The sequence below is a fragment of the Ceratotherium simum genome, chromosome X (genome assembly GCF_057802395.1).
Source record: "Ceratotherium simum simum isolate JZ-2026a chromosome X, ASM5780239v1, whole genome shotgun sequence".
In the NCBI taxonomy this organism is placed as follows: domain Eukaryota; kingdom Metazoa; phylum Chordata; class Mammalia; order Perissodactyla; family Rhinocerotidae; genus Ceratotherium; species Ceratotherium simum.
Genome location: NC_141940.1, coordinates 70,503,280 through 70,647,458, shown reverse-complemented (window position 1 = coordinate 70,647,458; position 144,179 = coordinate 70,503,280). Strand labels below are relative to the sequence as shown.

The following is a 144,179-nucleotide window of genomic DNA, read 5'->3' as shown; positions in this document are numbered from 1 at the left end:
GCATGTGGTCAGAAAAGATACTTGGTATGCTTTCAATCTTCTTAAATTTGCTAAGACTTGTTTCTTGACCTATCATATGATCTATCCTGGAGAATATTCCATGTACACTTGAGAAGAATGTGTATTCTGGTGCTGTTGGATGAGATGTTCTGTATGTCTGTTAGGTCTACTAGGTCTAAAGTTTTGTTCAAATACAACGTTTCCTTGTTGATTTTCTGTCCAGATGTCTATCTATTTTTGAAAGTGGCATATTGTTGTCGTTATTGTTGTCTATTTCTCCCTTTAGATCTGTTAGTATTTACTTAATAAATTAAGTCCTTTTATGTTGGGTGCATATATATTTATGATTGCTAAATCTTTTTGATGAATTTACCCCTTATTATTGTATAATTACCATCTTTCTCTTTTATTATTACTGTTTTTGTCTTAACATCTATTTTGTTTGATATAACAATAGCTACCCCTGCTCTCTTTGGTTTCCACTTGCATGGAATATCTTTTGCCATCCTTTCACCTTGAACCTATATGTATGTCCTTAAAGCTTAAGTGAGTCTGTTGTAGGCAGCATATAGTTTGGGTCTTGTTTTTTTATCCATCCAGACACTCTATGACTTTTGATTGACGAATTCAATCCATTTACATTTAGAATAATTATTTATAGGTAAGTAGTTACTAGTGCAATCTTATTAATTGTTTTCTGGCTGTTTTGTAGTTCCTTTCTTCCTCTCCTGCTGCCTTCCTTTGTGAATTGATGATTTCCTGTAGTGGTATGCTTTGGTTTGTTTCTCTTTATCTCCTATGAATCTATGCTAGGTTTTTGTTTTGTGGTTACTATGTGGCTTACATAAAACAACTGTTTTATATATATATATTATATATATATATATAATTCTATTTTATGGTGATAACTATGTAACTTTAATCATATACAAAATCTCTACATTTTTACTCCCGCCTTTTATGTTTTTGATGTCACCATTTACATTGTTTTATATTGTATATCCATTAACGAATTGTTGTAGCTATAGATAATTTTAATACTTTTGTCCTTTAACCTTTATACTGGAGTTAATTAGTTAACTCATCACCATATTACAGTATTAGCGTATTCTGAATCTGACTATATGCTTACTTTTACCAGTGTGTTGTATATTTTCATGTGTTCCTGTTTCTAATTAGCATCCTTTTATTTGAGTTTGAAGAACTCCTTTCAGCATTTCCTGTAAGGTAAGTTTAATGGTGATGAATTTCCTCAGATTTTATTTATTGGGGAAAGTCTTCACCTCATTTTCATTTCTGAAGGACAACTTGACTGTGTAAAGTATTCTTGGTTGGCAGTTTCTTTCTTTCAGCACTTTGAATACATCATCCCATTCTCTCTTGTCCTGCAAGGTCTCTGCTGAGAAATCTACTGGTGGCATCATGGGGGTTCCTTTGTATGAGAGAAATTCTTTTTCTCTCGATGCTTTTATTTTTTTAATTTTTATTTATTTATTTATTTATTTATTTATTTATTTTTTGTTTATTGCAGTAACATTGGTTTATAACATTGTATAAATTTCAGGTGTACATCATTATACTTCTATTTTTGCATAGACTACATCATGTTCACCACCCAAATACTGATTACAACCCATCACCACACACGTGTGCCAAATTATCCCTTTCATCCTCCTCCCTCCCTCCTTCCCCTCTGGTAACCACCAATCCAATCTCTGTCTCTATGTGTTTGTTTATTGTTGTTATTATCTACTACTTAAAGAAGGAAATCATACGGTATTTGACCTTCTCCCTCTGACTTATTTCACTTTGTATAATACCCTCAATGTCCATCTATGTTGTCACAAATGTCTGGATTTCATCGTTTCTTATGGCTGAATAGTATTCCATTGTGTATATATACCACATCTTCTTTATCCATTCGTCCCTTGATGGGCAGTTAGGTTGCTTCTAAGTCTCTGTCTTTGATTTTATTTTTATTATTATGTGTCTTAGAGAATATCACTTTGGGTTGAAATTTTGGGGTGACCTATTAGCTTCATGAACTTGGATGTCCAAATCTCTCCCCAGGTTTGGGAAGTCCTCAGCCACTATTTGAATAAGCTTTCTACCCCTTTCTTCTCTCACTCTTCTCCTTCTGAAACGCCAATGATGCATGCATTATTTCTCATTTTGTTCATTGAAATTCTCACTTTGTACTTGTGTTGTTTTCCTGATATCATTAAATTGTTTATCAATATTCTCTTGTAGCACTCTGAGCATCTTTACAACACTTATTTTGAATTCTTTGTTGTGCAACTCCTGGATGTCCATTTCTTTGTGGCCAGATACTGAAGTTTTACTATATTCCTTGGTGAAGTCATGTTTCCCTGATTCTTCTTGATTACTGTAGTCTTGCCTAGGTCCCTACACATTTTAAGAAGCAGTTACCTGTTCCAGATTTTATGAACTGACTTCAGTAATGGAAGCCCTTCACCTGCAGGTGGGGGCATTCAGGAGTGTGCTGGGACCCCATGTCTAGTGGTGCAGGGTACTAAGTTTGGAGGCCTGTTGAAGCACTAGGTCCCAGGATGTGCGATGTCTCTTCAGCTCAGGCCATTGGGGTCCACACCATCAACAACAGTGTGGTCCTTGGCAAACACTGGAGGTGTCCACAGTGGCTGCAAGGGTTGTTGGGGTCCACACCAGTGCCTCCAGGTCCCGTGGCTAGGGACCAGCGCAGGCAGCAGTGGGGTCAGAGCTTGTGGTGTGCACACACTTGGCTGCAGGGCCTAGTTGCCTGTTTAATGGCAGAGGCTGGTTGCAGACACTCATATAGTGGTGGGAGCCAGCACAGGCAGCTTGGGCTGGGGCCAACTTCAGGCTCACTGTTAGCTCTGGGGGCCCTAGCTGTCAGTGTGCTCTTCTGTGGAAGCACAGTCTTCCCCCAGGCATGCACACTGCAGTGGAGGCTGATGATGAGCATCAGGTTGGGGGCATGCAGGTGCACAGATGGAGTAGCTAGCCCTGAACATGCACACAGTGGTGGGGGTGGGGGGTGTGTCTAGGCTGGCATTTTGCATTCACACAGCTGCAGAGGCCTGAGCTGGCTGCCAGTGCCATTCCTTTCTCTGCTCAAGGTGGGGAGAGGGAGCAAGGAGCGACTCAGGTGGCTAGCATTTGTGCCCTGTGGGGCAAAAGCTGATGAAATATGCAGGGAATCCATGGCATCTGTGATGGCCATTGGTTTCGTTAGTGGCAAAATCTGCTGAGTTTGTCTGCAGAGCTGGTCTCTGTGATCTGCCATCACTCCTGCTTTGTAGCTGCTATTGATAGCCCCGGCTTTTCTTCTGGGTTCGTAGCTGTCTCTATAGGCCTCAGCTTTGCCAGTCTGGGTGGAGTAAAACCAAAGCAGGACCTTCACGTTGTGCCCTGAAAGGCTGGACAAGCTGGTTGCTCACTCCTCTCTTGTTTTCTGATGAGGGGAACTCTTTCTAGCTGGGAAGTTCCCTCTTGGCGCTGAACAATGCCAGCCTGGGGGATGGGATGATGCAGGCCAAATGAAGTTGTCTTCCTTCTCTTCTTATGCAATTATCTCAGCTTTTTTGTTCCACTGTGTTGCTAAAATTTCTTAAGTGGACTCTACTCTCCCAGAACTGTTTTTGTTTGTGGATAGCTGTCTAATTGCTGATCTTTGTTGAAGGAAGGAGAAGCTGGGTTCTCCTAATTGACATTTTGGTCTGTTCTATACATTATTGAAAGTAGAGTATTAAAGTCTCCTGCTACTGTTGTGTTGCTATCTATTTCTCCCTTAAATTCTGTCAGAGTTTGCTTTATATATTTAGGAGTTTTCTTTTCTTGTACTGTCCTTGCATGGTTTTGGTATAAGGCTAGTGCTGGCCACATAGAATGAGTTAGGAACTACTCCCTCTGCTTTTTTTTTTAATTACGGTAACATTGGTTTGTAACATTATATAAACTTCAGATGTACATCATTATATTTGGATTTCTGTATAGAGTACATCATGTTCACCACCAAAAGACTAATTACAATCCATCACCATACACATGTGCCTGATCGGCCCTTTTATGCCCCTCCCTACCCCCTTCCCCTCTGGTAACCACCAATCCAATCTCTGTCTCTATGTGATTGTTTGTTGTTATTTTTATCTTCTACATATGAGTGAGATCATATGGTATTTGACTTTCTCCCTCTGATATTTCGCTTAGCATAATACTCTCAAGGTCCATCCATGTTGTCACAAATGGCTGGATTTCACCCTTTCTTATGGCTGAGTAGTATTCTATTGCGTATATATACCATATCTTCTTTATCCATTCGTCCCTTGATGGGCACTTAGGTTGCTTCCATGTCTTGGCTATTGTGAATAATGCCGCAATGAACACAGGGGTGCATGTATGGTTACGCATTGGTGTTTTCCCGTTCTTTGGATAAATACCCAGCAATGGAATAGCTAGATCGTATGGTAATTCTATCCTTAATTTTTTGAGGAATCTCCATGCTGTTTTCCATAGTGGCTGCACGAGTTTGCACAACCACCAGCAGTGTATGAGAGTTCCCTTCTCTCCACATCCTCTCCAACACTTGTTGTTTCCTGTCTTGTTAATTATAGCCATTCTGACGGGCGTGAGGTGATATCTCATTGTAGTTTTGATTTGCACTTCCCTGATAGTTAATGATGTTGAACATGTTTTCATGTGCCTGTTGGCCATCTGTATATCTTCTTTGGAGAAATGTCTGTTCAGGTCTTTTGCCCATTTTTTAATTGACTTGTTAGTTTTTTTGTTGTTGAGATGTATGAGTTCTTTATATATTTTGGATATTAACCGTTTATCAGATATATGGCTTGCAAATATATTCTCCCAATTGTTAGGTTCTCTTTTCATTTTGTTGATGGTTTCCTTTGCTGTTAGGAAGCTTTTTAGTTTGATGTAGTCCCATTTCTTTATTTTTTCTATTGTTTCTCTTGCCCGGTAAGACATGGTACTTGAAAATATGTTGCTAAGACTGATGTTGAAGAGCATACTGTCTATGTTTTCTTCTAGACGTTTCATAGTTTCAGGTCTTACATTCAAGTCTTTAATCCATTTTGAGTTAATTTTTGTGTATGGTGTAAGATAATGGTCTACTTTCATTTTTTTTGCATGTGGCTATCCAGTTTTCCCAACACCATTTATTGAAGAGACTTTCTTTTCTCCATTGTATGTTCTTGGTTCCCTTGTCGAAAATTAGCTGTCCATAGATGTGTGGGTTTATTTCTGGGCTCTCAATTCTGTTCCATTGATCTGTGTGTCTGTTTTTGTGCCAGTACCATGCTGTTTTGGTTACTATAGCTTTGTAGTATATTTTGAAACCAGGGAGTGTGATACCTCCAGCCTTGTTCTTTTTTCTCAGGATTCCTTTGGCTATTCAGGGTCTTTTGTTGTTCCATATAAATTTTAGGAATCTTTGTTCTATTTCTGTGAAAAATGTTATTGGAACTTTGATAGGGATTGTATTGAATCTTTAGATTGCTTTAGGAAGTACGGACATTTTAACTATGTTAATTTTTCCAATCCAAGAGCGTGGAATATCTTTCCATTTCTTTGTGTCTTCTTCAATTTCTTTCAGCAATGTTTTATAGTTTTTGGTGTACAGATCTTTCACCTCTTTGGTTAAGTTTATTCCTAGGCTTAGTTCTTAATTTCTCTTTCTGCCACTTCACTGTTAGTGTATAGTAATGCAACTTATTTTTGTATGTTGATTTTTTATCCTGCAAATTTACCATCTTCATTTATTATTTCTAGAAGTTTTTTGGTGGATTCTTTAGGATTTTCTATATATAAAATCATGTCATCTGCAAATAGTGACAGTTTCACTGCTTCCTTTCCAATTTGGATCCCTTTTATTTCTTTTTCTTGCCTGATAGCTCTGGCTAGGACTTCCAATACTATGTTAAATAGGAGGAGTGAAAGTGGGTATCCTTGTCTGGTTCCTGTTCTTGGAGGGATAGCTTTCAGTTTTTCACCTTTGAGAATGATATTAGTTGTGGGTTTGTCATATATGGTCTTTATTATCTTGAGGTACTTTCCTTCTATACCCATTTTATTCAGAGTTTTTATCATAAATGGATGCTGTATCTTGTCAAATGCATTCTCTGTATCTGTTGAGATGATCATGTGATTTTTATTCTTCATTTTGTTAATGTGATGTATCACATTGATTGATTTGTGGATGTTGAACGATCCTTGCATCCCTGGAATAAATCCCACTTGATCATGGTGTGCTCTTTTTAATGTATTGTTGTGTTCAATTCGCTAGTATTTTGTTGACGATTTTTACATCGATGTTCATCAATGATCTTGGCCTGTAATTTTTTTTCTTGTGTTGTCCTTGTCTGGTTTTGGTATCAAGGTAATGTTGGCTTCATAGAATGAGTTAGGAAGCTTCCTCTCCTCTTCAATTTTTTGGAATAGTTTGAGAAGGATAGGTATTAAGTCTTCTTTGGAATGTTTGGTAGAATTCACCAGGGAAACCATCTGGTCCTGGACGTTTATTTTGGGGGAGGTTTTTGATGAGTGTTTCCATCTCCTTACTGGTGATAGGTCTATTCAAATTCTTTATTTCTTTTTGATTCGGTTTCATAAGGTTTTATGATTCTAAGAATTTATCCATTTCTTCTAGATTATCCATGTTGCTAGCATATAGCTTTTCATAGTATTCTCTTATAATCTTTTGTTTTTCTGAGGTGTGTATTGTAATTTCTCCTTTCATTTCTGATTTTATTTATTTGAGACTTCTCTCTTTTTTTCTTGGTGAGTCTAGCTAAATGTTTGTCAATTTTTTAATTTTTTCCAAATAACCAGCTCTTGCTTTCATTATTTTTTCTGTTGTTTTTTTAGTCTCTATTTCATTTATTTCTGCTCTGATTTTTATTATTTCCCTCCTTCTACTGATTTGGGGCTTTGTTTTTCTTCTTTTTCTAGTTCCTTTTGGGGCACTGTTAGATTGTTTATTTGAAATTTTTCTTGTTTGTTGAAGTAGGCCTGTATTGCTATAAAATTCCCTCTTAGAACTGCTTTTGCTGTATCCCATAAATTCTGGCATGTCGTATTTTCATTTTTCTCCAGGTATTTTTTGATTTTTCCTTTGATTTCTTCATTGACCCAGTCATTGTTCAGTAGCATTTTGTTTAATCTCTACGTATTTGTGGCTTTTCTGATTTTCTTCCTATTGTTGATTTCTAGTTTCATATTGTTGTGGTCAGAAAAGATGCTTGGTATTATTTCAATCTTCTAAAATTTATTGAGACTTGTTTTTTGGCCTAATATGTAATCAGTCCTGGAGAATGTTCCATGTGCATTTGAAAAGAATGTGGTTTCTTTGGATTTTGAATAGAATGTTCTGTGTACATCTACTAAGTCCATCTGGTCTAGTGTGTCATTTACGGCCAATCTTTCCTTATTGATCTTCTGTTTGGATGATCTATCCATTGGTGTAAGTGGAGTGTTAATGTCCCCTACTATTATTGTGTTACTGTCTCTTTCTCCTTTCATGTCTGTAAATAGTTGCTTTATGTATTTAAGTGCTCCTATGTTGGGTGCATAGATATTTACAAGTGTTAGATCCTCTTGTCGGATTGTTCCCTTGATCATTAAGTAGTGCCCTTCTTTGTCTCTTGTTACAGGTTTTGTTTTAAAGTCTATTTTGTCTGATATAAGTATTGCTACCCCAGCTTTCTTCTCATTGCCATTTGAATGGAGTATCTTTTTCCATCCCTTCACTTTCAGTTTGTGAGTGTCTTTAGGTCTGAAGTGTGTCTCTTCTATACAGCATATATGTGGGTCTTGTTTTTAATCTAATCAGCCACCCTATGCCTTTTGATTGGAGCATTTAGTCCATTGACATTTAAAGTAGTATTGATAAGTATGTACTTATTGCCATTTTGTTACTTTTTTCTGAGTGTTTTGGTAGTTCTTCTCTGTTCCTTTCTTCTCTTGCTCTCTTCCCTTGTGGTTTGATGGCTTTCTGTAGTATTACATTTGGGTTCCTTCCTCTTAGTTTCTTTGTGTATTTATTATAGGCTTCTGGTTTGTGATTACCATGAGGTTCATATATAATAAGCTATGTATATAGCAATCTATATTAAGTTGATGGTTTCTTTAGTTTGACCTCTTTCTAAAAGCTCTACTCTTTTACTCCCCTCTTCCCACATTTTATGTTTTTGATATCATATCTGACTTCTTTTGTGCATTTGTATCCATTACCTTCTTATCATGGAAGTAGATAATTTTTTCCTACTTGTGGTCTCCTTTTCCCCCTTAAATAAGCCCCTTTAGCATTTCTTGTAGGACTGGTTTCTTGGTGATAAACTCCTTTAATTTTTTCTTGTCTGGGTAACTCTTTATCTCTCCTTCCATTCTGAATGATAACCTTGCTGGGTAGAGTATTCTTGGCAGTAGGTTTTTTCCTTTTAGCACTTTAAATATATCGTGCCACTACCTTCTAGTCTGTAAGGTTTTTGCTGAGAAGTCAGCTGATAGCCTTGTGGGGTTTCCTTTGTGTATAATTTGTTGCCAATCTCTTGCGGCTTTTAGGATTCTCTCTTTATCTTTAATTCTTGATTAAATAATTAAATTATGATTTAATTATGATGTGACTTGGTCTGGGCCTCTTTGGGTTTATCTTTTTTGGTGGTCTCTGTGCTTCCTGTACCTGGATGTCTGTTTCCTTCCTTAGGTTAGGAAAGTTTTCAGCTATTATTTCTTCAAATAGAATCTGTGTCTCCTTGTCTCTCTCTTCTCCTTCTGGGACACCTATAACATGGATGTGAGTGTGCTTGATGTTGTGCCAGAGGTCCCTTAGACTGTCCTCATTCTTCTTAATTCTTTTTCCTTTTATCTGTTCAGCTTGGGTGATTTCCTCTAGTCTTTCATCCAGCTTGCTGATCTGTTCTTCTGTATCTTCCACTCTGCTCTTCAGTCCCTTTAGTGAATTTTTCATTTCCAGTATTGTATTCTTCATTTCTGATTGGTTCTTTTATTTTATTTTTTTTAGATTTGTCATAAATTATTTCCTTTTTTTTTGTTAATTGTGGTAACATTGGTTTATAACATTGTATAAATTTCAGGTGTACAACATTATACTTCTATTTCTGCATGGATTACATCATGTTCTCATGTTCACCACCCAAATACTAATTACAATCCATCACCACACACATGTGCCTGCTTATGCCTTTTGCCCTCCTCCCCCCCCTTCCCCTCTGGTAACCACCAAGAAATAAATTCCTTTTTTTTTTTTTGTGAGGAAGATCTCTGATTGTTTCTTTTTTATACTTTCCATTTCTTTGTTGACATTCTCACTGAGTTCATCCATTATTCTCCCAAGAGCAGTGAGCATCCTTATCACTCTTTGTTTGAACTCTTTGTTAGGTAGATTGGTCATTTCTGTTTCATTTAGTTCTTTTCTGGTGTTTTGTCCTGTTCCCTTACTTGGAACTTATTCCTTTGCCTCCTCATTTTGCCTCTTTCTCTGTGCTTGTGTCTATCTATTAGGTAGGTCAGCTATGTCTCCTGATCTTGGAGAGATGGCCTTATGTAATAGATGCATTATGAGGCCCAGATGTGTGCTTCCCTGTCATCACCAGTTCCAAATGTCCAGGAGTGACCCCCGTGTGGGCTACATGTGTCCTTCTGTTGTGGCAGGGTTGCTCTTGCTGTAGGTTGCCAGGGAGGCTGAGCTGTCCCCCTGGCTATCCAGTTGCAATGCTCAGCTGCATGTGGCTGCCATGGACCCTTCCTTCTGTTTATCGGGTGTGGGGAGCCCCAGCACAGTTGGCTGCAAGGTCTAATAGCACATTCCTGTTGCAGTCTTTCTATTAAGTGAGTAGCCCTGAGCACGGCTGGTTGTTAGGCTCAGGGGCTTACAATTGCTGCAGGCCTCAGGCCCGTAAGGCTCTTGTTAGCTCTCTCTGGATTGCAGCTGGGTGGGGCTGGCCCCAGGCAGGGGAGCACCCAATTGTTTCAGGCTTTGGAAGGTGGGGCCAATCCCCTATGTGGCTCTTTGAGAAGCACAAGTATTTCGCAGCTCACAAGCCCCACCACCCTCAAGGCCACACACACAATCAACCTGATCCTGCCCTATGCACATGCTCTGACCCCCTGAAGTTGACCCAGTCCCCCCACAGCAGAGGCCCCACACATTCCACAAATGCCCCACACACTCGACCTGCTCCTCATGCCTGCCCTGCCCTGCAGAGGTGGACCCACTCGCCAGGCTGCAGAGAATCTAGGCACCTAGCCTATGCAGGCCCACAAGTTTCCCAAGGGCTTGTTGAGTGGGGCAATCTCTAGGGTGGGATCCTTGCCCTGGCTGAGCTGGATTAAATCAGTGCTCTGGTGGGTGGGGCAGACTCTGTGCTGAGAAGCCAGCAGAAGAACTCCAATGGCGTCTGCTAGCCACTGTGTCAGCATGCCTGAACCAAGTCACGATAATGGCTGCCACCAATGTTTCAGTCCCTGGAGAGGTCTCACCTCTCACCAAGATGCACCCAGGACCTATCTGGTGAGTCTGTTTTCACCATAGGACTGTGCACCTTTCTTTCTGATGATTTTAAGTTGCTTTCTGAAATGGGTGAATTTGTGTGTGGGCCCTTTAAAAACTGGCTTTCTTTTTCTTCTTCTTATTTTGGATGGCTTTTCTGGGAGTAGTCCCCATTGTTGTTAGTAGCCAGCAAGGCCAGATATTATGATACTTGTCTCAGTTGTGCTGGGTCCAAAAAATGCTTATAGCGGCAACGTTCCCCTGCTCAGATGCCCCACTGCTCCAGGGAAGGCTATGTACCTTTGGATTGCTCCTAGGTGGCCGTGAAACACTGTGGCTGGTGAAGGTGGCTTTTTTTCTCTCTGGAAGGAAATTTCTGTCTCTTCCACCTCAGTCAGGACTGTTGCATGTTGCAGGAGTTCCTCTTATCCAGTTTTCAGTTTTCTCTCAGGGGTAATTGTTCCACAAGTAGTTGTAAGTCTGTTGTGTCCACGGGAGGAGGTGAGTTCAGAGTCCTCCTACACCTCCATCTTGACACCAATCTCTCCCTCTGCTTTAGTCTTCTGGAAGAGGTTGTAGAGAATTGGTATAATTTCTTCTTTAAACATTTGGTAGAATTCGCCAGTAACTCATTTGAGCCTGGTGCTTTCTGTTTTGTATGATTATTAATTATTGATTCCACTTCTTTAATAGATATATGCCTATTCAAATTGTCTATTTATGTTTGAGTCTTGGCAGATAGTGTTTTTCAAGGAACTGGTCTATTTTATCTAGGTTATCAAATTTGTGGCATAGAGTTGTTCATAATATTCCTTTGTTATCCTTTTAATGTGCATGGGGTCTGTAGTGATTTTCTCTCTCCCACTTCTTTTTTTTTCTTTTGTGAGGAAGATCAGCCCTGAGCTAACATCCATGCCAATCCTCCTCTTTTTGCTGTGGAAGAACGGCTCTGAGCTAACATCTATTGCCAGTCCTCCTCCTTTTTTTCCCCAAAGTCCCAGCAGATAGTTGTGTGTCATAGTTGCACATCCTTCTAGTTGCTGTATGTGGGATGCCGCATCAGCATGGCCAGAGAAGCGGTGCATCGGTGCGTGCCTGGGATCCAAACCCCAGGCTGCCAGTAGTGGAGCGCACGCACTTAACTGCTAAGCCATGGGCCGGCCCCCTCCCATTTCTGACATTAGTAATTTGTGTCTTCTCTCTTTTTTTTCTTAGTTAGCCTGGCTAGAGGTTTATAAATTTTGTGGATCTTTTCAAAGCACCAGCTTTTGCTTCTGTTGATTTTCTCAATTGATTTCCTGTTCTCAATTTTATTAATTTTCCTCTTATTTTTATATTATTTCTTTTCTTCTGCTTACTTTGTACTTTGTTTTGTTTTTCTAGTTTCCTAAGGTGAAAGTTTAGATTATTGGTGTTAGATCTTTCTCCTTTTCTAGATGTGCATTCAATATTACAAATTTCTTTCTAAGCACTGCTTTCACTGTACCCTACAAATTTTGATAAGTTGTATTTTCATTTTCATTTAGTTCAAAATATTTTAAAATTTCTCTTGAGATTTTTTTTCTTTGACTCATGTTGTTATTTAGAAGTGTGTTTTTAATCTCTGAGTATTTTGGTATTTTTCAGCTATCTTTCTGTTATTGATTTCTAGTTTAATTACACTGTGTTCTAAGAGCAGACATTATATGATTTCTATTCTTTTAGGTTTGTTATGGTATGTTTTATAGCTCAGAATGTGGTCAACCCTACTGAATGTTCCATGTAAGCTTGGGAAGAACGCTTATTCTGCTATTGTTGGATGAAGTAGTCTATAGATATCAATTAGATCCATTTGGTTGATGGTATTGTTAAATTCAACTATGCCCTTACTGATTTTGTGCATGCTGGATCTTCCCATTAATGGATAAATGGTGTTAATACTTACAACTATAATAGTGAATTCATCTATTTCTTTTTGTGGCTCTATCAGTTTTTGCCTCATGTATTTTGATGCTCTGCTTTTAGGTGCATACACATTTAGGATTCTTATATCTTCTTGGAGAACTGATTCCTTTATCGTTAGGTAATGCCCATCCTTAGTCCTAATAATGTTCCTTGATCTGAAGTCTGCTTTGTCTGAAATTAAATAGCTACATTAGCTTTTTTTTTTTTTTTTTTTTGCTGAGTGTTGGCATGACATATATTTCTCCATCCCTTTAGTTTAGATAAATTAATTTTTAAATTTACCTGTGCCTTTATATTTAAAATAGGTTTCTTTTAGATAACATATACTTGAGTCTTACTTTTTGATTCACTCTGACTGGCTTATAATTGGTATATTTAGATCATTGACATGATGACTGAAGTGATTATGGATATAACTATATTAATATCTACGATATTAGTTGCTGTTATCTATTGTTGCCCTCGTTCTTTGTTTCTATTTTTGTCTTCCACTCTTTTTCTGCCTTCAGTGGCTTTAATTGAGCATTTTATATGATTCTGTTTTCTCTCCTTTCTTAGCATGTCAATTATTCTTTTTTTTAAAAAAGTTTTTAGTGGTTTTTCTGTAGTTTCCAATACACATTTAGAACTAATTCAAGTTCACATTCAAATAATACTATACCACTTTTTGGGTAGTGCAAGTATCTTATAACAAAATATTCCTAATTCTCCCCTCCTGTCCATTGTATTATTGCTGTCATTTATTTCACTTATGCATAAGGTATAATCATTGAATACATTGTTACTATTATTATTATTATTTTCAACAAACTTTTATATAGTAGATCAATTAAGAATAAGAAAAATAAAAGTTTTTGTTATACCATCACTATTCCTTCTCTAACAGTCTTCCTTTGTTTTTGTAGATCTAAGTTTCTGACCTATACCATTTTCCCTCTTTCTGAAGAACTTCTTTTAACATTTCTTTCAAGGATGATCAGCTGGCAACAAATTCCCTCAATTTTTATTGATCTGAGAAAATATTTCTCTTTCACTTTTGAGGGATAATTTCACTGGATACAGATTTCTAGGCTGGTGAGGTTTTTTTTCTCTCAATACTGTAAATATTTCACCGCGCTCTCTTCTTGCTTATAGTTTCTGAAGAGAAATCTGATGTAATTCTTATCCTTTACCCTCTATAGGTAAGGTGTTTTTTTCCTCTGGCTTCTTTCAAGACTTTTTTCTTCATCATTGAGTTTCTGCAATTTGAATGTGATATGCCTAGGTATTGATTTTTTGGCAGTTATCTTGCTTGCTGCTCTCTGAGATTTCTGGATCTTTGGTTCGGTGTCTGACATTCATTTTATGAAATTCTCAGTTATCATTTTTTTAGATATTTCTTCTGTTTCTTTCTTTCTTCTCCATCGGGTATTCTTATTATGCATATGTTACATCTTTTGTAGTTGTTGCCCCACAATTCTTAGATACCCTTTCTTTTTTTAGTCTTTTTTTGTTTTGTTTTCAGTTTTGGAAATTTTTATTGACATATGCTCAAGCTCACTGACTATTTCCTCAGCCATGTCCAGTCTACTACTGAGCTCATCAAATGCATTCTTTTTTTTTTTTTTGTGAGGAGATCAGCCCTGTGCTAACATCCGCCAATCCTCCTCTTTTTTTTTTTGCTGAGGAAGACGGCCCTGGGCTAACATCTGTGCCCATCTTCCTCCACTTTATATGGGACGCCGCCACAGCATGGCTTGCCAAGCAGTGCGTCGGTGCGCGCCCGGGATCCGAACCAGCGAACCCCGGGCCGCCGCAGCGGAGCGCGCGCACTTAACCGCTTGCGCCACCGGGCCGGCCCCAAACACATTCTTTTTGAAAATAGCTTTATTGAGGTATAATTGATATATAAAAAACTGCACATATTTCATGTATTCAATTTGATGAGTTTAGACATATGCACATACCCATGAAACCATCACCATAATCAAGGTAGTAGACATATTCATCACCTCTAAAAATTTCCTTGTGCCTCTTTGTTTTGTTTTGATAACACTTATTGTGAGATCTACTCTCTTAAATTTTTAAATGAACAATACAGTATTGTAAATATAGATACTATGTTGTACAGCAGATCTCTAGAACTTATTCATCTTGTGTAACTGAAACTTTATACCCATTTAATAGCAAGTATTTATTTACCTCTCTTCAAGCCCCTAGCAACGACCCTTCTATTCTCTATTTCTATGAGTTTGACTATTTTAGATACCTCGTATAAGTGGAGTCATACAGTATTTGTATTTCTGTGCCTGGCTTATTTCACTCAGATCATGTCCTCCAGGTTCATCCATGTTGTTGCAAATGGAAGAATTTCCTTCTTTTTAAAATCTGAATAATATTCCATTATATATATAATATATATCTCATTATAGATTCCATTTTATATATATGATATATATATAAGATATTTTTATGTATATAAGATATATATATATATATATCAAAGTTTCTTTATTCATTCATCTATGGACATTTGGGTTGTTTTCTCAAATGCATGCTTCATTTCTGTTACATTGTTTTTTATTTCTAGACTTTCTTTTGATTCTTTCTTAGATTTTCCATCTCTATGCATACATTACCCATCTGTTCTTTCATGCTGTCTACTTTATCTATTAGAGCCCTTAACATATTAATCATAGTTACTTTAAATTCCTCATCTGATAATTCCAACTTCCCTGCCATATCAGAGTCTGGTTCTGATGCTCGCTCTGTCTGGCTTCTCTTCAAACTGTTTTTTTTTTTGCCTTTTATTATGGCTTGTAATTTTTTGTTGAAAACCCAGACATGATGTACTGGGTAAAAGGAACTGAGGTAAATTGGCCTTTATTGATGTGGTGGTAAGTGTGAGGGGAAGGGAAGCATTCTGTGGACCTATGATTAGGTCTCAGTCTTTTAGTGAGCCTGTGCTCCTGGGTTGTGACCTTCACAAGTGCTTCTCAGATTTTTCTTCCCCTTATGTGGGTCAGGAAGGTCAGAGTGTGCTGGAGTTCAATAGACTCCAGGTTGGGTAGACTCTGATAAAGCCCCAGTAGATTACACTCTGGTAAAATAGTTTGGAAGGCAGGCCTCAGTGTGAAGAACAGACTGCTCTGGGCATATTTCAAAATGGCTCCTTTTCCCATTCCCCTGCCAGAAGCACAAGGAAATTTTTCTCTGATCTTCATTGTGAGAACCTGGTAGGGCTCCTGGAGGTAAAAATCACAAAAGTGTTGGGGCACCTCTATGATTAGGCCCCCTGGAGTTTTTAACTCTCAAACTTTTCCACACTGAGCCTCCAGCAATTCATCAATTACAATTTAGGTTTCCCTACCCCAGTACTGGTTCCCATGTAGGTTTCTGCTTTGAGTTTCTGTTCTGGTAAATGTAATTCTCTGTATCTTCCTGTCTATCTCCAATTTCAGGGACATCAGTTTGCCCTGTATCCTCAATTCTCTTATGGATCTATTAAGAGTTGTTGATTTTTAATTTGCTCAGCTTTTTACTTGTTAGGATGGAGTGATGATTTCCAAGCTCCTTACATGCTATACCAGAAAGTGGAAGTCTTTCTTTAATTTTTGAAGGTTAGTTTTGCTGGATATAGAATTCTTGGTTGAAGGTTTTTGTTTTTTCCCTTTCAGCACTTTAAATATGACATCTCATTGCCTTATGGCCTCCATGGTTTCTAGTGAGAAATTGGCTGATAATCTTATTGAGGATCCTTATACATGTTTAGTCACTTTTCTCTTGCTGCCTTTTTTTTTTTTTTTTTTGGCTTTGCATTTTGAATATAATATGTCTAAGTGTGGATCTCTGTAAGTTTTTTCTATTTGGACTTGGTTGAGCTTCTTGAATATATAGATTCATGTCTTTCCTCAAATTTGGGAAGTTTATGGTCATTATTTTTTTTAAATATTCTGTCTCCTTTCTCTCTCCTCTCCTTCTGGAATCCCACTATGTACATATTAGTACTCTTGATGTTATCCCACAGGTTTCTTTGGCTCTATTCATTTTTCTTTATTCTTTTCTCTTTATATTCCCCAGACTAAATAATCTCAATTGACCTATCATCAAGTTCACTAATCCTTTCTTCTGCCTGCCTAAATTTGCTCTTGAACCCCTCTAGTGAATTTTTTACCTCAATGATTGTGAGCTCTGAAATTTTTTAGCTCTGAAATTTCTATTTGGTTCCTTTTTTATAATTTCTCTCTCTGTTTATTGGTATTTTCTATTTGTTTAGACATCATTCTCCTGGTTTCTTTTAGTTCTTTGTTGATGGTTTCCTTTATTTCTTTGAGTATATTAAGACTATAGATTTAAAATCTTTGTCTAGAAAGTCCAATGTCTGGGTTTCTTTATGGACAATTTCTATTAATTTCCTTTTTTCCTGTGAATAGACCATATTTTCTTTCTTTGCATGCCTCGTATTTTTATTGAAAATTGGACATTTTGAATATTATAATGGGACAACTTTGGAAACCAGGTTCTCCTTCCTCCCCAGGGTTTGTTTCTGCTGCCTATTATGAGTTGTTGTCTGCTTATTTAGTGACTTTTCTAAACTATCTTTATGAAGTCATGTTCTTTGTTGTATGTGGTTACTGAAGTCTGTGTTCTTTTAGTTTAATGGTCACCTGGTGTTTTGACAGAGTTACTTTAAATGCCTGGAGCAAAGAAATGCAAAAAAGAAGGAAAACAAGAAAGAAAAATAATACTCTTTCAATCTCTGCCTATTAGTTCTGTGTTGGGGCACTCCTTCAATGCTTAGCTAGGTCATTTACAACTCTGCCTTAGCTTTCACTTCCTACGTGTGTCAAACCTGAAGACCAGCCAGAGGTAAAAGCTTAGGGTCTTTTCAGGCCTTTTCAAGCATGTATCCTGCCCTGGTTATGCACATGAGTTTCTTGATTCCTCAGTATACATAGAAGCTTTTAAAATCCCTTATCCCCATACATATCTCCTGCCCAGCCTCTTCCTTCCCATGCTTCTAAGTCTGTCTGTTGCTTGCCTCAGTTTTGTCCCTTGCCCCAGGCTCCTGTGGCCAATACCTATGTCTTTAGAAGGTTTTGGCCTCCCTGGAAGCCACCTGAGCCTTATGAACACTCTGAGTTAAGCAAAACAAAAAGAAACATTTGTGCCAGTTCTTGAGGGAGCCTCCAGGCGGGTTGAGACCTATAACAGGATTCTTCAAGACTAAAGTCTGTATTGCTCCCTCTGGCACCAGCAACTTGTACCAGTTGTGCTAGCTACTGTCCTCACAGCTGCTCCTGATCTGGGGTGTGGGGGATGGTAAATGAATTATTTTAAACACTACAGCACTCTCTTACCACAAAACAACATCTTCTTTCTTCACCAAATCTTGGTGTTGTAAGTCCCCTTGTTGTTGCAAGTTTTTGACTAGATTCCAGACTTTTTCCAAAGCTGACTCTCACAGTTTTTCTAGGTAATTAGTTGATTTTCAGCAGGGTTATATATCTGGAGTTCCCTACTCCATCATTTTCAGTAAGTGATACTAATTTTTAAAACACTATACTCACCAAAAGAAACAGTTATGAGCACTACATGCAGCCCAAGGGTTGAAGTGGCTTCAGAATTTCCAAATAGGTAGTTTTTAAGGGTTGCAGAGGGCACTGGTTGGATGAGGGGACTAGGGAACTTTTCTTCAAGCTGTATTTGCAAAGCACATTGCATAAATTTGAGAAAAAATCAGTTGTCAGTATTATGGATGTGTGAGAACTTATGGAAATTTGGGGGCAAGGTGTTAAATCCTTCCCAAGCCCCTTTTGGTGCAGCTGAAGTAGCAAATGGTTCTTTGATTGGGAAGCGGCTTCTGCAACTACATGTCAGGATGGGAAGACGAGCCTGGTCAACTACCAATAGTCCCTTCTTTAGAGGGACTTGGGAGTCAGGCAAACTGCTCTGAATTTTGGGTTAGGGCCAGGATTTACTGAGCCTTTTTCTATCATTCTGCTCTTGGGCTGAAGAAGGTATATAGCTTGGTAAGGTGTAAAGGCCAGAGCTATAAAGACTTCCCAGGTTCATTTCCACTCCACCCCCGACCCCAATCCAAGTCTCTGTGTCTTGTTGAGAACCACTGTGCTCTGGAATTGTGTGCTCTGAATGGATGCCAATCCACACCAAAAGGAATTCTCTTTTTATATATGTTTATGCCTATGGCCACCAGAGGGCAGCTGAACTTTGGAGACTATTACTATCCCCCTGCCCGCAAGGCTACCTTTGAATGGCAGCTTCCAAACTTCTTCCCATAACTTTGCCCTGGAGCCTGAAGTACACTGCAGGAAAGTGGGCAGCTTTTCAAATCACCTGAGTAGACATAGTCATCAAGTTACCCCTCAAGCCAGGAGAATATCCAAGTTCGACTGTTGTGATTTTGGAATCTTAGAATGTCAGCACTGGGAGATCCTTGGGGATTACCTGGGCCAGGGTTTGAGTTTTTTTTGTTGTTTTGTTTTCTCTTCAAATTAAAGGTACAACTCTTTTGATTAAAGGGTAGTGGTGATGGTTGACAGTGGGAGACTCTGGACTCAACCCTGGCCAGAATTCTAGGGCAGTGTTGTCCAACTTTCAGTCCCACCCAGAGCACCTATATCATTTTTACTATATCTACCAGCCAATGTGCTAATATTTATTTAATATGTTTCTTTAAATTGACTTACTTTTTTTCTTAAATAAATTCAGCCTCATCCTATGTAATATCATAGATTTAATGTCCTAGGCATATTTTTTCTGATTCATGTTAAAATACATCCACAGCTGTTGAAAGTTGTTTCTGGTAACACCTAAAATTGTCTCATGTCCTTATGTTACACTTTGGGAAATGACACACTATGGCAACAAAAAGCACGGTTGGGAAAGTATTCATCCTAGTTTATTCTATTGTCAGGTAAAGACACTAAGAGACCTAGAAAGGGTAAGAGACTCACCCAAGGTTACTCGGTGACAGTGGCAGAGCTGCAACTTAAACCCAAGTCTACTGACTCCCAGTCCTTTGTTCTTTTCACTGCACCAGATTCCAAGGGCATTAAGAAGCCCCTCCACCATCCAGACTCTTGTATAGGAAGGAAGACAAGAAGAAAGAAAGGAAGGGAGAAGAAAAAAACTATTTGCTTGCTGAATTGGGACTGGTACAGAAGCTGTGGCTCAGGAGGGCCAAGGCAAGTGTGGTGTACAATGATTTCCTATGTCTCTCTGGGCCAAGCACTAGTGAGGCCCCACCTTCCAAAGCCTGGTCTTATTTGCTCACACATGCAACGTAAAATTATAGAGCACATATTATGTGCCTAAGGACAAAGAAAGAAGCTCACATTCCTGTGGGTGAAACAGCTCAGTAAACAGCTGATTAGAGCGCTGGTATGGGGAGCACAGTGTGCTGCAAGAGCACAGAGGAAGGCTGGATAGGAGTGGGGAGGAAAAGAGTATGCACAAGCCTTGTCCTACACAAATTCAGCAGCCCTAGTCCAAGGCTCAATTTTCTTTTCTTTCAGCCATGGGGACTGATAGGTGTTAAATACCCTTCAAAGTCTGGAGTTGGCAATCCACTGTCAGACAAAGGCCATGGCCATGGAGTCCTTTGCTTTTTTTTTTTTTTTTTACCATTGACATTTGTCACCAATGTCCTTTCCTTTCCTCTGCTACTGCATCTCATAGGCAAACACAGAACCCATACTCCAAATGGGAATGGACAAATCGAATGTGGCCAGAAACTCAACTCCAAGAGTACTGAGCTCTGGGCTGTGGCTCTTCCCAACCTCCTCCCCTGCTCAGACTTGTTCATGAGGCACTTCAAAAACGAAGGTTGGAAACGGATCTGTAACTGATTAGTATCATCTGATTCCGGTAGCTTTATTTGGCTTTCCTCAGTTGGATGAGAAGCTGGGGACCCACTCCCACCCCTTCACAGATGTGGTGCTTCCCCAGAAATATGGACATAGGGATTTTGTTGCTGATTGGCTGGCAGGGCCTAGAGGGCTACTGTTACCACCATCTCAACCCCCCCTAAGTACCCCCCCAAAATCTCTAAACCCCTAAAACTAAATCTTCTAATAGGAAGAGGGTCTGAAATATTGTTTCTTTCACAAGTACCCCCTGGATTGGATTCCTCCCAGACAGGGAAGTGTTCATCCTGAGGGATATCCACTGATGTAGGTACCAGGCTTGGCCCCCCTGCTAAAACTGGAGCTCCTGAGGCAATGAGTAGGGAGAGGGGCAGATTAGCCACAGCACCAGACTCATCTTCAACTGTCTCTCCTCATCTCTCCCTTCAGGATCCTTCTCTCTGTTTGTAGTTTTCTCCCTAGTTTCTTCTCACTCCATTTATACCCCCAGGGCCCTCAAGTACCCCCATCCTCACCAATGTGACAAATTCATTTGTGTTGGAAAAATTTCTGGATGGAGATAAGCAAACCAGGGTTCAAGTCTTGGGTTTTTCACTTACTAGTTGAATAACTTGGAACAAAATAATTTCACCTCTCTGAGCCTCAATTTCCCCTTTGCAAAATAAGCATGATAATCCCTAACCTGACCACCAAAGAAAATTGCCATACAGATCACAGGAGATACTGGACATAAAGTTGCTTTGTGTAGAGCCAATCACAATGCACATGTGAAAGGTGAGTAAGTCACTTCTCTTTGGGGACTGGTGTTTTGAAAGAGCATAACTTGAAGGAAGCAGCCACTAATACAGCATTTTAAATATCAGGGCAGGATAGAGGGTGGAGGCTTGGGCCACTTTGTTGACTTTCTTATCATTCACTTGACAACCATTTATTAAACACGTACTGTGTGTTAGGTACTCTTCTGGATACTGAAGATAAAAATCTCTGCTCTCTGGGCTGGCCCAGTGGCATAGTAATTGAGTTCCCATGCTCTGCTTTGGCAGCCTGGAGGTTTGCAGGTTCAGAGCCCGGGTGTGGACCTAACACCACTCATCAAGCCGTGCTGTGGTGGCATCCCACATACAAAATGGAAGAAGATTGGCACAGATGTTAGCTCAATGACAATCTTCCTTAAGCAAAAAGAGGAAGATTGGCAACAGATGTTAGCTCAGGGCCAATCTTCCTCACCAAAAAAAAAAAAATAAATCTCTGCTCTCATGGAGCTGACATTCTAGGAGCATGACAGGGACCTAAGAAAAATAGTCCGTGTCCCTCCAGCCTAGAAAACTGAATCCAGAATCTAGTTTTGAGCCTCAGGGCTATGGAAGAGCTGTAAGTGACTTGATTTAATCCTTCCCTTACAAAATCTGTTTTAGCATTAATTCAACAATATTAACCATTTGCTGAGGCCCTATGCAGATCCAAAGTAATGTATGTCATGTATTCAACAACAAACATTTAATTCAACAAATGTTTATTGAGTGCCTACTATGCGCTTGTCACTCTGTGTGAGAATAGTGAATGGAGGAGGGTGTACAGAATTAAACAAAGTGAAATTTCTGCCTTTGAAGAGCTCCCAGCCTAGTAAAGGAGGTAATTAGAAAGAGATAGACCCCGTGACACTAAGCTGGAGTTACTCCAACAAATAGTTTAACCCAGTAATGGTGAAAATAGATGCCCAATAAAAGTGAAATATTATAATTGAGTGCAAAGTGCTATGAGAATTCTGAGGAAACATTTATATGGCCTAGGATATGAAGAAAGCTTCATCAAAGAAGTAACGCTTGAGCTGGACCTTGAGGGTAGAATAGATTTTTAGTAAGTAAAAAGGGAGATAAATCCCTCACCAGATTGGTCACAAATAAAAAGATGATAATTCCAAAAGGATAAATAAATGTTTGATAAACATAAGAAAAGGTATTCGACCTTTTTAATCAGGGAAATAAAACTAAAACCACAATGTCATATGCACCATAATAAATAAAATAAAAAAGATAAACAATACCAAGTGTTGTCAAGGATGTAGAGCAACTACTAGTGAGAGTGCATATTGAAATAATTACTTCAGAAAACTGTTTGGCAGCATCTACTAAAATGTAAGGATATGGATGCCTTATGACCTAGTAGTTCCACTTCCTAAGTATACATCTAACAGGAATGCATACATATGTGCAACAAAAGACATGTTCATAGAGGCATTTATATACAAATGTCCATAGCAGCTTTACTCTTAGTAGCCCCAAACTAGAAACAACCCAGATGCCCATCAACTGGTAAATACAATAAAAATACAAATACAATACAAATATAATGGAATACTACCCAGCACAACAGGACTGAATCTGAAAAGCACTATGCTGTGAAAGATGCCCTACTTAACAGGCTACATACTGTATTATCCCATTTCTATGAATCTCTAGAAAAGACACAACATATCCATGGTGGTTCTCTTGAGGATGAGGTGGGGGAGGGATTACCTGGGAAGGGGCATGAGGGAAGTTCCTAGGGTGATGGTAATGTTCTATATCTTGATAGGGGTTTGGGTTACAGAGATATTTGCATTTGTCAAAACTCAGCAAATGTTCCCTTAAGATTTACATATTTCACTGTATGTAAATTTTATCTCAAAAGAAAAAAAACTGCAAAAAAATTGAACTCTAGTTAATAACATACATGCAGAAGTATTGGGGGAAATATGTGTACTGATGTCTTCAATTTACTTTGAAATGCATTAAAAATAAAATGGATTGATAGATCAATGGAGAGTTGGATAGATGGACAAATATATGATAAAGCAAATACAGTAAAATGTTAATGGTAGAATCCAGTGGTAGGTATACAGGTATTCACGGTAAAATTCTTTCAATTTTGGGGGAGTGGGAAGTTGAGAAAAAGGAGACAAGAGCATTTGGGGGTAGTGAGGTAGGAATGAGCTCTGTGCTGACTGGGACTAACTCTCATTGTGGGAAGTGTCCCAGGAACCAATCGGAGAGTTGAACAGGGCCCGGATAATGAGGGGCCCAAAGTGGCATCTCAGGAGTTTGGACTTTACCCATTAGGAAGTGAAGAATTATCTCAGATTTTTAAGCAGTTGAATGATATAATAGGACATAGCATGGCATGAAGAAATGTCCCATGGTTAGGAGCTAAGAGACAAGGGTTCTGGTCCCACTCACAGCATGACCTTGGGCAAGTGGATTAACATCTCCAGGTCGCAGAAAGTTTTAACAAAATACAGTCTTCCTTTGTCCCCTCTGCCATACAAAGAGGCCCTGGGAAGTTCAGTCAGGCACAGAAGGAACTCTGTAAATATGTACTGAAGGAGAAAATTGCCTCTTCTTTATCCTTCCCCTCCACCCAACTCCCTTGCCCCTGCCCCTTGCACCCTTGCCCCTGCTCCATTTGAATGATTTTTTCCTGCCCTTTAACTGGCTTTCTTTATCTGCAGGGTTAGCAAGTTGGACTTGAAACTTGGCCGCTGGGCCAGGGCATACCAGTCACTCTCCTCTAACTCAGCTGCTGATGTCTGATTCTGGCCCTAAGGCTCACCATTATTTCATCCTTCTGTCTCTTATTCTCTAGAAACTTCCTGTGCAAGGGCCTTGGGGTTCCTAAAGGCCCTAGGTCTGCAGCTGTCTTGGAGTCTGAGAAGTCACCCCCAAAGAGGTGGACCAGGCAACGTCTTGGAATGCAGACACACCGCATCTACTCCCAGCCTTCCCTCTGCTACCCTGAACCCCACCCCACCCCAATCCCAGGTCTCTCTCACCTTGCCTTCCTACGGTCTCTTCGGCTGTTAGTGTCTCTACCACTGACCTGGTGCTAGGGCAGTTATCTTTCTGGATGTATATGACTTATCTTTTTAGATAGACTGTGAATTCTTAGAAGGCCTAATGGGAGAGGGCAGGCAAAGGATATTATAAGGCCAGAGCACTTCCTAAATTGAACAAAACAAAACAAAACAAAACAAAAAACTTACCAAATGAAATACCCCAAAGCCTTTACTGAAAGAAGCCTCTCCCAGATCGCATCATGTCTCTGACACTTCACTTTCCCCCTAAAGTTTCTCAGTGATTATTCTCCTTTAACAATCTGACCCAAGCATGTGCAAAACCTTATGCCCCATAGAACAGATGAGATTAAGCTGAAATGTTCAACAAGACCTTAGTAAAGGGAAGGAGATAACAAAATGGAAATGAACACCAACAACACCACAGAGCTAGATAATCTGGCTTCAAAGATACAGCCTGCTCTTTAGGGCTAGCAAGTCCTAGTGTATAACAGCTGCTCAATAAATATTTGTTAAGTGAATGAATATCTATCCACAGTGGAAGTCAGACACTGCCCCTGCCCTCAAAGAGCTTAGGTTCTAGTGAGGAGACATGTTAAATGAGTAATTTTAATATAGTTTCATAAAAGTGCTGTGATAGAAAAGTGTAGTGGTTAAAATCACGGACTCTGGAGCCAGATTGCCACAGTGTGAATCATAGGTCCTTGGGCAAATGATTAATCTTTCTCTGTGTCAATTGTAAAATGATGCCCCTACCTTATATGTATGTATCTATATCATATTGCCTTCTACAAGGATTTGAGGTAATTAGAAGAAAAAGCTTTGATAATTTAGATGTCACCTTAATGAAGTCCTTTTCCCTGTTTTTAGGCTTAAGTTTTCCCATCTGTAAAATGAGGAGATTGGACTTTGTGGAAGGTCCCTTCCAGCTCTGATATTCTGTGTTGTAGATTTGGGAATTGAACAAATACCAAAGAACATACTAGGTTGTTTTCCTCTTTTTCCAAGGAAAGCAATCTTCAAACCATCTTGCTGTTAACATTCATTAAGCACTTACTACATTCTAACATTTATTGAGTACCTACTTTTGAGTACCTACATGCTAGGTGCTTTCCATATTTTATTTCTAATCCTCACAACAAACCTGAAAGAGGAGCCTCATCTCTATTGTTTATGGGCTTTGTTACATCAAGTAGCTAAATTTATTTTTATTTATTTATTTATTTAGAGCATTTTCTTTGTATCAGGCATTGTGTTAAGTGCTCAGGATACAAAAATAAATAATGCTGACTCTATGTTCAAGGAGGTCACAGTCTATGAGTGGAAACAGAGATATAACAAGGGCAAGGCCCATCCTCACACTGCATTGTAACCATACACCTGAGACATCTCTGTTCCAGCCCTATAGGGGTTCCACTTCTCAGGATAGGAAACTTTATAGCCAGAGTCTAGCACAATGTTTAGCACATAGTAGGCTCTCAATAAATATCTCTTGAATGAAAGAAAAGAATAAATGAATTAATAAAAGGCCTAAAAAATCCCATTCCATTTCTCCCTTGGATATAAGAAACCAATTCATTTCACCCTTTCTCTTCAAGCTTTACTGTTCAGTGCTAGCCCTCAGAGAGTTAAGTATTTCCTGTCTCGTTCTTTTCTATAATGTTCCTGCTGCTTCTGTCATCTTTTCCCCTTTATGCCTGCTCTAATAATAGACCAACTATTGAGCAGAATTGCTTTCTTAGCATTCAGGAAGCAGGCTCCGTGCATATGGCCGATTGATTGTTTTTAATGCACCTATTATTGTGAATAGCCTGCTGGCTCAAGCTGAAATCAGGCTACATACAGTATCTTTTCCCTTCCATGCATCCACTTTGACCATCAGGTGTCAACATTCAAATTCATTTCCCAGAAATATGGGTTCCCATCAGAACTCTTTCCTGATTGTGGACAATAAAATTTAAGTCTTCTCTGCCTTTGGACTTCTTTTGCCACTACTAGAGCATCCTGGCTCCTTTTCACAATCAATCTCACTTGACTCTTGGATCCAAGGTGATGCTGTGTCGTCACAACTCTTAAGTTACCCTCATAGAGATGAATAAAGAAAAGTGAGTGAAGGAGGGAAAGATTATGTACTCACCTTCTTGAGAAAGCTCTCAATACGACATCCATTCTCAAGTAGTTATGATGATTTAGGCTCAGGGCAGGGGAATGATGTGAATGACCCATTGAGTTTCGTTCTAGCCAGAAAATTCTATTGGAGAATAGGAGAGACCCAAAGCAAGGAAGTACCTGTGGCCTAAAACAGAGAACGTCAGGGACAGAAGGGCTTTCAGCGGTCATCTGGTCCAGTGAATCCCAAGCACTAATCTGCAGACCCATGACAGTCTGGGACATTTTCATCAGTCTGCTGACACATGAGAAAAAATATTGCCAACTGACCTTTCTTGAGAAAGACTTTCCTCAGTAAAAGACTATGTCCTTTCTACATTTTCTATATTTCAGTGTTAAAATAGTTTCATTAATGATATGATAGTGATGATACGTGTCCTCACGTGGCAACATTAAAAATTGACATCCTTATGTTGGTCCCCAAAGTTTTGGGATAAATTTCAGAGAAATTGTGCTAGTCTTTGAGATTCAAATTTTGCATTATTATTGTTTTGGTCTAGGGGTTTCAAAACCTGGCAGTGCATCAATGTTACTGGGAGCCTTGCCAAAACTACGTATTCCTGGCTCCCACCTCCAGATATTCTTATTCAGCAAATGTGGAGTGGGACCCAGGAGTCAACACTTTTACAAGTCTTTAGGTGATTTTGATGTGCAACCAGGTTAGGGATCCACTGCTCTGCTTCACCCACTAGTATGAGTAGCCAAGGGCATAAGTAATTAGAATGATTCTATTGTGGGCTTATTTCTGTTAGGGACAGAAAGAAAGCACATTCTTTCACTTGAAGTATAAAACAGAGACCTTCCCTGGGGTTTCCCAAGGTCCACAGTCAGACAAGTAAAATAATTTAAAGGGCTTAGAGGGGCCACACCTCACTTACTTGTCATGAGCATGAGCCAAGCTGAATGAATCTATACATAGTAAGTGGTCTCTAAAAGTTTGTTGCTATTGATGATGTTTGTTGACCAAGTCTGATTTAGAAATTTGTAGAGAAAACTTCATTCGTCTCAAGATCCTAGCCTTATTTCTACGCCTCACTCTCAACCTTGTCTCATCCTTTACACCCTTCCCTTCCCTTTTCCTCAATCTCAAAATGTCTTCACCTAGTCTAGTGGAGCCAAATTCAATAAATGGTAGTCGTAATTATTAATATTTTCCATTAGAATGTAAACTCCATGAGGACAAGGACCATTGTATGTTCCCAGTGTCTGACATAGTAACTGACATGCAATAGTTGCTTAATAACTGTTTGTGAAATGAATGACTGAATGGTATGACAAAGGCAAGAGGCATGCCTCCACAGTTCAAAACTAATCCTGCTATCTGCTTTGTTGAATCCACTCTGGAGATTCAGTAAAGGCATAGAATCTCAACTGGAGGATTGTGAGGAGAGTGGGAGGTGAGGGTTGAGAGACCAGCAGGTGACCGTTAAGTCATGGAATGGTGGGTAATCCAGTGTGTTTGGAGCCTGGCATGAATCGGAGAAAAGGGAGGGGAGAAAATGAGAGAGTGGTACTAGACATGTTGAATATGAGTGCCTCAGAAACAAGCACCTTGTCGTTTTGTGTCCTTGGTATTTAGTACAGAGCCTGGCACATAAAGGCTCTTAGTAAATATTTGCTGAATGAATGAGGTTGGTCTCAAACCATAAAGGACCTTTTATGCCTGGCTGAGGAGTTTAAACTGAAGAGTCAAAAAGAAAATCATTGAAAGTTTTTAAAGCAGAAAAGTGTCATGATTAAAATTGTATTTTAGAGCTGTAATTAACAGGATTGTTTGGAAGGAGAAGAAACAGGAAGCCACAGGCACCTCAGACCTGATTTAGCTCCTAATTCCCAATCTCCATTAACACTCTTACCATCCTTATCATCACTCAAGCAAGAAATGTCAGCATCATCTTTGCTGCTTCTTTTTTCCTCACTACCCAAATCTGTCAACTTCACCATAACAATGGTTCGTTCACAGAGCCATCCCCTTGTCTTCATCCCCATAGTCAGTGCCCTATTTCAGATCATCAACATTTTTTTTACCTGGTTCATTGCTTGTTTTCCTTACCGCTTATCTTTCCAAGCCACAGTATCTTTCTACACTGCCGCCACAGTTTTCTTTCTAAAATGCAAATCTGATGTTAGTCTCTACTCAAAAATCTTCCGTGGCTCTCTTGTATACCCAAAATAAAGCCTATACTTCTCGGCATGGCATTTAATAACTCTGTGAAGTACGAATTAACTCCATTTTGCAGATAAAGAAACTGCAGCTCAGAAAGGGAAAACAACTTGCTTAGGATCACACAACTATGCAATAGTAGATTCTGGATTAGAATCCAGGTCTCCTGATGCCAGTGCTCTAGCCATTATAAAGTACCTGCTAAAGAGGGGAGAAATAGTAGGTACTGTGTGTGTTGCTAGAATGGTGGGATGGTGGTTATACAATCCTGTCTCCTGAGTGAGGCATATACTTTGAAGCTCACACAAATGAGCAAAGATCCCTGTTCTACCTCTTAATGGCTTTGTAGACTTAAACAACTGACTTAACCTCTTAGAGCCTGTTTACTCACTTTATAAGACTAGGACAAATCATCCCAATCTTATAGAGTTGTTATGAAGATTATATGAGATCATGTATGTAAAGGGCTAGCATAGTGCTAGGTTCACAGGAGATCCTCAATGGGTGTCATCGCCCACCCTTAGCCCCATTCCAGAGATCTAAAAACCCCATTTAAACAGAGAGGAAAATAGAATTTAGACAGTAGGGGTCTGAGATGGGCCGCAAGACTCCAGGGTCTATTCCTAGTTCTGGGGTTGGAAATAACCCTTTTCAGGATCTTAATCAGGTTCCCTGCAAATGGAAACCAAGTTGGTCATGTGTGTGGTGAGACCCCTGACTAAAAAGCAAATCTTAAGCCCCAGTGCCCATAATGTCCATGATTTGTCACTTTTCGTAGCTGAAGCATTGCGGATTTTTATTAAAATGCAAATGTTTCCTGGGAGAGGCAGCATACATATTAACTTTTTGGCCTGATTAGCTTTCATTTACCTCTTTCTATGAGTACAGTCCTCCCATGCCTCTATGCTTTGTCCCTCTTAGGCAGGGACACCCCTCTCCCCACCCCCCAGACTGTGAAATTATTTCTCAACATTCAAGGCCCATTTAGGCCACCACCTCCTTCAGAAGCCTACTGTGACAGCTCAGCCAGATCCTGCCTTCCCTCCTCTGTCCCTCTCCTGGGGAGCGCCAAGCCCTAGACTCCTGTTGTGAAGCTCAGGGAGCATGAGGCTTTGCTGTGTGAAGACCTGCCTTGAATTCCAGCTTGGACTTGATTTGTCCCATGACCTTAGCCTAATAAACGCCTTGACTTCGTTGAGCCTCAGGTTTCCTGCTTGGAAAGAGCAGGTGATGATAATACTTAGCTCAGGGCAATAAAGGACAGTGCTCTATTCGCTCGAGCAACGCCTGCTCTGCTGACTGGCACCGCCTGCGTGATTTGTGAATTTGGCTGATTCCTTCCACGGCACGGCAAGCTCCTTGGGACACCTCTATCCTCCCGCTCAGCCCGCCCTCAAGTACTTAATGACTTTATGTTTGTGGGCATCTGGCGCAGTCCTGAGCTGCATTTTCACCGGCCATGCAGTCTTTTCACTCAGCAAGAAGGTTAATGATATGCTGGGTAGAAAGGGCTTGGCGTTCTCCCGCCAGCTTGTGGAGAGCGGAGTAGCTTGGTAACCACACCGCGACCTCATGATTAGTTCATTAGACGCGCGAGCCCTTAGGGTAGGCAGAGCTTCCCAGTATCACGGGGCCGACCCCGAGGGCTGAGGCTGGGTACTGCCGCGCTCCCCGGATGGGAACCGGGCCGCCCGCAGGGCAGATCACTCCTCCTGCCTCCTGGGACCTGCGCGCTCTCCGGGGAGCGAACTCTCCCTTACCCTCGCGGGGCTGGGGCCTTCGTCTGGGACATTCAGCGGGACTCCCACGTCTCTATGCCGGAGGTGGGCGGAAAAGGGCAGTGGGTGCTGGGAAGACATCCCTCCGCCAGCGGCTCCGCCCAGTCCCGAGCGCCCGAAAAACGGTGGCCAAGTCCCGAGGGACCAGCCCAGTCGGGATGTCCGGGGCCGGGCGGCGCTTGACCAAACTGGCGACTCGACCTGGCCCCGACTCCTAGTTCCCCAATGCGGGACAGAGAGCCGAGAGGAGCCTTAGCTGAGCTCCGGCTCCTGCCCCCCCCCGGGCCCGGGCCCAGGCCCGGCCCACTCCGGTGCCGCTGCACCTCCCTCCCTTCCTGGCCCGGCCCCCGGTCCAGACCCGGCCCTCTACAGCTCCTCTGGGCTCCAGGTTGGCGCAAACAAAGCCCTGATTGACTGCCCAGAGGGGCGGGCCTCGCTGCAGGGCCGCCTCCTCCCCTCCGCACCCAGCCAGGGATTTGCCGGGAAGGGGAGGGGGGCGGAGGGGGAGAGACTGCAGAGGGGGGAGCGGTGCGCTCAGGCTGTGGGGGGCTGAGCCCCAGGACTCGAGAAGATTGTGCTCACTCTCTGTCCGAAGTTTGGGCTGTCCCCTCCAGGTCGGCCCCCTCAAGCCCTAGGGGGGACATAGAGACTCCCGAGAGCAGGGTGGGGTCTCTCACTGGCCAGCTCTAGTCCTGGGGCCCCCCGGGCCACCCGTTCCAGGCTGCTTGTGAGGAAGGATCCGGGAGTGAAAGCAAAGCACAGGCGGGGTCTTTCCTGGGTATTCTGGGTTGATCAATGCTCGTTTGGAGCCTGCGGAGAGGAGAGGGCAGGGGTACAGGATAATTTGTGCTCTCGTATTTCCGTTTTAACTCTCCCTCTACTGGGCATCTGGACAAGGAGGACAGGATTCAGTAGTTTGAAAAGGGAGTTGAGGGAGGCAGCGACGGCTAGAGTAGGTAGGCGAGTATGAGGAGGGGGAGGAAGGGCTGGGGAGAAGAGCGAGGCTGTAGCGGCTGCCAGTTAAGGGAGGAAGAGGTGGGGGGGAGGAGGAGGGGGAGGAGAGAGATGACATGGGGAGAGGAGGAGGTGGGGTGGACGGGGGAGGAGAAGGAGAGGGCTCGAGGGACCTTCTGTCGCGGGACAAGCTGGCCAGCTGGGGCGCGGAGCTGGGAGGAGGAGGCAGCGGCGGCAGTAGCGCTTGGAGCAGCAGCAGCAGCAGAAACAAGTACCAGCCACACAGCGGCTCCTTGGGCCCGAGCAGCCACAGTCCCCCAACCGCGATGGCGCTGCAAAGCCCGGCGAGCGAGGAAGCCAAGGGGCCCTGGTGGGAGGCAGACCAGGAACAGCAGGAGCGGGTGGGTAACGCCGAGCCGGAGCCGGAGCCGGAGCCAGAGCCCGAGCCCGTGCCAGTGCCCCCACCCGAGCCCCAGCCAGAGCCCCAGCCGGAGCCCCAGCCCCTACCGGACCCTGCACCCCTGCCGGAGCTGGAGTTTGAGCCCGAGCCCGAGCGTGAACACGAGCCCACGCCCACCGTGGAGACCTGCGGCACGGCGCGCAGTTTCCAGCCCCCCGAAGGTGGCTTTGGCTGGATGGTGGTCTTCGCTGCCACCTGGTGCAACGGTTCCATCTTCGGCATCCAGAACTCCTTCGGGATCCTCTACTCCATGCTGCTGCAGGAGGAAAGAGAGAAAAATCGCCAAGTGGAGTTCCAAGCAGGTGAGTGGCCCCGCGCGCCCCTCCTGGCATTCTAGGCAAGGGTGTCCCCTCCCGCTGCCGCCGACCCCATACCTCCTGGTCCAAGGCGCCCCTCCAGCTCGCCACTCCGACTCCTTCCCCTTGCCCCTTGCCCATGGCGCTGGTAAGGCGCGGGTTGCGGGGCTCTAAGCAGCCTTGGCTGTGGAGCCTAGGCGCAAGACGTCCCGGGGGTGGAACCTGGGACATCCATTGATCACAGGCAAGGAATGAACTTTTTTTGCCCTGGGACAAATCCAGACGCACCTTTTGGGTTTGTTTAAAGTACTCTGACCTTCTGTACTTGGGGAATATATTTGCAGAATGTTTTTGGGGGGAGGCGGGGGCGAAGTCATGGAGAGAGAAGAGAGTTGGGAGGCTGGGAGGGCTTTGAGAGCAACACCGTACTGCAGATCTCCGCAGCAGCCCCTGTTCCTGTACGGAGAGCGGAGGTGTTTTCTGTCAGAAACACTTTAGGAATCCTGGTGACTCTGAGTGAAGAGTCAAACACATGGCAGGCGTGTGTGTCCGCAGGACAGAGAGGAAAGGAGTGAGGGAGTGCGAGTGGGGGTGTGCGCGCGTCGCTTCCCTCCCCCCACCCCACCTCGTGGTTACGGCCCAGCTGGGCCCCGCCGTCCTCTGCCACTCTGAGCGAACGAGCGGATCTCCGTGCCCTCTGAGCTGAACCCCAAAGCAGGCAGGGAGGCGGTCTCCTGCCCGAGAGGCTTGAGGCGGCTGACAGGCTGGGCCCTGCGGCTCACTCGGTGCGGCCCCCAACCTCAGCAATGCCCTTCCTGGCGCCCCGCGCCTCTCCGCTGTCTGCGGGGTGCCTAGTTCGGCCTTAGCCGGGAATGCCGGCCTTCAGCCCTCCGGCTTTCGCGTAGAGCTGACTTCGTCTTTTTCCCTAAGACAAGCAGGGCTGGAGGTCGTCGCCGTCGCTCTCCAGGCCCGCAGCCGCAGGACTGCAGGCTTGCGCGCTCCTTGCATTGAGCCCGCCTGTGGGCTTGGAGAAGTCAGAGGAGCCATCCCGCTTTCTCAGCAAGCCACCGGTGAAGCCCCTCAGCAGTTCTGATGAGGAGTCTCTGGAGGGATCCAAGGGGCTTGGGATGCCCTCTCCCTCAAGGCTCACTCCCTCTTGTGGCTCCTCAGGACAGCTCCACTCGCGACCTGCCATAAATTCCATAAGTTCGTGGCTCGGAATACGTGTGGCTTTTCACAGTGTTGCCCTGGGGCTGAAGGGTTCCCTCCTCTCGCCACCCCCAACATGTGCTTCTGTTCTCTGAGGTGTCTGGTGATTATTTAGTGAACATAGAAATCTTGAATTCTGGGGCATCCACCTGTGGATTCCCTAGACCCTTGGAGAGCCTCTCCTACCTCTCTCAACCAAGGACTCATTTTTTTTTAGTTTACAGCTTTGCTGGGCTGCCCTTGAAGAAGGGGTTTTGGGGCTCTTGGTGCCTCCGACCTTGTGACCCAGTGGTGCTGAAGTGTGCGGACCCCACTTTAAAGTTCGAGTGTGTGTCAGTGACTGTCTAGGGCTGTCTGAGGACTGCCTCGGCCACATTGACACCTGAGTGGAGGGGGTCCCTGGACTTTGTGGAACAACTTTTTTGGGGGAAGGTCATTGCCACACTTTGATGCAATTCAGAGGCTCTTGGGCAGGGAGCCAGAGCAAAGCCTCTGGCTGTTGCCTAGGTTACCTCGGAGGGCACCTGCTGAGTATTGCCCTGTGGTTGAAGGCAGGCTGTTGGCCTTCAGGGTCAGTGGCAAAGTCTGGGTGAAACTTCAAGGGAGGTAGTGGGGGATGGGCTGAAGCTAGGCCCTGGCATTCATGTGGTGTGAGCAGACCTAGAGCTGGGGCCTTAGGGGTGTGTAATAAAACTTGGAAAAACCACTATTTTACCAGGAAGAGGTTCACTGCTGGGGAACAAACTTCAAAGTAGGTGATCATAGGGGACTCAGAGGGAGGGCTGGCTGGGACTTTCCGGTCAAGACCTCACAGTGCAGCAGGGAAGGGGGGCTTCAGTGGGCTGTGCAGAGGTGTGGCTGTTGTGTACTCTGACACAGACTAGGTCCATTGAGGGGCTGGGGTTACTGGTTTAAATTACGGTGAGTATAGGTCAGGAAGGGACAGAAAGGAATTTGGTATGTCCCCAGGGTCTCAGAATATTTTGGCTTGGGTCCTTGAATTCATGAAAGTTATATTTGATACTAGAGGCTCTCGGGAACACCTCAGTTTTTATTTTGAACAAGTCAGGAATGCTCCACCACATTCCTGAACTCCTAGAAAATCTCATCCTCAGCACTACCTTTCTTGAGCCCCTCAGCTTTCCCAAGCAACCATTCAGATTCTGAGATTCCAAATGTTTCTCTGCCTCCACACACTTTCTGTAGTTTACCCCAAATTTCCCAGACCTGTGCTGCAGCGCTGGTGTCTCAAAGGGATAGAAGAAGCCAGTAGAAGCTTGCTAAAATCTTTATCAGCCAGCATTTGCCCCATAGCCATTCTGGGGACCATGGACCATACACCCTCATAGTCAAGGAGGTTGGTGCACTGTCCATTTTTATTATTGTGGTGCACTGTCCGTTTCTATTAATATATGACATGACTTCCATCTCTAATAATCTATGAATTTAGTGTTTGGAGGCACCACACAACCCAAATTGTCTTTGGCTAGGCCTAATATCTTCACAGCCCTAAAGCTGCACTGATTGGCTTAATGGGTCTAAGGTTCTGCAGATAGTTGGCACTGTTGTGATGGAGCCCCAGGAAAAGGTAGTTTTGATGTTTGGGGGCTAAGTCCACATGAGGGGGTCTCTGGGCATTGGAAAAAGCCATGGAGTAAAGCAGGGAAGTGAAATTCAGGGCATTCTAGAGCATGCAATGTATGGACTCTGTGAGGTAGTACACTTCTGTGGTGGCACTAGCCACTAAATTACTGACTTTGGGAGCCAGGTATCTTTTGAGCAAATCTGCCAATGTCTTGCCTTTGGCTGAAGGCTTTTGCCTATGTCCAGAGAAGCTATATTAGGTTTGTTCAGAGCCTGCCATGGAGCTTTGGGCCACAGGGCAATTGGCCAGGCATCTTTCAAGTCACTCCTCTGCCTCTTCTCCAACCAACTGGGTCCCAAGCTGGGACTTTGACTCATATTGGAAGGAAAGAGGAGGAGAGGTTGGAGTATTTGGAAGACAACCAGAGGGATGTTTGTTTGAGCTGGAGTAGCTGGGTTGAGGCTGGATCCCTGGCTCACTGTCCAGTGGCCTCAAATGCTCATTCTAAGTCTAAATCTGCACCCCAAGGGGCTGGTGATCTCAATAATACCAGCTAGGCAGTGACCAGGAGTTAGATACCTTGTGCCCCTGACTTGCTCTGTGACTTTGAGCGGGCACCTTACCTCTCTGTACCTCAGTTTACCTATCTGTAAAATGAGAGGGTGTGACTAGATGACCTTTCTAGCTCTGCCATTCTATCTTTCTAGAATTACGTGATATTTTGTTCTTTACTATTCACCTGGCATAAATTTTGACTCAATCAGACAAATGAAAATTTGTTAATCTGCCTGAATGAAGGTGCAGACAGGTTGGGAGGAGATTGGGAAAGCAATGAAAAGCCATATAGATATCATTTTCCCATGTCGTGTGCATTTAAACACTATGGAGCTGCTCATATTATACTGATGTAGTTGAAAAGACCCACTCCATTTTGCCCAGTATATAAAGGCAACTCTGGATGTACAACTGCTTCTCCTAGAATGCCCTGTTCAGCATAGAAATGGGCTTCCAGGAGAATTCCCTCGACTTAGCCTGTGGCAGGCTAGCAGAGTGGGTCTGTATGCTGCTGTTTCCCAGCATTTGAGCCTGTTCTTAAAAAGCATGAAACTTCAAGTATTCCCTTAAGTTTCAGTTTAGACCCCTCTCCTGAAACTTAATTTCCCATAGCTCATTCTCATTTCTCAGAAATGCATGGTTAGTATGACCTTGGTTTGCTGTTACTTCAGGATAAAAGAGTAAACCAAGATTCCTAAATGCAATACAGTGGTTTCCTTCAAGGGGATTCAGACAGGGCATCTTTATAGCTGGCTCAGGGCTGCTGCCTGGGTCCCATTGTGGTGGGTATGGGAAGGCTGCTGCTTGCGATCCTAGAGAAGGCCCTATTGGGTATCCATAATCCATGGTCAACTTCAGCTTCACTCAGGGCTTAGCTGAGAGTGTGGCTACTGAAGTAGCAGGCACAGAACTCTCTCTCCTTTTCCCTGAATTTATACTTGCTTGTCATTGGAAATATTTTCTCCAGTGCCATGAAGAGTAAACAAGCAGCTGCACCGTCAACATTTGCAGAGATATGTAAACGATGCCATCTCGACCTTTTGAGCGGATCAGTTTCCCAGGAGGTTGTGCTGCTTTTCCCACCAGCATCTTTTTTTTTGTTGCATTTTGAAAAGAAAGAATCATTTACTCTTTTTATATTGTGCGAATGATGGAGTGGGATTTCCTATCTTGAAAGGAACCGTCTCACCTGGGATTGATGAGCAACCTTGAGAGAAAAAGCTTTATTCGTAAAAAGCACACACACACACACACACACACACACAAACACCGTACACTTCAAGCCATGGATTTTGAATATTCCATCTGAAAGAAGTCTTTTCCCATCTGTCTATGAAAGGTTTAACCTGTTAGGTTTAACCTAACAGAGGCTTCTGTAGGGGTTATAGGGGACTAGTGCAAAGGACTCAGACTGGGAAACTTGTTAGGTGAGAGTGATGGAGAGAATATGACCAGCCTGGATTGTACCTCTTGGCCTGGACCCCTTTGCAACTCCCCAACAGTGAGGCTTGGAAACATTTATTCCAAATTTCTTTCTGTTTCCATCCTCCGCTTATCCTGCATCTTCTCAGTACTCAAAGGTTACTGGGAAGGGGGTTTAGGACATTCTAACCCTCTCCCATTTTAGGGTGACAGAGGACTAAGCCAAAGGACATTTAATCACCTGCCTTGAAGGTGGGTTCTGTGGTTACTAACTAAATTGGCACCTATTTGTGGGTGGAGAATGTGGCCTGTTTGGGTGGCTTGAGGAAGTACGTGCCTCTTCATCCTGGTAGTCTTGACCTCCTCTATCCTCTATTTTGTGTAGTTTCTGGGGTTGGTAGGAGAAGGAATGAAATTCGTTGTCCCAACCACATATTTTCTTGGCTCCTCCTATTTTCATGGTGCATTTGTATCACCTTTGCTAGATATGCCACCCCGTTTCCTCTCAGTATTGTTCTCTCTCTTCTCTGTCTTTCCCTTGCTCAGTTAGAGAAACAACGAGAGTTTCGGATGTTGTACAGGCCCAACTCCAGCCTGGATCTCAGGCCCATTCCTACACATCCCATAGAGGCATCTCTTTCTTTTTCCCCTTTCTCCCCTCTCTTACTTTCCACTTTCTGGAGGAATAGCAACTTTTTCTAGAGCACTCAAGAGTGTGGAAGCCATCACCTCTGGATTTTTGCAGTAAGATAGCTGCTATGAAACCCTTTTTGTCATTTCCGCATTTCCTCTTTTCATAGTCCCAGGACACCAGCCAAGGAGATAGTATTGTGGCAGGTCTTATTACTATTCAACAAATGTCCTTTTCAGTTGCACCCCTTTCTCTTGAAATCCTCACTATCACTGTTCACCATCTCTTGGACCAACTGAACCTCCAGAGATTTCAGATTGGTTTTCAGTAGCTTCAAGGGTTCTAGATAGAACAGAAGTCTTCATTCTTTTTTGAGCCCCTGTCATCTCTCTTCTTGCCAAAATATACTGCATAATGGATTGTAGAGGAGTTGGAGAAGGGAGGAGACAGACACCCAAGTCCTAGCTAGAGTCAAAAGTGCCTTCAGTGAGGGTGGAGAGGGAGGAAATGAAGCTCCCAGGTTAGTTCCTTCCCTGCTTCTATGCGGCTGAAGGGAAAAGCGAAAGGGAAATATTGCTAAACAAGCAGTCCCCACATCGTTTCTTTGCCCAACTTATTCTGTGGATCTGCACACCTACCCTCTTACCCAGGCTGGAAGAATATGTGCGTGCGCCCGTGTGTCCAGACCCGTGTGTATGTGTGTATAGCTGGGCGTGTGATGTCTGTCTGGGCCAGTTAGCACATGGCTTAGAACATGGTGCCATAGGTCACAGGTTCGGTCACTTGTTAGGTCACTGAGTTTCTAAGAAAGAAAAGAAGTTTCTTCTGTTCACCACTCATGCCCCTCATGTGTGGTTGCCACTAATCCCAAGGGGACCAGGTAGAAGTATGAAGATGACTCCTTATGAGCCCTTCCTGCTACTGGAAAAAAGACTCGAAGAGCACAGCCTAATGATGGCTGCTCTGCTGCAGTCCACAGTGTGATTTCTTTGACTTCTTCGATTTCTTTGATTTACTTTTATAGGACTATGAAGGGTCAAATGAGATGGTGTATGTGAAAGATCTTTTTTAGCCCCTTACTTCTGTTAAGCATAATAATAACAATAATAATAATAATAATAATAATAACTAACATTTATTTAGCATTTAGCAAGTAGCTCTGTGCCAGGAATCATATTAAACACTTTACATGTACCAACTCATTTTAATTCTCAGCAAACTTATGAGGTAGGTACCATTATTTCCTCCATTTTGCAGATAAAGAGACAGAGGCACAGAAGTTAAGTAACTTGCTGAAGCTCATATAGCAAATAATGGCAGAACCAGGATTTGAATCCAGAGAGTCTGAGTCCAGAACTCCTGCTTTTAGATATCACCTAATACATAGTAAAGACTGAAAGACTGGGTGGGGGGCAGCTACCAAGAGGGAATTGCTGCAGAGTTTTTCATTCCTGTAGCCTCAGGACGTCCTTATGACTAAGGGATAAAAAGAGATGACCAAGAAAGGATTTAGTAAAAAAAAGTCTGACAGTCTTGTGATACATGACATATTCCTCTAACCACCTATCTTACTCTACCCAGAGTTATGATCCTTGGGTCCAAAAAGGGCCAGAGAAACAGTCTCTTCTTAGTTGTTTAGCCCTGAACAAGTCACAGAATCTTTCAAGTCTTCAGGGTTCTCATCTGCATGATGGGATTAACAGTATTTGCTTTTATAGGACTATGAAGGGTCAAATGAGATTGTGTATGTGAAAGATCTTTGTAAATTGTGAAGGGGTGGTTGTTGTTATTATTATTTTACAGTAACCTTTTCCAGCCCCTATAAATTGAGTTGCTATACCTTTCTCTAAATGTTTCTGGAAGAGGAATCAACCCCTCCTCCCCATCTTCCACCTCCTCACTCCATCTCTTCCCCGTCTCCCTTCTGTATTCTTCTGCAGTTTGACCCGGGTGTCCTGTAGCTAAGGACTGGCTGTGTTTTTTTATTCCTCACTTCTCTAAGAGGCCAGGGAGAGAAGGGGCTAGATCCCAAGTCATATACATTCAAAGAAACAAGGCATGTTGAAATATTTACAGCTCTTGGCAGGAGTTCACAAATCTCCCTACAGAATCAAGGACTGAAGTTTTTAGTAGGAATTGCTAGGGATTGGGGGTGGATGGTGGGTGGAGTTAGGGTGTCACTTCCTCCCAAGGGTCTCTCACAGATCCTCTGTTGTCCTGCAGGTAGTGAAAAAGAAGGAAAGGGATATTTAGGGTCAGAAGATCTGGGCCAGGGGACGTTAAGCATAGAAGGGGCCTTGCTCCTTTGTATTCAGTTTTGGAGTGGGCCAATTTCCTTGTGTTCTAAACAGGATAGCCCCGGAGAACAGAAGCCACAGAAGGCTAGAGGCCTGGAGGGAGGACTGCAATAGCAGTTTTGAGCAAGCATTTCAGTGACCACTTAGGGAACCTCCGTTAAGATCATCCAGTAGGCAAATCAGAATGGAAATATTCCTCCTTCTTGTTGCAAACAACAAAACAAAATCCCCAAGCTCTTCCTAGAGACTAAGATTTCAAATATAGTAGGACTTACCATCTTGATTTTCAGTTATTTAAATGTCTGAGCTGGAAGGCGTTTTAGAGACCACCTAATCCTACCTCATCTGGTTCCCATTTTACAGGTAAAGAACTGAGATCTGGAAAGACGTGACCTCAATCAGCATTAAGGGAAGATGATTGTAGTGGAGGTTGGTTTGTAAGAGAGGTGCAAAGGGTGGGGCTTCTGGCATCCTGGGAGTTCCCCAATTCAATCACTGGCATACTGCTCCCTTCATCTCTCACTGAACTTTTCCAAAGTCGATCCCCAGGCACTACTTTGTGGAAAAAGATTGTATTGTGTTTTAATAAATGTAATTTTAGGGGCCAGCCCTGTGGCATAGTGGTTAAGTTTGCGTGCTCCACTTTGGCGGCCCTGGGTTCACAGGTTTGAATCCCAGGCGCGGACCTACGTACCACCCATCAAGCCATGCTGTGGAGGCATCCTATATACAAAATAGAGGAAGATGGGCATGGATGTTGGCTCAGGGCTAATCTCCCTCAGCAAGAAGAGGAAGATTAACAAGGGATGTTAGCTTAGGGCCGATCTTCCTCACCTAAAAAATAAATAAAATAAATAAATAAATGTAATTTTATTTGTTTAACATGAGATAAAATTCAAGAGGTACAACAGTGACAAGTCTCTCTCCCACTCCTGTCTCCCAGCTACCCTGTTCCCCTCCCTAGAGGCCACCAGTGTTATTTGGTGTATCCTTCCAGAGATAGTCTGTATATGTACAAGCAATTGTGTGTGTGTGTGTGTGTGTGTGTGTGTGTGTGTGTGCGTGTACACACCCTATTTTTTAAAATGGAAATGGTAGCCTTTAACTCACATTACCCTCTACCTTGCCTTTTATACTTCAAAATATATCTTGGATATTATAACACATTAAGTCCATAAGGTCCTTACTCTTTTTTATAACTGCACAGTGTTCTGTTATATGGATATATCATAATTTATTTAATCGATACTTTGCTAATAGGCATTCAAGCTGTTACCAGACTTTGAATATGGGCTTTGGAATCCAACAGCACTAGATTCAATTACTTACCACATGGCTGGCCTTGACAAAGGTTTTATCTTCTTGAAGTCTGAGTTTTCTCATATGTAAAATAGGGATAATAATAACATCTGTCATTAAGGGTGTGGAGATTAAATGATATGAGGCATATAAAACATCTAGCATACAGCCTGGCACATATTAAGTGTTCAATAAATGTTAGTTCTCTCTCTGCTCACAAGCCCTCCCCATACCCTCCACCTCCAATTCAATTAATGTTTGGTCAATTCAAGTCAATAGGTGTTTATTATGTGCTAGGCTGGACTTTGGATGAGCCAGAGAAGGAAAAGTGTCCCTCAAGAAGCTTATAATTTCTTTGATAAGACATAACATACCAAACAACCACAGATCACTGCTAAGTAGTAAAAATACGTGTGTATGTAAAATTGAATGCAATTTTTGTGTGGTGATATGGAAAAGGAGAGATGAGTGTGAGGGCTGGAGGAATCAAGGAAGGTTTGCTGGTAGAGTTGTAACTTGAAATGGAATTTAGCTAAGTGGGGAGGAGCCTGTGAATTGGGCAGTGGTAGGATGAAGGTTGAGAACTGGACAGTTTGGTTGTTGCTCAGAGTCTGGCTCTTTGCCCTGTGGGAGTCCAGTTAGTCACTATTCCTCATTAGTCCCTGACCCAGCAGGTGGGGTGGAGTGGAGGGGTAGAAGAAGAAGAAAATACTGAGGACATTTGGAGTGAAGGGCACGTGGTGGGGGGATGTCTAGGCATTGGGCCACAGACTGAGGTGCCTGCAAATGGTTGTGGCATAGCCCACCCAGCCTACACCACCTGCTCTTCCATGTCAGCAGCCCGTGCACTTTTTCTAAGAGATCTGAGGGAAGGGATAAAGGACCTGAGAGCAGAAGTGGCAGCAGCTCTCAGCCCCTCATCCTGAGTCCCAAACAGGCTTCCAGATGGTGTGAGCCCTAGGAGAGGGGGAGACTATTGAGTGGTAATAATCACCTCTGTGTGTGGCACATGGTAGTTTACATCTTAGTTGATGTTTATCCTTGCAATAGAGACAGTTATGAAATAAAATACTCAGTTGAATCTCATCATATACCAACATCTTTGATCACAACACGTGCTGTGTTGAAGGGTTCTGGAAAATGAAAAGTCAATGTGGTTTGTATTAGTTAGGGAAAAGTTCATGGTGGGGAAAGGCTGTGTAGAGATTCATATACCCATTTTATAGTTGTGGAAAATGGAGAGCAGACTGAGGAGAAGTGAGTGGCCTAAGGTCATACACTTAATGTTTAGCACGGCTGATACTAAAACCCACATCTCCCAATTCCATGTTCCATGGGCACAGAGATGTAGGATCTCCCTGAAAGCTGGAATAGAGTTTTCTCTAAACTTGATAGCAGCCTGAAGTTTAAATGTATGGATAAGAAGCAGTATGGCATGATGAAAAACAAACAAACAATTGTGAGTCAAAAAGTTAAGGGGATGGAAATGAGGGTCATGGAAGGAAGGATATGGACATAGCTAAGGCCTGCTGGCTGGGATCAAGAAAGAGCGCTGGATTAGGAGTCAGGATACCTGGGTTCTGCTTCTGGTCTGCTACTGTCTTTGTGACACTGACAAGTCCCTTCTCCTTTCTGGGCCTCAATTTCTTCACTTATACAATGAGAAAGCTGGACCTCCCAGAGACTTAATGGTGCTTAGAACCAATGGTTTCTATACACTAAAAAGGCCTTGGGTCCTTCCTGGGAAGGGGTTGAGAGTGATGGGGAACAGTGAGGTAGTGAGTATAAGAGTACAACTTCTTCAATGAAAATGGAAAACAGATTCTCCCAGATTTGAGAAAAGATAAGTTTTGGAAAGGGTAGCTGTCCCATGGTCTCTATCCTATCTCCTTGGAGAATTCCATCCAAGAGAGGTAAAGAGAGAGCATGTGTGCACAAGTAAGCAAGTACCTCAACGCAAAGCTGAGATTTGGTGGGGCAGATTATGATATGGTGAGTCAACATGCCTGGAAATCTCTCCGAATATTCTCCACTTTAAGATCACTTTTCTTAGATCTTGGCTTTATTTTTAAAAAGGGATTTATGTTTTATAGGCAAAGTATCATTGAGAGTCCTTCTTTCATAGAGCCCTCTTGAGTGAGCACTGACCCTGGAGCCAAACTGCCTGGGTAAGTCCTGGCTCCACCATTTAGTAGCTGTGTGTCCTTAGGCAGGGCACTTTACCTCTCTGTGCGGCTATTTCGTCATTTGTAAGAGGAGGATAGCAAGAGTACTTCCCACATAGGGTAGTTAACTGAATTATATATAGCTTAGAACAGTATCTGGCACATGGTAAGTGCTGTACAAGCATTTGCTCTTCTTATTATCTCCCTAGTAGGTTAGTGTAACCCCAAGTGAGCCTAAAGGAGCTTTGAATTACTCAATCAGGAGTTCTAGGGGTAAGGATGCCTTGTCAAGGCACCATCTGGACTGCTCTGAGTTGATCATGCCCAGGACCAGATTAAGACCTTTAGAGGCCCTAAGCCCTGTTTTTCTGACTGCCAAATTCTGAAACAATTCATTAAATCTATACTTTTTTCATTTTTGGGTGGCCCTGCTTCACTGGTGCCCTAAACTCATACTTAGTCCACCTGTTGGGTAATCCTGCACTGGCCATGTCAGCCTATAAGCTCCTCCCCAAGTTCTGGAGGGAACCAATGACTGTGGGTGGTCTACACATCCACATACAACAGTTTTAAACCTGAACAGCTCCATCCACAACAAGGTGCTTTGCATTCCCACCTCCTAAGAGCTTATCTTGCCAAGCCTCATGACCTCCTTGCTGGTTGGGACCTCCCATCCTATTACTTGGAAAGAGGGTTTATCTTCTGGGGCCAGCAGAAGGGAAGGACAAATTCCTGGAAGTCCCAATAGGGGCCCCCTGTGTGTGGGGGGAAGCTCTAAACATTAGCAAGTTAAAATTCTGGTTGGGATGACTGAGCACAGTCATAGTAGAGAAAGGGAATGGTGAGGACCTCCTGCCTCCAGATAACTAGAAGACCATCCCCCCTCCCCTGAGCCCTGACTTCTCCAAGCACTTAAAATCAGGGATCCTGAAACTTTGGAGTCATTATCATTATCTCCATTACTCTTGACCATGTTCTAACCATCCAAATGGTGAACAACAGGACAGTTGTGTGTTCCAAGAGCCACAATGTTTTTTGCCTTGACCTAGATTTTGCCTATGGAAAGACTAGCCAAAAGCAAGTTTTCCTTAGATCTGCTGGCCAGCCAGCTGGAGGGACCTGGTGGCCAAGGTAAGGGAGGTTATCAGGACCCCAGACAGATTCATTTGCTGCCTTGTCCTGGGATGGCACCACTCACATTCAGGCCTAGCCAGGCCTGTGCTACCTGCCCTCCTCACAGAATGTCTCAAACATGGAAGGCTCAGGTGGAACTGGTCAGACCAGATGTTGGGAGCCTGTGGTTTTTAGGAAGAGAAAGACAAACAGCCAGAGGACAGAATAGGGAGAGAACAAACCTATTGTTCCAGCTCCTAACCCTAGAAGCCCCCCAAGGGCTCCAGGATATCACCAGTGAACACTTGCTCAAGGAGACCAAGGCTCATCTGTATCTCATGAGTGGACATGGCTAGTGTCTCCAGACAGGACCAGCAACATGCAGGCCACTCTCCAGACATTGGCTCAACAGAGAATAGCACTGGCCCTCGGGCCCTCTTCCTTTTCATGGAATTTGTTTTAGCACTGACAGAAAAGGTGGCCTTGGAAGGGGAGTCATAAAGAAGACTCTGAAGTTCAAGTTCCCTTTGCTTCATTTCTCCCTGTGCTGTGTGGTATAGGGTAAGTCATAGGATCTGACATCAGATAGACCAGTGTTAGAGTCCTGACTTTGCCATTTACCTAATCTGCAACCTTGGCCAAGTCACTTGGCCTCTCTGAGCCTCACTTTCCCTATCTGTAAAATAGGGGGAGGGAGTAAAATCTCTATTTCACAGTCTTGTGATGAGATTCAAATGAGAGGATGGATGTGACAGCCCTTTGAAAACTGCTTTGACCCTTACATATGAATTATCATTATGGCTGCCAGGTACATAAGTTTATCTGTAGATTTGCACATGTGTTCATGCATGTATAGCTGGATTGAGGCATCGCCAATGATGCACATGTGTATAAGCAACCACTTTCTGTACAAAACTATACACATAATCTGACCTTAAACCTGAACTCATGACATAGACAACTAGAAGCACACACCCATAGGCACATACATACACATTTATCTACGTGGATAGATTCTTTCTCTTTCTCTTACACATATACCCACACACAGACAGATGTATATGTATCTATGTGCATGCATATGTACATATATGTACAGCCCCATATCTACACAGGTGAGCATACCATAACCTCCAGCTTCTCCTCACACTATTCAGTTTTCTAAGGGTCTGAAAAGGGCCCTGTTTGTAAATTTCCCCACTTCATACTAATAATGTCCCTTTTACCCTTCCTGGGGCCTCTTCCCTGCTTCCATCTTGTTTGCAGATTAGCACAGCTGCTGCCAAAATTCAAGCTGCAGTATGTGGTATCCACATGTTTGGAGAACATGGATCCTTGTCCAGTTGCTCTGTGAATAGCACTACAACTCTATTCTACACAATATATTTATAGCCATGTTTGCAAAGAGTTGACAGCATTTTCAGATTTCTTTCAAAACACAATTATTCCAGCCATGAAAATAGTCAATGGCCCACATGCCCTGAAGCTAAAAGAAATTGGGCAGCAGGCCTAATGAAAATTAGTCATAGAACCTAAATGAGGTTGAATCTCTCTCTCTCTCTCTGTGTCTCCCTTTCTCTCTCTCGCTCTCCTTTTGCCACTTTTTTTATTCCAAGTATCTCTGAGCCTGGCAGGGGGTGGGGTGGCATAGAGTATATTTGCTTCAGAGAGCCTGGGGTCATCAGAGCCTAATGTTTTGGGAGCAAGAAGAAGAAAAGGAGAAAAAAGTTAGGGCGTCGAGGATTATAAGCAGGAAGAATATAGCTGGGGAATTAAATGGGGTGAAACCAAAAGGAGGAGGGTTAATGCCTCCTTTGAGGTCAACTAGAATGGCAAAGTGCCCCATCCTCCCCTTAATCACTGGGATGTGAGCAGTAAACTGTTTGGCTTATGTGCAAGGTTGGAACACTAAAAAGAATCTCTAGTGATAGAATTGAAGAGTTAAGCATAGTTAAAGAGCAAGATGGTTTCCCAGGAGGAGAGCAGGCCCAGGCCTGATGTGATGGGCCCCGTCCCAGGGTGAGAAGAGGTTTAGATAGGGCTATCAGATAATTTATTATCCAAACTGAGATAATTTTGAGAGTGAAAGGGGACACTATTAATATTATGCTGGGACAACAGGCATAAACTGGGATTATCCTAGGCAGACCAAGATGTATTTTCATTCTAGGTTTAGCCATATTGCTCCAGGCTGCCAGGAAAGGGCAAACTGTAAGGGCTCCTTACAAGATGACTTGAAAAATGTGTGTGTGTGTGTGTGTGTGTGTGTGTGTGTGTGTATGTGTGTTGGGGTTGGGTAGCAGGGAATAGGGCAAGGAGATTCATCCTTGAGACTGGGGATTATTTACCCTGAATATGAATTCCTTTTCTTCTTGTTGTCCATAAGTATATAATGGAACCCCTTGCCAAGTATCTTTATTTCCTGGTCAGCTTCAGAAGAGGAGAAAATGTGTGTGCGTATTTGTGTGTATGCAGTTTTGTGCATTGTATGTATGTATTTGTGTCAACATTTTGAAAGTATGTATGAGTGTGAGTGGGAATATGAGTATATGTAACTATGTGTAACTATGGGCATATACGTGTATATGGATGTGTGAGTGTATGAATGTGGATGTGGTGAGGATAAATGAGGGTATGTGTGTGTGTGTGTGTGTGTGTGTGCACATGAGTATGTGTAGGGCAGAATCAGGCCTGAACCCCGGTTCATTGAGTTGTGAACTCCCTAACTTCCAGAGAGGAATCACATAGACCACCACCTTATTTTAAATGTGAGGAAACTGAGGCAAGTGTAATGAGACCTACTTTTACTATTTGCTTGGCAGTGGTTAAGGGTAGACTAGCAACAGTCACAATAATCCTAATTGGGAGCCAACTGCCAATCCATGCATTGGAATGAAAGCCCAGCTATTTCTTTAAGGTTTCTGAAAACAACGGGTGCTTGGAAAGTGTGGGAAGGAGCTGCTGGAGAGTAAGCTTGAGGTGCCTGTGACTGGCCTGTGACAAGGCCTAGATTTGAGCACAAGGGGAAGATTTGACAGATGGTCAGTTCCCCTAGGCCTGCCTCCCTGAAGGACTCTGTGAAGTAATGGAAAGTTTCTAATGCTTTGAACATTGTTCACCATCCCCCCACCCCCACTCTCCCACACAACCTACAGATGAGGTTTGTCTTGGAGACAAACCTGGATAGTAAAGAACCACTAGAGACCTTCACAGGATGTAGGCCAGACATAGCTGAAAGTGTCCCCAGACTGCGCAGTAAGAGAGAGGAAAGCCTCTCCTTCCCCCACTCCCTGACCTTTTTGCTCCTGCCCTCATCACTTTGGGCTCTGGGGCAAGGGAAATGGCGAGAGAGACCCCAGGAGTGTTAGAGTTGGCTGTTGAAATGGGAATTTGTGCCTCCAGGAGAAGGGTGGGTGACTACCTCATGAGCCTTGGCCTGTTCTATCTGTGGCTTAGGAGTTAGCTGTGCAAGCGAGCAAGTGCAAGCCATGCATTAGCTCAGTGCTAATGAAGCGAAAACCCCAAACCATGGTCTAGTCTTCATCTGAACAAATTCACCTTGCTTGAGCCTCTGTGTAGGCTGTATCCATTTGCCTGACCAGTCACATGAAGGATGAGGCAAAAGAGTATGGGGTGCTGCAGCAGAACTCTGAGAAAACAATCCAGGTCTCATGTCCTAGTGATATGCCAATTCAGAATCAGCCAATATTTATTGAACATTTACTATGTGCCTAGCACCATGCTAGACTTTTACATGTATTAATCACCTCATCAAACCCTCACAACAGCCCTATGAAGTAGGGTTAGTCCCATTAAGACACTTCCAGAGGTGAAGTGGCTTGCTCAGAGTAAAACAGCTAGCAATGGGGGAATCAGAATTCAACACAACTCTGCTTGATTAATGGTACTAAAGCCATTTACATTTAAAAGAAATTATTGAGAGTCCACTGCATGCCAGGCACTATGCTAAGATTTTTCTGTGGATTATCTCACTTAATCCTTAAAATAGTCCTATGGGGGATACTCCTCCCTTTTTTTACAGATAAGGGTATTGAGGAACAGAAATGTTAGGTAACTTACCATGGTCAAGCGCTAGTACTGCACTAGTATAGCCTGTTGATTCCCAAGCCTAGGGTGTCTCTTCCCTGCTCCTCTGTGGATATCAGATTCCCCTTGTAAATGATTCCTAAGTCCTTTGAGCTTTGACATTCTAGAGGTCAGCAACTCTATGGTAACCCTTCCCCATGAACTCAAGCAGCCTTGAGTCACTTGGCTGTGGTCCTCTGTCATGCTTCCCTTCCCACTAGGGTCTCTCCATGCATGGTACAGAGGAAGAGGGGGCAAGTGGCCCCCAATCAGCTCAATCTGAGTTGGCCAGGGGCTCTAACTCAGCTCCCCCAACTCCTGGCCCCTGTTCCCAGGTGAGGTGCTTTCTGTAACAACCTCCAGAAGCTGCTCTGGGCTCTAGGCCTGGGGCCTGTAACTCTTTCACTTTGTGAAAAACAGGAAATATCTCCTTAAATTGGCAAATGAGAAAATCCTGCAAAAGAGGCCCAGGGAAGCTGTCTCCATGACTTATGTGATTGTGCCCCTGTCTGTGTGCGTGTTTCTCTGGGTGCATGGTACAGCCAGGAGTTGCAGACATAGGTCAACCTTGATTCTGCATTGTCCACAGCCCTCCTTGGTCGGCTGAGATGAATATTTCCTTCCCTGCCTACTCTGTCAGATCTTTTCCTCTTGGAAGCTGCTGATGAATTTTCCATCCCTTTCTGAACCTCGAGCAGAAGAAGGCAGTTTGGTTCACAGAGTGATATTAGTCAGGGTCTGGTACCTAGTGTGGGTAATATTGATCTACCCCATCAGAGGACGATCCACATGTTCCCAGTGGCCAGGGTCTGGGAGGAACCAAGTTGCTTACGGAGGCAACATCTGGGGAGGGGAGTTTCACTAGGAGTGCCCTGAGCAGCACTTGGGAAATTACTATAGGGGGAGGGGTTGTGGTTCAGATACCTCCCCATTATCCTTCACCTTTCCTCATCTTGATGCTATCTGTCTTCCTTCTCTATACTGCCCTCCTCTTCAAACCTTGCTATCCTAGCACCATATCCTGCCCACCACTCCTCCACTCTTATTATTTGGTACAGGGGAAAGAGCATTTCACAGGGAATCAGAAAACATGGGTTCTACCACTATCTGCAAATTTCACCACTATCTCCCTGTGTAACTTTGGACAAGGTATTTTATTGCCCTGAACCTCAGTTCCCTCATTTGTAAAACAGGCAAAAACCAGACTGTTTTTTAAGGTTTCACTCAGGATATAAATGAAAAAAATAAAAACAGTATGCAAAAACATCTAGGACATTTCTGTTGCTTGTTTTGAGGCTCAAGTTAGAGAATAAATTGGAAATATTGGTGAGCTCTGAAGTACTATTCACACAGAAGGAGTTGCTATTCTCGATGCTCCCTGTTCCCTGACTGCCTTTCCTTACACACGATAATTTAAATATAATCAGCCTTGTTAATGTCCTGTCCCCATCCGGTGTTTGTTCTGAAGACTAAGTAATCATTTGCTTCTGGAATCTCTATGTCTATGGTGGAGAATCACAAGGTTCCCAAATGGTCCTCTTTCTTCTCCTGGGACAAACTTAGCTGGGCTTTTCTGCACAGAAAGACTTTCTCATCTCACTCACAGGAGCAGTGGTAATCTCAAGTCAATGCAAACCAGGAGGAGAGATCTATTTGGGAACATGAGACTTGTCTCAGATGTTATTATTAGCCCATTATTGCAGATGAGGAAACTGAAGCTCAGGGAAGTGAAGTAAAGGAGACATAGATAATAAGTGGCAGGTTCTAAGTTGTATGTGTGTGTTGAGGTGGGTAGGAAGTTCATCTGGAAGGACATGAGAGGTGAGAAGTCTGGGTTAGCTATTAAGATAACCATCAGTCTCCAGGAATCAAATAAAACCAGGCAGAAAGCCTAATAAAAATTAGGCAGTGCACCAAAAAGATACTGACTGTGCACTGCCTTTATGTCTCTTTCTCTATTTGGCTTGGATTCCTGCAAAAAGACTCATTTTATTTCACCATATATAGTACTTTTTGCTAGGTTCTATGATCAGAGGGTCAAGGGGAGAGAGAGAACTAAGTGTCATGTTCTCGTGTCTGTATGAACAGGCGTACAATTTGTACAGTGATTTATTAGGATATGTGTAGTGATCCCAGCACCTAACAGAATGCATTATATATAGTAAGGGCTTGATAAATGCGTATTGAAAGAAATGACGGCCAAAGGTAGGACAACATGGGCGTGTTTGGGGAAAGGTTAACGCGCTGTGGGCAAGAAGGCCCAAGTAGTTCATGCCTCTCACTCCAGGCATGCTAGCCAAAGCCAGGATCCACTGCTGACTTCTTAGGCCTTATTTGCAAGGCTGCTTTAAAGGTGTGATGTGTTTGGATTTGTTTTCCAGATCATTGTTCTTAACAACCAAGGTCAGAGTTTTTGGCTTTTCCTTTGACTGCTGACCGTGCCCTTCTGCCTAAGAAATCCCACAGGAAGTCCCTAAGCTTCACTTTGCTCCTGGACTCCTGGCAAACGACTCTCCCATTTCCTTTCCCTATCTACGGACTCCGATTTTAGTTGTGGGGACAAGTTTTTTTTTCCCTCTCCTCCTTCCCCTGAACTAATCAGGTTTCTGAATTCCAGAGTAGAGCCACACTGTCACCCATCCTCTGGCTGAGTCTGGAATTCCCAAAGCATGGTCTGCCTTGTCTGTACTCCAGGTGCAGCTAGACAGGGTAAATTTCCCCGACGTTAGCCCTGTCCTTCCCTGGGCAGCCTGGCCTCCCCACCTCCAGTTTCCAGACTCAACTTAAGTGAATTCTCTGCCTTCTTTCTCCTTCACGATAAAAGCTGGCAGGAGGGAAAGGCTCCTCTCTTGCCAGCTTAGTGATGCCTTTGGATGGAGCAAGCAGATTGCATCCCAGGTTCTCATGGATTCTGACACATAATTATCCAGGGATTGGTAACTTAAGCTTGGGTACCTCTCATACAAAGACCAGAGTACTGGTGAGGTAAATTTGCAACAGAAGAAAATCTAGATGAAAGAACTTTTCAACTTTGAGAATTCTAAGACATTGTTACAGATACAGTTCTCCCTAAGGCCTTGGATTCAGCCTCCTGCCTCCAGTCATGTCAGAGAGATGAAGGTCTCTATTTTATTTCTGTCGGAAGTTCAGATTTTGGCCTGGGGCTCAGGTGAAGATGAGGATGACAAAATGACAGAGTTACCTAACTTTTTGCAACAGAGTATGCATTCCTCCCCACCCAGTCCTGCCCCAGCATGTAATTGAATACCTCTACCTTTGCCACCCCTCAATAGGCTTTTGCCCTTCTCTTCCTAAATAAGGTTATTAAGTTATTGACTTACTTATTCAAATAAAACGTCCAACGTTCAAGAGACCATAGGTATCTTTGCAAGTTTTCAGAGAAGCCCATGGAACTCCCTTTGTGAAATGCCCAGACCTGAGTCATGTGAAGGTGGTTGCGTGATAAAGGCTTTTTGGATGGTGACATTGGTCTAAACTTGACTTAGATTCATAGAAGCTCAGTGCTAGAAGGTCCCCAGCGGTCATCTAGTCTGGTGGTTCCTGACCCTGGCTGACCATCAAAATTATCTAGGGAGTGTGTTAAAAATACAGCTTCTCTGGGACCCATGATAAACCTACTGAATCAGAGTTTCTGAGGTGGGGCCCCAAAGTCTATATTTTAAATAATCTCATCAGGTGACTCTGATAATAAGCCAGGTTTGGGAACTGCTTGGTTGAATCTTTTGATTTTTTTTAGATAAGGAAACTGAGGCTCAGAGGGACAGTGGCCTGCAGCAAAGTGGCCAGAAAGATAAATAAGGGCAGAGCCCTTCTGCCTTGGTTCTCACCATCCCCTCTTTGCATAGAACACCCACATTACTTCCTCTCATTCTGCCATTACTTATCTTTTCATGTATCCAGAACAAAGTACTTTGATGGTGGGACCATGTCAGATCCATCTCTGAGACCTCCAAGTCCTTGAGCTTGATCCTTGAAGCCAGGCTGCCAACTTGCTAGGCAAGTACACATTGTTAGCTCCTGTACTGCCATTTTTTTTTCCAGGGATAAAGGGTTAGGCAGGAGCCGCAGGGTCCCTCTTCCTTTAAAAAGCAGAGCCGGCTGCAAAGTTTCAAGTGTGTGTGCTGCCAGAAATCTGTCCAGAACTGTGTGGGAGCTGGGAGCCCAGTTCTTATGCTGAGGGAGCCGGAATGTCTAGTGGCAGCGGGTTACCTGAAGCTCAGGCTGGGGCTGAGTGTCTGTTTGTTTATCTCGGGGAATTTTGGCCTTATTCCCATCACACTATCGCCAGCGGCAGCTTTAAGTGCAAGGATAATGACATGCTTTGAAAAATGCCTCAAACGTCAATTACCCAGCATTGAGACAACCCCTGGGAGTTGTTCCTTCATGTCCACATCTTAAGCTGTGCTTATCAGTCTCACAGCACTGTGTTTCGCCCTGTCTAAGTCTGCAGAGCTGCCCACAGCTTTGACCTGCTGTTCTTCAGGGCCAGGGTAGGAAGTAGAATGGAAAGATGGCTGGTGAGAGGCAAGGCAGGGCTGACCTGTAGTTTGCATTTTTGTGCATTGAGATGAGCTCAGTGCCAAGCTGGGTAGGTGAGCATGGTGGAAGGAGCACTGACTGTCATTAGACCTGGGTTCTAGCCTCACTACTGCTATGTACACCTGCTGTGTGGCTGTGAACTGGGCCCTCACCTCTCCAAGCCTCAGTTTCCCCCCCTGCACAATGAGGAGGTTGGATTCAGAGCCTTTCAGTTCTTTTTTTTGTGTGTGTGAGGAAGATCAGCCCTGAGCTAACATCCATGCTAATCCTCCTCTTTTTTTGCTGAGGAAGAGCGGCTCTGAGCTAACATCTATTGCCAATCCTCCTCCTTCCCCCCCGCCAAAGCCCCAGTAGATAGTTGTGTGTCATAGTTGCACATCCTTCTAGTTACTGTATGTGGGACGCGGCCTCAGCATGGCCGGAGAAGCGGTGCGTCGGTGCACGCCCGGGATCCTAACTCGGGCTGCCAGCAGTGGAGCGCGCGCACTTAACCACTAAGCCACGGGGCCGGCCCCAGAGCCTTTCAGTTCTGATTAAATGGTGCTAATTCAAGAGCCAAGCTGTAGAGTCAGGGAGGGGGCACCTAATGGGTGATGCCCATTCCCTGACCTCATGGTGCCCTATTCATCCCACATCTTGAGTTCACTCTTGGAGAAGATATGTTATTACTCCAGGCTCAAGATATGACATCCAAAGCAATTTGCACAATATGTTCATGCCCTACTCTGCTGGCTTCAGTGGGCCTCAGCTGGGCAATATCTTAGTGCAGCCTGGCTCTGCTGCACTCCAGATATTTCAGCTTCTTGAAGCCTGCCAGGTGCAACATAAAACTGCTTTTCCTACTGGATGTGGGTGCCTGAGAATATAGCTAACTGTGCTTTTCAGGATCCCCTCCCCGTTTCTCTCTTGCCTGCTCTGCAACATCTATAGGGCTTTTTAGCACATTGACTCCTTCAGCCACAGACACCTCTAACTAGGTCACCTGCTGGCACTGGCTCAGGGCCAGCAGCCTGTGGTTTCTCTGACTGGAAAGGCCTTGATTCATCCTCTTGTGGGGAACTCTTCTGTTTGGCAGTTTTGCTTTGGGGATTTCTCCTCTGCCTAACCCTTCTCCTCCAAACAACCCTCCCTCCCTTCTTCTCCTCCCCATCCCTCACCCCAATCCCCTAGGGATAATGAGATGGTCTTTGTCTTGGAACAGGGCACTATGGTCTACCAGGAAGATCCACCTTTCCTCTACCTCCAGTGACAGCAACAAGGACTAGCTTAGGGAACTTTAGTATCTCCCGAGGCCATGACTAATAAACCGATAGTGTAAGCAAAACTCATGCACTTGCTATGCAAGCAAGCATCAAGAAAAGTCCTCTAGCCACCTCCTTCCAACCAAATTGCTTTCCTTATGCCCTTCCTATTGAGAAATTATGGACCTCTCATTGTATGCCCCAGGGCCTAACACAAGGCCTGGTTGGCACACAACAGACACTCAATAAATATTTGTTGAATGAGTAATGACTGAACAAATGAAGACTAAACAGACCTAAAAACCAAAGGAAATAGTGCTAGCTGAGTCAGGAGACCTGGATCCAATCCTAACCCATCTTTTAACCTTGGGCATATCCTTTCCTCTCTCTGGGTCTAAGTCTCTCTGTCTGTAGAATTGGGAACTGAACTCAATAGTCCTTTAGGGGTCTTTCATTTCTGGCACTTTACAACTCTGTGATCTGAACTCCTATACCAAACACTCACCACCCCAAGAAGTGAAAGAAACTTCCGTCTGGTCATCAGATAGTATTTGGTTCATGCTGATGGGAAAAAAGAACTAAACTCTGGATTTTGGACCAAGTCAATTTCAGAGAAGCCACTGCCTTCCACCCTGACAATGGGGATTGCTGACTGGGTCTCACTTCCATGACTTAAAGGCACAACATTCAAGGTCCCCCGCTCCTTGCCCCCTCTACCCTGTCTTTGATGGCCCATGAGAAGTATGCTGCACAGATGGTGTCCCCTGGGCTCTAGTGATGGTTGGGGTGAGCAGGTGCCTGGAGATCTGAAAGTCTTGGTCATGGCAGAACAAAATCCTTGCCCCCTTTTGCAACCACATAGGTCTTGATTTTGAAAGTCTCATCCAGCCATAAAAATAAATACAGGCTCACCTGCCTGGGATTAAAGGAAACCAGGTAAAAAACCAGAAAAGGTAGAATCTCTCTTAGTTAGCCTTGGCTTTCTTGTCCTTCTGGATTGGGTTTCCATAGGGCTCTGTGGGTGAAGCACATGAACTTTAAAGACTCTTTTTATTAAGGATAACCTTTAAGAGAACTTCCAATTCTGGAAGTCTGTGATTCTCTGATTCCAAATATGTAACCAGTAGACAGGTAGTTCGTTTTGTGTGTGTTCTTTGAGTGTGGTGAGTCAGGCTGAGTGGAGTTGAGGTTAGGCAGAGGGTATGTGGGTATATGGTGAGTTTCAGAGGGGAAGTAGAGGCTGCTGTTTGAGGAAAGACAAAGCATATTTATCAGACAAAGAATGTATGCAGCCTAAAAAGGGTAATGAATGAATTGAAATGCTGGTCACCCATACCTCCAACTCTACCTCATACATAAAGTTGGGCTCCATGATCAAACGTCAGATTTAGGCTAGATAATCTCAGAGGTATGTTCCAGTTCCACTGTTATTCTCTGACTCTATGAGATTATTCAGACTTGCAATGAACTTTTCCAATGATACCCCTGTGGTTACTTTCAATGTTTCATTCCAGGCAAGGAACAAATGACCATGTCATATGGCTAGACCTTGGTAGGCTTGGCCATAAAGTGACATGGTTAGTGATGGGGGTGAGCTATGAGGCAGGGAGAACTCTTTGGATCCTCAGGGCCCAGTAGCTCAAGAAGGGATTATAAAGGAAGTATGTGGATGTGTGTGAGGGGGAATTTCTCATAGTGATGTGCCTATTTGCATTCAAATGTCATCCCCCAGGGAGTCCCACCACTTGTCAAAGGAGAATGTGACAGTTAAATGTGCCACACTGATCAAATGCCTTTGGTGTACTTGAGCCTCCTTAGTATTATAAAATAGGTGAGAATGAGCCTGGATTCAAATACGTCATGCTTTGTCAGAAAGAGAGCATAACCATTAGTAAGGGGCTTGGAGGATCCCATAGTTGAGAAAAGGGCCAAAGGAGGCCCTCTATTTCAAGAAGGGGAAAATTCAATATGCCTGTTGACTGTCAGAGCACAATTTGAGCTAAATGACTAACAGCAGGTTGGTCCTTTACCCCCTTGGATCATGGTAAAATGACGAGAATAGAATTGGCAGGCCCCCCAGGTGCCCTCCAGACTGGACATGCATTGAGGCCAGGCCAGCCAATTCCTACCACCTTTCCAGCTGCCAGCCTGCTCTTCTCCCTGAAGCATTACCACCACTGTTCTCAGCAGGGTGGATTTGAGAACTAGCCTGGACAGGGGCAGGGCTTCTCTTTTGTCCTATCAGGGGCAGTCTTATCAGCACCCATTCTAGGAAAGAGGAGCAGGGACATGCCCATAGCTCAGGTACCATTTTGAATTAGGGAGCAAGCAATGACCAACACAGAAGGGTGGAGGCCTAGAGCATGTGGGGACCTCAAAGTTTATCTAGTACAGAGTTCTTCAAAATGTGTATTACAACCCGTTAGTGGGTCATGAAATTAATTTAGAAGGTCACGATATGCGTTTTAAAAAATACAATGCATTAGAAAATGTCAGAGTTTGTCACACAGAATAGGGGTAATTACTGTTTGGGGAAATTTGTTTAAGGTACATATAAATATCACATGTATAGTTTTAAATATATATTAGTTATACATACATTTTACATCATGACACAAATGTGACATATACATATATATGTATGTGTAATACATATATAATTTTGTACATATAAATATACATAGATATATAAATATACACAGGTCTTTCATTAATGCTCACATCACATAGTTTCAATTGTCCTCAGTCTACAGTCTGCTCTCCCCTGGACACACTCCAGTTGGTTTTGTTTTTTGTTTTTGCTGAGGAAGACTGGCCCTGAGCTAACATCTGTTGCCAATCTTCCTCTTTTTGTATGTGAGCTGCCACCACAGCATGGCCACTGACAGACAAGTGTTGTTGGTCCACGCCTGGGAACCAAACCTGGGCTGCCGAAGCAGAGTGCACCGAAGTTAACCACTAGGCCACTGGGGCTGGGGCACCAGTTGGTTTTAAAGTGTGTAGTCCTGGAACCACAGCAGCCTTCCAGGTGTAGTCTGCCCAGAGCAGAGGAAAGCGCAACTATCTCCTCCTTTGTTCTGACCAGTACATTTTGGACAATTCAGTTCAAGATTTCCAATAAGGCAGCACGTCACAACTTTGATATTTATTGTACTTATTGTTGTCTAAAACCCCTAGGTATCTCTTACATATGCCTCTACTAAGCCATAGCTCCCTTATTCTACAGTTGTGCGGGTTGCTTTTTAATCCAAGTATAATAACTGTCATTTATCTCTGTTACAGTTTACCTTTCATCTTAACTCACCCTTTTTTAATCTACTTACACACCCCATCCATGACCATCTTCACACATATTTAAATCTGGTTTCATTGGCTTGGAGAGAGCTACATTTAAACCCCATATAGCTCTTGCTCAGCAGGTCATATTTATTTTTTCTAGACCATTCCTTTTACTACTCATGTATCCTTTCTCTGTCTGACTACCATGATGCCCCCACTCAAGCCAAGCTGCTGTCCTCATTGTTTTCCTCCCTGTACCCCAGACATGCTTCTGCCTCTGTGCTTTTGACTACACTGAGCCCTCATCTTATGATACTCTCCTTGCTCTAATCCATCTTTCATGACCCAACTTAAGTCGCTATACCTTCCACTATGCTTTATTCAACAGCTCAAAATCACATTGATCTATCCGCTGAATTTCTAAATTTCTATTGCATTTCCTATGTATTGCTTCACACTTAACATTATATAAGAATATATATATATGCATGTTTGTGTATGCATGTGTATATATGTGTATATTTAAGTTAATATCTTATTGCCTGCATTGGAGGTGTATGACTGAGTCATACAAGTGGACACTCCAAAGCCAGACTGCCTAGGTTCAAATCCAGTTGTATAATTTACTAGCTGTGTGTCCTTGTGCATTACTTAATCTCTCTGTGTGTTTTAGGTTTCCCCAAAATCAGGATAATAATTATATGCATTGCATAGTGTTCCTTGGTGGTTTAAATGAATTTATATATATAGAGTACTTAGAACAGTATCTGGCACGTATAAGGACTCGATAAATATTAACTATCATTATGATTATATACTATATGCTTTCACATATTTTATCTCATTTGATCTGAGAGGAGGTTAGAGCAGGGATTGTTATCTCCATTTTACAGATGAGTAGCTAAAGCCTGCGAGGTTAAGTGACCTATTGAAGGTCATTCAACAAGGGAGCCATTTTAGGATTATTGGGGGATTAACTATAAAGTAGTGTAGAAAATGCTAAGGGTCACAAGAAAAGGGAGCAAAAGGCCCCTGGAAATTTAAAAGTTCTTCTGGCTGGGGGAGTAGGGAAGCCTTGCTAATGGTAATGAGGAAGCAATGAGGAGGGGTAGGATAGGATTGGCCTTGATAAGAGTCTGTCAGGCCATTCCAGGCAGAGGGGCCCAAGTAAGGTGAGAGGTAGTAGAGGAGGTGGGGTGTTATTCTTCCTACATTATACTTCTAGTATAGAGAACCTGGGTCAGGAGGAGAATGAACCTGAAGAGGGGACACCAGGGCATGGCAGCCGTGCAGGGAGCAGGCAGGAGTAGTTTTGTGGCATGGGTAGGAGTGTACTGTGTGGGAGAGGGAGGAGAAGAGGCTGCAGTGGCAAGCCAGGCTTTGGACCTGTATTCCAAAATACCTACTCACAAAATCCATGAATATTTGGCTACTGCATTAGGGTCTTACAATCCTTGATTGATTAGCCCTGGCAACTTTATCAGATGAGGCAACTGGCCTCTTGTGAAAGGTACACACTGTCTGCTCAGTTCTGTGTTAAGCTGTAGGGGACTGAGAAAAAAGAGGAAGCAAGGCCTCTTTCCCAAAGAGCTTCCAGTTTAAGTAATTGACTTATGTGTGAGTTGTGGTTGTTGCATGGTGAAATTGTTATTGAATGGATTGTGTTCTGTAATTCATGAGTAGCACTGTGAGGGAGAGGCAAGAATGGATGAAGAAACTGCCAGGAGGCATGAGGGCACTGGCTGGGAAAGGAGGTGCAGATAAAGGAGGTTAGGAGTTGGATTGTAAGTGGGAGAAGACACTTTTCTCTCTTCCCAACTGGGCAGCAAGCCATCCTTAGAATCCAGTGTGTGAGCTTAGAATCTTGGCCAGGCTTGAGCTTGGAAAACAGTGACTTGAGAAATGAGTTACCATGTACGCTTCTACCTCGGTTCCCTGGGCCTTCATCTCCCCAATGGGGAGATGATAGGAATGAAGAAGAGAATGTGGTTGAAGTGGTTTCATCTCCTTGAGATGCTGCTTCAGACATATTTGAACTGTTATTATTATAAGATGGGAAAGCTGGATGTCAAATTAAGATCATTATCACTGCTACTATTACTACTACATGAATAATAATATTAATAAATGTGTGTGTGATGCCACCAATGGGAGCCTGCTTGGGCACTGTCTCTGCGTAACGGGCTCACAATTGAGGAGGACCTGAGGACAGTTTCCATGCCTTCCAACTTGGGCTCTAGGTAGGCAGTTCCCTGGAACCAGCCCTTCGCAGTGGACTGGGTTAGCAGTGCTCTTTTGCACCCCTTGCAAGCCAAGCCTTGACTATGCAGCAGCAGCAAAGCCCCTGGCTCCCTTCTCCCGTTTGGTAAATTCATAGAATGTTGAAGAAGTCAGAAGGACCTGCAGAGGCCATGAAGTCCAACTCCTTCATTGTACTGGTGGAGATATGGGGCCTCAGAAAGAGACAGGGACTTGACCAGGGTCGCATAGTAAAGCAGTGGCAGAAACAGGGCCCTACCTAGGTCTCTTGGCTCACATAGGCCAATGTGCTGTTTCCAAGCATCCATCTCTCACTACTTCCTATCTTTCTACCTCCACCAACTCCCAGTTAGTTGACCTGTCACCTAAGCTGGCATCAGACTGAGACTATGGGCTTTCTCCAGAGCAGTGGCTCAACCCTGGTAACCCATCAAAATGCCCTGGGGAGCTTTAAAAAATACTGATGTAGTGGTCCTACCCCAGACCAATTGAATCAGCATTTCTGGGGGATAGGGTGGTATTTTTAAAAGCTCCCTAGGTGATTCTAATGTGCAGTCAAGATTAAAAAAAAACACTGCTCTAGAGAAAACAAACCTCACCTCTGTGAGACCTGAAGGACAGACTCCTAACAAAGCAGGCATCCCAGCCACTGCTCCATTGACTCTGGGCCACCCTGCCCCTCAGCAAGCCACTAAATCCTGGTATGTGGAGGGCCCAGCAGTCTGGGAGTCTGAGTTTCAGGGTCACTGATGCTGCCCTGAGCCCCGTTGACCCTCTTATCATCACCTTCCCTCTCACTCTAGGTCAGAAGTATTTTATTTCCAGCCTTCTCACTCTTTCTTTGCCTATCACAAAGGCCTCAGAAGAGACTGCCTACCTCTAGTGGGAAGCCCACAAACAACTTGCCCCAGTTTCTGACTTTTCTTGGAGGCACCCCAACACAAGGCATGTCTCTTCTCTGATTCCCTCCAAGAGGTTCGTGTTATCTAGAACCACCCTCCAGCCCCCTCCCTATCTGCTTGTTGTTATTACACATAGAGTCTGCTTCTTAAGCACTAGATCTTTAGGGAGAGTCAGCACAGAGAAGGGAGAAGGGATACACTGTGTAAGCTTGACTTGCCTGCGGATAAGAAGGTTATGTCTTTTCTCACACCACCTGTGGTCTTTCTTTTTTCAGAAAAGTAAGATTTATTGAAATATTCCACTAGTAAAACTAAACACTGGTAATACTAAATAAACAAAACATCCTCTTCAACATACTACATACACTTACCTTCAGATAATCAGGCTGGAAGGGATTATCAATAATTGTTTGGCAACATGGGTACTTTGCTATGTTGTGGTCTTTTGATGCCCTCCCTTGTTCAGATTTCTGCTCCCTCTTCTACCTCCTTCCACCCATGACTCAGTGCTCAGGAATGTGCTTGTTAAATCTGGACTGGTGTTCTGTGGTTCTTTTTAAATGTAAAATCAAAGCTAGAGTAATAAAGAAATCTCTTTGGGCCACTGTTGTGGGAGAATAGCTTATTCTGTTCACTGCAGTGGATGGTGGGTGCACTGGGATACCCGGAAAGCCCAGCTGGGCCAATCCCTGCCTCACCAGAGCCCTACCTGGATCCCCTCAAGCCAGTTACAGACCTCTGCTCTGGCCTCTACCTGTAACTGAGCCCTGAGCCTGATCTTAATCCAGGGTTTTCCATACTTCCTATCAAGGCCAGAAGCTGAGAGTTATCCTGGGAAAGAGACACTGAGGCGGTGGTCCCCCAGGGGCTGGAGCTGAGTTGAAGGCATGGCAGTCAGCAGACAAAAGTGCAGATTAGTGGCGGCCTCCAGTGGAAGCAGCTTTCAGAGAGAGCTGTATCCCTGCCAGTCCCTGGGGATTCTGGAAGAGGTAAAAACTCACTGAAGGTCAAAGTTTGGGTCCCCCCTCACCAGGGTTCTGGTTCATAGTGAGTTTGGGGCTCTGTCACTTAGAGCTGTGTGACTGTAGGTAAGTGTCTTACATGGATCCTCAGTTTTTTAATCCATCAAGCAGGCACACTAATACCTATCAGTGCAGGTGTGTGGAGTAATGCAGGTTAGGTATATTGCAGAGGGAGGGAGCGGAGGGTCAACAAAATGTTAGTTTCCTAACCTTTCCCTATGCTGGTCCCAGTAGTCACACCCACTGTTGGAAGAAAACAGTTGCATGTGACACTGTCTTCAACTCTCACCCCACCTCCTTGGCCATTCTCTGTTTTGCTCTCTGTTCTCCAGACCCAGGTAATTAGGAGGCTACAGAAAGGAAGAATAAGTGGTGTCTGGAGCAAGAAAGGGTCTGTACATTCAGGGTACCTGGAAGGGCTACTGGAATTGACTGGCTTTGATTGACAACTAGCATGGGTGGTATGAACATGTTAGTCCACGACAGAGGGCAGGGCCATGGAAGGAAAGAGCCATGGCTCAAAGTGGATCTGATTTCAGTGTTTCAGGCAGAAGCTCTCTGGTCCCTGTCCTCTTCTGTTCTTCCTCTCTAGCGACTCAAGGCCCCAGCTGGGCCTGTAGGTGTGGGGAAAGCAGCTGCAACTGGGCAAAGAAGGGATACAGTAGAAGCTAAAGGTAGAGTTCTGAGCACCCAAGAGAGTGTGACTTGCAGACCTCCAACTACAAGGAGCATAATTGGCCAAGGGCCTCAGCTGCTGTGATCTGAAATCCGTAAACCAATGTTACTGCAATAAACAAAAAATTAAAAAAAAAAAAATCCATCCCAGAATTTGCGCTGAGGCACCTGCTACACAGTAGATGCTAAGGTAGGCCCCTTCCCGGGAGACACAGAACTCCTCTGACTGCTGACTGACCATGGCTTCATGAATTCTTGATGGCCTTGCCAAACCTTCCTTAGAGTGTAGGGCAGGCTAAGACCCTTCCACCCAACCTTCCCTCCTTTTCTCTTTTGTTCAGGGTCAGACTTACATTGCAGTCTCACGCCTCTGCTAGCCTTCTCAGGATCCCTCCCCATTTGCTCTCATTTCCTTTACTAAATCCTTGCACATTTAATCTCATTTTATTGTCTGATTCTTGGAGGCTCCAGACTAACACAAGTTCTGAGCAGTGTGAAATCAAATGTATTGGTCTGGAGTCTGGACCTATACCTAGGGCCAGGTAATGAGAATTAATGAGAAGCCATGGGCTACCCTTAGAAAACAGTCAGCGGGTTTCTAAACAGTGAAGAAGGATCCCTAGGGTTTGGAGAGACTTTGTGAGTGATCCAAATTATTGCCTTGCTTTACTCCAAATCAATATCTCAGATGAATGTTTTCTTTCTTTTTTTTTTTTTCAGTGTTCCAACTCAGTGTCTTATATGCCTTCTTATGGAGGAAGATCTTTTCTTTTTTTGATTGAGATTGACATAGCATTATATTAGTTTCATGTGTACAATGTAATGATTTGATATTTGTATATATCGCAAAATGATCACCAAAATAATCAAGTTAATATCCATCACCATATATAGTTACATTTTGTTCTTATGTTGAGAACTTTCAAGATCTACTCTCTTAGCTACTTTCTTTTTTTAATTGAGGTAACATTGTATAAATTCAGTTGTACATTATTATATTTCCTCTCTGTATAGATTACTTCGTGTTCCCCACCAAAAGTATAGTTGCCATCCATCACCGTGTACATGTGCCCCTTTACCCCTTTTGCCCTCCCCCACCCCTCTTGCACTGTGGTAACCACCAGTCTGTTCTCTGTATCTATGTGTTTATGTTCTACATATGAGTGAAATCATACTGTATTTTTCTTTCTCCATCTGACTTATTTCACTTAGCATAATACCCTCAAGGTCCATCCATGTTGTCACAAATGGCAAGATTTCACCTTTTTTATGGCTGAGTGGTATTCCATATGTATATATGATATATACATATATATATATGACATCTTTAACCATTCATCTGTTGAGGGGCACTTAGGTTATTTCTAAGTCTTGGCTATTGTGAATAAATGCTGCAATGAACATAGGGATGCATGTATCTTTTCAAATTAGTGTTTTTGTGTTCTTTGGATGAATACCCAGAAGCAGAATAGCTGGATCATATGGTAGTTCTATTTTTAATTTTTTGAGGAATCTCCATATTGTTTTTCATAGTGGCTGCATCAATTTACATTCCCACCAGCAGTGTACAAGGGTTCCCTTTTTTCCACATTGTCTCCAACACTTGTTATTTCTTGTCTTTTTAATAATAGCCATTCTGATGGGTGTGAGGTGATATCTCATTGTAGTTTTGATTTGCATTTCCCTAATAATTAGTGATCTTGAACATCTTTTCATGTGTCTGTTGGCCATCTGTATATCTTATTTGGAAAAATGTCTGTTCAGATCCTCTGCCCATTTTTTAATTGGGTTGTTTGGTATTTTGTTGTCGAGATGTATGAGTTCTTCATATATTTTGGAGATTAACCCCCTATTGGATAATTGATTTGCAAGTATCTTCTCCCAATAGATAGGTTGTCCTTTTGTTTTGTTGATGGTTTCCTTTGCTGCGCAGAAGCTTTTTAGTTTGATGTAGTCCCATTTGTTTATTTTTGCTTTTGTTTCCCTTGCCCATGTCAAAGAGCATACTGCCTATGTTTTCTTTTAGGAGTTTTATGGTTTCGGGTCTTACATTCAAGTCTTTAATCGATTTTGAGTTAATTTTTGTGTATAGTGTAAGATAGTGGTCTACTTTCATTCCTTTACATGTGGCTGTCCAGTTTTCCCCACACCATTTATTGAGGAGACTTCCTTTCTCCCTTGTATGTACTTGGCTCCTTTGTCGAAAATTAGCTGTCCATAGATGTGTGGATTTATTCCTGGGCTCTTGATTCTGTTCCCTTGATCTGTTTTTCTGCCAGTACCATGCTGTTTTGATTACTGTAGCTTTGTAGTATATTTTGAAATCAGGGAGTGTGATACGTCCAGCTTTTGTTCTCTCTTATCAGGATTTCTTCAGCTATTTGGGGTCTTTTGTTGCTCCATATAAATTTTAGGATTCTTTGTACTAGCTCCATGAAAAATGACATTGGGATTTTGATAGGGATTGCATTGAATCTGTAGATTGCTTTAGGTAATATGAACATTTTAGCTATGTTAATTCTTCCAACCCATGAGGAAAGAATATCTTTGCATTCCATTGTGTCTTCTTTGATTTCTTTCAACAATATCTTATAGTTTTCTGTGTACAGGTCTTTCACCTCCTTAGTTAAGTTTTTCCCAGGTATTTTATTCTTTTTGTTGCAATTGTAAATGGGATTGTATTCTTGATATCTCTTTCTGTCTCCTAGCTGCTTTCAAATATGCAATACAGTATTATTAATTACAGTCACCATGCTGTATGTTACACCCCCATGACTTATTCATTTTATAATTGGAAATTTGTACCTTTTGATCCCCTTCACCCATTTTTCCCACCTCCCACCCCCTGCCTCAGATAACCACCAATGTATTCTCTATATCCATGAGATCAGTTTTATTGTTTGTATGCTTGTTTTTTAAGATTCCACATATGAGTGAGATCATACGATATTTGTTTTTCTCTGTCTGACTTATTTCATTTAGCATAATGCCCTCAAGGTCCATCCATGTTGTTGCAAATGGTAAGATTTCATAGGAAAATCTTTCTTAAGTCTAGCTACAGTATTGCCTAAGAAGCACTCATTTCATCTTGATCTCCATTTTGGATTAGGAGTCAGGGAAATCTCGCTCCAGGTTTACCACTGACAAACTGTGTCACCTTGGACAAGTCCCTACACTCTCTATGACCTTACCTTTCTGGGCCTCAGCTCTTATTTTTTGTGACTACCACTTTTTCTCTGTTTCCTCACTCTTTTCTTATCCAAATCGTGGTTTTCAAGTTCTTCTAAAGGACAGCAATGTGTTGGAAAAGGAGTATTTGTGTGTGTGTGTGTGTGTGTGTGTGTGTGTGTGTGTGTGTGTGTATGTGAGAGAGAGTGAGAGAGAGAGAGAGAGAGAGAGAGAGAGTAAGCAAGTGAGACATCCCCTCCGTGCAGCTTGTTTCCAGCTTTGCTTGGCGGTTCCCTCACACGCAGTGCTAGGCAACACACATGGTGACCTACTTTTGCAAGAAGGCTCTTTTTGGGGTTACAGTCTTCTTTACCTTGCTCCTTGGCCTGAGAGGGGTCTGCCACTAAATGGTAGGTACAGATGTGTGGAATAGAGGGTCTGCGGCTCTGGTATCGTTACCAAATTAAAGAGATTATAAGGTTAAAAGGCATTCTAGCTCTTAGCTTTATGTTGCCGGAAACCACCCCAGAGATTTGAAACTTAATCACTTTCAACTCCTCCTAGGAGAGATTCAGCCTTAATCTCATCTCGAGCCCCATCTGGAGAGGCCAGGATACTTTGTTCCAAGTTCCTGATTTCTCTAAATCTAACCCTGTCCCCTGCAGTGGCCTTCACTCTCTCCTACCCTCAGTAGAGTGTCTCTTCCTAAGCCCTTCAGCCCAGGCCGGGCCAGCTCCTTTCATAGCTGCTCCTCCCCCTGAACTCCCTCTTCCTGTCTCCTCTTCCCCCTAGTGGCGGAAACCCCACCCCTGTTGATCCAGTATCTTTGAAGAGGGTCTGGAGCTGCCCTTTTGGGTGGAGCCCCTTGCAGGCATCCAGAGAACGATTGGGAATCAGGACCATTTGTGCTTTCTGGTTCCCAGGATCTTTTGGGGGCTTGAAATTCTCTTCATTTGAGGTGGTACTTGTACTGAGGTACTTGTTTCCTGGGTAACCTCCTGACTGTTAGTGTTTCATCCAGAGCTTTTGGTTCCAATTTGGTGTTCTTGTCCCAGCATGTCACAACTTTGCTACTGAGCCTACTGCAGATCCATGGAGAATGGGCTTCTCCAGAAGGGAGGGGGAAGGTTCAGAGACCTCAAAGACCATGACTGAAGAGAAATAGGACTGAGCGGGGGACAGAGAAATAGTTGTGCTTAGGACTAGTGTAGCAGAAATTCATTAGAGGTTCAAGATGCCTGTGAAGAAACTGAAGAGAAAATCCCATCAAAATAAAAGCCCTTCAGAAACACCACCCACAGGCCCAACACGGGGCTCTGGCCTGTGACTTCCAAAACCCCTGGGCCACTAACCTTGTGCTTCTGTCTTGTGAGATCATGTGCAGGTCCCTTCACCTCTTCATGGCTCAATTTTCCCACCTATCAAAAGAGGGGACTGGAGTCCATCATCTTTTAGGACAGATGGTGAGATGGTAGCTAGCCTGGGAAAAAGGGGATCTGTACAACTCCAGAGATTATTCAGAACCCCTCAGGGACTACAGTAGAGGGAGAGGATGGATGAGGAGAAAGTAAAAGAGCAAAAGATCAGTGAAGTTTCCAGTATCATGACAAACACCCCATCATACCAGTGCAGCCCTGCTTTTATATGATTTATACAATGTGCTTCAGTGTAAGATTGCAATTGGAAAGGAAAAGGGGTTCCATGGATTTAGAAAGATTTTAAATTTTCTAACTTCCAGCTGAGAGTCCAGAAAAGTAAGCCTTTAGTTTTTGTAGCTTGTGTAATGGTAACAGACATAGAGAAGAGAGTTGAAATGGATATTGAGTTAGCCCAAAAGTATCTGCTACAATTAATTTTTTGCTCCAAGTCTAATTACTTATTTCTACAGCTTATGAAGGTATAATTGATGTACAATAAACTGCATATGTTTAAAGTGTGTAATTTGGTAAATTTTGGCAAATGTATACACCCATGAAATCATTGCAATAATCTAGATAATGAACATATCATCCCAAAATTTTCTTTATGCCCTTGGGCAGTACATCTCTCCCTCCACCACCAACCCCAGGCAACCACTGATCTGTTTTCTATCACTGTAGATTAGTTGGCATTTTTTAGAATTTTATATAAATGGAATCATACAGTATGTACTCTTTTTGTCTAGGGACATGTTAATTAAGCATAATTATTTTGAAATTCAAAATAATGTGTGTATCCATATTTTGTTCATTTTTATTGCTAAGTAGTATTCCATTGTATGGATATAACACAGTTTGTTTATTAAAACGGTTTATTGCTGGAATTTTGGTTGTTTCCAGTTTTGGACTATTATAAATAAAGCTGTTATGAACATTTATGTACAAGTCATTCACAAGTACGTGTTGTTTTGTTTTTTGTGTTTTTTTGGTGAGGAAGATTGGCCCTGAGCTAACATCCATTGCCAATCTTCCTCTTCTTGCTGAGGAAGATTAGCCCTGAGCTAACATCTGTGCCCATCTTCCTCTATATTATATGTGGGACACCTGCCACAGCATGGCTTGATGAGTGGTACGTCAGTCCGTGCCCAGGACCCGAACCTGCAAATCCCGGGCCGCTGAAGCAGAGCATGCGAACTTAACCACTATGCCACCGGGCTGGCCCCACAAGTACTTTTTAATTTAACTGATGACCCATTTTCAAAATGATTTTAGCAGAAATTGACATGGCAAATGTTGCATTTGTGTTTCTCTTTTGTACTTAAGGGTATTTTTGGCAGTTTTTGTTGTTGTTGATGTTTTATTTTATTTTATTTTTAATTTTTTTGTGAGGAAGATCAGCCCTGAGCTAATATCCATGCTAATCCTCCTCTTTTTGCTGAGGAAGACTGGCTCCAAGCTAACATCCATTGCCAATCCTCCTCCCTTTTTTTTCCCCCAAAGCCCCAGTAGATAGTTGTATGTCATAGTTGCACATCCTTCTAGTTGCTGCATGTGGGACGCCGCCTCAGCATGGCTGGAGAAGCAGTGCATCAGTGCACTCCCGGGGTCTGAACCCGTGCTGCCAGCAGTGGAGCACACACACTTAACCGCCAAGCCATGGGGCTGGCCCTATTGTTGTTTATGTTTTACATCCTTTTGATGTTATTACATGTTGTTGACCCTATAGTCGCACTTCTCTAAGCATGGGGAATGGGTTTCTGAAAATCCATGTAGGAAGAATTTCAGTTGAAAAACTTAAGAAATTTTGCATAAAAAGTTGTCTTGGGGAGAAATGAGAGGCAAAACCCGTGTGAATATTTTATATTTACTAAAACAAGCCAATAAATATAATACCAAATAAAGACAATATTAATTTCTTTTTAAATCCACTGGCCTAGACAAAGGCTAGGGTCTTCACCCAGCTAGGAGAGACTAGAAGCTAGGAGAGACTAGAAGTCCCACTAGAGTGGGACAGGGGCACAATCCTAAAATAGTTTCAGACTTACTGCTCCACCATTGAGCCAGAGATTATGGCAACATGGAGGAATCTGGCTTTCAGGGCTGGGCTGGCCTGTGACCGGCAAACAGCTCTTGTTTTAGGAAAGAGGTTTAGAGAGAGATTGCATGGTGTGTATCTGTTAATAGAACGAGATATGAGATCTATCTCATGTATTCCTTCCAGGCCTCCCCAGGGAAATAACCACACTTTTATTTCATTCTTATTTTAGTTTATATTTCCTTAATAAAATTAAAAATGGCCCCATGGGACTATTTGGAAACCAAGGGTTACTCTCAAGCAAAGAGTGTGGCTTGAGGAGATTTTGCCAGAGTGTAGGAAGGGGAAGCCTGGAATGGGAAATCCAAGCACAAAAACTTTGCCCTGGACTCTGGAGTCCCTGCATGTGTCTTTGAGAATGAATTACTATAGAGAAAGACAAGAGCAGAACCCTTCAGAAAGCATTGACTCATCAACTGCTGCAACTTCACAAGTTCTTGCTGCCCTTGCCCATCCTTCAGACTCTTCCCCTGGGCCTCGAGGCCACTCAGAATGGCTTGAATAGTATTTTGCTATGCTTGGCTGCCTGGGAGGCTGGGGGTGGTATTCAGCCCACCTTGTAGGTTGCAGACAGAGTTTGTACACCAGGGCAATCCCCACTGGCAGGCAGGAAAGGGCTGGAGAGAGTTGGAGAGAGGCCTAGTGAGGAGCACACTGCAGTTTTCTTCCTCAGCCAACCCCCATGTTGGGGTGACAGTTCCAGGGAGGTGGGATGCATTGTTCTTGGCTTGCTGCAAGTCTCTGGGCAATGAACAAAGCAGTCAGAGGTCATGTGAGGGGGCAGGATAAAGATGAGGAAGGGACTGAAAGGGAGGTGGTGGAGGATATCTGGACTAGGAGCCCCTGGGGCTGCCCAGGCAACCGACTGATCTGCTTACAAACATTAGAACTTCCCCTCTCCGGCCCTCCCAGACCCCAGGGAATGCAGACTGCTTTGCTCTCTTAGATCAGGAAGAACATAGCGTCCTTATCTGGTGTGAGAGGGCTGGTCAATACCACCTCCAAGGAGAGATGAGAAGGGAACCAGGTGAACCGCAAACCCAGCAGGCAACACCACTGGGGGAAGCCTAGAAAGAAGGGTGCAGGCTCCATCCAAGGCCCCAGGGTTCCAGGAGTCCGGATGGGCGGTGGATGCAGACTCCATACTTTCTCACCAATGCTTCAAAGCCCTGGTGCTTAGGGCTAGTGTGAACTTTTTTTACTTTCATTGTCTTTATGAGCTTTTTCTAAACCTGGCTCCTAAAAAGCTATGAAAGCCAAACAGCTGCTTAGGCGACAGCGTTTTCCACCCCCTTCTCTGACTCCCTACTCACCATTCCTCTCGCCTGAATGTATTTTATTTGGGGTCTGCTGCAGACCCATGCTTCTTCTAGGGCTCTCATTCTCTGTGCTCTCCTCACCGCAGAGAAGCTTATCTATTGTGCCTGGTGAAAACAAAGTTGCCCTTCTCTAAATTACTTTACCAAACTCCACCCCAGCCACAGCCACTCTGAGCACCAGTTCAATGACATTGGAAGCACAATAAAACACTCACCTGGTGAGAGGGGTCTGGGAGTTCTGGAACTTGTGGTTTGAGTTGAGAAAGTAATGTTGTCTTGACCTAAATTAGGGTTGCCATGAGTTTAGCATGGTCCAGAAGCCCATGGCTTTGTCGCAATACTCAATACTTAGTGATATGGCCTTAGAGAGGTTTTAGATATTTTAGCCCAGGTTCTAGTTTTTTGACCCAATTCTGCCAACCCAGATCACTTTACAGCCATGGAACCAATCAAGCCAGACACTTTTCAGGCAAAACTGAAGGGTTTTGTTCAATTCAACAGACCTTTCCTGAGCACCTACTTTATTGTGGGAGAATAGGCAGTCCTAGAGTGGAGTGGAGTAGAGGAAACAGGGTACTGGCTGGTGGTTAAGAGACCTGGGCTCCAGATCTGACAGGACCACTCACTATGTGACTTCAGACAAGTTGCTTCTCTCCCTTGGGTCTCAGTTTCCACATGAGTAAAATTAAATGTTTGGATTCCATCAGCAGTTCCCCAATTTTTTACCCTTTAATGTATTTCCCCTCCCGGGCCATGTATTCTGCAAGATTTTGTTTACCAATAAATAAATTGATTACATGATAATTCATATCCTCATCTTATTAGCCTAAGTCATAACTGCCAATCAGAACTTCTGACCAGTAAAGATAATGACGGTTATAGCCAAAAATAAAGAAACTTTGCAATTTAGTGAGCATGTGCTACATGCCACCTTATCCTGGGTCAACCTAGAATTTCTTTGAGGGTGTTGGATTCATTCAAAGACTTCTCTCCTTCCCTCCACTTCCTCTTTACTACCTTCTACCACTCTCAGTTAGAAGCTGTTAGATTAGATGGTCACTAAGCTCCCATCAGTCCTGTGGGTGCCCTAGGGAATAATCCCTGTTCCCTTTGCCTACTCCACCCCTACTTGCTGCCTCCAAACCAGGATCTCCAGTTTCTGTGACACTGCCATACCAGCTTTTCAAGCTATAGCTCCCTTGTGGAGTGGTAGGCCTTCTTCTCTGAGTTGTTTCTCCCCAGTTGTAAGGCCTCTGTGAAGTATGGGCAGGAAATCAGAAACTCCTTAAAGATAGGTGAGAGGGACCAGGGCAAAGATCCTCACTACAGTTTAGCCAAGTTCAAACTCCAAAGCCCTTTTGGTCTGCTTGCCGTTGTTCAGTGGACTGTTTAGGTTGTTAATGAAGGGTATGCTTCCTGTGGGTTCCTATCTTCCCCAAAATAATATGCTTTCCTGAGATTTGGAGAGACAGAGAACATTGGAAAATATGAAGTACATTTTGGATTTGAAAGTGGAACACTCACAGGGGCAGATGCGAGGTTGAGGGGAGAATGTTTGGCTTGGGCACAGTCCCTACCCTTCCCAGGCTGAACTAGGTCACCAAATACCCAGGTAGCTCTCAGCCAGAGAGAGAGGTCTAAGGCCCTCTAAGGGCTTACCCCTCTTCTCCATCTTCCTGTCCTTCTCTATCTCTCTGTCCCTCCTCTGCCCACTCAGGCTTAGCTCCATGTAAAGAAAGCTAAGCTGGAAAGTGGTAAGGGCCCTTGGAGAAAATCTTTCCAGAACCCCTCATGATATAGACAGAGAAACAAAGACCCAGAAAAGTAAGGGACTTGACTTAGGCCACACAGCTGATTAGTGGTAGAGCTGGGAACTGGAGTCTAGGGCTAAGGGTGAAATGAAAGCTTCTAAAACAAAGAGGATATCCTAAGTTAAGTGTGTGGGGGGACATGCAGAAAGCAGGTCAAGACCTATAACTTGGACTTTGTGGCCACCTCTATGGTTGGTTTGCAGTTTACCTGGTAGGCTCCTGGCACTGGCACCAAAGTATCTCTCGGAAACAGAAATGCCACCTCTCGAGTAATTCTTTTGGAGCTTGAAGACTGCACATTTAATTTTCCCAAAATAAAATCCTAGTATAGGCAAGACCCTGTGAGAACAAGTCTCAGGGCAGGCCCTGAGGGAGGCAGCTCAGAGAAGACAGTTGAGAAAGCCCCTAGTGACCTTAGCAGACTATAGTAGTTCCCCCTTATACCCGGGGGATATGTTCCAAGACCCCCAGTGGATGCCTGAAACCATGGATAGTACCAAACCCTATATATACTATGTTTTTTCCTGTACATACATACCTATGATAAATTTTAATTTATAAATTAGGCACAGTAAGAGGTTAACAACAATAATTAATAAAGTTGGCTTTGGGGCCATTATTAAGTAAAATAAGGGTAACTTGAACACAAGCACTTCCATACTGTGACAGTCGATCTGAAAACCGAGAGGGCTACTAAGTGACTAAAGGGTGGGTAGTGAATACAGTGTGGATATGCAGGACAAAGGGATGATTCACGTCCTGGGCGGGACGGAGCGGGTTGGCGTGAGCTTTCATCATGCTACTCAGAATGGCGTGCAATTTAAAACTTACAAATTGTTTATTTCTGGAATTTTCCATTTAATATTTTCAGACTGTGGTTGACCGCGAGTAACTGAAACCGCGGAAAGTGAAACCATGAATAGGAGGGACTACTGTAGATAGTTTACAAAGGCCTAACTGGTATTCTTGCCTCCTCCCATATAGTCTACAGACTGTTGTTAGGGCATATGCTCCATAAAATGGAAATCTGACTTTGTCAGTCCCCAGCGCAGAAATCACTTATGAATTCCTAATGACTTGGTGAGATTATATCCAAACTCCTGAGCATGCCATTCAAATTCACAGGCTCATCTTCTTCCACCTAACACCTACCTAAACAAGCCACACATTCCTTCTTCATTCACACCATATCATTCATATTTCAAGCCTCCAAACCATTGTGTGTGCTGTCCATCAGCTTGAAATATCATTCTTTACTTTGTGATTTTTATTTTATTTTATTTTATTTTATTTTATTTATTTTATTTTATTTTATATTTTATTTTATTTATTTTATTTTATTTTATTTTATTTATTTTATTTTATTTTATTTTATTTTATTTACTTTTTTCCCCCAAAGCCCCAGTAGATAGTTGTATGTCATAGTTGCACATCATTCTAGTTGCTGTATGTGGGACGCGGCCTCAGCATGGCCGGAGAAGCGGTGCGTCTGTGCGCGCCTGGGATCAGAACCCGGGCCGCCAGCAGCGGAGCACATGCACTTAACCGCTAAGCCATGGGGCCGGCCCAACTTTGTGATTTTTTTATTGTCCTTTGGGGCTCAACTCAAAGATCACCTTCTGTTCTGTTAAGCTTTTTTTTTTATAACAGCTTTATTGAGACAAAATTCATATGCCATATAATTGACCCATTTAAAGTGTACAATTCAATGGTTTTTAGTAGATTCACAGAATTGTGCAACCATCACCACAGTCAATTTTAAAACATTGTTGTCTCCCAAAAAGACGCCTATACCATTTAGCTATCACTCTCCAATTTCCTCATTCCCCCATCCCAACCCTAGGCAAACACTAATCTACTTTCTCTCTACATGTCTTTGCATGTTCTGGACATTTCATATAAATGGAATCATACAATATGTGGTCTTTTTTTTTTGACTGGATTTTTTCACCTAGCATAATATTTTCAAGGTTCTTCTATGTTTTGGCAATTTATTCCTTTTTATGGCTGAATAATATTCCATTGTATGGATATACCGTGGTTTGTTTATCCATTCATTAGTTCATGCACATTTGGGTTGCTTCCACTTTTTGGTTATTATGAATAATGCTGCTATGAGCATTCATGTTCCTTTTTTGTAGACGTATGTTTTATTTGTCTTGAGTATATACCTAGGAGTAGGATTGTTGGATTATATGGTAACTCTATGTATAACGTTTTAAGAAACTGCCAAAATGTTTTCCAAAGAAACTTAACCATTTTACATCCCCACCAGCAATGCATGAGGATTTCAACTTCTCCACATCCTCATCAATATTTATTTTCCTTTTTAATTATTATAACTATCTTAATGAGTGTGAAGTAGCATCTCATTTTGATTTTGATTTGCAGTTCCCTAACGGTGTTGGGCATCTTCATATGCTTATTGGCTATTCATATATCTTCTTTGGAGAAATCGCTATTTAAATATTTTGCCTGATTTTTAAAAAAAGTTTTAGGTTCATAACAAAATTGAGTGGAATGTACACAGATTTCTCATATATCCCCTGCCCCCCAACACAGCCTCCCCTGCTATTAACATCCAGTACCAGAGTGATACAATTATTACAATCAATGAACCTACATTGACACAGTTTACATTTGCTTCACTTTTGGTGTTGTACATTCTGTGAGCTCTGACAAATGTCAAACTTGCCCATTATAGTATCCTCCATTATAGTATCATACAGAATAGTTTCAGGGTCCTAAAAATCCTCTGTTGCTCTACCTATTCCTTTCTCCCACCCCTGTACCCCTGGCAACCACTGATCCTTTTACTAACTCCATAGTTTTGCCTTTTCCAGACTGTCACATAGTTGGAATTATATGGTATGTAGCCTTTTCAGATTGCTCTCCTTCACTTAGTAATATGTATTTAAGGTTCCTCCATGTCCTTTCATGTCTCGATAGCTCACTTCTTTTTAGCGCTGAATAATATTCCATTGGCTTGCTGTACCACAGTTTATTTATACATTTACCTGCTTAAGGACATCTTGGTTGCTTCCAAGTTTAGGCAATTATGAATAAAGCTGCTACAAACAATTGTGTGCAGGTTTTTGTATAGACATAAGTTCATTTTCAACTCATTTGGTTGAATACCAAGGAGTGCAATTGCTGGATCAAAGGGTAAGAGTAGATTCAGTTTTATAGGAAACTGCCAAACTGTCTTCCAAAGTGGCTGTACCATTTTGCATTCCTACCAGCAATGAATGAAAGTTCTGGTTGCTCCCTATCCTTGCCAGCATTTGCTGGTGTCATTGTTTTGGATTTTGGCCAATCTTATAGGGATGTAGTGGAATTTCATTGTTATTTTCATTTGCAATCCCTAACGACACACGATTTGAAACATCTTTTCATATGCTTATTTGCCACCTGTATGTCTTCTTTGGTGAGATGTCTGTTAAAATATTTTGTCCATGGGCCGGCCCCATGGCTTAGCGGTTAAGTGCAAGTGCTCCGCTGCTGGCAGCCAGGGTTCGGATCCCAGCGCTCACCGACGCACTGCTTCTCTGGCCATGCTGAGACCGCATCCCACATACAGCAACTAGAAGGATGTGCAAATATGACATACAACTATCTACTGGGGCTTTGAGGAAAGAAAAGGAGGAAGATTGGCAATAGATGTTAGCTCAGGGCCAATCTTCCTCGGCAAAAAGAGGAGGATTAGCATGGATGGTAGCTCAGGGCTGATCTCCCTCACACACACACAAAAAAGATATTTTGCCCATTTTTTAATTGGGTTCTTCATTTCTTATTGTTGAGTTTTAAGAGATCTTTGTATATTTTGGATAACAAACAGTTCTTTATCAGATATGTCCCTGCAAATATTTTCTCCCAGTCTGTGACTTATATTCTCATTCTCTTGACAGTGTCTTTCACAGAGCAAAAGTTTTTAATTTTAATGAAGTACGGTTTGTCAATTCTTTCTTTTATGGATCATATCAAAAAAGTCATCACCATACCCAAGGTAATTTGGATTTTCTCCTATATTATTTTCTCAATGTTTTATTAGAGTTTTGCATTTTACATTTAGGTCCATGATTAATTTTGAGTTAATTTTTGTGAAGGATGTAAGGTCTGTGTCTAGACTTATTTTCCTTTTTGCATATGAATGTCCGTTGTTCTAGCACCATTTGTTGAAAACACTATCTTTACTCCATCATATTGCTTTTGCTTCTTTGTCAAAGATCAGTTGACTATATTTATGTGAGTCTATTTTTGGGCTCTCTATTCTGTTTTATTGATCTATTTGTCTATTCTTTCACCAATACCACACTGTCTTGATTAGTGTAGCTTTATAGTAAGTCTTGAAGTCAAATAGTGTCAGTCATCCAAGTTTTTTCTTCTCCATCAATATTGTTTTTAGAAGAGAAAGAAGACAATTTTATTATTGAATAAGCATTAAACCAGACTGATGTGCATTACAGGCAATCCACTAAGAGACTGCAAAGACGGAAAGAAATCTCACCCTTTTATATAGCCAAGTAGATACAACCTATTATATACATGTTCTCAAAATAAACAGTAACTAGCCCTCAAGTAAGAGGACTTGCCAGCACCATTTGTCACATATAATTCTTCCTAAATTTACTTGGTAGTTGGAATATTCTCCTTCAATATCATGTTGGCTATTTTGGGTCTTTTGCCTCTCCATGTAAACTTCAGAATCAGTTTGTCGATATTCACAAAATACCATGCTGGTAGTTGAATTGGTATTGAATTGACCAAGTTGAAAAAAACTGACATCTTGACAATATTGTGTCTTACTATCCATGAACATGGAATATCTCTCCATTTATTTAGTTCTTTTATTTCTTTCATCAGAGTTTTGTAGTTTTTCTCATATAGATCTTATACATATTTTGTTAGATTTATGCTTAAAGATTTAATTTTTGGAGGTGCTAACGTAAATGGTATTGTGTTTTTTAATTTCAAATTCCACTTTTTCATTGTTGGTATGTAGAAAAGTGATTGACTTTTGTATATTAACCTTGTATCCTGCAAGCTTGCTATATTCACTTATTAGTTCCAGGATTTTTTTGTCAATTCTTTCAGATTTTCTACATTGACAGTCGTGTCATCTGAGAACAAAGACAGTTTTATTTCTTCCTTCCCAATCAGTATACCTTTTCTTTTCTTGTCTTATTGCATTAGCTAAGACTTCCAGTATGATGTGGAAAAGGAGTGGTGAAAGGGAATATCCTTCCCTTGTTCCTGATCTTAGTAGGAAAGATTCTAGTCTCTCATCATTAAGTATGATGTTACCTATAGGTTTTTTTTTTTTTTTTGGTGAGGAGATCAACCCTGTGCTAACATCTGCCAATCCTCCTCTTTTTTTTTTTTTTTGCTGAGGAAGACTGGCCCTGGGCTAACATCCATGCCCATCTTCCTCCACTTTATATGGGATGCCACCACAGCACGGCTTGCCAAGCAGTGCGTTAGTGTGTGCCCGGGATCCGAACCGGTGAACCCCGGGCCGCCGCAGCGGAGTATGCACACTTAACCGCTTGCGCCACTGGGCCAGCCCTGCTATAGGTTTTTGTAGATGTTCTTTATCAAGTTGAGGAAGTTCCCTCCTATTCACAGTTTGCTTAGAGTTTTTATCAGTAATGGGTGTTGGATTTTGTCAAATTCTTTTTCTGCATTTATTGATATGCTCATTTGATTTTAGTTCTTTGGTCTGCTGATGCAATTGATTACATTAGTTGTTTTTAGAATATTGAAGCAGCCTTGCATACCTGTGATAAATCCCACTTGGTTGTGGTGTTTAAATCTTTTTATACATTGTTGGATTCTATTTGCTAATATTTTGTTGAGGATTTCTGCACATATGTTCAGGAGGGATATTTATCTGTAGTTTTCTTGTAATGTCTTTGTCTAGTTTTTGGTATTAGGGTAATGCTGGCCTCATATAATGAGTTAGAAACTGTTCCCTCTGCTTCTATCTTCTGGAAGAGATTGTGGAGAATTGGTATAATTTATTTCTTAATTGTTTGGTAGAATTCACCAGTGAACCCATCTGGGCTTGGTGCTTTCTGTTTTTGAAGGCTGTTAATTATTGATTCAACTTCTTTAATAGATATAGACCTATTCATATTGTCAATTTCTTCTGGTGTGAGTTTTGGCATATTGTGTCTTTCAATGAACTGGTCCATTTCATCATATCAAATTTGTGGCATAAAGTTGTTCATAATATTCCTTTATTATCCTTTTAATGTCTGTGGGTTCTGTAGTGATGTCCTCCTCTTTCATTTCTGATACTAGTAATTTGTGTCTTCTCTCTTTTTCTTAGTTAGCCTGGCTAGAGACTTATCAATTTTATGGATCTTTCCAAAGAACTAGCTTTTGGTTTTGTTGATTTTCTCAATTGATTTCCTATTTTCAATTTCATTGATTTCTACTCTAATTTTTATTATTTATTTTCTTCTGCTTACTTGGATTTAATTTGTTCTTCTTTTTCTAGTTTCCTAAGGTGATAGCTTAGAGTATTGATTTTAGATCTTTCTTCTTTTCTGATATGCATTCAATGCTATAAATTTCCCTCTGAGCATTGCTTTCAATGCATCCCACAAATTTTGATGTCATATTTTCATTTTCATTTTGTTCAAAATATTTTAAAATTTCTCTTGAGATTTCTTCTTTGACCTGTATGTTATTTAGAAGTGTGTTATTTGACCTCCATGTATTTTAGTAGTTTTCATCTATCTTTTTTATTGATTTCTAGTTTAATTCCATTGTGCTCTGAGAGAAGACGTTGTATGATTTCTATTCTTTTAAATTTGTTAAAGTGTGTTTTGTGGCCCAGAATATGTTCTATCTTGGTGAATGCTCCTTGTGACCTGGAGAAGAATGTCTATTCTGCTGTTGTTGGATGAAGTAGTCTATAGATGTCAATTAGAGCCATTTGATTGATGGTGCTCTTCAGTTCAACTCTGCTCTTACTGATTTTCTGCCTGCTGGATGTGTCCATTTCTAATAGAGAGGTGTTAAAGTCTCCAACTATGATAGTGGATTCATCCATTTATCCTTGCAGTTCTATCAGTTTTTGCCTCACATATTTTGGTGCTCTGTTGTTAGGCACATACACATTAAGGATTGCTGTGTCTTCTTGGAGAATTGACCCCTTTACCATTATGTAATGCTTCTCTTCATCCCTGATAACATTTCTTGCTCTGAAGTCAGCTCTGTCTGAAATTAATATAGTGACTCCAGCTTTCTTTTGATTAATGTTAGCATGGTATATCTTTCTCCATCCCTTTACTTTTGATCTGTATGTGTGTTTATATTAAGAATGAGTTTATTGTAGACAACATATAGTTGGGTCTTATTTTTTGATCCACTCTGACCATGTCTGTCATTTAATTGATACATTTAGACCATTGACATTTAAAGTGATTATTGATATAGTTGGATTAATATTTACCATATTTGTCACTGCTTTCTATTTGTTGCCCTTGTTCTTTGTTTCAGTTTTTGTCTACCATTCTTTTTCTGCCTTTTGTAGTTTTAATTGAGCTTTTTTATGTTATTCTATTTTCTCTCTTTTCATAGCCTATCGATTACACTTCTTTTTTTTTTTTTTTTTTTACTTTTTTTTAGTGGTTGCCCTAGAGTTGGCAATATACATTTACAACTAATCCAAGTCCACTTTTAAATAACACTATACAGTCTCATGGGTAGGGCAAGTACCTTAAGAAAACAAAAGAATCCTGGGCCGGCCCCGTGGCTTAGTGGCTGGGTGCTCGTGCTCCGCTGCTGGTGGCCCGGGTTCGGATCCCGGGCACGCACCAACGCACTGCTTCTCCGGCCATGCTGAGGCCACGTCCCACATACAGCAACTAGAAGGATGTGCAGCTATGACATACAACTACCTACTGGGGCTTTGGGGGAAAAATAAATAAATAAATAAAATTATAAAAAAAAAAAGAAAACAAAAGAATCCTAATTTCTCCCTCCTGTCTCTTGTATCATTGCTGTCATTTATTTCACTTACACTAAGTATACATAATTGAATACATGGTTGCTATTATTATTTTGAGCAAAAATTGATCTATTAGATCAATTAAAAATAAGAAAAATAAAAGTTTTAATTTTACTTTCACTTATGCCTTCTCCAATGCTCTTCCATTCTTTATGTAGATCAGAAATTTCTGACCTATATCATTTTTCTTGTCTCTGAAGAACTTTTTTAAAACTTTCCTTGCATGGCATGTCCACTGGCAACAAATTCCCTCAATTTTTGTTTGTCTGAGAAAGTCTTTATTTCTCCTTTACTTTGGGAAGATAATTTCCCAGGGTACAGAATTCTAGGTTAGTGATTTTTTTCCCTCAACATTTTAAATATTTCACCCCACTGTCTTCTAGCTTACTTGATTTCTGAGGAGAAGTCAGATGTAATTCTGATCTTCACTCCTCTATAGGTAAGATAATTTCTTTCAAGATTTTTTCTTTATCTTTGATTTTCTGCTGTTTGAATATGATATGCCTACGTGTAGTTTTGGGACATTTATTCTGCTTGGTGTTCTGAGTTGCCTGGATATGTGATTTGGTGTCTGACATTAATTTTGGGAAATTCTCAGCCCTTATTGCTTCAAATATTTCTTCTGTTCCTTTCTCTCTTTCTTCTCCTTCCAGTATTCCCATTATGCATATGTTACACCTTTTGTAGTTGTTCCACAGTTCTTGGATATTCTGTTCCATTTTTTTTTCAGTCTTTTTTTCTTTGCTTTTCCATTTTGGAAGTTTCTATTGATGTATCCTCAAGCTCACTGACTTTCCTCAACCATGTCCAGACTACTAATGAGCCTATCAAAGGCATTCTTCATTTCTGTTACACTATTTTTGATCTCTAGCATTTCTTTTTGATTCTTTCTTTGAATTTCCATCTCTCTGCTTACATTGCCCCTTTGTTCTTGCATGTTGTATACTTTATCCATTAGAACCCTTAACATATTAATCACAGTTGTTTTAAATTCCTGGTCTAATAAGTCCAATGACCCAGCCATATATGGTCTGGTTTTGATACTCACACTGTCTCTTCAAATTGTGTTTTTAGCTTCTTAGTATGCCTTGCAATTTTTTGTTGAAAGCCAGACATGATGTACTAGGTAAAATGAACTCCAGTAAATAGGCCTTTAATGATGTGGTGGTTTAGTGTGGGAGGGGAGAGAAAGTATTCTATAGTCCTATGAATAGGCCTCAGTCTTTTAGTGAGCCTGTGCTTCTGGGCTATGAACTTCACAAGTGCTTCTCAGTTCTTTTTCCTCCTTAGGTGGGACAGGATAGCCAGAGAGGGCTGAGTTGGGTATTTCTCTTCCCCCAGGTCAGTTAGCCTCTGATAAAACCCCAACAGTTTAGGCTCTGGTAAAATAGTTTCTCTTGAGGGCAGGCCTTGTTAAGAAGAACAGAAGGCTCTGGTATATTTCAAAATGGCTACATTTCCCATCCTCCTGCAAGAAGCATGAAAGGATTTTTCTCTAGTCTTCACTGTGAGAATCTGGTAGAGCTCCTGAGGTAAAACTCACAAAAATGTTGGGCCTCCTGTATGATAGGTCCTGCTGGAGTTTTTAAGTCTCACACTTGTCCACAGTAAGCCTCCAGCGATTTGTCAGTTAACAGTTTAGATTTTCCTTCCCTGGTGCTTGTTCCTGTGGAGGTTTCTGCTCCATTAAGTCGTGATTCTCTGTATTCAAATGTCTGTCTCTATAATTTTTGGTATAGTAATTTGCCCTGTGACCTCACTTGTCTGATGGATCTAAGAAGAGTTGTTGATTTTTCAGTTTGTTCAGCTTTTTATTTGTTGTTATGATGGAGTGATGACTTCCAAGCTCCTTACATGCCAGACCAGAAAACCTTTGCCCATTTTTAAATTGGGTTATTTTTCCTTTTATTGTTGAGTTGTAAGTGTTCTCTATATTTTCTGGATATTTATCCCTTTTCAGATAAATGATTTCAAATACTTTCTCCCATTCTGTGGGTTGTCTTTTCACTTTCTTGCTGGTGTCCATTGAAGCACAAAAGTTTTTAATATTTTATTGTGGCAAAAAATACATAACATAAAATTTACCATTTTAACCATTTTAAGTGTACATTTCAGTGGCATTAAGTACATTCACACTGTTGTGCAATCATTACCACTACCCATATCCAGAACTTTTTCATTTTCCCAAACTGAAACTCTGTACCTATTAAACAATAATTCCCTATTCCCTCCTCCCCTGAACCCCTGGCAACTAACATTCTACTTTCTGTCTCTATGAATTTGACTACTCTATGTACTTGGTATAAGTGAAATCATACAATATTTGTTCTTTTGTAGCTGGTTTGTTTCGCTTAGCATAATTTCTTCAAAATTCATCCATGTTGTAGCACGTGTCAGAATGTCCTTCCTTTCTAAGGTTGAATAATATTCCATTATATGTATATATCACATTTTGTTTATCCATTCATCCATTGATGGACATTTGGATTGTTTCCACCTTTTGGCTATTTTGAATAATGCTGCTATCAACATGAGTAGACAAACATCTAAGTCCCTGCTTTCAATTCTTTTAGGAATGCAATCCCAAAAATGTTCCTAATTTTCATGAAGTCCAATTTATCTATTGTTTTCTTTTGTTGCTTGTACTTTTGTTGTCATATCTAAGAAACCATTGCCTAATCTAAGGTCCTGAAAATTTACTTCTATGCTTTCCTCTAAGAGTTTTATAGTTTTAGTTCTTACATTTAGGTATATGCTTTTTTTGGAGGTAATTTTTGCATATGGTGTGATGTAGGTGTCCAACTTCATTCTTTTGCATATAGATATCCAATTACTCGTCACCATTTGTTCAAAAAACTATTTTTTCCACACTGAATTATCTTGGCACTCTTTTTTTCTATTAAAGTAACATTGGTTTATAGCATTATATAAATTTCAGGTGTACACCGTTGTATTTGGACTTCTCTATAGACTACATTGTGTTCATCACCAAAAGTCTGGTTTCCATCCATCACTGTACAAATGTGCCCCTTTACCTTTTTTGCCCTCCCCCCACCCCCCTTCCCCTCTGGTAACCACCAATATGTTCTCTATATCTATGTGTCTGTTTGTTTATCTTTCACATATGAGTGAAATCATACAGTATTTGTTTCTCTCCATCTGACTTATCTCACTTAGCATAATATCTTCAAAGTCCATCTATGTTGTCACAAATAGCAAGATTTCATCTTTTTATGGCTGAGTAGTATTCCGTTTTATATATATATATATATGTACCACATCTACTTTATCCATTGATCCATCAATGGGTACTTAGGTTATTTCCAAGTCTTGGCTAATGTGAATAATACTGCAATGGAATGGGGGTGCATATATCTTTTCAAACTAGTGTTTTTATGTTCTTTGGATAAATACCTAGAAGTGGAGTAGCTGGAACATATGGTAGTTCTATTTTTAATTTTTTGAGGAATCTCCATATTGTTTTCCAAGGTGGCTGCACCAATTTACATTCCCATCAGTAGTGTACAAGGGTTCCTTTTCTCTACATTCTCTCCAACACTTGTTATTTCTTTTAATAATAGCCGTTCTGATGGGCCTGAGGTGATATCTCATTGTGATTTTGATTTGCGTTTCCCTAATAATTAGTGATCTTGAACATCTTTTCATGTGTCTGTTGGCCATCCATATATCTTCTTTGGAAAAATGTCTGTTCAGATCCTCTGCCCATTTTTTAATTGGGTTGTTTGGTTTTTTGTTGTTGAGTTGTATGAGTTCTTTATATATTTTGGATGTTAACCCTTATTGGATATATGATTTGCAAATATCTTCTCCCAATAGATAGGTTGTCTTTTCATTTTGTTGATGGTTTCCTTTGCTGTGCAGAAGCTTTTTAGTTTGATGTAGTCCCATTTGTTTATTGTTGCTTTTGTTTCTCTTGCCTGAAGAGACATATTTAAAAAGATACTGCTAAGACCAGTGTCAAAGAGCGTACTGCTTAGATTTTCTTCTAGGAGTTTTATGGTTTCAGGTCTTGCATTCAAGTCTTTAATCCATTTAGAGTTAATTTTTTGTACGGTGTAAGATAGTGGTCTACTTTCATTCTTTTCCATGTGGCTGTCCAGTTTTCCCAACAGCATTTATTGAAGAGACTTTTCTTTCTCCATTGTATGTTCTTGTTTTCTTTGTCAAAAATTAGCTGTCCATAGATGTGTGGGTTTATTTCTGGGCTTTCAATTCTGTTCCATTTATCTAGAACAGAATTTCTGTTTTTCTGTATCTTGACACTCTTGCCAGCAATCAATTCACAATAAATGTAATTGTTTTTTCTGAACTCTCAATTTTATTTCATTAATGGATGCATCTATCCTATGCCAGTACTACACTGTCTTGATTACTGTGGCTTTGTAGTATATTTTAAATGAGGAAGTGTGAGTATTCCAAATTTGTTTTTCTTTTTCAAGTTTGCTTTGACCATCTGGTTCTCTTGCATTTCCATATAAATTTTAGGATCAATTTGTCAATTTTTGCAAAAAAAGTGCAGCTGGGATTTTGATAGGGATTGTATTGAATCTATAGATCTCCTTAGAGAGATTGCCATCTTAACAATGTTAAATCTTCTGATCTATGCAGATGGGATATCTTTCCATTTATTTAGGTTTTCTTTAACTTCATTCAACAATATTTTGTATTTTTCAGCATATAAACTTTATACTTCTTTTGTTAAGTTTATTCCTAAGCAATTTATGTTTTTTGATGCTATTGTTAACTGAATTGTTTTCTTAATTTTGTTTTCAAATTTGTTTATTGCTAGTATACAAAAGTACAATTGATCTTTGTATGTTGATCTTGTATCCTGCAATCTTGCTGAACTAACTAGTTCTAATAGATTTTTTTGTAGATTCCTTAGGATTTTCTATATACAAGATCACATCATCTGTAAATAGAAATAGTTTTATTTCTTCCTTTCCAATCTAGATGCCTTTGTGTTTTTTTTTTCTTGTGTAATTGGCCTGGCTGGAATGTCAAGTTTGATGTTGAATAGATGTGATGACAGCAGACATCTTTGTCTTGTTTCTGATCTTAGGGGAAAAGACATCAGTCTTTCACCAATAAGTATGATAGTAGCCTTGGGTTTTTCATAGATGACCTTTATCAGGTTAAGGAAGTTCCCTTCTATTCCTAGTTTGTTGAGTGTTTTTATCATGAAGGAATGTTTTGTGTTTTCAAATGCTTTTTTTTTGCATCTCTTGAGATGATCATGTGGTTTTTGTCTTTCGTTGTATTGATATGGTGTATTACATTAGTTGATTTTCAGATGTTAAGTCAACCTTGCATTCCTGGCATAAACCTCACTTGGTCAAAGCATATAATCTTTTTTTATATGTTACTGTATTCATTTTGCTAGTGTTTTGTTGAGGATTTTTATATCAATGTTCCTAAGAGATATTAGTTGGTAGTTTTTTTCACTTGTGATGTCTTTGGCTGGGTTTGGTATCAGGGTATTACTGGCCTCATAGAATGAGTTGGGAAATGTTCTCTCCTATTTTGAGAGAGTTTGTGAAGACTGGTATTAATTCTTTTTTAAGTATTTGGTACAATTCACCAGTAAAGGCATTTGGCTTGTTTTTTTGGGGGCAGAGTGGGGAAGGAGGAGTGTTTTAATTACTAATTCAATCTATTGTTATATCCGTATTCAGGTTTTCAGTTTCTTCTTGCTAACTTCAATTTTGATAGTTTGTGGCTTTGTAGGAATTTTTCCATTTCATCTAAGTTATTTAATTTAGTGGCATAAAATTATTCATAGTAGTCCCTTATGCTCCTTTTATTTCTGTGAGGTTGTAGGGCTATCCCCTCTTTATTGTTTTTTTTATGTGTTGCTTTTTTTTTTATTGAGGTCATAATGGTTTACAACATTGTGAAATTTCACATGTACATTAATCAGTTTCTGTATAGACTACATTGTGCTCACCACCAATAGTCTAATTTTTATCCATCACCACATATATGTGCCCCTTTACCCCTTATGCCCACTCTCAACCCCCTTCCCCTCTGGTAACCACTAATCTTTTCTCTTTGTCCATGTGTTTGTTTATCTTCCACATATGAGTGAAATCATGCAATGTTTGTCTTTCTCTGTCTGGCTTATTTCCCTTAACCATCATACCCTCAAGGTCCATCCATGTTGTTGCATATGGGACGATTTTATCTTTCTTTATGGCTGAGTACTATTCCATTGTGTATATATACCACATCTTCTTTATCCATTCATCAGTCAATGGGCATTTGGGTTGCTTCCATGGCTATTGTGAATAATGCTTCAGTGAACATAGGGGTGCATAAGTTTCTTTGAATTGGTGATTTCAAGTTCTTTGGATAAATACCCAGTAGTGGTATGGTTGGGTCATATGGTATTTCTATTTTTAATTTTTTGAGAAATCTCCATAGTAATTTCCTTAGTGGCTGCACCAGTTTGCATTCCCACCAGCAGTATATGAGGGTTCCCTTTTCTCCACATCCTCGCCAACATTTGTTATTTTTTCTCTTGTTAATTATAGCCATTCTAACGGTTGTAAGGTGATATCACATTGTAGTTTTGATTTGCACTTCCCTAATAATTAGTGATGTTGAACATTTTTTCATGTGCCTGTTGGCCATCTGTATATCTTCTTTGCAAAAATGTCTCTTCAGATCCTCTGCCCATTTTTTTTTTCTGAGGAAGATTCGCCCTGAGCTGACATCTGTTGCCAATCTTTCTCTTTATTTTGCTTGAGGAAGATTAGCCCGGAGCTAATATCTGTGCCAGTCTTCCTCTATTTTGTATATGGTTGCTGGCACAGCATGGGTGACAAGTGGTGATGGTCCGAGCATGGGATCCAAATCCATGAACGTGGGCCACTGAAATGGAACTGCTGGACTTAACCGCTACACCACGGGGCTGGCCCCTCCTCTGCCCATTTTTTGATCGGGTTGTTTGTTTTACTGTTGTTAAGCTGTAAGAGTTCTTTATATATTTTGGAGATTACCCCCTTGTCAGATGTATGATTTGCAAATATTTTCTCCTAGTTGGTTGCTTGTCTTTTTGTTTTGCTCCTGGTTTCCTTTGCCTTGCAGAAGCTCTTTAGTCTGATGAAGTCCCATTTGTTTATTTTTTCTTTTGTTTCCCATGCCTGAGTAGACATGGTATTCAAAAAGATGCTGTTGTGACCTATGCCTATATTTTCTTTTAGGAGTTTTATGGTTTTTAATCTTACGTTCAAGTCTTTAATCCATTTTGAGTTAATTTTTGTGTATGGCAAAAGATAATGGTCTACTTTCATTCTTTTGCATGTGGCTGTCCAGTTTCCCCAACACCATTTATTGAAAAGACTTTCCTTTCTCCATTGTATGTTCTTGGCTCTTTTATCGAAGATTAGCTATCCGTAGATGTGTGGTATTATTTCTGGGCTTTCAATTCTATTCCATTGATCTGTGTGTCTATTTTTGTACCAGTACTGTGGTGTTTTGATTACTATGGCTTTGTAGTATATTTTGAAGTCAGGGATTGTGATGCCTCCAGCTTTGTTCTTTTTTTCTCAAGATTGCTTTAGCTATTTGGGGTCTTTTGTTGCCCTATATGAATTTTAGTATTCTTTGTTCTATTTCCATGAAGAATGTCATTGGGATTCTGATTGGGATTGCCATGAATCTGTAGATTGCTTTAGATAACATGGACATTTTAACTATGTTTATTCTTCCAATCCATGTGCATGGAATATCTTTCCATTTCTTTATGTCATCATTGATTTCTTCCAATAATGTCTTATAGTTTTCGTTGTATAGGTCTTTCATCTCCTTGGTTAAATTTATTCCTAGATATTTTATTCTTTTTGTTGTGATTGTAAATGGAATTGTATTCTTGACTTTTCTTTCTGTTAGTTCATTATTAGAGTATAGAAATGCAACTGATTTTTGGACATTGATTTTGTACCCTGCCACTTTGCTGTAGTTGTTATTTATAATAGTTTTCTGATGGATTCTTTAGGGTGTTCTATATATAAAATCATATCATCTGCAAACAGCAAGAGTTTCACTTTTTCCTTGCCAATTTCGATAGCTTTTATTTATTTTTCTTGCCTAATTGCTCTGGCCAAAACCTCCAGTACTATGTTGAATAAGAGTAGTGGGAGTGGGCTCTCATCTTGTTCCTGTTCTCAGAGGGATGGCTTTCAGTTTTTCACCATTGTGTACGATGTTGGCTGTGGGTTTGTCATATATGGCCTTTATTATGTTGAGGCACTTTCATTCTATACCCATTTTATTTTGAGTTTTTATCATAAATGGATGTTGGGTTTTATTGAATGCTTTCTCTGTATCTATCGAGATGATCATGTGATTTTTATTCCTCATTTTGTTAATGTGGTGTATCACATGGATTGATTTGTAGATGTTGAACCATGCCTGCATCCCTGGTATAAATCCCACTTGATCATGGTGTATGATCCTTTTGATATATTGTTGTATTTTGTCGGCCAATATTTTGTTGAGGATTTTTGCATATATGTTCATCAGCAATATTGGACTGTAATTTTCCTTCTTTGTGTTGTCTTGTTTGGCTTTGGGATCAGGGTGATGTTGGCCTCATAGAATGAGTTAGGAAGCATTCCCTGTGCTTCAATTTTTTGGAATTGTTTGAGAAGGATAGGTATTAAATTCTCTTTGAATGTTTGGTAGAATTCTCCAGAGAAGCCATCTGGTCCTGGACTTCTATTTTTTGAGAGGTTTTTGATTACTGTTTCAATCTGTTTACTTGTGATTGGTCTATTCAGATTCTCTATTTCTTCTTGATTCAGTTTTGGGAGGTTGTAAGAGTCTAAGAATTTATCCATTGTTTCTAGGTTGTCCAATTTGTTGGCATATAGTTTTTCATAGTATTCTCTTATAATCCTTTGTATTTCTGTGGTATCCGTTGTAATTTCTCCTCTTTCATTTCTCATTTTATTTATTTGGGCTTTCTTTCTTTTTTTCTTAGTGAGTCAGGCTAAGGGTTTGTCAATTTTGTTTATCTTCTCAAAGAACCAGCTCTTAGTTTCAATGATCCTTTCTTCTTTTTTTTTGTTTGTTTAAATTTCATTTATTTCTGCTCTAATTTTTATTTTTCCCCCTTCTGCTGACTTTGGGTTTTAATTGTTCTTCTTTTTCTAGTTCTGTTAGGTGTAATTTAAGATTACTTATTTGATAGTTTTCCTGTTTGTTGAGGTGAGCCTGTATTGCTGTATTGAATTTCCCTCTTATGACTGCTTTTGCTGCATCCCATAAGAGTTGGTATGATGTGTTTACATTTTCATTTGTTTCCAGATATTTTTTATTTCGCCTTTGATTTCTTCATTGACCCATTTGTTGTTCAGTATCATGTTGTTTAGTCTCTACGTATTTGTGACTTTCCCAGCTTTTTTCTTGTGGTTGATTTCTAGTTTCATAGCATTGTGGTCAGAAAAGATGTTTGATATGACTTCAATCTTCTTAAATTTTTTTGAGGCTTGCCTTGTTTCCCAACATATGGTCTATCTTTGAGAATGTTCCCTGTGCACTTGAGAAGAATGTGTATTCTGCTGTTTTTAGATGAAGTGTTCTATATATATCTATTAAGTCTCTTGGGTCTAGTTTTTCATTTAAATCCACCATTTCCTTATTTACTTCCTGTCTGGATGATCTATCCATTGATGTAAGTGGGGAGTTGAGGTCCCCTATTATCATTGTGTTTCTGTTAATTTCTCGCTTTAGGTCTGTTAATAGTTGCTTTATGTACTTTGGTGCTCCTGTGTTAGGTGCATATATATTCATAAGTGTCATGTACTCTTGGTGGAATGTCCCTTTTATCATTATATACTGCCCCTCTTTGTCTCTCATTGCCTTTTGTGTGTGTGTGTGAGGAAGATCAGCCCTGAGATAACACCCATGCCAATCCTCCTCTTTTTGCTGAGGAAGACCGGCCCTAAGCTAACATCTATTGTCAATCCTCCTCCTTTTTTTCCTTTTTCTCCCCAAAGCCCCAGTAGATAGTTGTATGTCATAGTTGCACATCCTTCTAGTTCCTGTATGTGGGACGCTGCCTCCTCATGGCCAGATGAGCAGTGCATCGGTGCATGCCCGGGATCTGAACCCAGGCCACCAGTAGTGGAGCACACGCACTTAACCACTAAGCCACGAGGCCAGCCCCTCTCATTGCCTTTTTTATCTTGAAGTCTCCTTTGTCTGATATAAGTATGGCAACACCTGCTTTCTTTTGCTTGCCGTTTGCTTGGAGTATCATCTTCCATCCCTTCACTCTGAGCCTGTGTTTATCTTTAGATCTGAGATGTGTTTCCTGGAGGCAGCTTATTTTTGGGTCTTGTTTTTTAATCCATCCAGCTACTTTGTGTCTTTTGATTGGAGAATTCAATCCATTTATATTTAGGTTGATTATTGATATATGAGGGCTTAATATTGCCATTTTATCTCTTGTTTTCTGGTTGTTCTGTATTTCCCTTGTTTCTTGTCCTGTGTATTTCTGACTGCCATTTCAGTTTGGGTATTTTCTATGATGGTTTTCTCAGTTTTCTCTTTATTTATAATTTGTGTCTCTGTTCTGATTTTTTGTCTAGTGGTTACAGTGAGGTTTGTATAAAAGAACTTGTAGATGAGATAGTCCATTTTCTGATAGCCTCCTGTCTCCTTAGCCCAAGCAGTTTCCATCACATTCCTCTTCCCAGTCTGAATTATTGTTATCACAGCTTATTCCATTTTGTGTTGTGAATTTGTGATCAAAATGAAGTATTTATTGTTGTTTTTGATGCTTTCCTTCCCTTTATCTTTAATGTTATAATTAAGTGTTTGCTAACCTGTTCTGATAGAGAGCTGCAATTTTCTGATTTTGTCTGTCTATTTAAGTCCTTACACTAGTCTTTGTGAACCTTTTCCTTTATGTTTCATGTATGAGGGCCTTCTTTTTTTTTGTGAGGAAGATCAGCCCTGAGCTAACATCCATGCCAATCCTCCTCTTTTTGCTGAGGAAGACTGGCCCTGGGCTAACATCTGTGCCTATCTTCCTCCACTTTATATGGGACGCTGCCACAGCATGGCCTGACAAGCGGTGTGTCGGTGCATGCCTGGGATCCGAACCCAAGCCACCAGCAGCAGAGCATGTGCATTTAATTGCTATGCCATGGGGCCGGCCCCATGAGGGCCTTCTTGATCATTTCTTGTTAGGGGGGTCTTGTGGCGATGAACTCCATCAGCTTTTGTTTATCTGTGAAAGTTTTTATTTCTCCATCATATCTGAAGGATAGTTTCACTGGATAGAGTATTCTTCACTGAAAGTTTTTGTCTTTCCATATTTTGAGTATATCATTCCACTCTCTCCTAGCTTGTAAGGTTTCTGCTGAGAAATCCGCTGAAAGCTTGATAAGAGTTCCTTTGTAGGTTATTTTCTTCTGCCTTGCTGCCCTTAATATTTTTTCTTTGTCATTGACTTTTGCCAGTTTTATTAATATATGCCTTGGAGAAGGTCTTTTTACATTGATGTAATTAGGAGTTCTGTTGACTTTGTTTACTTGTAATTCTCACTCCTTCGCAAGGTTTGAGAAGATCTCAACTATTATTTCTTTGAACAAGCTCTCTGTTCCTTTCTCCCTCTCTTCTCCCTCTGGAATACCTATAATCCTTATGTTGCATTTCCTAATTGAGTTGTATATTTCTTGGAGAATTTCTTCATTTCTTTTTAGTCTTAGTTCTCTCTCCTCCTCCATCTGAAGCATTTCTATATTTCCATCCTCTAATTTACTAATTCTGTCCTCTATAGTGTAAGCTCTGTTTTTTAAGGATTCTAGATGGTTTTTTATCTCATTCATTGTGTTCTTCATTACCAGCATTTCTGCTTTTTTTTTTTTTTTTAGTTTCAATCTGTTTTTTTTTTTTGTGAGGAAGATCGGCCCTGAGCTAACATCTGCCAATCCTCCTCTTTTTTTTTTGCTGAGGAAGACTGGCCCTGGGCTAACATCCATGCCCATCTTCCTCTACTTTATATGGGCCGCCGCTACAGCATGGCTTGACAAGTGATGCATCGGTGTGCACCCGGGATCCAAACCGGTGAACCCTGGGCTGCCACAGCGGAGCGTGCGTGCTTAACCACTTGCGCCACCGGGCCGGCCCCGAGTTTCAATCTGTTTTGTGAAGAATTCCTTCTGCTCATTAATTTTATTCCTGAGTTCATTGACCTGTCTTTCTGAGTTTTCTTTTAACTTGTTGAGTTTCTTTATGATAACTATTTTGAATATTCTGTCATTTATATTGTAAATTTCTGTCATTTCAGGATTGGTTTCTTGAGACTTGTCATTTTTCTTTTTCTCTGAGTGTTAATGTATTTCTTCATGGTGTTTGATGGAGTAGACCTTTGCCAGCACATAGTGGTAGTATCTGGTCGCAGATTCCACCTGCCACCACTGGGAGCAGGCAGGGGCTGTATTTTCTGAACCCACCGTGTCCATTGGCAGTTGTGCCCATCCATTGAAAGTTGTGCTGATAGGGCTCTCTGCATCTGCCTGCTGGCTGCTGCTGCTTCACACACACAGGTGCAGGTGCTCTAGTGCAGATCCACTGCCCTGGATCACCAGCCAAACTGGTGCACCAGGTGGGGGGGAGGGGCGCTTTCTTTCCCACATGTGCTTCTGCTCTGCACTCACTGGCAGCCCACCTGGGCTGCTCAGCTTGGTGGTGGCACCCACACAGTGTCTGAGCCACCTCGGTGCGGAGCATTCCCATGGGTTGGGAAGCAACTCTGAGAGCGAAAACATTCCTATGGAGGGCTGCCTGTTCCTCCATATCCTCTCAGAGTAGCATACTGGCTGCTGCATGAGGTCCTGTGCCCTAGATCGCTGCCACTGGGGAGGGGGAGGAGATCCAATTACCTCCTTCCACTACTTCACAGGGATCCAGTCCCCCCACCTTCAGACATGTGGCTGTGTGGATCTCTCAGATGTCCTATTGTGCTGTGTGGATGTCCTCTGTTGATTAATGAATGTCCTTTTCATTGTATCTTAGTGGGGAGAGACTAAGGGAACACCTCAGTCTGCCATGATCCTGACATCACTTATCCCCTCTTTGTTGTTAATTTTACTAATTTGAGTCCTCTCTCTTTTTTTCTTGGTTAAAGGTTGTCAATTTTGTAGATCTTTTCAAGAAGCAACTTGTGGTTTTATTGATTTTCTCCATTGTTTTTTATTCTATATTTTATTTCTGTTCTACTCTTAATTATTGCCTTCCTTCTGTTTGCTTTGGGTTTAGTTTGCTCTTCTTTTTTCTAGTTTCTTTAGCTGGAAAGTTAGGTTACTTATTTGAGATCTTTATTTTTTAATTTTTTTGAGTAAAATTCACATACCATAACATTCACCCTTTTAAAATGTATAATATATTGTTTTTAGTAAATATTTCCAATGTTTTCCAATCATTAGCACTATCTAATTCCAGAACATTTTCATCACTCCAAAAAGATTGTACCTAGTAGCAGTCTCTCCCCGAGCTCTCCATCCCCCAGCCCATGGTGACAAGTAGTCTACTTTCTGTCTCTATGGATTTGCCTAATTTGGACATTTCATAGAAAAGATTTTTGGTTGACAGTTTTTTACTTTCGACACTTTGAATATGTGATCCCATTGCTTTCTGGCCTCTATTCTTTTGGTGGAAGTCAGCCATTAATCTTATTAGAGTTTTTCTTATCCATGGTGAGTCATTTTTCTCTTGCTACTTTCAGGATTTCCCTTTGTTTTTGGCTTTCAACATTTTGACTGTGGTGGCTCGGGGGTGACTCCCTGTGTTTATACTACTTGTTATTTATAGAGCTTCTTAGATGTGTAGATTAATGTTTTCTTCAAATTTGAGAAGTTTTTATTATTCTTGAATATTTTTTCTGTCCCTTTATCTCTCTCCTCTCTTTCTGGAATCTCATTGCACATATATTGGTGTGTTTAATGGTGTCCCATGTTTCTCTGAGGCACTGTTCATTTTTCTTCATTCTATGTTCTCAATCTTTTTCAATTTGCATAGTAGGTGTTGATCTACTTTCAAGTTTGCTGATTTTTTCTTCTGCCACCTTAAATCTACTGTGGAGCTCCCCATTGATTTTTTTATTTCACTTATTGTACTTTTCAACTCCAGAATTTCTACTTGGTTCTTTATTGATATTCTGTATGTGATGAGACATTGTCATCATCCATTCTTTTAATTCTTTAAGCGTGATTTCCTTTAGTTCTTTGAACATATTTGTAATAGCTTCTTTGTATTCTAAGTCCAACACATAGCCCCCTCAAGACAGTTTCTATTGTCTGCTTTTTAATTCCTGTTTATAAGTCACACTTTCCTGTTTCTTTGCATGTTTCATAATTTTTTTTTGAAAACTGGACGTTTCAGATAATATATTGTAGTCCTTCCGGAGACTGTTACTGACTTTTCTGGATTAGTTTGGTGAAGTCTATTCCTTGCAGTATATGGCCTCTATTGATGGCCTCTTGCTTTTCAGAAGTCACAGCTTTGGGCATGTACATAGCATCACCACCACCAGTGATTACTGTGACTTTAGCTGGGCTCTCTGTTTCTTTCACCAAGATCTCCATTTAGCTTCTAGCTGGTCTAACTCTAGTGATAGCATACCCAGTGATATCCAGTAATTGCTTCTTAGTTCCACTATTGTTTTTTAATGATGCTTTTGGGTGTAAATTGTTCTAGAATCTGATCCAATTAAAGTTGCACTCCATTGCAAGGTCGGAGTGTTATCAGTCTTTGAGGCTTGCTCAGACCCTAGATTAGTTCTTCTTAGTTATTTCTCTGGCTTTCTCTGTTAAACTTCTAGCTGGTGTACCATTCTACAGTTGCTGCTAGAATCACAGAGCTCCCAGTCCCCTCTTAATTGCTCACAACCAAGACCTTCATTGTTTCTGACAGTACTCTTAGGCAAGAACTTCTCCACTCTCTTTTACAAATAAAGTTAGTCCCTTTAAGGAAAGCCAAGGAGCTCTCCATTCTTAAAAGCCGATCTTTCCTCTGGGCAAAATTTCTGCCCCATGGTACTTGAGCTGGAGGTGGAAAGAGCAGCCCACATCTCCCAAGTGACATTGCTGCTCTGTGAGCAGGGTTCTAGGCTAGATGGTAGTTATTGCTTTTCTCAACTTGTCTTTCCTAGCATGGAACCTCCACTGTATGAGTGATCTGGGGCAGAGGTTATCAAAGACATAATATTCTTGGCCTGTCATGCCTGAAGTAGAGCTTCCACCATACCAGTAGAAGTTAGGTGGTAGAAAGGCTTCCCAGTCCTCTTGGCCCCACCTGTCTGGAATAAAGCTTCTGCAACACAGAACTGGGGGGCAGGGAGAAATGAGAAATTCCAGCATCTTATCCTTCCAGGGATCTAACTGTAGCCTGGTACTAGGAGCTGGGGAAAGACAGAACCCTCTATTATTGTCCACACCCACCCAGAATAGAGCCTTCAAAACAGTGAGCGGTGGGGGGCAGGGATGGGAGCAAGTCATGGCCCAAATGCCATAGACTTGCAGTTCTTACCAAGTTTTATTAGAATTACTTGAATAAATGTTGTTCCATTTGCTGTATGGCATTAGGACAATTTTTAATAAATTTCACCAGTTCTGGTTGTTTTACTAGAAAATGGGTCTACACGGCTCATTGCATTCCCATTCCAGAACTGGGAACATCTCTGTTAAGTTTGTAAACACCCCCCCACATAGATTTCTTTTTTCCATCTGACCCAAAACCCTGCCTTGGGCCCGGAGGTCCCCACCTGCACAGGGTGGTGAGATAAAAAGGACTCTGGGGCAGGAATTGGGTCCTGGACCCTCTTTGTAAATTTGTCCATCCTTATAGGCTAACCCCATAAGGAGGCTCAAGACCAGGCAGGGAGTGGGGATCAGAGGGCACCAACTCATGGTGAGGCCCCCACCCAGTCTGTCCCCCGAGAAGTGGCAAGAGGTGGGGGGGTGGGGCTCACAGAAGAGAGAGGCTACAGGTCCCTACAGCAAGGCAGATTAGACTAGCTCCATTGGCCCTTGAGGGAAAGAGCCACAGGGACACTGACTTGGGCTAATTGGACAAAGCACTTTCTAAGGGTAAGATACAGAAAGGGCTGTGGCAGGAGGAAGTGAGTTCCCTGTCATCCTAGGGTTATTATCTAAGCAGAGAGCAGGGGGCCACATGTTGAGAGGCCTGTCATTCAACAAGAGGTTGGACCCCAGGACCCTTAGGGGCCCATAGACTCTAAAATGCTGTGATCCTTCCATCTTTGGAGGACAAACCCTGCACAGTCCTGTCTGGCCTGGTCAGGTGGCACAGAAACACTGCAGGAACGGCAGGCCTTTCCTGGGATTTCAAAAAGGAGCAGTATTAGCATTCATTAGTGCTCTAATTGGCATCTTAATTGCCAGTCTCACTCTTGGTCTTTTGGTCTTTATAATGAGTACCCAGTGCGTAGCCCTCCCCCTAGCCCCCCTCCTTCTCCCTAGGGATGAGCTCCCACCTGTACCTCATCTTCCCTTCACCCTCCCCCCACATCCCCTAACAAAGTATGGAGGCAAGGATGAGCTTCCCCAGGGCATCTGCATTGCACATTCTCTCCCTCCCCCTTCCATTGAGCTCAGGAAATTGTTTTTAATCCACCAGGCTCCAGTTGCTTGGCAATGGAAGAGCCTGCTCCTAGCAACCAGCAGCCACAAAGATGCTGCAGAAAGAGAGGGTTGTCTGGGCCCTGCTCTTGCTCAGCTCCTGACTGCTGGCCTCCCCGGTGTTTTTCTCCTTGAGAAAAGACACCCTTCCTCTCTCAGATGCCAGGTCTTTTTTTTTTTTTAATTATTATTTATTTATTTATTATTTTTTTCCCCAAAGCCCCAGTAGATAGTTGTACGTCATAATTGCACATCCTTCTAGTTGGTGTATGTGGGACGCGGCCTCAGCATGGCTGGAGAAGCAGTGCGTCAGTGCGCACCCGGGATCCGAACCTGGGCCGCCAGTAGCAGAGCGCAAGCACTTAACCGCTAAGCCACAGGGCCGGCCCTGATGCCAGGTCTTGAAAGGCTGATCTCTGGGGCAGACACCTGACCTCATCCTCAATCCTGCCTGCCTGGAGTCCCTCTGAATGCAACCTCCCAGGCCAGCAGGAGACAGCTCATGGTCACAGCAGATTGGCTGTAGGAAGTGCCCTCACTTTCCTGTGACCAGTGACAGACGTCACTGGCTGTGTAGGTTCCTCCAGTCTGGCCTGGTGGGTGGGAGTGGGGTGGGCCAGGCTCCTTTCACCCTGGGTGAGAGCAATTCCTGCCCAGGGTGGGGGTTGGGGATGTACTGTAATCCCAGCCCATCTGAGCCTAAAGGGAGGCAAGGGACCATACAAGAAAACTCCCTGCTTCTAGAGATCAGGAAACCGAGAGTCAGAGATGGGCTCAGGCCCACACAGCCTTTCAGTGACAGCTGAGTCTGAACCAATGCCAGGACACAGGGCTCCTCAACACAGTCAGCATCCATGAGACTGCCAGGCCACTGCACCAGCAGCTTCTGCTTCTCCTCCCCAAAGGACAGCGAGGACGGGGTTCTCCACCCCCAAAGAACAAGCCTCCTGCCCTCCTGCCTTCCTGGATGGCCCCGGCTCAGGGTGATCACAGGTGCAGGTTTTCCACTTGACGAGCTGCTTTCCTAGAATTTTTTAACTTAAGAAGAGTTCAGGAGTGTCCCCCAGAAGAGGCCTGTCCAGAATTCTGACTCTGTGAATGGTTGCTAACTGGTATCTTACTTAGTCACAGATCTCACTTGTCCTCACAGGAGGTGCGCATATGTGCATTCTCGCACCCCTTCTGTGGAGCCTCAAGCTCTGACAATAGGGCTGCCCCCCAGGAGTAAACCACGGAAAGAGGGGGCTGTGGGAAACCGGCAGCCAGCAAGGGGCCCCCAAGTCCCTGGGGGCCGGGCCCCCAGGCAGGGACAAACCTTCCCCTGGCAACTACTTTGTATGTCCCCCTGTTCCTTGCTTCTCTCCCTCCCTTTCCCCCTTTCTCCCTCCTAAGAAAAGGGCTTCTGGCTTCCATTGCCTAGCAACCAAACGGACTGCTACCGGCTGAGAGGAGCAACACAGATGCTGCCTAACGAGGGGGCGAAATCGCCGCCTCCAGTCATAAGCCGCTGCCAGCAATGCTGCTGGTGCTCACAAAGCACACATTTTCTTAAATTTGTGATAGTTGTTCTCTACAAGGAAAAGTCTTCCAAAGTTGGACAGATAAGCCACATTTGGGTAAACACCTCCTTGATCCACCCTTTTCTATTTCATATTTAAAACTTTTTGTTATGGAAACTTTCAAGCCTATACACAAGTAGAAGAGCGTAATGAGCCCTCCTGTGCACATCACCCAGCATCAACAATTATCAACTCCTTGCCAGATATCGCATCACTGTGTCTGTAAGTACTTCAGTATGTAGCTCTGAAACATAAGAATTCTTTTTTTTTAAAGATTTTATTTATTTATTTTTTCCCCCCAAAGCCCCAGTAGATAGTGTCATAGCTACACATCCATCTAGTTGCTGTATGTGGGACACGGCCTCAGTGTGGCCAGAGAAGCGGTGCGTCGGTGCGCGCCCGGGATCCAAACCCGGGCCGCCAGCAGCAGAGCGCGGGCACTTAACCGCTAAGCCACGGGGCCGGCCCGGAATTCTCTTTTTAACATAACTACAGTGTCATTATAACACCTAAAGTGATTAACAATAATTCCATAATATCATCAAATACCAGGGCAGTGTTCAAACTTCACATGCCTCATCAATGTCGTGAAGGGTTGGTTGTTTTTTATTTTGTTTTTTGTTTTTTTTTTCGTTTTGTTTTTTTTACAGTTTATTTGAGTCAAGATCTAAATCAAGTCCACACATTAACCTATAGGTTCCCCTTTCTGAATGTTGTAGAGAGGAAAAACTTTTCTTCCACTCTTTTAGATTCAATGGCTGGAGCCTGCGAATTAAACTGATAAAAGACAGAATAACAGGAGAAAACAAAACAGAGTTTATTTACGTGTGCAGCCTGCATACACACAGGAGAACTCAGTGATAATAACTCAAAGGAGTGGTTAGAATTTGGGGCTTATATACCATCTTAGTAGGTGAAGGGTGGAGAAAAAGTCTCTTGCTGGAAAACAAATGACTTTTTGGAAAAGTAAATGGACTTTCAAGAGAACAAACAGTTGATGGGAAAATTTGTGACAACGTTTGTCTATGCAGGTGTGAGTGGTCTTTCTGTCTCCTTCAGGGCCACAAAACCCCCTGAGAGAAGGGACTTGGGGTAGATTTTATTCACGGTCTACTTTCTGGGAGGAGATCTGCCCTGAGACGGAATTTGTGGCAGCCTCATTTCCCAGAAGTTGCTGCTTTTAGTCAGATAACAGAAGCATCAAGAAGGCTTCCCCCCGCCCCCGTTATCCATTGAATCCCAGATGTCTTCAGCTGAAGATAATCTTTATGCCAGCTCTGGGGTTCCAAGTGGGTCCCCACAATACTGAAATAACAAGGAACTGAAATTATCTTGGAAATATTGACCCCTGGGCTCTTCCTGAGACCTCCTGTGAGCTCTGCCTTGAGCTATGTGAGGCATTATTAGTTCCCAAATTTTGAGATGAGGAGACTGAGATTCTGAAATGAAGAGCTCAAGGTCACCCAGCTACTGAGGCACTGGGCCAGGCTGGCAACTCATGTCAGGAGTCCGAACTCCTAATTTTGTGTGCCCTGACAACCACACTCTGCCACCCCGGCCTGTCCTGCCTCCAGAAAGCTGAAGCAAGACTTTAGGAAGGAGCCAGGGAAGGCCTCCACCTAAATCTCCTAGTCCATCTCCTAGTCCAGGTCCTGCCCGGCATCTGTCAAAGACCCATGCAATCCCACCTCCTCTGACCGCCCTGGCCCATTTCTCTCCTCCCAAGTGTCTGCTCTTGGGTGCATGTGCCTCAGTCTCTCCCTCACCCAGAAGCTCCCTGAGTACAGGGACTTTGGCTCTGGATATCTGTGACTCAACCCAGCTGAGCCTCACCCAGAGCCATTTGGAAGGTGCTCCCCAAAGGGGAACCGACTGACTGACTAGCTGAGTGAGGGCCTTCTGGAGGGTGGATGGGCTGGAAGTACAGGCGAGTCTTTGAGGAGAGATCCTGGACCCCAGGCAGGAGCAGCCGTCAGACACTCCAGAGTGGTAGTGGTCTCTCTTATCCGCAGAGGAGGCAAGGCAGTGTCCAGGGAGCAGCCTGGGCTAGGGCATCCTGAGGACAGGGGCCTCTGGCCTCATCCCTCCCTTTCATAGGCCATTTACCCTCTGAGGACCTCAGGGAGTCCTCACTGGTGCAGCGAAGACACTCCAGAGAATCGGCCGGGCTGTCTTGTGGTTGAAGGAGGCCTCTCAGCTTGGAGTAATGGAATCTGCTCTGGCTGGAGAGCCCTGACAGCAGGTCCAGGTCTCTGCTCTTTCGTTTTGCTGCTTTGTGGCCCTGGGCAGGCAACTTCCTCCCTGTGGGTCTCAGTTTCCTTATCTATACAATGAAGGGGCTGCACCAGATAATCTCTAGGGGCCCATCAGCTTCCATGTTTCTATGATCTCCAGGAAAGGGAGACCCACAACATTCCTTGGTAAGTGGTTGCTGGTCTTAATTATCTTCACAGTCAGGAGGGTCTTCCTGCCTGTTTCCTACTATCTCTGAGCCTTGTTTCCTCTGGTCCAGGCTCGGGTCTGGATAAGCATGCTGTTTGTCCCAGAAGTACCTGGGTGGACAACAGGCATCTTCATCACTACAACTCAAGACACAATGTTGGGAGAGTGGAGTCTGGAGCTCTCAAGTCCCTGCTCCTGATCCCCAAGGTGTTCAGGAGGCAGCAGTGTTCAGACACCATGGAGATAAGCAATGGTGGCACTGACTGGCTCCTTGCCCTCCATGTAGCCCAACCTCTCCATTTTGCAGACAAGGAAACAGGGACTTGTCCAAGGTCACACAGAGCTGTGCTGAGGAGGAGCTTGGGGCAGGGAAGAGCTGGGGATCTTCTCAGGAGGGATCTTTCCTGGGCAGGAGTGGGCTTGGTGAAGAGGAGAGCCAGTCCCCTAAGGAGCGGAGTTGTGGCATGAAGTCAAACCAGTTTGCGAAGCCCACCCTCAGGGAGCTCCTGGGTTCTCCTGCGGGAACATAGAACACACACACACACACGCACACAAACACTCCACACGCTGTCATGCGCACACGCACGCACACACTCATGCCACAGGAGAAGAGGTCGCAAGCATGTCTGACTACCAAGTGCCTGAGCTGGGACTCTAACTTGGCCACCCCACCAGGAGCCACTGAGTCCCCTGGCTGCATCATTTATTCAACAAATAGTGACTGAGTTACTGGGAACCGAACAGTGAACATGTGGGACGTGGTCCTTGCCCTCTCAGAGCTTGCAGCCTAGCTAGGCAGGCAAGTGCTCAAGAGGAAATTCTGACCCAAGGAGCTATCCCCAAGCTAAAGGAGGCCAGGGGCTGTGGAAACCCAGCGGAGCCCATCTCAAGGGCCCAGGGACAGTTCTATGCTGCAGGCACTGTCCTGACTGTGCCCATTTCGGGAGCAGTCAGGTCTGGTTGGTTGGGAAGGTAGCATTGGGAAGCAATTAGTCTCCCCTCTTCAGGTCAGGCAGGCATGGTCAAGGATGTGGATGACCCTCAGGAAATTTTTGTCATCTCAGTGAGAATTGGGCAACTTCTGGGGCTTGAAGGAGAAGTGAGGCTCCCCTTCCTCAGACCAGAGTTTCTCAAAGTAGTGGGTTGGGACCCCAAAGTGGAGTCTTCAGAGGCTCTTCCGAGCAGAAGTTGCATTGAATTTGGTCCCCTTTCTCTGGCTGGTTGTAGTGATGCGAAGTGTGGCTTGTGGGGCCTCAAAAAATGGCAAAAGTTCAACTGTTCTGAAAAAAGTTTTCTTTCTTCTCCTACTCATGCAGAGGGCCAAGTTGTTTCCTTTTTCAAACCTGTTTTTGTGATTTAGCTTCCATCGACCTTGACAATTAACATAAAGGGCACTGAGCAAGGCTGCCCCTTTTCTCCATCCCTGCTGCCCTTCTCCTATGTATGCAGGGGGGAAGTGACACAGGAAGGAAGGGGAGAAAAGCATGGGAAAATGTCTTGTGGATTCTATATTTACTGAGCTCAGTGACACGCAGAGATGTTTAAGTGAAACTTTCAGGGAAAAAAAATAAGGAAATGCCTTGTTTTCTCTGCCTGGTCATTCCCATCATTTGGTTTCTGAGTCTTCTTGTTTCTAGGCTGTTTCATAAGTACGGAGCTACTGAGGAGTTGTATGTTTTCTTGGAACAGAAAGGGAAGGGCCCTCTGGTCCCTTGTGCCCTCCTCCCCCAGACTCTCCATCCACATGTGGGTTCTCTTTCTTTGCCACTGGCCCCGGTGTGGGGCCTGTGCCCATCAAAATAGTGATCTCAGTGGGCCTCCAGTCTTTTGGTGCCTGGGGTTCCATCTCTCTTCTCTCCCTCATGCTGAGCCCTACCCCTGTCAGACTTTGGATGAGGGAGAAAGCACAGGTGTGGTACATCCAGCCCCTTCTCTGTGAGAGCTGGGATCCGAGGCCCAGGGAGCACAGGCCTCTTGCCCTTGTTCCAGGGATCAGAAATCTGGAAACCTCTACTTTAATCAGTTGTTAGTAATTTAAAGCAGTGCTTATGGCAGGGTTATATTCTGGAATAGAGTGTACCATCCCGAGGATTCTCTAAGAAACAATTATCAACCTTAATGTAATTCTGAGCATACCCCTTGCACCCTTATTTACTCTTTTTCACAGATAGGCAAACTGAATTTCAGAGAAGGGAGGTCATTTGCTCAAAGTTCCACTGCAATCAATTGCAGAACTGAAACTTGGGTTTCTTAATAATAGGTAACATTTATAAATAGAATGACTGGTGAATGTTGTCCCATTCTACCTATTGAAATGAAAATTCCCTCTCAAAATTGCCATAGTTTGGATGATAAATTTTGTGCTCCCTCTATTTACATGCCATTCATTTTACTTCATACGCATTATTTCATACTGTCCTTACAATAACCTTATAATGTGACTACTATTACGCTTATTTTACAGAGTAGTAAAATTAATTGAAGGGGTTCAGTTACTTTCCTGAAGGTATAGAGAAGGTAAATGATGAAGCTACAGCTGATCACTCAACTGTCAGACTATTCTTTAGTGTCTGTAGACCAAACACTCACCAGAGACGCCTGAGCTGTGTACAGAACAGCTGCTTGGCTTCCACTTGTGCCCTGTTGGAGACGGTATTTACCTGGGCTGGGCAGACAACACAGAGAGCAAGCAGCTCAGGGTGGGAGGGGACAGAGGGCTACTATCCCCAGGCCTGGTGGTAAAGAACCTTTTCAGTGGCAGCTGATGACAACAGCAGAAGCCCATTGAGTAGGGAGGTTGGAGAGGGTGGAGCTGTAGCCCCGTGAGCAAGTAGGGCAAGGGGCAAGAGCCCAAAGCTGATGCCACCGACTCTAGTGGGCCCCATCTCTGCTTCGGTTCCCTTTGGCTTCAGTTCCCAGGAAAACCAACTTTGTAAAACTGTCTCCCCACTCAATAAACATCACTTCCCAGCCAGAGGAGACTGCTGAGGGTTACTGGAGACACCCACTTCCCACTCTCCCCTCTCATGTTCCCCTGCTGCAGCCTGGCGTTGCATACTGTGAAAGTTCACCCTGAACCGAGCCAATTCTCTCCTACTAAACCCCAAACTCCAAGCCCATAATTAGTCTTTTACATACAATATTTATTTCTGAAGGAGTTTGTCTTGGCATGGAGGCCACCCCCTTCCAAAAAGCACATGTCTTAAACAAAGAGCTCCTGCTCCTCTTCACCTTAGTGCCTACTAGCTTTTTCACCCCGCCTCCACCCTGGCCCTTGGGGAATGCCACCCACATAGAAGAATGGAATAGGTTGCAATGGGAGCTGGGCAGCCTTGCTTTTACTGATACCTGATGCTCCACCAAAAATCACCAGGTGGGGATCCTTAGCCAGAGCCCAGACCAACCCTTGGCCCACTGCATGGAAAGAGACCCTGGGGTCTTCCAAGCACTCTAGCCTTGGACCTGAGGGTAGGACCTCAGCCACTCTTTGAAGTGTTCCCTGAAATCCTGTCCATCCTTCACAGGGTGGGAGGGTGCAGGGAACATCTTTGGGGTCCTGTGTCCAAGCGCTATCTTGGATGCAGGTACAAGCTTGAAACCTTGGAGTCCTCCTCAGCTCTCTCCTCTCTCCTCTCCAGAAGGGGAAGTCTTTGTGTACTAGAAAAATATAACGTGTTACTTTAGGTTCTGGCACTAACAGATTAGTGACTTTGGGCAATACACTTTAATCTCTCTGGGCCTCAGTTTCATCATGCGTAAAACGAGGAGGTTGGTTTAGATGAGCAGTAAGTGTTGTTATTCCAAACTCTTGTGTATGTGTTTCAGTCTTAAGTCTGCTCCCATTGGCAGGTCCCCAGTCCAGGCTCCCTCCTACCCTCCCTAAAACACTCTGACACCAGCCTCCTCAATGGTGTCCACACCCTCCTACCTCCTGCCTCCACACCCTTATGGACACAATGACCACAGTTATCTTTTTGACATTCCACTTGAACCATGTGTAGGCTCTCCAGTACCTAAAGATCAATGTCCTTTTCCTGACCCTGTCATTCAAAGCTCTCCACACTCAGAGTTAGAGAAAGGCTCAGGACACACCCATTTTCTGAGGTTCTCTGGATATTTTTACATGAAGAAACGCCAAAATATGCTATCAGAAATTGTGAGCATGGACCTACACCACCCATCAAGCCATGCTGTGGCAGTGAACCACATACAAAATAGAGGAAGATTGGCACAGATGTTAGCTCGGGGCCAATCTTCCTCACCAAAAAAAAAAAAAAAGAGAGAGAGAGAAATTGTGGTACTTTTGAAATACTTACCTTTAACAACTAAACATCTTAAAACACATTATGCAAATACAATGCAATATATGCCATTCACAATATAATTACAGGATTAATAAGGTCTACATTGGAGACCTTGTCTGAATGAGATCTCCAGCCAAATGGTCCTTCTGACCACCTCCTTCTGCTCTCCCCACTCCCCACAATGGACCCTGACAATGGACAATACTAGTTGAGCCAGTCCAGAGCTTCCCAAACTTGGCAATGCTGTTGAATTACCTAGGTGGTGCAGATGCAGCCAGCCAAGCATGGTCCCCAGGCTGGCATTTGGGATCACTGGACAAGCTCCCTTTATATGTATGTTAGCCTCCTGCTTGAATTGCCCAGACTTTTGGCTTGCATTGCTCCATAGCCATCTCAGCCCCTGGTGCCAGGCCAAAGTCCTGACAGGTTCTTAGTCAGTGTTGGTTTCATGGCTGAAGATCAGGGTGGAAATGTGTTTACAACTCTACCTGTGTTTCTGCCCTCTCCTCATCCCCTTCAGGGACACCACAGAGCCTCTACAAAAAGACACTCCAAGCCTTCAAGACCCTGGCATTACCCTCCCTCTACCTCTACCCAAATTATATAATTTTTCAAACCTCTCTTGTCCTATCCTGCAGGCCCCTGACCTTCTCTTCAGCCACCTCACTTCTATGTCAGCTCCCTTTGTCCCTGCCCTGAGGGCTCCACAGACCCAATTAAAAGGAAACAGGGAATATACTAGGTTTCTTTTGTCTGATTTTCTTTTGACCCACATGGCTTTCTTTGCTGCCTTGTGGGCACACACATAGGCATTCAAGTGAAACAAGCCCAGACTTGAGAGTTACGAACTTCAAGGAATTTCTCTGCTTCTGGTACAGCAGGGAACCTGGGGTAAGCTGTTTGCCTTCTCTGCACCTTGGTTACTTCATCTATAGAGCAGGTATCATAGAATAATGAAAGATTAAACGCTGACCCTGCTGGAAGATGGCATGTTTACCTTATCTCTGGCTTTCCATGTGCATGGTGACCACAGGGCACCTGGCATGTAGTATCAATGAGTGGGAAGTTATGCCAGTGATGATGTGAGATACAGTTGGAAATAAGGGAAAGAACACTAGACTGAGGGTCAGAAGGCCCAAAATTAGGCCTCCTTCTGGTACTAGCTTGCTTTCTGTCCTTGGGCAAGCCACTCAAGCTCTCTGGCTCCATTTCATTCCTTTGCAAAATAGAGTATATATAGCATAGTAGCTAAGAGCAAGGGCTTTAAAGTCAGACAGATCTGGGTTGGAGTCCCAGCTCTACCACTTACTAGCTGTGTGACCTAGTCTAGTCATCAAATCCCTCTTGGTCTGTGTACTTACTTGAGAGATGGTAAATGGGGACATTAATAGTATTTACTTTATGAGGTTATGATTAATGAGATGATAAAGCTAATATACATAAAGAATTTAACATAGTTCCTGTCACATAGTAAGTGCTATGTAAGTGTCAGATATTACTACTACTACCACTATGAAGAAAAGGAAGATGTGGGGGAGGACATTTGCCGGCCTATATATTTTACACAGTTGCTATGAGTGTCTAATGAGATAAGTGCTGGAAAAGGGTTTTGGAAGATAAAAGGACTCTTCAAAGGTGAGGTGGGATTGAGATTAAAAGACAAAGGTGTTGGGACCTTCCTCCTCGTTGCCAAGAGATTTATGTTGAGTCTATGGGCTCTGGCTTGCTCAGTGCTGACACGAGTGGCTATTGCCTTTCCCTCTTATCCACCCATACTTGCCATCATGATGATTTGCAACACCTGTCAGATTGAATTGGAAGAGAGGATTCAAAACCTTAACCTCCATCCCTGTGCCACCTCTACCACTCCCACCCCTACTGCAGAGGCACCTCTCAGATAAGTAGCCAGTGCCCACACAAGGTCCAGACTGCATTTTGATTTTTCTCTACTGAGGGCCTGACTCCTAGTTGCCAGTTGTCAGGCTTCCTGCTGCTGCATTTCAGGTTTTGGGGTGTGCTGGAGCCCATGGGGTGCCATGAGGACTCACTGCTCTGAGTAATCATTAACTTCTGCACACAGAGACACACTGGTGCATAATGGTCATTCAATAAACCTGGGCTAGCTAAAGGAGGGGTGTATGTGTGTGAGTTGTGAGGTCCCCTTCAGTAGCAGCTTGAGAGGTATGACTGTCCTCATCTGCTGTCCCCAGGAAAATATTATTTTCTAAATACCAGGTCTCTTATATTACCTCATTTATTCTTCACAAAACAAACAGTACTTTTATAATATCCATTTTCCAGATGAGGAGACTGAGGCTTAGAGATGTGAAGTAAGTTGCTCAAGGTCAAATAGCAAGTAATTAGAAGATCTTGTTCTTCAACCCATCTCTGTCTGACTTCAGAGCCCGTGCTCTTAGCTTATACATTATAGAAAGACTAATCCATCCCAGAAGTTTCCTGTAGTGGTACAGGTCCCATCCTGGTTCCAGGATGGCCAAGCTGAGGCTTCAGGAAATTTCTCAGCTGGGAAGCAGGTTGCCAACCACTGTAATATCCTCTGGCTTGCAGGGACTTTTGATTTCCTTCTTCTGCTCTTCCCCTCATTTTCCCCATCTCTCTCAGAAAACACTTAACAGAAAGGGTCAGTATTCCTGGAAAAGGCATTTTAGATTGAAAAATGAGCTCTGCCCATGTTTTCCCAGTCTCTCTCTCTGCCATCTTTTTCCTATCTCTGCTCTGACAAGGAATCCAAGGGTTCAAGGGTTTGTCAGCAGATTCCTGCTCAGAGGCAGGAACATGGCCTAATCTCAAGAGTGAGCTTTCCTCTGGCTTTGATACTTCATCAAGCCATAGCAGGAGGCCCCTAACTGTGGAACCAACATTAGTGTTTATCTCAGCTCTGAGGATGAAAGCCTTATTGATCCTGGCAGCCAGTCTTCCCTGGATTGGTTACCTTGTCATCTGCCCCAGCCCGACCACCCAAGGTTTCCTTCCTAGTGCTGCACTGCAAGTGTAGGGAGAGCTGCTTCTGGAGATAGAGTGATCACCTGTCTCCTTGAGGGGCCTACTGGAAAGAGCTACCCAAACTGGCTACCTGCGTAACTCAAAAGTGTTCTCAAAGCTGAGGGCAGGGCCCTATCCAGTTTCAGCCTCAAGGCAGGAAGGGGCTCATCATTTCAGCATTTGTTTTTTGTTCCGGCTCTGCAAAGGCCCTGATGCTTCCTGAAAGCAGAGCTTAGAAAGATTAAGTCATTTGATCCCTGCTGCTCTTCCCTGGTGGTTGAACAGATCATTGGAGGCTTGTTAGGTATCATGGTACAGTGGAAGAAGCACTAGATTAGGAGTCCAAAGATAGGGGTTTTAGTCCTGGCTCAGCAATGGACCTGCTGTGTTTCTTTGAGTAGTTTATGTCCTCTCTGAGCCTCAATTTCCCCATCTATGATTTTTTAAAGCTTTATTGAGGAACAATTAACATACAATAAATCACATATATTTCAAGTGTACAATTTGACAAATTTTGACATATGTACGCACTCATGAAACCATCACTACAATCAAACTAATGGACATATCCATCACCTCCAAAAGTTTCCTCATGTCTCTTTATAATTCCTCCCTCCCACCCAACTCCCTGCCCCTTCCTACCCCCAGGCAACCACTAATATGCTTTCTGTCAGTATAGATTAGTTTGTATTTTTCTAGAGTTTTACATAGCTAGAGTCATATACAGTATGTACCTTTTGGCAGTCTCTGGCTTCTTTCATTCAACGTAATTATTTTAAGATTCATCCATGTTGTTGCATGTATTAATAGTTCATTCTTCCTTCCTTCCTTCCTTCCTTCCTTCCTCCCTCCCTCCCTCCCTTTCTTCCTTCCTTCCATTCTTTCTTTTGGGGATGTGGTATTGAATTTTATTAACATGGAAATGTCTCTAAAACATGAGTAAATATTAAGAAGTAGATTATAAGTGGTATGTACTATATATGCTGTCTTTGACAAAACTATATAGATAGATATGTATAGAAAAATCTGGAGGATTACATACCAAAGTAAAAATACTTGTTTCCAAGTGATTGGAATTGTGGAGTTTTTTTTTTTGTCTTTTGTTTTTTGATTTTTGCCTTGCTTCTCTGTGTTTTCTAATTTTTCAATTGTGAAAATATATAGCTCTTTTAAAAAGTAGGAAAATATTACTCTATTTTTAAAGAGCTTTATTGAGGTATAATTGACATATAATAAACAGCCCATATTTAAAGTGCAGAACATAGTAAGTTTTGATATATGTATACATTATAAAACTATCACTATATTCAAGATAACGAGCATATCTAGCATCCTCCAAAGTCCTCTCCCTATCCACAGGCAACCATTGCCCTTCTGTCTGTCACTACAGATTAGTTTGCATTTTCTAGAATTTTGTATAAATGGAATAAAAAGTAGGTATTTTTTAGTTTCGCTTCTTTCACTCACTGCAATTGTTTTGCGATGCATCCAAGTTGTTGCATATATCAATAGTTAATTCCTTTTTATTGCTGAGTGCCATTTCTTGGTGTGGATGTACCACAATGTGTTTATCCACTTACATATTGATGGGCACTTGGGTTGTTTCTAGTTTTTTACTATTACAAATATAATTGATATGAACATTCATGTGCAGGTCTTGATGTGGACATATGCTTTCATTTCTTTTGGGTTGCTGGGTCATTGCAACTCTAACCATTTGAAGAACTTCGAAACTGTTTTCCAAAGTGATTGTACCATTTTACATTCCCAGCAGCTGTGCAACTGGAGCTGAGAGTTCCAGTTGTTCCAAATCCTCACCAACAGTTGGTATTGTCAGTTTTTTAAATTTTAGATGTTTTAGTAGGTGTGTAGTGGCATCTCATTGGGTTTTAACTTGCATTTCCCTAAAGACTAATGATGCTGACCATCTTTTTGTGTATTTGTTTACCATCCATTTTTATTCTTTGGTGAAGTGTCAGTTCAAATCTTTTGCCTGTTTTCAATTGGGTTCTTTATTTTCTTATTTTTGAGTTTTGAGAGTACATGCGCCTGCACACACACACACACACACACACACCCTGGATATGAGTCCTCCTTTATCAGATATATGATTGGCAAATATTTTCTCCTAGTCTGTAGTTTGTATTTTAATTCTCTTAAAAGTGTATTTGGGGCCGGCCCCGTGGCTTAGTGGTTAAGTGCGCGCGCTCCACTCCTGGGGGCCCAGGTTCGGATCCCGGGCGCGCAGAGACGCACCGCTTCTCTGGCCACGTTGAGGCCGCGTCCCACATACAGCAACTAGAAGGTTGTGCAGCTGTGACACACAACTATCTACTGGGGCTTTGGGGGGAAAAATAAATAAATAAAATCTTAAAAAAAAAAAAAAAAGTGTATTTGAAGAGTAAATTTTTAAATTTTGATGAAGTCAATTTTATGTTTTTTTATACTTTGTGCTCTTTGTATTCTATTTAAGAAATCTTTGCCTAACCTAAGGTCACTATGTTTTTCTCCTATGGTTTCTAGAAGTTTTATAGTTTCAGCTCTTACATTTAGGTCTATGATCCGTTTTGAGTTAATTTTAGAATATGGTGTGAGGTAGCCGTTCATCTTCACTCTTTTCCATGTGGATATCCAGTTGACCCAGCACCATTGAAAAATATTATTCTTTCCCTATTGAATTGTTTTGACACCTTTTGTTGAAAATCAACTAGACATATACGTGTGGGCCCATTTCTGGACTCCCGATCCTGTTCCATATATGTCTATCTTTAGGCCAATACCACAGTGTCTTGATTGCTGTAACTTTATAGTAAGTCTTGATATCAGGTCATTATAAGTCCTCCAACTTTGTTCTTCATTGTTAAAATTATTTTCACAATTCTATATCCTTTTCATTTACATATACATTTGAGAATCAGCTTGCCAAATTCTACCAAAAAAAAACCTTGCTGGGATTTTGATTGAGATTGCTTCGTATCTATAGAACAATTTGGGGAGAACTGATATCTTAATATTGAGTCTTCTGACCCATGAACAAGATGCAGCCCTCCATTTATTTAGGTCTTCTTTAATTCCTCTCATCACATTTTGTAATTTTCAGTGTAGAGGTCTTGCACAGATTTTTATCAAATTTATCCATAAGTATTTCAAATTTCTGATGATATTTAAATGGTATTTTTATTTCAATATTTAATTATTCATTGCTAGTATATAGAAATATAATTGGTTTATGTATGCTGACTTTGTATCCTATGAGCTTGTTTAACTCACTTATTAGTTCTAGTAGCTTTTTTGTAGTCTTTTGAATTTTCTACATAGATAATCATGTTGTCTATAAATAGAGATACTTTTACTTCTTATTTCTAATCTGTATGTCTATTTCTTCTTCCTGTCTTATTGTACTTGTGAGAACATCCAGTGCATGTTAAAAAGTAGCAAGAACAGACATACTTGCCTGGTTCTTAATTTTAGGGTGGAAGATTTTAGTCTTTCACTATTAAGTATGATGTTAGCTATAAGTTTTCCATAGCTGCCCTTTATCAGGCTGAGAAAGTCTCTTTCTATTACTAGTTTGCTGAGAGTTTTTATCTTGAATGGATATTGAATTTTGTCCAATGCTTTTTCTGCATTTATTGAGGTAATTATATGGGATTTTAAAAATTTGTAGTCTTGTTATAATCACGTACTGCATTGACTAATTTTTGGATGTTGAAATAACCTTGAATTTCTGGGATAAATACTACTTGGTCACGATGTTTTACCCTTCTTTTATATTGTTGGCTTCAATTTGCTAAAATGTTGTTACAGGTTTTGCAACTGTGTTTATGAGAGATATTCATCTGTAGTTTTTCTTTTTTTTCTTATGATGGCTTTATCTGGTTTTGGTATTAGGGTAATACTGGACTCATAGAATGGGTTGGAAAGTGTTCCCTCCTCTTCTATTTTTTGTAAGAGTTTATTGTGTAGGACTGGTATTATTTCTTCCTTAAATGTTTGGAATTCATCAGAAAAGCCATCTTGGTTACTCCCTCTATGATTCTTGAGGATCCTTTCATTTTCAATATTCTGCAGTTCTAATAAGGCGTTTGCCATCAATTTTTCTGTTTTAGATGTGTGTATCTCTCCTTCTGTCTCATTTCTTGTTCGTCTGTCTCTGCCTGCTGCCTCTTTCCCATACCCTCTATCAGATGAATGTCTGACAATATGAGCCTGTAGGTGCTGGCAAGACCCTCAGAAAAAACTGAAGAAACTGATTCAGTTCATAGTTACTCCAAGCACTGACGAATTTTGGCTCAAGAGCCACCTGTAATATACCTTAGCTACTCGAGTAGATAACTGACTGTTGTCCTAAGCCAGTGGTTGCCAAATCAGTGGGCCATACCCATAGGCCATTAAGTAGAGCCCAGTCATCCCTGAAGGACTGGGGCAGGAGTTAGAAGGACTGCATTTTTCAGACTTGACTTGGGTACTTCTAAGTGTGAGTCTCTCTGGCCCTCAGTCTGACTATCTGTAAAATTAGGAACTGGATCCCTAGATCTTCTCATTCCAAAAATGGAAGTAAATAAACAATAGCAGCACAGAGAAGGAGGCCAAATAACCTAATAAGGGGGTAATAAAACAACTTATGTTTTCAGTATTTATTTGACTTTACAAGTTTTGACATTCAAAAGTACATAGCCCATTAAAATTGGCATGTTTTGAGACAAAGTATGGAAGGTTAAATATGGGATTTGTTGGGCCGGCCCTGTGGCTTGGTGGTTAAGTGCACGCGCTGCGATGCTGGTGGCCCGGGTTCGGATCCCGGGTGTGCATCGAGGCACCACTTCTCCGTCCATCCTGAGGCCGAGTCCCACATACAGCAACTAGAAGGATGTGCAGCTATGACATACAACTATCTACTGGGGCTTTGGGGGGAAAAAAATAAAATAAATAAAATCTTTAAAAAAAAAAAATATGGGATTTGTTTAGATGTTGAATGCTTGGAAGAGAATGTTTTCCAGTATTGCTGTGCCAACCCAGAAAAACACCACCACATTCTAATGAAGGAAAAAAAAAAAAAAAAACACTGACAGGATCAAATGACAGGACAAATATGAAAATACTTTTGGAATTTTTAAATAAAGGCTTGCTACAAATCTGGAGTAGAGTTCTAGAGACAATGGATGGATGGCGAGTAGCTACCAAAGTAAATGGGCTTAGAGAGGCTGAGAACTGGAACAAAGAGCTTCTCAACATAGTTTTTGTCAGAAAATGTAAAAAAGGTTTGGAATCAGCGTCCCTGAACAAGAGCATTTCATCTATTTACTGGAAAACTCACTACCTAGCACTTAACTCTGGGCCCTGCACAAGTCTAGAGAAATAGTTAATAAATGAAGCTCAGCTGGAGGTCACTCTCCAGTCAGCCACGGAGAGAATGGAGGTCAGGGCTCCTGCCATCTCAGAGTTCAAGGAAGACCAACATGTTGCATTTCTTCCCCCTGGAGTTCCCCAGCTAACCCCTGAGTGCCTCCACTTGCCTCCTTTTAAATGTGTTCCACCAATGCTTTCAGTCATCTCACTAAGGTGTGCTGACCACCCAGTCAGATGTGCCAGCATACCATCAGCACAGCCCTGAGCTGCCTGCCATCTACCCCACAGGGCCCCATGCCCTACCTATGCCATTTTGACCACCTCCCACTTATCCCAACTAGGTTTAGTCTCTTTGCCATGTTCTGGGGACTCTGAAGAGGGGTGGAGATGGGGCAGAAACAGGAGAATATTTCTAGAACAGAGACTCCAACTCATAGTGCCATTTTCTCCACTTAATGTAGGGTACAACAGTTGGATAGCTAAGCCTCAGAACATGCCTCCTAATCCTATTTGCTATTCTTTCATCATACTGCGCACCTTGTCAGGAAGCAGGGGCTCTTGAATAGAGCCATCTCTGCCTCCATGTCACTCCCTTTCACCTCTCTCTCTTATCTACCCCTTTCCCAGCTTTGCCCTTTCTTTGGCTTTGCTCCATCATCCCCTCACTTGAGGTTTTGTTAGTTCCCTACAACAACAGGAATTTGTGAAAGCCTGTAATTTATTTGGAGAGTTTGGCTCTTCTCCCCCTTTTTCAACTCAGAAAGAGAGCTCAGAGAGGTCGGCTTTTGGCAGCCAAGGAACGAGGAATCTGGTCTCACATTTGAGTCCTTTTCTGAGCAATCTCCCTGTACTTCAAAGACATTAGCCTGTGAACCTGGGTAAGGAGCCAGGGCACTAATTGGGCACTTGAGTGAAAAGACTTTGAGCATAAGAAATCTTGAGAGCCAATAGGCCCAGGATGGAGCTGGAAAGGCCAGGGTTCTGCTCTTGTACTGCCCAGGCCCAACAAAAGCCCAGCTGGCTGTAAGTGCTAGCGGAGGAAAGGAAGGGGTACCTGCTGAATACAGACATTACGTTTACTTCAGGTACAGGCCTTTTGGGGCTAACTCTCTGGGAGTACTTTTTGTTTTGTTTGTTTATTGCAGTAACATTGGTTTACAACATTGTATAGATTTCAGGTGTACATCATTATACTTCTATTTCTGCATCGAATACATCGTGTTCACCACCCAAATACTAATTACAACCCATCACCACACACATGTGCCGAATTATCCCTTTCGCCCTCCTCCCTCCCCCCTTCCCCTCTGGTAACCACCAATCCAATCTCTGTCTCTATGTGTTGCTTTGTTGTTATTATCTACTACTTAATGAGTGATATCATATGGTATTTGACCTTCTCCCTCTGACTTATTTCACTTTGCTTAATATCCTCAATGTCCATCCATGTTGTCACAAATGGCTGGATTTCATCGTTTCTTATGGCTGAGTAGTATTCCACTGTGTATATATACCACATCTTCTTTATCCATTGGTCCCTTGATGGGCGCTTAGGTTGCTTCCAAGTCTTGGCTATTGTGAATAACGCTGCAGTGAACACAGGGGTGCATGTATCTTTACGCATTGGTGTTTCTCTGGTAGTACTTAACTCAACTGAGGGTAGTGGTTGAGGCTGAAGAGAACTGTGGGAATCATTGGATGAGAGCTGTGGATGGTGGGTTTATACATAGTTCATCCTCAAAGCCCCAGGGGTTTGTTGGACAGTAAGTTTATTAGTCAGAAATTAGGCACTTGCTTAGCATTTAGTGCACCTATAGGTTGAAAATAATGCTCTCTGCCTGATGGAAAATTGTGGGGTGCCACCTCTGATTTTGCCAAGTCTGTTTAGAAAGATGTCCCTCTACATCTCCTGTTAAAATCTACTTTTCACCTTTCCCAACTCTCCCACATCTCAGCTGCTTCATCGAAATCTCTTTGTCTTTCTCATATGAGAGCAAGGGTAACATGGGAAACAAGGAAAACTCCCTAGTTTTGAGTCCAAGGACTGTCAAGAGTTCTAGAAAATCTCTACCCACGCCTGTATTTTCAAAAAAGAGAAACTGATTGCAAGAAAGGTAAAGGGTAACCAGTAACACTCATTTATCATCATCATGGTTATAATTATCATCATTATTGTTATGATCATTGCTTCTTTTTTAAATATAGTCATCCCTTGATTATTTTTCTCTTACTAAATTTCCTCTGATAACCTTTCCCACTAATAATCCTTTAAATACTTTCTCTTAAATTATGCTATTCTTCTTCAGTCATTAATCTAGCTATTAGATTGCCTTTCTTTTCCTTAATGTAGCAAATTTTCTTTCACTTGGAATGTCTCACTTCTCTGAAAATCTTTAAATGGAAAATTTTACTCTGGTCTTGAACCATGGAATTTATAAATTTTATTGCCCTATTTTCAAAAAACGTGTTCCCTATTCTACTGTGAGATCCTTGAAGGCAAGGATCATATATCACTCTTTTTGCATCCTCAATGCCTGTAGGATAGCCATGTGTCTTGGCCAGAGAGGATGTTAAATAACTGTTGAATAAATGAATATTATATATGGATGGCTTCATTTAAAAAATATACATTTAGCATTAAAAACAATATCAAGGTGCTTTTCTCTATTCCTCCCATGAAGTATGGCTAAAAACACTGGACATTATATATAAAACAAATGTAAGAGGGCTGAAATGTAGAGAAAAGAAGGCCAATGGGCTAGGGACCTCAGAACCCAAGGAACAACATAGCAGTGAATTACCTGAGTTTTCTTTTTGCCTCATATACCTTAGACCTTAGAGTTGCGGAAGCTGGCAACCCAGAAATGCCAACAGGAACAGACAAAACAAGCCCCAAGAAAAGCCTGAAATCTCTAGCCAGAAGACCAGGAAAGGGGCAGCCTAGCAAGACAGAAAACTTTTAAAACAATAACCACTCTACTCCAGCCAAACGCCATGGGAAGAAAATGCATCCCATCTGACCTTTACTAGCAGAGGCCTAGTGGGGAACCTAGACTTCTACACTCACCCAGCTGTAACAAGGTACCCCAACCTGCTCCCTGCTCCCATGCTGAGGTAGTGTCAGAGAAAAAATGAGTAGGGAGCCAGGAATTTCACCTCCTTTCAGCAGCAACAAGGCCTACTCTTCCTCCATGGTGTCAGTGGAGACCATGGAGGGAGCCTGGACATTCACCCTTGCCAGATTGTAACCTATGACTCTCTTCCCATTCCTGGAGAGGTGCCAAGGTAGTATCAGTAAAGGACAAGTAGGAAACTATAACTTTCACCATTGTTCAGTATAGTATCAGTTGAAGCAATGTGGGAAATAGTAACAAGAGACCCCTACTCCTCCCAGCCAAGAAGGTATCAGCAGGGGTTGGTGTTCCCATCCTCCCCAGGGTGTCAGTGGAGGCTAAGCAGGGAACCTGGACTTCCACCCGCTTCTCTTCCACCCCATCTAGCAATAATGAAGTGTTGCCTTGCTGGCACAGTGTCATAGTAAGCCTGCTAAAACACAAGATTTAAATAAGATCCAGAGTCTCATAACATAATATCCAAAATGTCCAGGATACAATAGAAAATCACTTGTCACACCAAAGACTAGGAAAATCTCAACTTCAGTGAAAAAAGACAATCAATTGACACCAACACCAAGATGCCATAAATGTTGGAATTATTTGATAAGGATTTTATTTATTTATGTATTTATTTATTTATTGGTGAGGAAGATTGGCCCTGAGCTAACATCTGTTGCCAATCTTCCTCTTTTTGCTTAAGGAAGATTGTCCCTGAGCTAACATCCATGCCAGTCTTCCTCTATTTTGCATATGGGATGCTGCCACAGCGTAGCTTGATGAGTGGTGTAGGTCTGCGCTTGGGATCCAAACCTGCGAACCCTGGGCCACTGAAGTGGAACATGCAAACTTAACCACTGAGCCACCAGGCTGGCCCCTTGACAAGGATTTTAAAGCAGGCATCATAAAAATGCTTCAATGAGCAATTACAATCATACTTGAAAAAAATAAAAAATCACTAAGTCTCAGCAAATAAATAGAAGATATAAAGAAGAAACAAATGGAAATTTTAGAACTAAAAAATACAACAACTGAAATAATAATAATAAAACGAAAACCTCAGTGGATGGGTTCCATGAAAGAATGGAAAGGAAAGAGGAAAGAATCAGTGAACTTAAAGACAGAAGAATAGAAATTATCTAGTCTGAACAACAGAGAGAAAATAAATTGAAAAAAAAAAATGAACAGAACCTCATAACAGTAGAGTTATAACAAAAGATGGAACATTTCTGTCATCAGAGGAGTCCTGTATGGATAGGAGAAAGAAAGTGGGGCTGAAAAAGTACTCAAAGAAATAATGGCTGGAAAATCCCCAAATTTGGCAAAACACAAGCCTGCAGTATCCAGAAGTTGAGTGAACCCCAAAGAAGATGAACTCAAATGAATCTATGCCAAAACACATCATAGTCAAACTTCTGAAATCTAAACACACACACACAAACAAATCTTGAAAACAGTGGGAGAGAACTGACTTTAATTAACGGGAAAACATTCAAATGACAGTGGATTTCTCATCGGAAACCATGGAGGGCAGAAGGAAGAAGTGGCATAACATTTTTCAAGTGCTAAAAATAAAGAACTGTCAACCCAGAACTGCATATCCAGTGAAAATACCATTCAGGAATAAAGGGGGAAATCAAGACATTCTCAGATGAAGGAAAACTAAGAAAATTTGTCACCAGCAGACCTACCCTAAAAGAATGGCTAAAGGAAGTTCTCTAAACAGAAAATAAACAACAAAAGAAGGAATCTTGGAACCTCAAGAAAGAAGAAAGAATAATGAAAAGACTAAAATTATGGTTAAATACAATAGACTTTCCTTCTTTTCTTGTGTTTTCTAAATTATGTTTAACAGTTGAAGCAAAAATTATAATGAATCATGATGTGGTTATCAATGTATACAGAAGAAATACTTAAGATACTTATAATATAAATGGGGGAGGGTGAAGGGACATAAGGGAGTCTTTACACTCTAGTCAAACTAGTGAAATGTTAACATCAGTAAACCATGATAAGTTATACACATGTAATGTAATAGCTAGAGCAACCACTAAAGAAGGTATACAAAGGGACACACTGAAAAGCACTATAAATAAAATAGAATTCTAAAAACTGGTAAAGGAACCTATAGGCAGGCAGAGAAAAAGGAAATAGAGGAAGGAAAAATAGAGGGAACAAACAGAAAACAAAAATAAAATGACCCTAACATATCAATGATTATGTTCATTGTACATGGTCTAAATACATCAATTAAAAGAGATTGGCAGATAGGATAGAAAAAAAAAACATGCCCCAACTATATGCTGTCTACAAGAAACTCACTTCAAATATGTATCTCCAGGAATTATGCTGGGTGAAAAAACCCGATTTTAAAAGGTTGCATACTGTATGACTCCATTTATATAACTTTCTTGAAATAATATTATAGAGATGGAAAACAAATTAATGGTTGCCAGGAGTTAGGGATGGTGGGGGAGTGGAGTGGGTGTGACTGTGAAGGAGTAGCACAAAGAACATCTTTGTGGTGATGGAATAGTTCTGTATCTTGATTGGGATGGTGGTTACACGAATCTACACATGTGATAAAATGATATAGAACTATACACATATATTGTACCAATGTCAATTTCCTGGTTTTGATATTGTAGGAAAGTTACATAAGATGTAACCATTGGGGGAAGCTGGGTGAAGGGTTCATGGGACCTCTCTGGACTATCTTGGCTATTTCTTGTGAATGTATATTTATTTCAAAAAAAAATTTTTCTTTTTGAGGAATATCGGCCCTGGGCTAACATCTGCCAATCCTCCTCTTTTTGCTGAGGAAGACTGACCCTGGGCTAACATCCATGCCTATCTTCCTCCACTTTATATGGGATGCCGCCACAGCATGGCTTGACAAGCGGTGCGTTGATGCGTGCCCGGGATCCGAACCGGTGAACCCTGGGCTGCCGCAGCGGAGCGCGCGCACTTAACCACTTGTGCCACTGGGCCAGCTCCTATTTCAAAATTTAAAAGTTAAAAAAAAACCCAAACAGATTAATTATTTAAAAATCTATATTAAAAAAACCTACAGCTAACATCATACTTAATGGTGTGAAACTTGCAGCTTTCTCACTATGATCAGGAACAAGGCAAGGATGTCCCCCTCATCACTCCTTTTCAACATCATACTGGAAGTTCTAGCTAATATAATAATACAAGAGAAGGAAATAACAGGTATACGGATTGGGAAGGAAGACATAAAACTGTCTGTTCACAGATGACATGATAATCTATGTAGAAAATCTGAAGGAACCACCAAAAACATCCTGGAAGTAATGAACAATTATAGCAAGATTGCAGGATACAAGGTTAATATGCAAAAGTCAATTGCTTTCCTATATAGCAGAAATGAACATGTGGAATTTGAAATTAAAAAATTATTTACATTAACACCCCCAAAAATGAAATGCTTAGGTATAAATCTAACAAAATATGTACAAACTCTATATGAGGAAAACTACAAAACTCTGATGAATGAAATCAAAGAAGAACTAAATAAATGGAAAGATATTCCATGTTCATGCATAGGAAGACTCAATATTGTCAGGATGTCATTTCTACCCAATTTGATATATAGATTCAATGCAATTCCAATCAAAGTCCCAGCGAGTTATTTTGTGGATACAAACAAACTGATTCTAGAATTTACATGGAGAGGCAAAAGACCCCAAATTGGCAACACAATATTGGAGGAGATGAACAAAATTGCAGGACTGACACTACCTGACTTCAAGACTTACCATAAAGCTACAATATTCAAGACAGTGTGATAGTGGTGAAAGAATACACAGACAGAGCCCAGAAATAGATCCACATAAATATAGCCAACTGATCTTTGACAAAGAAGCAAAGTCAATACTATGGAGCAAAGAAAGTCTTTTCAACAAATGGTGCTGGAACAACTGGACATCAACCTACAAAAAATGAATCTAGACACAGACCTTATACCCTTCTCACAGACCTAAAAATAAAACACAAAACTATAAAACTCCCAGAAAATAACTTAGGAGACAACCTAGATGACCTTGGGTATGGTGATGACTTTTTAGATACAACACCAAAACCATGGTCCATGAAAGAAATAATTGATAAGGTATATTTCATTAAAATCAAAAACTTCTCAGGGCCAGCCCGGTGGCGTAGTGGTTAAGTTTGCACTCTCTGCTTTGGTGACCCAGGGTTCACAGGTTTGGATCCCCCGCGGGGATTTATGCACCACTCATCAAGCCATGCTCTGGTGGCATCCCATATATAAAACAGAGGAAGATGGGCACAGATGTTAGCTCAGGGCCAGTCTTCCTCAGCAAAAAAAAAGACGAAAATTGGCAATGGATGGTAGCTCATGGCCAATCTCTCTCACAAAAAAAAAAAACAAAAAACTTCTGCTTTGCAACAAACAATGTCAAAAGAATAAGAAGATTAGCCACAGACCGGAAGAAAATATTTGCAAAAGACGTATCTGATAAAGGACTGTTATCCAAAATATACAAAAAATACTTACAACTCAACAATAAGCAAATGAACAACCCAGTTAAAAAATCAGCCAAAGACCTTAACAGACACCTTATCAAAGACAATATACAGATGACAAATAAGCATATGAAAAGATAGTCAATATCATATATTATCAGGGAAATGCAAATGAAAACAACAATGAGATACCACTACATATCTATTAGAATGGCCAAAATCTGGAACACCAACACTAAATGCTGGCAAGCATGTGGAGCAACAAGAACTCTCACTCGTGGCTGGTAGGAATGCAGAATGGTACAGCCACTTTGGAAGACAGTTTGGCAGTTTCTTACAAAACTAAACATACGATTTAGCAATTGTGCTCCTTGGTATTTAACCAAATGAGTCAAAAACTTATGTCCACACAAAAATTTGCATATAGATGTTTATAGCAGCTTTATTCAAAATTGCCAAAACGTGGAAGCAACCAAGATGTCCTTCAGTAGGTGAGTTGATAAATAAACTGTGGTACATCCAGACAATGAAATACAGTAGTCCCCCCTTATCTGTGGGGGATACCTTCCAAGACCCCCAGAGGATGCCTGAAACTGTGGGTAGTACCAAACCCTATATATACTATGTTTTTTCCTATACATACATATCTATGCTAAAGTTTAATTTCTAAATTAGGTACAGTAAGATATTAAGAATAACAAACATGGGCCGGCCCTGTAGCGTAGCAGTTAAGTGCAGGCGCTCCGCTGCTGGCGGCCTGGGTTCGGATCCTGGGTGCGTACCGACACACCGTTTGTCAACCCATGCTGTGGCAGCATCCCACATAAAGTGAAGGAAGATGGGCACAGATGTTAGCGCAGGGCCAGTCTTCCTCAGCAAAAAGAGGAGGATTGGCAGATGTTAGCTCAGGGCTAATATTCCTCACAAAAAAAACAAAAAGAATAACAAACAATAAAATAGAACAATTATGACAATATACTATAATAAAAATTACCATGGATCTTAGCAACCTCAGCATATGATTTTTTTCTTTCCTTATTAAGTCTGGAACTTTCACCTTTTCACTTAAAGAAAGCACTTTACAGCTTTTCTTTGGCATATTCTAATTGCCAGCATTACTACTCTTGTGCTTTGGGGCCATTGTTAAGTAAAATAAGGGTTACTTGAGCACAAACACTGTAATAGCACAACAGTCGATCTGATAACCGAGAGGGCTACTAAGTGACTAATGGGTGGGTAGCATATACAGCGTGGATATGCTGGACAAAGGGATGATTCATGTCCCAGGCAGGACAGAGCAGGACAGCGAGAGATTTCATCATGCTATTCAGAACGGCGTGCAATTTAAAACTTATGAATTATTTATTTCTGGAATTTTCCATTTAATATTTTTGGACCACAGTTGACTGCAGGTAACTGAAACTGCAGAAAATGAAACAGTAGATAAGGCGGGGCTACTGTATTATTCAACACTAAAAAGAAATGAGCTATCAAGCCATGAAAAGACATGGGGAAACCTTAAATGTATGTTACTAGGTGAAAGAAGCCAATCTGAAAAGGCTATATACTGTATGATTCCAAATATATAACATTCTGAAAAAGACAAAACTAGGGAGACAGTAAAAAGATCAGTGGTTGCCAGAAGTTGGGAGGGGGGAGGGATGACTAGGCAGAGCACAGGATTCTTAGGGCAGTGAAAATATTCTGTATGATACCATAATTATGGATACATGTCATTAACAAAAAACACTTTATCAAATATAATTTAAACTTTCTTTGACTGTACAAAAGATACGTTCAAGCCCAATCATCAGTTTTCATTGTATTGTAGATATTCAGAAGGGTCAAATAATGGTGAGTTCTAGTTGATAAAATGTCATTAAGATGATTTACTGAATTGAAGTATTTTTTTCCTCTTTGACAATACACGTGAACTATTTTTTTTGAAAATTTGACCAGAATAAAAATACATACATCATAAATGAGATCTCCCACTGGCACTTCCTGCTTCCCTGCCCCCTCTCCTTTTTTAATAAAATCAGATTTACTGAGATGTAATTTATAAATGGTAATATTCACCCTTTTTATATGCTCAGTTCTGTGAATTTTAACAAAAGAATATCATCACCACAGTTAAGGATTAGCAGACATTTGGTCCTGTCCAAAATGTCCACAAGCATATTTGGTCCATGTCAAATGGTTTTGGACAGGACCAAATATCAAGGACTTTTTGGCGTGGACCCAATGTCTTTCTGGACATTTTGGACAGAACCAAATATGACCCGATATCAAAGACCTTTTGGCATGGACCAAATGTCTGATGGACATTTTGGACAGGACCAAATGGTCCTGCAAATATCAAGGACCATTTGGTGTGGACCCAATATCTCCATGGACATTTTGGCAGGACCAAATATGACCAGATATCAAGGACCTTTTGGTGTGGACCAAATGTTGATGGACATTTTGGACAGGACCAAATGTCCTGCAAGGCAGTTAAGATATATAACACTTCATCACTCCAAAAAGTTCCCTGGTGCTCCTCTGTAATGGATCCTCTCCCCATACCCTTTCTCCTGGCACCCACTGATGTGTTTGTCCCCATAGTCTTGCCTTTTCCAGAATTTCATATAAATGGAATCCTTTATGTCTGGCATCTTTCACTCAGCGTAATGCCTTTGAGAATTGTCCAAGTTGTTGCCTGTATCAATAGTTCTTTCCTGTTTATTGCACAGTTGTATTCCATTGTATTAATATATACCCATTTGTTTATTCTTTCACCAGTTGAAGTACATTTTGAGTTCCTTCCAGCTTTTGGTAGTTATATAAAAAAGAAAGCTGCTATAAACATCTTGGTACAGGTTTTGTGTGAACATAAGTTTTCATTTATCTTGGGTAAATACCTAGAAGTGAGATTTCAGGGTCATATGGTAATTGTATGTTTAACTTTATAAAAAGCTGCCAAACTGTTTACCAAAGTAGGTATACCATTTTGCATTCCCACCAGCAGTGTACGAGATTTCCAGTTCCTCTACATCCTCACTAGTATGAGGTATTGTCATTTTTTAAAAGCCTTTTTAGTGGGTGTGTAGAGGTATCTCATTGTGGTTTTAATATGCATTTCTTGAATAATTAATGATATTGAGCATCTTTTCATGTGCTTAATTGCCATTCATATCATGTATGTGTGTGTGTGTGTGTGTGTGTGTAATGTCTGTTCAGAGCTTTTGCCCATGTTTTAAACTGGATTGTTTGCTTTCTTCTCATTGAGTTGTGAGAGTCAGTTCACGCTTGTATTCTGTATACCAGTCTTTTATCAGATGTGTGTGTTGTAAATATCTTTCCCGGTCTGTGGCTTGCCTTTTCTTTTTCATAAAAGTATTTTTCAAAGAGCATAAGTTTCAAATTTTGATGAAGGCTAATGTATCATTTTTTTTCTTTTATGGATCATACTTTTTGCAAATATCTATGAAATCTTTGCCTAACTAAAGGTCAGAAAGATTTTCTCCTATAGTTTCTTCCAGAAGTTTTTAGTTTTAAGTTTTACATTTAAGTCTATGATCCATTTGTTTTAATTTTTGTATATGGTGTGACTATTGGCATTTACAAAGATCTCTTATACATATGATTACATCTGATCATCATTAAAAAAACTTTGAGGAAGGCACATCAGGAATTTTAATCCCCATTTTACAGATGAGAAGACTGAGGATTAAAGAAGTGGTGCTGTGTGACTTGCTCAAGGTCCCACAGCTGATAAGAGGTAAAATTGCAAGGTAAGAGGTAAAATTGTCATGAGAGTTAAGGTCTCCTGCTGTCCTAGGACAGTACTTTTGGAGCCAGGCAGCTAGGGCTCAAGATGGTGCCCCAGCAAAGCAAATATTCCCAGTGGAGATCTGAGCAATCTATTAGGCACTGAGGTAAGAAAGACAAACGGTGGACTAGCCCTGACCTCACTCAGACTGCACTCCTCTGGCCCACTTCAGGATCCACTGAAGAGAGGATCTCTCTGAAGAGAGCCAGAAGCTGGCCTGGCACCCTGCTCAGCTGACACTCAATGAATGCATTTTGATGATGATGATGAAGATTTGGAACGTGTTCAGAGGAGAGCTCTGAAAGTAATTACAGAGTTAGAAATTAAAGCTAAGAAGAAAAGTTAGGGGAACTAAGATTATTTAGTGTAGAAAAAAGAGGCCCAAGATAAAACCTGATAACAGCCTTCAAACAAAAAAACTTCGGCTTTCTTTCTGAGGGCTGAGCAAGGCGAAATGGGATGGAAAAATCTAAGTAAAAGGGCAAATTTATTCCTCCCTGGTGAGGATTGTTACAGACACTTAAGAGCCTTTATAAACAGAATAAACTCTTCTTATTTGAGTTTAGAGTCAGCGATTTGCCAAACATGGGCTCTGATAAAGGATTTCAGCATGAGGGTTACATGACCCTCTTGCACAGTGTCATTAGAAATCTTTGGGTAGCTCCTAAACCTACCCTGTGTCCTCATACAATTCCAGGAGGCATTTGTCTGTGGCATTCCTTGCTCCTTAGTGTTAGCATCTTCATGGACTGTTCCAATGACCAAGACAAGACTTACCTTAGTTCCTGAAGGCTTAATTAACTCCCATGCTCCTTGGCCCTAAAGCCAAGTAGCCCAGTGCCTAAGGATATAAATCTGGTTTAGCATCCCTGGAAAGACCTGAAATGTTGGCTAGTCCAAATCTGACCCCAATGCTCAAATCCCCTGTTCTGTATCTAGCCTCTGCTATGATGGGAAGCTTCGCTTACCCCAGTAGAAGATATAATACAATGAACTTTAGACTAGGAATAAGGAGAGTTGGGTTTGAGTCCCAGCTCTGCCACTAACTTGCTGTGTGATCATTGGTAAGTCCCTTCACATTTCTGGACCTGTTTCTTTATCAGTAAAATGGTAGTGGTGGAATCTCTTTGTTTTACTTTGTGTTGGTTTAACTGCTGCAACAAATGGCCCTCAAAAATTCAGTGGCTTAAAGGACAAGAAGTTTCCTCATTTCTTATGTAACATTCAGGGCAGCAGTTCCAGACTGGAGAGGGAGGGGGAACATCAGTCCATGTAGTTATTCAGGTACTCAGACAGAACTGATGGCAGTTCTGCCAGTCTTAATACATACCTTCCAAGGTCACTCTGCAGTTGTAGCCCACAGGAAAGCAGAAACCTCATGGGAGCTTTTTTATGGCCCAGGCCTGGAAGTGGTGTGTATCACTTTTACCCACATTCTATTGGTCAGAATTCAGTCACATTGTCATACCAAACAGCCAAAGAGGCTGAGAAATGTAATGCAGCTGTGTGATAGCTAGCTAGAAGGCTCCATCATAGACTTGATGATCTCTGAATGTCCCCTGTTCCAGCTCTGAAGTTCTGGGTATGTTTATGAACTAGACTCCCCTGGTTCTCACATTACCCTGCTCAGGCGCTTTGAAAATTGACTAACCTCTCTGACCATTAGGGACTAGCAGGCTGGCAGTGCAGGCCAATGCAATGCCCCCTGTGAAAGGCCAGAGAAGAAGAAATGAGATACCAGCCACACCACCAGGTACCACATTAAGCTAAGGTGTCTTTGTGCTTCTTTTCTCTGCAGCATGGGTAGGAGCCCTCTCAATGGGCATGATCTTCTTCTGTTCTCCCATTGTGAGTATATTCACTGATCGTTTGGGCTGCCGAATCACAGCAACTGCGGGGGCTGCTGTCGCTTTCATCGGCCTCCATACCAGCTCCTTTACCAGGTAAGACTAGGAGTTGCTGGCCATTTGTCCAAGGCTGAGGGTTGGCTTCTTTCTGGGCTTCAACTAGGGATACTCTTCTCATTGCAGAATTCCCTGTGGACCTTTCCATGTAGGGTACTCAAAGACCCTGCTCCCAGGAATCATTGTCCAATAGGACTCATCTAGGTAGTATCCCCAGGACACATTGGTAGGAAATATCCCCAAAGACCCAAGAGTTCCAAAGTGGTGGGAGCAGCCTAAGCTTGGGCATTCATACAGCTGGGCCCAAGTCCAGTTTTGGCCACTGAATGGCTATAGAACAACTGATGAGTACCATTCCCTTCTCTGGGCCTCAATTTCTTTATCTGTAACATGAGGGAATTGGACCGGATGGTCTTTTCAAGTCTCTTCCAGCTCTGCCCTATTCCCCTTCAATGTGCCACACATCTTATGACCTCACCTGCCTCCCGGGAATGAGCTTCTGGAGTGAGCCCATGTGAATACCAACCATTACAGGATTCCTAAGGGAATCTTATGCTGAGAAAAAGGTCAGCTTTTAGCATTTCTGGTCCCTTTCCAGGTATTTCTGGCTGCCGATGTATGGATGATTTGGGACAGATAAAGATTCATGTCTTGGGCATGAGAAGGAATGTTTAGCAGCATCACCCACTGAGGTACAGACCCAGCACCCAGCTAGGCCTAGGCTAAACTCAAACTCTGGTCCTGTTGGTCCCACTGGCAGAACTTGGTAGTGTCAGGCAAGGAGCAGGATACAAGTTCATTTTCTGCTTTCTGTCTGCCAGCCTTGAAGAAGCATGTCTGTAGGGGAGGGGAGAAGTAAAAACCCTCCAACACAGCCTGAGGAATATGGGATTCCTAAAAAACTCTGTTGACTTTCTGCCAGAGACACTTTGGAAGTTGTGGTACCTCCTATTTCCAATCTGCCTGGGCTGGTGTAGGAGAATACCAGCCTAGAATACAGCCAGCTTGTCAGGGATTTGCTTTCTGAGTTTGGCTCCCCAGAGAAGAACCATGGTTATGCTCTCTAGGCCTAAGGTTCCACTCACAGAGGAGTATGATAACTGTATTCTGCCACAAATGGGCCCTGTGAGGGTGAGCCAGCTTTCTTTATGACTTGAGCATTTCTGGCTACCCATCCTACCCTCCAGCAGAGCTTAAATCTGGCCTGCAATGGTTTCTTGGCTCGATCCCATCCAACTGGAACAGAGGAGGGGAAAAACCATGTCCTGCTTGGAACCTGCTGAGCCCTCCCAGGGCAACAGTTCCAAACCCTTTTAGGACCCCTCTGGTGGTCAGCCTCATTTTCCCTCAGCAAGCTGATGCCTGGCTCCTTGTGAGAAGGAGCTAGGTCTCAGGAGTGGCTCCAGTCTCAGCACTACACAGCAGAGGCCTGTTTTTTAAGACTGAGCAGAGCAAAGTGTAAACAAATTAGCAACATACAGATCCCATTTCCCTTCCAATCCACATGAGTTCAGTTATAGGAGGGGAAGGAGCTCAGATGTGTTTTCTTCTGGCACTCTTCTTTAGGCACATTGGAGTAGGCGTTCTGTTCTTCAGCTCCTAAGCTCCTCACCCATCCCATTTGCCCTTTCTGTAAGAACATCTTCAGAGCCAAGAAACTTTCCGGATGGCTTCATGTCCAGTGGAAAAATGGTTCTACTTGTGGCTAGAGCTTCAGTTCATCCTTCCTGTTGTCTGAATCAGGGCTCTTTTTTTTTTTTTTTTTAAAGATTTTATTTATTTATTTTTTCCCCCCAAAGCCCCAGTAGATAGTTGTGTGTCACAGCTGCACATCCTTCTAGTTGCTGTATGTGGGACGCGGCCTCAGCATGGCCGGAGAAGCAGCGCGTCGGTGCGAGCCCGGGATCCGAACCCGGGTCGCCAGCAGTGGAGCGCGCTCACTTAACCACCAAGCCACGGGGCCGGCCCTGAATCAGGGCTCTTAATTCCTTCGGATGGTATGAGGTGGGGCAGAATGCAGGCAGAGCTAGGGAGGCCTTGACAAGCCTACTCAGGGGGCCCCTGCCTTGGGACCCAGCTAGAAATTGGTCTGCCACACAGCACCCTGAACTGAATCCCATGCTTTGCCACCACCAGCCCCCTCCCTGAAGGTCTCCCTTAGACCTTTCTAACTCCTCTCCCTAGACAAGGCCCCTAGCCCAGGCCAATACCAAGAGATACCTAGAATCTAATGGAAGTAGGCTGCAAGGAATCTGACAGAAGAGGAGCAGTTGGCTTAGCTATGTGTTCCAAGTGGAGGCAACTCTTTTGAAACCAAAGCTCTTGCTCATATCCAGTGAATGCAAGCAGAGGGAAAGAAATGGTGATGATAGCTGTTGTGGAGTCATGAGTGCTAGCACCCCATCATCTCTGCAGCATAGGCCCAGTCTTTTAGTATGAGGACTTGGTCTATCTACGGGGAGGAACTGCTTAACCATGGAGAGTATTAGATAATTATGTGGTCAGATAAGAACTATTGCAAAATATGTGGAGAGTTTGAAAGAAAAAATTCTTCACTAGGTTGTAGCAATATTGTCTGGGGGCAGATGGCTGGCCAAACTGACCTTCCCTTGGCCTTTTCCCTTCTGACACTTTGCCTTCTGTTACAGAGGTTTATGGCCACAGCAGGGCCTAAGAGTTTTAAGCCAGAACCTGTCTTACTTGGCCAGGCCCACAACTTCTTTGAGGCTCTGCTTCCCGTCAAGCAGCCAGGCTACTCTGGGAAGCTAATCCATATTATGTCCAGCAACTGGAGCTGGGCTCTGGAAGTTAAAGGGACTCTACCTCAGGATTCCCATGGAGATCATCTATGGCCTAGAGTAAAGGGCCTTGGGATATCCAGACCTTGGGCAGGGTTGGGGAGGGAGTGTCTCTCAGAAGTACATCAGCCATTCTCTGAAATATTAAGGACCCTGAGCATGGAGAGACACTGAAAAGTCCTATGGAGGGTTTCAACCTTCCAGGATCTTGGCTCCTTGCAGACCTTTGTTGTAACTTTGGATAAAGCTTTGGCTACCAGCCTATCCATGGTGTCTAGGAGAACAGTAGGTGAAACTGCTCTCTCTAAGGCACTTACTTACTCCTTATAGCCCCTCATCCAGCCTTTGTATAGGCTGGTTCTGGCTTTCTTTTGAACAATCCTCTCTGATGGGTGCCATGATTCACACTAGAGTCACACAGACCTAGAGTTAAGTCCAAGCTTTGCTGATCCTCAGTTTTGCTACCTTGGGTAAATTACTTTACTTCCCTGAGCCCCTGTCTCCCCCTCTGCAAAATGGGGACCAGAAAGTCCTGTTCCTTGTCTGTTCTGAGGGTCAATGGTAAGTGGGGCTGTGGGTTAAGGGTAGGGGGATGCAGGTCTCAGGAGGGTAAGGGAGAAGGGCAAGTGGATTGCTGGTCAGGCTGCTGAGGATAGCTCTTGGTGTCTCTCCCACAGCTCACTAAGCCTGCGTTACTTCACCTATGGGATTCTTTTTGGTTGTGGCTGTTCCTTCGCCTTTCAGCCATCTCTCGTCATCCTGGGCCACTACTTCCAACGCCGCCTAGGTCTGGCCAATGGTGTGGTGTCCGCTGGGAGTAGCATCTTCTCCATATCCTTCCCCCTCCTCATCAAAACACTGGGAGCTAAGATCAAGCTCGCCCAAACCTTCCAGGTGCTGAGTACCTTCATGTTTATTCTTACGCTGCTTTCACTCACCTACCGGCCCCTCCTGCCCAGCTCCCAGGACACCCCAAGCAAGAGAGGTGTCCGTACCCTGTGCCAGCGATTTCTGGCTCAGCTCAGGAAATACTTCAACATGCGAGTATTCCGCCAACGTACCTACCGCATCTGGGCCTTCGGGATTGCTGCTGCTGCCCTTGGCTACTTCGTTCCCTATGTACACCTGGTGAGGAATACCAGGGTGGGCCTACCCTACCTGGCCCCAAGAAGCTGCCCTTAACCTGCCTGAAGCCCAGAGGGTAGGGGTGGAGGACCTTAAAAGGGCAGAGCTGGGACCTTTGGAAAAAGAGACAAAACAGTGGTTGGAGAGACCCAGAGTGGGAAAGGGCACAGGCTGAGGGAACACCTCAATGGGAAATGGGCAGAATTCCTTAGGGAAAGGCTCATGCCTGTGGTTTCCCCCACTGATAAATCTAGATAGATTTTCAGGAGAAGATAAGCATCATTGGGTTACAGGAGACTGGCCCAGATGACCCAAGGATAGGGTTTTCTAAGAGTGTGTTCTATGGAATGCTGGTCTTTGTGGTCAAATGATTTTGTTTAGGAAATAACATGTACTAGATCTCTCTAGCTTCATAATATGTAGCAATCTTTTAAAGGTACCAAAAGATCCTGCAGTAAAGAAACCCATTTAGCTTTGTTTAACCAGCATCCACCTAATTTATATGGCCATAGAACTGTCACGTGTAGTCTAGCTGTTATCTTCCACAGAACTTGTGTTTCTTAAAACACACTTTTGGAAGTGTTACTTGGAAGTTGGTGGAGGCTTCTCCCTTGGTGACCTGCTGTTGCCCCAGGCTGTCAGTTCTGGGTCAGGGAATGGGGAGATTGTAGGGGAACTCCAGGATTTTCTCAGTTGTTTAGGCTGTATTCTGTCCTGCCAGGGCTTGGAAGGGGCTTGGAGATTCCCATTCCCCTCAGCTGTTGCTCAGAAGCCCAGAATCCAGAAAGCCAAGGGATATGTGGCCTTTTAAGCTGTTAGAAGCAGCCAGGGAGCTTGTCCTGGAGCTAGGGCTACAGGGGAGAGGGCTGCAGGGGAGGGAGCTCTTACCATGGTCCAGGGAAGTAAGCAGTAGGGGGTTCTGGATATGCCAACAGTTAACCAGTCAGCTCCTCTTCTTCCTCCTGGCCTGGTGCTATGCTTTTCAGATGAAGTATGTGGAAGAGGAGTTCTTGGAAATCAAGCAGACCTGGGTGCTCTTGGTGTGTATTGGGGCTACCTCAGGCCTTGGGCGCCTTGTGTCAGGCCGTATCAGTGACTCCATTCCTGGACTTAAGAAGATCTACTTGCAGGTGAGTGTGACCACTCTGTGCACTGTGGGGAGGAACAGCCTGCCACAGATACTAGGTTATCCCCAGCCTTTGGAAGAGAACGGTAGGGTGTCACTGCTATGCCCTGAGCCCTGGCTCTGACACTAGCAACATGGTGAAATCAATCAAATTCTCTGAGCCTCAGTTTCCCTTGCTTTCAAATGAAGACAGTCATCCTTGTTCTGCCTTCTTCATCAAAATAGAGTGAGGATCCAGTGAGAGTAGTGTAAATGGAACCTCTAAGAACACTTTCAAAGAAAGTGTTTATTAATAATGGCTCTCCCATCTGAAAGAAGGAAACTGGGGCCAGGAGTTAGATGCTGCTCCCATTGAGGACTGATCTCATTGCTACCCTATAATCTCTTGGTCATCTATAGCATTTTGTGGCCCAGTGTCTCTCTCCTCCAGGTCTATCACCTCTACTCCCAGAGCTACCTGATATCAAGCACTGGCTCTCAAATGCCATCCTCTCAATGGACACAAAAAAAAGTGCCAGAAAAGGCCAGATTTCACTTCCCCTCTTTAGGCCTCACTTTTCTCATTTGTGCAATGAGAATAATTCTTGCCTTGCTTATCTCACCTCACAGATGAGGATCAAAAGAAATATAGGTGTGACTAGGCTTTGGGAAGTAAAAAATGGTATAGCCATCAAAGGTTTTGATCCTTCTGACAGTGACACAGGAAGCCTCATATTGTGAGCAGTAGCCATATGGATGCTCGAGAGGCCACTTTCTGTGTGAACTGGGCTCTAGTGTATTCTAGTAGTAGAATACACACTACTGCTCAAGCTGTCTGTCTTTGTCTACCTGGCAGCAATATTGCCTTTCTGACCTGGCTTATGCTTCTTGCTCCTGCATCTGGGTTTACCAGAAGGTGCCCAAGTGTGGAACCCTGTGGAGGGGTGACAGCAGCCCTAGAAAATATGTGGTCACAAATAATCCATCAGGAAGGTAGTTGAGTTCTGACTCTCCTGGGGAAGCCCTAAAAGCACTTCCAATGGGCCCTGACTACACTCATAGGAATTTCTCTGTCTTCTGACAGCCCCAAGTGTTTCCCTAAATACTGTCAGATGTCTTAGACAAGGATATAATTAAGATTTCCTGTTGTGTTTAACCCTGCATTAGATTTGCAAGAGCTGGTGAATCTGCTTTGTCAGAGTTAAGGGTGCCCTTATGGTCCATCCAGTCCAACCTTTCATTACACTGATGGAAAAACTGAGGGAAAGGCTCACACAGACAGTAGTGGCAGAGCTGAACTCCTATGTAGCACTCTTCTCATGTTCCACTTTACGCTAAGTGATGGATAGCAGAGCCAAGTGCCAGAGATGATAAGTGACTTGATCAAGGTCAAACCAAAGGCCTGTGATTGAGATAAACCAATTACAAAATTTTGAATTCCTGTGCAAATATTGGCAAGTACCTTATCTGGGTGGCTTTTTGCATAAGAGTATATGTGGCTTCACCAGTCTTTTCCACATGCCACCCCTGTGGGTCTTCCCTGTCAGTATCAGTAGCTCCAAGATGCCAAAGGGTGCTGGAAATCTGGATAAGCTAGCATTGGGCCAGGGCTTTATCTTGAGGAGAGGCAGCAGCCCCTGCCTAGCCATATAGCTCATTTCTCACCACAGTCCCTAGGAGAAAGGTATGGCCCAAGCAACTTTTGATTTGTATTGTGCAGAGGGAGTTCCCAGGGAGGCAAAGGCATTAGCTAGTTAGAAGCAGAACTAGGCTTAGGGCCCAGTGCTTCTGCTGACCACTTCCCCTACCCACCCACCACTCTCTCCCCTTTTCCACTCTTTCTTGCCCCAATCTTGCCACTTGGAATAATATAAAGCAATCTTAGAATGTTATGGCTGAAACATATCTTCATCAACTTGTAGTCCAACTCCCTCATTTTACAAATTGAGGAACTGAGGCCCAGAGAGGGAAAGTAACTTGTCCAAACTCATTCTGCTGGTAAGTGTCTCAGGCCAAGAGCACAAGACAATGGATGAACTTCTTTCTTTTAAGCTACTCAAGATACTCCATTACGGGAATTTGCCTCCCTTTCTCCCTGGGTCAGTTGTAGGAATACAGGCCTGTGAGAGGAAAGGAGTGTTCACAGCTTCAGTTCTGAATAGCCATCCACTAGATGCTGTGGTTCTTACTATTGGCAAAGACAGGCACATGTGTCTGGTGTTAAGCCCTGGACAATCTGTTGGAAAGAAAATGGTGACAACCTGAAGAATAGCTTCAATTTGGACCAATTCTTGAGGCCTGATTCTCAGTTCCAAGAGGGATTTTTCATTTCTGAACCTTGGCAAGGCCTCATGGAGGATGTTAAGAGGCAGCTAGACACAATACATAGTAATTAGAGCCAATTGAAATTAGTTAATGGGGTTCTTTGTGTTATATAATGGTATTAACTCTTAATTGCCATACCATTATGGCTTGGTTGATAGGTGGGTCTGGTTTTATCTTATAGTTGTCTATGAATCTCCTAGAGGAGAAGCTGGGATATCTGGGTTCTTATTCCTAGATTCTGCCTAGCTATCCCAAAACAGCCTGGACAAAGTTCAAAAGTCCCCGAAAAGTCCTGAGATGACATGACCACACATTTCTTATCCTCTGTAAAAACCAAGCAATTAACCTAACAAGCCCACCGCCAGCAACAACACAAAAAATCTTTAGATCTTGAAACAGCCTTGATCCTCCTACCCTTCTATGTGGCGATGTGGTGAATTATCCTTACCATGTGGTGACTTACCCTCCCTGGGTAAGTCAGCCTGCCTGTGTGAACTATAGGTTCACTATAGGTGAACTATAGGTTCTGGGTCCTGTCAAGCCCTTGGGAAACAGATTGGATCTTAGCCCTGATCCTGGGATGACCTGGCTCTGCTGGCTACAGTGGGTGTGGGGAGGGGGATCCTTTCTCTGCTTGCAGCCCTGGTCTTCAGTGTGGGTCACCGACACAGGTTGGAGATGACCTTAATCAAAAGACCAGCTGTGTTTCCAGTGGCCCTTCTCTCTGTTGAGATGGAAAAAAACAGCCTCTGGAAAGGCAGCTTCTTTGTTTTGGAATCATTTTACTCAGCCCAAAGAAAGCCCAGTGGCTAGTCAGTGCCCCTGGGCTGGCTTCAGGCTCCCTAGACCTCCTCCTAGTGTCTTGGTTCTCCTTAAACGCCCCTTTGTTGCCTTCTCAGGGTGCCCAGCCAGGCCCAGAGGCCTCCAGAGCCTGAGATGTCTGAGATGGGTGGTGTCTCATGTCCTAAAGCATAAGGAACCTGGGTGAACCTCCCAATGGTCTCCTTCCTGCCACGGTGTTTTCTAAAAGTGGTTCCCCCAAAATGGGCACTGGCTTCTCCATCTCAGGAAGCTGTGCCTTCCATTCATGCCCCCATCTAATCATCATTCAAGTCATCCTCACTTCCTCCCCTTCCTCTTCCCATGCCTTACTTGGATCTGAGAATAACAGCATAGTCTGATCTCAGACCCTGATGCCTGGGGCAGCCAAACACAGGATCAGAAAGCAGAAAGAGCAATTCCCTTTATCTCAGAGTTCAGTGAAAAGACAACTTCTTGAGGAGAGGGGCCATGTTATTCCCTACCTCTTTTTAAAATCTTGACAGAATCAGTTAAATAGGGGCTATCTTAAAAACTTTGAATCTTTCAGTGAAGGACTTATTTAGTCCAACTGCTCTCCCTGTTGACACCCCTCTGCCCCATTTTATAGATGGTAGAAATGAAGCCCTGAGAAAGGAGATGTGATTTGCTCTGTGGTTTTGGCTGGCAAGCACATGACCTCAGGCTCTTGCTCCTCTAGGTCATCTCCTTCCTGCTCCTGGGCCTGATGTCCATGATGATTCCCCTGTGCCGGGGCTTCGGGGGCCTCATTGTTGTCTGCCTCTTCCTGGGCCTGTGTGATGGCTTCTTCATCACCATCATGGCACCCATCGCATTTGAGCTGGTGGGCCCAATGCAGGCCTCACAGGCCATTGGCTACCTCCTGGGCATGATGGCCCTGCCGATGATTGCCGGCCCTCCCATTGCAGGTGAGGCTGATGTTACAGGGAGGGCATGAGTGGGGGATTCCTGTCTTCCCAGTGCCCTAGCTCTCCTGAGCACCTCTGCTTGAAGTCTCTTTTCCTCTTATTCTCTATTTAGGCAGCCTTGTCAGAGTGCATGAAACCCATTAGCACTATTGGTGGAAGAGACTAAGCACAGTATATGTGCATGGATTCATTTTGGGGAATGGGCTTTCCATGGCTATATATCTGTTTCAGTGGGGTTTTATTGTAAACAGAATGGCTAATTCTAGGAGGGTAGAGAGAGAAATGGGTTTGGCCTTCTTGAGCATTCCATTAATCCAGTATCCTCTCTTTTTCTCACAGGCAAGTAATTATTTGCAAGGTAGTTGGCAAGAAGAGAACTGGTTTTATTAAGACTTAGAGACACCCCTCTCCTCCCCTACTGACTTCCAAACTGAACCTGTAGAAGAGATTTGATTAAGGTCACATCCTAAGATTGGGCCAGTGAGGCTCACTTCCAGCAGGCAGCAGACAAAGTGTTGGCTTGCCGTCTTTCAGCACTCCCAGTTTCTCTTTCCACTCTTTAAGAAGGGCATTGTTGGTACCCGAGGGAACATAGGAAACAAGGAAGACCAATGAAAAGAGAACTTCATTCCCTTTCTTTAGGATTTATTGCAAATATTGACTCATGGGCTAGCCTCTCCTAGTCTGGCCAACTGGGCTAACTCAACAAATGTTCCTTGAACACCAATTCTGTGCAAGGTGTTGTGAGGGCACTGGTCATGCTGTGTGACAGTGGCAAAAGCTTCCATTCAGGTCCTTGTGCAACAGCCATACTGCCCACTAGGGGTGGGGAACCCCTCCCCAGCCCCTGATCCCAAAGGTGGATCCCAGAATCCACATCTCTTTCCATTTTGCTTACCTCCTAAGCAGCCCAAGGACCTACTTGCCTTTCCTCAGTAGTGTTTCTGGGCTCATCCTCCCTATGAGGTGCCCCACATTAGCTTCTGGAGGTGAGCAGGGGAGGCCTCGAGTCCCATGCCAAACATATCCATGGTACTGGCAACTTAGAGGAACCCAGAGGGGTCAACCATATCTGTAACTGGAAGGAAGGAAACACATACAGCCCCCTTTAGGGCAAATGGGAATTTCAGAGAAAGAGTACTTCAGAGAAAGGGAAAATAGGAACTTGGCTGAATTGTTCCACAATAACACTCTAGCCCAAGTTGGGGGTGGGAGGGTATATCACTGTGAACCAAGACAAGGCTCGGCCATCTTCCATGGAGTTCTTTTAAACTAACTTCCCTCCTAACTCCATACCTAGGAGGGCCTGAAAGTTAGCTAAAGCTTCATGAATGTAAAAAATGGAGAACTTTAAGAGAAGCTTCATTAGCTTCTTTCATAATGAGCATTAGCCTCAAGGGCCTGCAGCTCAAGTATCTTAGAGCAGAGCTGCCTGCCTTTGTAATAGAGGTTTTATTTATTCCATCTAGGAGTGTTTAAATTGAGGGTGCTCCTGGGTCAAGGCAGTGCAGGCCAAGATTCTCTGGATAGGCATTGTGATGGCCCCTAGAAGTACCTTTGGGCAGTAGGGCAAAGCTGAGCTTGACTTATCTCTCTTAATTGTTTCAGGCCTCCTCCGCAACTGTTTTGGGGACTATCATGTGGCCTTCTACTTTGCTGGTGTGCCCCCCATCATTGGGGCTGTAATCCTCTTCTTCGTCCCTCTGATGCATCAAAGGATGTTCAAGAAAGAGCAAAGGGATTCCAGCAAGGATAAGATGTTGGGCCCTGACCCAGACCCCAATGGGGAGCTGCTGCCGGGCTCCCCCACCCCGGAGGAACCAGTCTAATGCCTCTTCCTTGCTATTGTGTGCTGTCCTCCTCAACCCCTTCCCTTCACCCTGCCCTGCTCAGCATTTATATTTTTGCCACCAGCACACTTGTTCCCAAACCTGCACACACAGCATTTCAGCCACCTGACCATCTCCCTTGGAGCCAAAGCTCCAGGTGTTCCAAACTCATTAACCAAATTCTCCCCATGAATGCCTTTAAACTTGCGAGGGTCCTTCTCCTCCCAGGATCTAGGAGATCTTGGGATCACCCACTGGCCTTCGAACCTCTCCATATACTTTATAACCCTTGGGGGAGGAGGGGGAAGGGACCTCCTGGCCCCAGCTTGTTAGTGACCCACTAAAAGCAACTGCCAAAGGTGCTACTGTATCCCCAGGAGTCTGGTAGGAAGACCCAAGCCTCTGCGTGCTGAGGAGTTCCTTGCCATCTGTCCTTGGGAGCCATTGGTTTGGGGGGCTGGGGGTGGCAGGAAGGGCAGAGAGGTAAAATGAGACAAGGAGCCTTGTTTAGCCTCCGAGTCTCTGAGGTCTGTGACTTCCCAAGAGCTGTGGGTGCCATCATTTTACAAGTATACAGATAGTCTCCCCATCATACAGTTGGTTAACAGTCTGCTTCCTTCTTCCCTTGTTCCTTTGTTTCCTCTACTGCCTCCTCTCCCTTCTCTTCCCCTTCTATTTCTTTTTATGACTGTCATAGACACATAGGTGCTTGAAGAAAGGAGGGACCCAGAGCTTGGGCCAATCAGCCTCACCTTGGCCCAGCCCACCCATAACACTAGCATCAATCCCACTCATCTCAGGCTGAGCCACATCTCACTTTTTGGCTCAAGCTGCTATAATCATAGACTGGAAGAGAATACCACATAGGGACAAGACCTTAAACAAACACCATAAAGCTCCACTCACTGATTTTTACAGATTTCCTAGGCCACTGCACTAAACTTCAGGCCCTCCCAGCTCCCCATCCTTGTATCTACCTGCCAAAATGTGAAGAAATTTCTTTCATCTCAGCAGGCAGAGGACTGATGACTGGGGGATGGCATGGTGGAGGGAAGTGCAATAGTTATTGACCTGGCAAAGGACCAACTCCTGCATCTCTCATTCATGACAGGTCAATATTTCCACCTGGGCCAGGCCAGAAAAGGGACTGTTTTAGAGAAAATCCCATTCCCAACGTGGATCCCAAAAAGGTAGAGGCAGAAGCTGCACTTAGGGTTGGATAATTTCTTTTAGGAAGGAGAAACCATCCTAGCCTTTACCACCCAATGTGCGCCCCCATGCTGGGCATCCTGGGCCACTCTGTTTAGCGGGCATTAAAGGTGCCAGGAAAGGTAGACTCTGGACCATCTTCATCCCTCTGAAATAGGTGCCAGATGCTTCCCTATGCCCAGGTTCTGGACAACACTCCTGCTGAAGAACATACCCAGCCAGCTGTGTCCAGCTAACACAACTCACCTCACTAGGAGCTCAGCCTCTCTCCTCACTTTTCTTCTTTGTGTCTTGTTCTCCCTATTCTGGGCCTTTGTCTGTTCTGTTCCTGTTACCCTAACCTTTCATTTTCTTGCCAGGCATCCTTGGCTGTCACTTGGAGTTAATAGTGACTTGCCACCCCAAGCCAGCACCATCCTGGGACCAGGAGGATGAGGTTGCCCCTGAGGGGCTCCAAAAAAAACAGTGGTGCCTACCCATGAGTTTTTCCGTTACAAACAGGCAACTGGGGCATGGTTGGCCCCTCTGATGCCCTCATTCAAGGCCAATGTCCTGAACCCCCTCTATTGGTCCCAGTACAGCTCTTATCAACTCTCCAAAGGAAAACCCACTGGTTCTTGGCTCTGTGGGCAGGAAGGGGCCTAATTACTATCCTGTCAGCTCAAAGAGCAACGGAACAGGAGAAGCTGGGCCCCAGGAGCCTTGTAACCTTGAGGAAAGACCATTGAAAATGTTGGAGCAACAAAGGCCCTGCTTCCATTTCCCCCTGCCCCACCCCCCACCAAGTCATCAGAGGGGAGTTCTGCAGGGCCTCCTTTGTTGCTCACCCTGTGGATAGCTCTTAAGAATCAGGCTGCCACCCACTTCTCTCCAGATGAAGGAAAGACATTCACAGGTCCCAAATCTGCCCTATCAGGTATCACATAACATGGTGGAGTGTCAGTTTATTTCTTCCACACATGTGCATGTGCATGTGCATGTGTGGGCTTGTGTGCTTTTGGAAAGAAGGTTGGTTGGCGAAAGCAGCACAGTATTAATATTTAGGGTAGAATGCACCTTCTTATGTACCACAGTTAAATCTAGGAGAACGAACAAAATTTAAATCCTTAAAAGGTTTGGAACAAAATAAATAGATCTAAAATTCTAGCTTTAGTATGTATGTTCCCCACAAGTGTAAAATAGTCTTAACCTGGTTAAGAGCAGGAAGTTTGGCTTCAGAACTGAAATCTCATTTCAAATCAAATTTCTGCGAGGGTCTAGACTCTCTGTGAGAGCAGAAATTGGAAAAGGAGCTATATAGGGTTTGTAGTTGGGTAGACTACTCAGGATTGGATTTATTAGGGAGCTCTGAAGTGGAAAAGTGGTTAATTCACAAAATGAGAAAATGGTTAGTGGCTGAGTCAGACTGGAGGTCCCACCAAGGCCCTACCTTGCTACAAACATGCCATGTTGAAAATTGGCAAAGACCTTAGCAATAACACACTTCAAACCCCCTTTCCTCTCCCTTGTTATTGATGGGGGAACCTGAAGGGACTGGTATAGCTCAGTTACACAGCCAGGCAGCGACAGAGCCTGGAATTGAGGATGATGAGAAGAGAGACTTCCAACAATGACAAAGCTGGGAGTAACCTTAGAGTTTCCCTTATCCATACTCTGCACTGAATTTAAGTGGGAAAACTGAGGCCTAGAGATAGTAAGGGACTGCAGCAGGTTCACACAGTTCATCAGTGACAGAGCAGGCTAAGACTTGAACTAGGGTAAGTGACTTCCAGTCCAGTCTAAACCCCTCATTTTACTGATGAGGAAACTTACCCAAGGAGGGTGAAATAACTTGCCCACTTCACTCAACAACTATGTAGTGAGCCTATTTCCAAAAGGGTGTCAGCAGGAACAGCTCCAAACAAAAATGAAATCCGAGCAAAGTCTGACTTTTAGCATATCGCATCTTTTCACAATTACCTTCACTCCCAACCAACACATGCTTTTGGTATTCTCTTCCTAAGCACTCCAGACCTTCACACAGCTCTGGCCTTGGAAAACTGGTCCCACCTACTGCTGTTCCACCCCCAGCAACCAAAGAGATACAAATAAAGAAGTCCATCTCCCTATGGCCATACACTGGGCAGGGGAGAGGCAAAGAGAGGGGACTGGTTTTCTTGGAGGAAGGGTGGTTTACCACCCAGCTCTTGGCTATCGTCATTTCTCCCCTGACTCAGTGCAGACATCCTCAGGCTGCTAGCCTCCTCATCTCTTCCCACTGGCTAATTACTCTCTCCTACTGCCTGGCCCCAGGCTCTGCCACCCAAGGTCTGTTGCCTCCTCAGTACCTTCCCCAGTAGCCCCAAGGCCCCAGTCTGTGTTTGATCACTCAGGATCATTAGATTTCAAAGCTGTGGAATCCCGTAATTTTTATGAGCATATGGTCTCCTCCAGGGCCTTTTCATGTGTGAAGAGGGAGCCAGCAGCTCCCTGCCACTTCTCCACAGCAGCAGAGCAGGCCAGCTGACAGGGATTACAGGTATCCCCAGCAAATCCCTGGTGTCTGACAGCTGGTGCCTAGATAGGGTGAGTGCTGGTTTGAACCAGAGCCCTTTAAGCAAGTTCTGAAATTCTAATAAGCTGAAATGTAGAGGAGACTCCAGAGGCACAAGGAAAGGGATTAGATACCCAACTCCTGCAGGGGTTGAGGAGGCTTTGCTTTAGAAGGCTCTTTGATTCTTGCCTTTCAGCTCTCTCTAGTGGTCACCAGAAGCAGAGTTCCATGCCTGGTTTTCAAGTCATTTCAGCAATCTTTTCTAGGGACCTGCTATATGTCAGGCACTCTGCTAAAACCCAGGGATTTCAGGAAAGAAAGGAACAGAGGTGGAGAAAACAAAGAGAAGAAACACAGAAGGAATTTGTACTATCTTCTTTCCAAGAAACATTTTCCTCTTCTGGACCCCAGCGGCCCAAAGCTTACGGACCTCAGAGCCTCTGAGGCAGGACAGGGGGCACCCCGCCCCTTCCATGACGGAGGCCTCAGCATGCAGCATTTCCCCCTCCTCATTGCCCGGCCTCCCCCTGGCCAGAGCAGCCCGGAAGAACTACGTGCTCCTCAGCGTTGATTTCCTGCTGAACCCAAGCCGGATAAAATTAACCCATTGCTCACAGCTAACAAGTGTCAGATCCCGCGTCCAGCTGGGGGGAGGGGAGGGCAGAGCTGAGCCTGGTGGCGCTCCCGCCAGACCAGGCTGACGCGCGGGCTGACAGCACCTGTCGGGCGGCCCCTGCCCAGCGCCTCCTCACTCCCCCGCTCCTACCATAGACTGTGGCCCCGCCGCGGGGATGGGGGAGCGGCTAGAGACTGGCTGGGCGACCGCTACCCTCCTTTCCCACCACACACCCACACTACACTGCCCTCGCAACGAGTGGGCCCTGGGATCCAGAGATGGGGGAGCTAACTGGTACCATTTCCCACCAGGTCCCCTGCCCACCCCACACTCGGAGGATGTCTGAGGATGGAGACGGGGCTCGGGCCCCCGGGGCCCTGGCTGCTGTTCCTGGTCCTGCCACTGGCTTCTGGTCACCTTGGGCGGGGAGGGGACGGTTCCTGCGCCTCCATGGCCCTCCATCCATTCCCCGGTCTGGGAGGGGTAAGAACCCGGGAGACGCGCCACGGAGACGCATCTGCCCCTGCTACTCAGACGGAAATCAGGCCCGCCCAGGACAACCACCCTTCCCGCTCAGGGGAAGGGGGTGGGAAGGAAGGCGGGGGCCCACCCCAGGGCCCTGCCAACTGTCCTGGGAGCCAGACGGATGGAGAGCAGCTGCCGTGTGTCCTGGGCTCAGCTGCTCCTCGATCCCCCGCCCCCACCGCCCTGCCTGCGCCACCGCCACCAGAGACTGCAGCGTCGCCGCCCCCACCGAGCGCTGGGTCCAGAGCCCTGGAAGTGATCCGAGCTGGGCCGGCCGACCACCCCTTCCCACCGGCGGCGGCCCTCTCTCTTCCCCGTACCAGACCTGTGCCCAAGGCCCCAAGGGCTGGGTCGGGCCGCAGCTAGCGAAGGACCTAAGTGATTCCAGGCACGAAGCCCGCCAGGATGAGAGGGCTGGGGGCGGGATCAGCCTCCAGGAAACGTTCCGGTCCAGAGCAGCCATCTTCCTCCGCCCTCCTCTCCAACTTCCAACCCTGGGAGGCAGCTGCTCTTACGCCTGTTTTACAGATAGGGCAAGTGAAGCCCAGAGGCAAACTGAATGCCAGCTGTCAAACCTTTTCTCCAAGGCTCTTTCCACCCCACCTCACAGAAAGTAGGGAAGTAAGCGAATCTCCTTTTTTCTCTCACTTCTCAGAAAGCCTGCTTTCTGCTCCTGGAGTCAGCACCTGCTGCCCCCAGGCCCACTCTGCCCCCTAACGAAGGCTCTGGGCAGTGAGTGGTACCACAGCCCCAAGACGGAGGCATGGAAGGCAGCAGAGGCTGAGCCAGAGTCCTTGTGCACTCTGCACCCACCCACCCCCGCCTCTCCTATGGAGGGACCGGGATGTGGAGGGGGGTGTGGAAGAGGAATTAGGAGTGTCTGATCTGCCTTTCACTGGGAGTACACAACATTGTCTTCTGGGTTCCTCTCCCCATCAAAATGGAGGTAAAACTCCAAAATGAGCTCTCCTGTGCCTTACTCCTCAGTCCTTCTCTTATTATTCAATAAAATTACCATCACTGAGGGCTAATTTCCAGGGCCTTGCTTAATGCCCATAGACCCCCAAAGGACCCTTTGTCTGGTCTGGTTATTGGAGGGGCGGGGGTGAGAGGGTAAGGAACAGTTCCTGGGAGACCCTGCTTTCATGGGAAATGATTCATGTGTCTAAATAGTCGACACAGCTACCTCAGAGGCTCCCTCTCTTCTAGACTTCCAGTGCTTTGCCAAGCTACAGAGAGAGGATGGGGAAAAGTAGCAAATATCATGCAATTAAGGGTAGGGGAGCTCCAAAGGCAGCACCTAGTGAAAGGAAAAGTAGAGAACATGACTAGACCCCTGCCCATACACCTCAGTGAGGTGAAGTTGTCCTATATATGCCTCTGAGCAACTGTGGCCATTACTTTCCGCCTTATCTCCCCTGCCCCCAGTTGAGAGATTCCCTATATCTACAGGGGAGTTTGAAGTCACCTAGGAGCCCCCTCCCCTCAGTAGCACATTGTTTTGTAGGCTTTAAATTCTCAGATCCCAATAAGTCCTAGCCTAAGCCTTTCCTTCAGGGTGAATAGCTTCAA

At 43.0% G+C, this 144,179-nt stretch overlaps 1 protein-coding gene across 1 annotated transcript; it reads left to right on the top strand.

Annotated features, from left to right (window-relative positions):
• The first annotated feature begins 31,407 nt into the window (after window positions 1-31,407).
• SLC16A2 (solute carrier family 16 member 2) lies at window positions 31,408-143,638 on the top strand. Its single transcript, XM_004442183.3, has 6 exons — window positions 31,408-31,993; window positions 126,689-126,833; window positions 130,270-130,720; window positions 131,704-131,847; window positions 135,667-135,895; window positions 137,504-143,638. Exons 1-6 carry the CDS (start codon window positions 31,558-31,560, stop codon window positions 137,722-137,724), a joined length of 1,626 nt encoding a protein of 541 aa, XP_004442240.2. The 5' UTR covers window positions 31,408-31,557; the 3' UTR covers window positions 137,725-143,638.
• The last annotated feature ends 541 nt before the right edge of the window (window positions 143,639-144,179 follow it).

Coding starts and splice junctions, on each gene's coding strand:
- SLC16A2 (XM_004442183.3), top strand. CDS start 31,558: ATGGCGCTGCAAAGCCCGGCGAGCGAGGAAGCCAAGGGGCCCTGGTGG. Junction 31,994..126,688: donor CCAAGTGGAGTTCCAAGCAG/GTGAGTGGCCCC, acceptor TTTTCTCTGCAG/CATGGGTAGGAGCCCTCTCA. Junction 130,721..131,703: donor TCGTTCCCTATGTACACCTG/GTGAGGAATACC, acceptor TATGCTTTTCAG/ATGAAGTATGTGGAAGAGGA.